This window comes from Ornithorhynchus anatinus, chromosome 7 (assembly GCF_004115215.2).
Source record: "Ornithorhynchus anatinus isolate Pmale09 chromosome 7, mOrnAna1.pri.v4, whole genome shotgun sequence".
NCBI classification, from domain to species: Eukaryota; Metazoa; Chordata; class Mammalia; order Monotremata; family Ornithorhynchidae; genus Ornithorhynchus; species Ornithorhynchus anatinus.
In genome coordinates this window covers 10,846,181-10,990,359 of record NC_041734.1, presented here as the reverse complement: position 1 = coordinate 10,990,359, position 144,179 = coordinate 10,846,181, and the positions used below count along the sequence as shown (strand labels likewise).

General features: G+C 43.7%; 2 protein-coding genes, 1 long non-coding RNA gene and 2 other non-coding genes across 7 annotated transcripts in view; 1 reads left to right on the top strand and 4 right to left on the bottom strand.

The window, feature by feature from the left end:
• Nucleotides 1-7,306, bottom strand: part of ST18 (ST18 C2H2C-type zinc finger transcription factor) — a 256,587-nt gene extending 249,281 nt beyond the window's left edge. Inside the window, exon 1 of the mRNA XM_039912546.1 lies at nucleotides 7,162-7,306. The gene's annotated coding sequence lies outside the window, so the exon portion shown is untranslated. The remainder of the gene's footprint in view (nucleotides 1-7,161) is intronic.
• Nucleotides 7,307-11,690: 4,384 nt separating this feature from the next.
• Nucleotides 11,691-11,828, bottom strand: LOC114813534. Its single transcript, XR_003761251.1, has one exon. It is a non-coding gene; the product is annotated as a small nucleolar RNA SNORA7 (small nucleolar RNA).
• A 539-nt stretch (nucleotides 11,829-12,367) lies between these two features.
• LOC114813351 lies at nucleotides 12,368-12,505 on the bottom strand. Its single transcript, XR_003761073.1, has one exon. It is a non-coding gene; the product is annotated as a small nucleolar RNA SNORA7 (small nucleolar RNA).
• Nucleotides 12,506-52,464: 39,959 nt separating this feature from the next.
• Nucleotides 52,465-130,220, bottom strand: RB1CC1 (RB1 inducible coiled-coil 1). Of its 2 annotated transcripts, none has more exons than XM_029069590.2 (24): nucleotides 129,870-130,220; nucleotides 101,959-102,079; nucleotides 101,359-101,487; nucleotides 97,098-97,224; nucleotides 96,649-96,819; nucleotides 93,284-93,486; nucleotides 90,966-91,398; nucleotides 84,567-84,737; nucleotides 76,010-76,194; nucleotides 75,178-75,364; nucleotides 75,012-75,093; nucleotides 73,410-73,471; nucleotides 72,192-72,295; nucleotides 68,824-68,950; nucleotides 66,829-68,738; nucleotides 61,144-61,309; nucleotides 60,327-60,435; nucleotides 59,974-60,214; nucleotides 59,329-59,383; nucleotides 57,965-58,012; nucleotides 55,048-55,106; nucleotides 54,535-54,662; nucleotides 53,810-53,880; nucleotides 52,465-53,472 (listed from the first exon to the last, which is right to left on the bottom strand). In XM_029069590.2, exons 3-24 carry the CDS (start codon nucleotides 101,427-101,429, stop codon nucleotides 53,395-53,397), a joined length of 4,788 nt encoding a protein of 1,595 aa, XP_028925423.1. In that variant the 5' UTR covers nucleotides 101,430-101,487; nucleotides 101,959-102,079; nucleotides 129,870-130,220; the 3' UTR covers nucleotides 52,465-53,394. The 2 variants fall into 2 exon arrangements, with proteins under 2 accessions (XP_028925423.1, XP_028925422.1); XM_029069589.2 differs by having other exon boundaries at nucleotides 54,526-54,662; nucleotides 129,870-129,968.
• Nucleotides 107,779-114,287, top strand: LOC114813290. 2 transcript variants are annotated; one of them, XR_003761004.2, is made up of 3 exons: nucleotides 107,779-107,869; nucleotides 111,319-111,383; nucleotides 114,082-114,287. It is a non-coding gene; the product is annotated as an uncharacterized LOC114813290 (long non-coding RNA). The 2 variants fall into 2 exon arrangements; XR_003761005.2 differs by having other exon boundaries at nucleotides 107,779-107,882.
• Nucleotides 130,221-144,179: the final 13,959 nt, after the last annotated feature.

Below are 144,179 nucleotides of genomic sequence, written 5' to 3'. Positions count from 1 at the left end.
GTGTTCAAATTCCCCTTTCAGCTTGCTCTATACTGCAGTTGCTTAGAAAATCCTATTTTAAACCATCCTCCACACCAAGCCCTGCTCAGCGGAGTTGCTGAGATATTGGACAATGCTGGGATGATCTAATCTTGCCCTTGCACGTTAAGTATGGCCTACAGGCAGCCATGATAAAAACTATCCAATGTTATATATGGGGACTTAATGTTGCGTTGGCACCACTCACTGATCATCTGTTTCCTGAAGTACATGTTATTTCTTCCCAAATCGTGTTTTCACTCGCTCCTTACCTGCTGACTTTCAAAAGTCTGCAATATTAGGGACTTTCTGCTTAAACTATGGGAATTGTTAACATCTTAAGTTTTTATCAAAAATGTAGGCTCTCATAGCATTTAAAACGCATCGATACCTTATCACTTGTTGACAAGAGCTTGGCACAAAGGTCTTAACTCTAAGCATATCCAAGTTTCATTTATTTTTTTCTGCTGGCAACCTCTGGGTACCATGTCACATATGGTCATTCTCTCTTGACATTAGAGAGCTAGTACCATGCTGATGTACAATCTGACCGCTCTGTGGCACTGTGTCAATATAAATATTTGTTTTAATAAAGACTAATCAACAAATATGCATGATGGCCTCCTTGTGGGTTTATCATTCTTAGGGGCATTGAAAAAAAATCACCTCAGGCTGTGAACATTTGCTAATATTTGCTTTAAATTTTCAAGGCCAAGTCGCTGAGCCAAATGACTCAAATTGCTAGTTCTGGGAGCCAGCTGCAGGACGAAGAAACTCCCTTCATGTAGGACTCCAGTTGCACGGCCATTTCTATGTCACAGTGAGTGTTCACCACTCCACTGAACTTCCTCCCTTACTGTTTTAAAGTCATTAGGAGTACACAACAGAGCTCATTCCAAGGTCCATATCAATTGTTCTGTCAGCTCTCCCATGTTCCACCAGCACATTACGAAAACACATTTATGAGCAGGGGTCTGGGAGTCCTGGCTTTACCTCTGGGCTCCTGTGTGACCTCGAGCAAATCCCAACCTGAGTTTCCTATTCAGAAAAACAGGGATAAAAATTCTGTGTGACCTTGAGCAAGTCACTTAACTTTTCTGTGCCTTCAGTTACCTCATTTGTAAAATGGGAACTAAGACTGTGAGCCCCATGTGGGACAGGGACTTTGTCCAGCCTGATTAGTTTCTCTCTACCCCAGTTCTTGACACACAGTAAACGCTTGACAAATACCCTCATTATTATTCATTCCTGTCTTTCCCTCCTTGAGTGGGATTCTATGATGGTTAGGTCCTGGGGAAAAATTAAATGGTTACACAAATTTAAAGAAGCTTAGAGATCCAGGCAGTCTATTCTACTTCAGGGTTCACAAGTAAAGGTGTCCAATAGCGCTCTTTCTGTACATACATTAGCCTGGTTTTTGAAAAAAATCCCAAAGAATTGCTAACAGAGAGGACATGATGCCATCCTAGGGCTCAAGACAAGCACTGCTCAGAAAAATGAACTCAAATGTTTCTCCAGCCTGGTTTTTGAAAAAAATCCCAAAGAATTGCTAACAGAGAGGACATGATGCCATCCTAGGGCTCAAGACAAGCACTGCTCAGAAAAATGAACTCAAATGTTTCTCCAGCCTGGTTTTTGAAAAAAATCCCAAAGAATTGCTAACAGAGAGGACATGATGCCATCCTAGGGCTCAAGACAAGCACTGCTCAGAAAAATGAACTCAAATGTTTCTCCAACTCCAGCTATTCAAGCAACCAATGCTGCGTCTTCCCAAGCTGAAGGAAATCCAGGTTGGGGTCCAAATGATCGACACTACTTTTCACGTCTGATCAGTTCCCCTGGATAATTGCTAGTCTTCTCTTCCCAAGATCTGCCTAAATATGATCTAAGTGACTAACCTGAATCAAAGACAAAAATGAGATCTAGGAAGAGTAATGTTGGGTTGTGTGTCCTGGAGTAGAACAGAAGGATGGTCAAAGCCAGTTGTTTTCCACATCAGTGGAGAATAAAGGCAATGCCAAATAATTCAAGTTAAAAAAACAAAAACTCCAGTGTAGAAGCAGCTCTTGAGAATGGCCATCTACACAACTAAAATGGGATACTGAGTTACAGTTTCTCAACTCTGCTTTCTCAGGCGTCCTAGACCCAGCCCTGAGATTATGCCATCTCATTTCAGTGTCATTGAGATACGTGGAGCTGTCTGGAAAAGTCAAGGACAAGTAAGAGAGAAAACAGGTCTCACATACACACAGCTCATCAGACGCCTTTGAGAGCAATCTTTCCTTAGTTTCTTCCCCAGGAACAATCGTGTAGGTGAGAATGCTGTGACTAATGACCCTGAGGATGGCCAAGAATAGCAGAAACAGATGATGCTGAATGACCTTTAAAACCAACACTTAAGCCTCATTAGGCTCTTCAGGCATTCCTTCCTTACTAATACAGAGTATACATTAAAGCTGTGGAAACAATGGTGAAGAGTGGCAAGATTACCAGGAGAAGCTATTTCTCTTGGAGTAGTCACAGTAGGTGCTGGATCGTGGACCTTGTTGACTACTTCCTGCTTTTTCATTGAGAACATCATTTATGTTCGATTTTGCTATAATTACACCTGAATAGTCCCCTTCCTGGGTTCCCTTCATGGTTTTGAGCTTTTTTCTACTCTGCCAGCACCTCAATTTTAGACACTTCCTCTGCCAACAACTTGGTTTTCCTCCAGGTGATTAGGATTAGAAATCGGGAAACTAGGATTCTATTTTACTCTCCATTCATTCATTCAATCGTATTTATTGAGTGCTTACTATGTGCAGAGCACTGGAGTAAGCGCTTGGAATGTACAAATCACTAACAGAGGCAGTCCCTGCCTTTTGACGGGCTTTCAGTCTTTTCCAATAGTGATGGTTTACTTGGGCACCCCTAGACTGTAAACTCGCTGTGGGCAGGGAATGCATCTGCTAACTCTATTGTATCTTGCTCTCCTAAATGCTTAATTCAGTGTTCTGCACATAGTTATGTGCTCAATAAATACCATTGATTGATCTCAATCTCACTATCAACTATGGATATATTAACACAGTTCACAGATCTCTACCTCCCTGGACACAACTGCATAAGGACACTAGACAATTGCGTGTTGGCCAAAAAGTTTCAGACTGATGGAACGTGGCATGATTATTTTCTGAATCAAGAACTGAGAAAGCCAGATGAGCCTCAGGTTTTTATTACTTCGAATCCTATTCTGCCCATTCCTTCCAAGTAAAATCAATCAAAAGAATTTGATTGCCTATTCTATGAGGACCATTGCACTTGGGTAGGTACAACAGAGTTAACAGACACAAACCCTACCCTCAAGGAGTTTACAATCTCCCTTCCTCAAACACCATGGGTAAACTGTAGAACTACACTATGTGTAGGAATCTTCTTCAGAACAAATATCAGGAGAATATAAACATTAACTCTCTCATGATGAGCAGTGTAGATATCTGCTGAACTTCAGGAAAGAGTTCTGCCCCATTCATTCTATATGATTTTTCTGTTGGACTTCAGAGTCAAACTGAGGAAGATGTAGAATCTAACTCCAAGAGCTCTCCTAGCTCTATTGCTCCACAGATCAATTAATCAATAGTATTGAGTACTTACCGTGTGCAGACCCCTGAGCTAAGCGCTTGGGGTAGTGCAAGCCAACAGAGTTATAGACAGACACTTGTTTTTCTTTTGTTCTCCCCCCTGAATCTGTCATTTATTCTATTTAGCTTTCCACATGTGACCTCAATCTCTTCTGGAATGATAATCATAAAGAAGCAGCAATGAATAATGGACGGCTGAAGCATCTGCTCTGAACCAGGGCACATCACTAATCTATGAGTTGGTCAAAAGGTCAGGCTAGATCCTGGGGTAAGGCTATGTTTGCTAATTCTCACTGGTAAACAGCAATTACCTATGTTTACATCACACTACATCCAGGGATAAAAATAACCCATCTAAGTTTTAGGCAACAGAAGGATTATGTTTTTAATTCTGAAGAATGTGCCCATAAATTAGAAGTTCATGCTCTCTCTGATAACTTATTCACCTTGACATGTAACTATAAACACACATCTCTTACACCAGATTACGGGGCAGGGGTGACAGACTGATCAGAATATTTGTAGGCTGGCCATCGTCCAGACTTCTCTGCCCAGCTGTCAAACCTAATAGGATGTTTTGGACAAATGAAAGCACTTCCATAAAAATGAAATGGATCTTTTTAATCTTTCCCAAATTCTCTGAAGTCTCAGTTTAAAGCAGTCACGTGCCGTATTTCAGAATTTTAGCATATTTAAAAGGTTTTTATACCTTTGCTTTTTGGAAAACATAAGGAATTTCACTAAAAATGCAGCTGAATGTTTGTTTGTCCTCCCTCGGATGCTATCTCTCTCTCAAATTGTTCCTTCTAGACTTCTCTGAATCATCTTTACATAGGTAAACAAAAAGGGGGGAGAGCGGGAGGGGGAGAGAGGGAGGCGGGGAGAGATGTTAAATGCATCATTCAAGAGTGTGGATCTCTTTCATCTTTCTTCCTGGCTAACCCATCCACTCTGCTAAGTAGAACTGGGAATTCTTTCCAGTAAGATGCTAGAGGTTTCCCATATTACTTGCTCGATAGTTCAGCTTAAGTGATGCCTTAGTTATTTCTCCTATTTTCAATTGATTTCCTTTTAAATGGAATGTAAGCCCTTTATTAGTCTATAATCACTGCTGCACTTGAAGGGCTCGTATGCATTAGTCCTCAGAGGATCTTGCAAAATCTTGCAAGCATCCTACTCTTAAAACTCTAGGCTGCCTTGATACTAGAAAAGTATCCAAATGTCTTCAGACCCCAAAGAGAGTTGCATCTCAATTTCAGGTATTGTTTTGAAGAAAAAAAAAATTCAGGTCTAAATTAGCTTCTGACCTAAGGGGAGGGTAGGATGGAGAAAAGAGTGAAGAGGGCTAGGAAGGGGTGAGGTGAGGTTTCAAATTCCCACAGAGCCACCAAACAAAACCAGTGATAACTTCTGCTGCCTTTCCACTGCACCACTCAGTGCCCCCCACCCCAATTCCCAATATTCCCGGCTGTGAGGGATGGACTAGTGGACAAAGCATGGACCTGGGAGTCTGAAAGACCTGGGTTCTAATCCCAGCTCCACCACTCGTCTGCTGTGTGACCTTGGGCAAATAGCTTCTCTGGGCCTCAGTTACCTCATCTATAAAATAGGGATTAAGACTGAGAGCCCCATGTGAGAAAGGGACTGTGTCCAACCTGGTTAGTTTCTAACCCGGAACTTAAAACAATGCCTGGCACATAGTAAGCACTTAGATACTGTAAAAAAAGTGTCAGTAGCAAATAAGGTCTAAAATTTTAGAGTGTCACTAAAGCTTTGATGACAAAAGGACCAGATGACCCAGGCACTGCCCCAACAAGGTCTTTACCTAAAGCTTCTCCAGCCAGGAGATTGAGGAACCAGCACGTGCAACTCTAAGGCATCTCATCATACCAGGTAGCTACGTGAGAAAGAAAGAGATGCCCCTCACCCCTCATACCACCAAGATTCCCCATCAGCCCCTCAACTTCTACCTTGAACATAAAGTTTTTCATGTCTTAAAGCTGTTTTCAGTAACCTATATCTTTTTATGAGGTGCATTTTTGACTTTTTGCTGCTCAATAAAGAGCCAAATCCGACTCTTAGATGTATAATTTCATTATATGGTTCAGGGTCGCTAAGGTAATTTATTGAAAGAGAAGGAAAAAAGAGAACTCATCTGATTTTACAGACATATTTGGAGATAAATTTCAAAATAAATGGTTCTGACCTATAACCATTTGCAACAACTTCATTTAAGAGGAATGAAAGAGGCTAAATTATAAAATAAAAGAAGGAAGAAGAGAGAAAAGAGAGAGCAGTTTGTGTGTTCTTCAGATGTGAACACATCTGATAGTGGAAATTTTATCCATGAATGTCATCCACAATAAAACCTCATTAATCCTGACTAAAAGGAGGCCAAGCCTGAAAAAGTGGAATATGGCTCCAAAGAGCACTTGAAGACCACATGTCATCCATTTTGACATCCATCTTCCTGGCTAAGGCTGCACAAATTAATGTTATTTGAGCACTTACTGTGTACCAAACACTGTACTAAGCACTTGGGAGAATACAGCAAAATAGATTTGGTAGCCTCCTTGCCTTCATAGCGTTTATTTACAATCTAGTGGGGGAAATAGACATTACAATTACAGATAGGGGAAGCAGGAGAGAATAACTACACATTATTGATCTATCATTCCTGTGAATCTATTAAAGCTTATGTCTAATAGCATTCTGACCTTCTCAGCTTCTTATGCATCCAATTTTATATGGAGAGGTATACACCTGCACCTTACACTTGCTTATTTTGATGGTGAATTAGGAGTTCCTACTTTATTACTTCTAAAGCAATACCTCCTTTAAGCTGAACCTCAAACCAAGATATATTTAAGCAGCTGTTTGTCTTAAATAATTGATGATAGTTCCTCATTAACCTTTCAGCAGAACCTGCTGACTTTTCTTTGACAACTCACCCAAAGGGCTCAGTTTTATCTAGTGATCTAAAGGACGCTCTCCCAACTACATTAATGTCCAAAAGTGCAGTAACACAGAGCCTAGATCCCAAATTCTTTCCCTCACAGAAGCCTGGACAAATAAATCCCTTGGAGATTTACTTAGGCCAGAATCCTTTGATAGTTCTTCATTCAATAATATTTATTGAGCGCTTACTATGTGCAGAGCACTATACTAAGCGCTTGGAATGTACAAATCGGTAACAGATAGAGACACTCCCTGTCCTTTGACAGGCAATTTAAAAGGTTTGGGGTGGCATTTCAAGGGGAGAAACACTAGGATAAAATACTCTTTAGGTAAGACCTCACTTTTCCCTCTCATAATAAACTAAAAAATGGGTGAAGCACCGAGTTTTTATGGGAGAAGGGAGAGGTTGCATACCTCTTTAAAACAGGGCATCAGACTGTTTAGCAAGAATATGGGGAAGGTGGGACTTTGGGACAGGGCTTAATTCACATAAAATGTAAATGCAGTAGAACAGCAAACCTAGAAATCAACAACATTTACAGTCTTCTCACCCATAAATTACCTTTCTTGGAAGCCAACTTGAAGCATCTTTTCTGTCCTACCAGCCTCTGGGGTGGGGATTGAAGCACAGGCTTAAAGGAGAAGCTAGCAGGGCAAGAGAAAAGATAAAACAAAGAAGCAAGTATGTCTTATCTGGGTAAAAACAAATATCCTTATGAGCCCTTCGTGCTTCTGCTGGCAACCTTTTATAGCTTCTGCGTCTAACTGCACTCAGAGCAGGTGTTTTGAATTGAATCAGCCACATCTGATCCCAATTAGTATTTTCTCACTTCCCTACTTTAGCAGCAGAAATGAAATGGAAATAAATCCTAGAGAGCAAGTTTCTGAAAGCATAAACATAAACTTTAGGCCAACGTGAGATGTTTATCTCCTTGACTACAGAGTATACAAAATAGTAGCAAGGTTTCTGTCTCCTTGAGACTCTGCCAGGATATTTACCTCTTCTGCCAGCACAGACATGCCTGTAAGGGAGTAATGGGAGGAGGAGGAGGAGGAAAAGAGGGAAGGAAGAGGGGCAAGAGAAGGCAAAAGAAAGGACAGGGTTAGAGAGGAGAGCAGTGTTAAAAGGCAAAGAAAGAAATTCAGAAAGACAGACAGGAGGGCTAGGGGAGGCAGCAAGGGCTTGGGCAGGAAAGTGGAAGAAGCTGCTAGGAAAATAAAAGACAAACAGAAAGATGCAGCTGATTACAAAAGGAGAATATAGGAGACTAAGGAGAGAAAAGAGGAGTGGTGTCAAAGGGACAGAGAAGCATCATGGGTTAGTGGAAAGAACACGGGCTTGGGAGTCAGAGGTTGTGGGTTCTAATCCCTCTGCCACTGGTCAGGTGGGTGACTTTGGGCAAGTCACTTAGCTTCTCTGTGTCTCAGTTATCCCATCTGTAAAATGGGGATTAAGACTGTGAGCCCCACCTGGGACAACCTGATAATCTTGCATCTCCCCCAGCAATTAGAACAGTGCTTGGCACATAGTCAGCACTTAACAAATACCATCACTATTATTAATAGAGCAATACAAATAAAGGATAACAACTAGTCTCCCTCAATAGATTGTAAAGCTCCTCCAGGCACCGTGTCTCTTTTACATCAGTCAATAAGTGGCATTTATTGAGCACTTACTGTGTGCAGAGCTCTGTACTAAGCACTTGGGAGAATACAATAATAATAATTATAGTATTTATTAAGTGCTTACTATGTGCCGAGCACTGCTCTAAGCTCTGGGGTAGATACAAGGTAATCGGGTCGTCCCACGTGGAGCTCACGGTCTTAATCCCCATTTTCCAGATGAGGTAACTGAGGCACAGAGAAGTTAAGTGGTCTGCCCAAGTTCACCCAGCAGACAAGTAGCGGAGCCTGGATTAGAACCCACATCCTCTGACTCCCAAGCCCGTGCTCTTTCCATTAGGCCACACTGCTTCTCACAGAGTCGGTTGACAGAATCCCTGTTCAAAAGGCATTAAAATGAATCATGTACATTTTGCTAAGTGCTGTGTATGATACTCTGGAAACATTAGGCTCTAATTAAGGCAGAATATGATGAGGTATAAGCAGAGTTATAGCTAAACAGAGGATGAAAGAGGCACAGGAAACAAGACATAGGGCAGAAGAGGTGGGAGGCAGAGAGACTTAGGACAGGAAAGGGAATTTACAACAGTTATATACAAGATTATTTCTAAAATACCAGTCTTACTTTGAGAGACTTAGAATACTTGTGTACCAGAACGCTCTGTTCCTCTTCTTCCTTCATCTTAAACTGGGCCCCAGGTAGGATAGGGCCTGCATCTGACCTGATTAACCTGTATCTTCCCCAGCACTTAGAACAGGGTTTGACACACAGTGAGCACTTCACAAAAACCATTAAATAAAACCAACGATCCAGGAAGGAGCACTGTCCTGGCTCTACTATTAAGAACCAGCAGAGGTCAGCAAAACATATGCTACTGAACAGTTGAGCTTTCAACAAATTTGAAATTAACTTCAAATCCTATGGGCCCCAAAACTGGAACCAGGAAAACAGGACTTGTGTTTAAGAACTTAAAGCCCCATCTCCTACCAAAAAAAAGTGCATCCGGAGTTTTTTGTGTGTGTGGTTTTTTTTGGACTTGCTGCTGCCAAATATCTGTCTTCTGATTCTCTGACAAATTGCCAGATGATGGGTATAGCAATTCTTTTGAAGTCCAACTACTGGACTGATACTTGTATTTAAATAAAATAAGGGTCTCTACCTTCATTGTGCCCAATTCTGCCGCCCCTCCCCCAATCCCAGGAGGAGCCACGGACACCAACGTCCTCCCAGACAGCAGGAGGAGGAGAAGTCAACTCTACCCGATTTTGCAGCAGAAAGATGTACTGTCATGTCCTTGAATTGGAGTCCACACCATAGTAAGGAGCACTGTTTGGACAATGTGAAGAGATGGGGGTCATTAAAATAAATTACAAATATGTACACAAATGTTGTGGGACAAATCAAATTCGGGGGGCGGGGGGGGGGCGTTCTTTTGGTCTAGAGAAAGATATTTGGATTTCTTTGATCATGTATTTTTAACCCCACAAAATGTCAAGATTGGTGGGCAGCTTAAAGGACTGGCTTATTGTTTATAATTTGTTCACATGAACACGAAGTTCAACTCTCTGACCAAAGGTTCTAAACTTCACTCTACTTAAAAGTCAGATATGCTTCAAGAGGAGAATCACTGTTGAGTCGTGCTACATTTCCCAACACTCTCTTAGAGTCCTTCTGCAGGCCTTGGGAGTTCTTAGACCTGTCAACAAGCCATGCTGGGAAGCTATTGAAAGAATTGGAGGGGAAGGAGTAGGGTTAGGACACCAGGGTACCAAAGAGGCACCATCCAGACTTTCATCCACCCCTCCCCTTCTATCACAGTTCACCCGGATTCTTGAGGAAAAAAAGTGGGGGCAGATTCGAGGTAGGTGAGGCCTGGGGAGAAACTCCCTCAGTTCACGTAAGACTGTTAGAGTGGAGCAATCAGTGTTTGGTCCGTACATTGTCCCCATTTTGCTTGGAATGTCCAATCTGTGTTTCTCCATAGGCAAAGAAGGCTGGGCTCTTTACCTGGGGCATTCTGGGCAAAAGAAAATGATTTCACCTCCACTTCTTCCGATCCACACCTCACTCTTGTGCTTGGCTTAGAATGGAAACCTGGTCTTGAACACCATAACTCCAAACTAGAAAGGAAACTGAAGTGTACTTCAAATATCTAGAGAATTCAGAATTCAGATAAAATATAAAACACCTTATTCCCAGGGGTCCTAGTAATTGAGATACAATTAGGTTTCTCTGCTCCGGTAACTGTGGCCGTATATGTTTCTGTCTGAATAACCGGGAAGTCTCCATACACCTTTTCTGGTGACTAGACCACGGGAATCCTCTTTCCTTAGAGATTGGATAATGCAAGAGCTGAGATACTGTGAAAAAGAAAATTTCACCCTGCCCGCCTTTCAAACACTTCTGCCCTTGGGAGATCATTTTCCAAGTGGAAATAGATATGATTCTAACTTTTAATCCATCGTCCCTCAACTCCCTGGGCCTCTTCTGTAGGGAGTTGAGGTTAAGAAGAGTAGCACATTAGCATCATTTAGTGAGGAGGAATATCTTTTTCCAGTGTGTGATTTTTTTTTAAATACATTGATTCATCCCTCCTAATGTTAACTGCTCCACAAACCTCCCTCTGGATCAGACTCTGAGTCCCAGGATATAAAGATAGCAGGTCTCTCCTCTCGTGCTCACATGCTGTGCTTCTAAGGACCAGCAGTGTTGAGCTTTGACATAACCACAGCACCCAAGAAAGAAGGGGGAGGGGGGAAAGAGATGTTGAGCCCACCCCTCTGCCCGCCCCCTAGGCATTCTGCAGCCTCCCTGCCACCTCCACCCATCCAACCTTCTAAGGACTTTTCCCCACACTCACCGCTCATTGGTAGGTAGGGTCGGTCATCCCGCTGGCTGCTGGGCATGGGAAGAGTCTTCCAACCAGTATTAACCAGCATATTCCACTGCTGCAGCGGGGCACAAGCCCAGCTGCACCACACTGAAGAAGCAGTGGGGCATAATGGAGAGGGCACAGCCATAGGAGCCACGGGATCTGGGATCTAATCCCTACTCTGCCATTTGGATGCTGTGTGTGACCTTGGGCAAATCACTGAACTTTACCCTACCTCAGTTTTCTCATATGTAAAATGGGGATTAAATAACTGTTCTCCCTTCTCTTATACTGTGAACTCCATATGAGAGAGGGACTTTGTCCAAACTGATAATATCTCATATCTACTGCCGTCCTTACTACAATGGTTGACACGTCTTGTCTTATGTTGTCGAGTCATTTCCAACCTATAATGACTCCATGGACACATCTCTCCCAGAACGCCCCACCTTGATCTGCAATCGTAGTGTATCCATATATATTTTTTGGTCAAAATGCGGAAGTGGTTTACCATTGCCTTCTTCTGCGCAGTCAACCTGAGTTTCCACCCTCAACCCTCTCCCATGCCGCTGCTGCCCAGCACAACTGAGTTTTGACTGGTAACAGAACACCTTCCACTTGCTAGCCACTGCTCAAGCTAGGAATGGAATGGGTATGCCTCTGCCTGACTCTCCTTTCTGTAGCTGAGACTGATAGAGTACTGGAAACTCTTCAGGTGCGATCCAGAAAGGGGGGTTGGCATATAAGAAGGGCTTAAAAAATTATTTTATTATTGCCAAGTCATTGGCAGCATGCTCATCTTCCTGCTACTACAGTGCCTGGCACATAGTAAATGCTTAATAAATACCATTATTATCAATCAATTGTATTTATTGAGTGCTCCTTGTGGGCAGAGGAGCATACTATGCACTCGGGAGAGTACAAGAGAGTTGGAAGACATGATCCCTCCCTCTAAATACCTCCCTGAAGGTAAATGTAACCAAAGCAGCTATGTTAGGGCTCCTGGAATTTACCAGTATTTTAAATATCAAATAAAACTTCATGTCTTGTCTTGTCTTAGGCTGTCGAGTCTTCTCTGACCCATAGCGACGCATGGACACACCTCTCCCACGGTGCCCCGCCTCCATTTGCAATCATTCCGGTAGTGCATCCATAGAGTTTTCTTGGTAAAAATACAAAAGTGGTTTACATTGCCTCCTTCCGCGCAGCAAACTTGAGTCTCCGCCGGTGACTCTCTTCCATAGTGATTCTGCCCAGCACAGGTGAGCTTTGACTTGTAGCAGATTGCCTTCCACTCGCTAGCCACTGCCCAAGCTAGGAATGGAATGCGTATGCCTCTGCTTGACTCTCCCTCCCATAGTCGATACTGGGAGAGGACTGGAAACTCCCCAGGTGCGACCCTGAGAGGGGTAACTTTGGGGAATGAATCGCCACAGAGTGAAATGCATGTTTGCTACTTGCCCTCAGTTCCAGCACCATGGCTGAGGAACTCCCCGCCGCCCCCGGCATGCTCTGCATGCATCTGGCCAGTGAAGTGGTGTGGCCCAGTGGATAGAGCACTGGCCTAGGAGCCAGAAGGACCTGGGTTCAAATCGCGGCTCTGCCACTTGTCTACTGTGTGAAGTTGGGTAAGTCACTTCGCTTCTCTGTGCCTCAGTTTACCTCATCTATAAAATGGGGATTAAGACTATGAGTCCCATCTAGTATTATGCTTATGTATTATTATAGCTTGTGCATATAAAATAATCTTCCATTTAAAATACTTACAAATTCTTCAGATTTCAAGTCTGTTAATGAACAAACATTGTAAAATCAGATATATTAGACTATCAACAACAAAATGAGCATCCTACCCAATTCCCTTGTATCTACCCCTGGGCTTAGTACAGTGACTGGTACATAGTAAGCACTTAACAGATACCACAACTATTATTATTATGACTGCTGTGGACCTCGCTTCCATTGCAACTGAGTGACAACAGAGCCCCACAGCCGCTGCCCTTGCCCCTTGGCTGAGGAACTCCCAGCCTCCCCCCAGCATATTCTGCGAACGCTGGGCCTGTCTAAAAGCTGCTGCCGCTGTGGCTTCTGGCCTTTCTTCCATCATAGATGTGAGAAATTCGCATTCCCCAGCCCTCACGCTGCAGCTGAGGAACTCCCAGCTGGCTCCCAGCACACTCTGCGCACACTGGCCTGGTCTAAAAGCTGCTGCTGCTGCAGTGGCTCTTCACCCCCTTTCTTCCAACATAGATGAGTGAAATTCGCATCCCCTGGCCCTCACGCTGCAGCTGAGCAATTCTCTGCTGTCCCCTGTCATTCTCTGCGACACTGGGCCTGGTACCAAAGCCTCTGCTGCACCTCCTCCACCCGACTGTTCCATCAGAGCTGAGCAAACTGTGCTCCCAAGGCCCACCGTCCCTAGCAGCAATTAATTCACTCAACACCTTTTTCCCCACTTCTCTGCCACAGACCAGACTCTGGGTGAATCATGAACCAGTTCTGAGTATTATTTGTATATAGGTATCTGGAATTGTGTGTCTTTGTGTGTGTGAGAGAGAGAGACAGAGAGAGAGAAAAAGAGAGAGAAACAAGGAGAGGGGCAGTAAAAAAGAGATTGAGTGAGTAGGGTAGGTCTGTTAGTTGTCTGTGTACCTGGATGTACGTCTCAACCGTTATCTGATCCTGAAACATTCACCTGCCTAATCGCCCATGTGCACAAAGTAGGGACATTAGTACTAGTTTATTAATTAAGGTAAACATCACAAATCCCAGTTTAATTCTCTATATTCTTTATTCCAATAAAACTGCCTTCCAGTCTTTTCTGTTATGTACATTATGTTATTTGAAACCCTACATTCCAGAATGTAGACTACCCAAAATACCTTTACAAATTTTCCTAAAACAAGAGCATTTCTGGACATTATGTCTGATAGGTAAATATATACAAGAGTTCACATGTTTTATATATATATATGTGTATATATATATATACACACATCTAGTATTGTACTTATGTAATATTATAGCTTGTGGATATAAAATAATCTTCCATTTAAAATAAATATTTACAAATTCTTCAGATTTCAAGTCTGTTAATGAACATATATTGTAAAATCAAATATATTAGACTATCAACAACCAAATGAGCTTTCTACAAAATGGCTAGAACACACTTAACCAGAATATTTTATTGGTAATCAATGTATACAAGGCATTTAAATAGTTGGCTCATTCAAGATCAGTAAAAATTTACAAAATAAACTGTTTCATTTGCACCAGTAATGGATCGTTCACCATGTATGAAAACAAAACATACATAAAAATAAAAATACTTTGGGGTGACATTCAAAACCTGTTCCATTGATTGTGGAATTGTCTCAAATTGAGATTTATTGCCAATGGGCCTTGCTATTCATTTCAGAGATGAAAGGATCATGTGCCTGAACCCAGAGTGGTAAAGGCCAGTAAATCAGAGGTGTGTCTGGACAATCAAGTACTTCCTAAAATGAGGATAAATTGCCTCTCTTGGAGCTCTCAATCTCATTGCCACATCTGTACCACAGAATCAGATTTGTGATCTTTAATATACCGGAGAAGATTCCAAGGCACTTTTTTTTGCAATTTAGAGTGACGTCTTTCCTGCAAAGGGTCCTGTGGGAAGAATAAATACCATTATTAACTTAATTTCAACGATGGGAAATAATTTTTACATTTTTAATCCCCTCGGTTGGTCTTTCAAAGCAAACGGCATTAATCCCTCTTGCTCTGGGGTCTTTATGAGTCCTGCCATGCAGAATTATTTACATAAAATTTTCCCTACAGAAGAGACACCAATATGTATTGCCCAGATACAGGACAATGTGTGATATGTGAGTGACGTGAATAGGAGGAATCTACAGAGTAAAATTTAAAATTATCCAGAACCAAGATAATCCAGATAAATGATTTTTCCATTTTACCAGAGCAGCCGGCAAGTGAAAATGAACTCCACTCCTTGCTAATGGTCTCCTAAAGGAACAGGTAGGACACCGGGCTCCTTTGAAGTGATTCTGTCTGGCTGGTTTTCGACCATCTGAATGTTTCTGCCCCAAGTCACAATGACTTAGGTTGAGGAGAATGATTCCTAAGCCTTTTCCAGCCCTATCTTTGGTTTCTTTGGTTCTGTGGCTGGTTCTAATTGTTATGGCACCGGGCACATAAATAATTAAGCATATTAAACTGGCATTTTAAAAACACTATTCTAGGCTCGCTTTATTACTCTATTTCGCTTGAAGCCATACCACCGATTCAGTGACTGCTACAGCTCCGCGGAGAAGGGACATTCAAAAGGATATTCAACGAGTGGACTTCTCCGTGGTACTGAAATATAGGAGTACGATTTAGTTTTAGATTTATGTCACTGGACAGAAATGCTCTAATTCAAAAAATGAGACGCGACAGAGGATTTAACGGTAGGCCAATTAGCAATCTCTAGGGATGGACTCCTGCTTGTAGAACAGTGAGGGAGAGACGGAAGAGATCCCAAACCCACTGCTCAGTTGGGATCCTTGTGATTATTTCTGCTCCTCTTGCACATTAGACCAATGAGCCCTGGACACAAACCCACCACCCTAATATTGATGGGTCCAACTGGTCTGATGGATGTTATAAAGTCTGTATGATTTCATTATTTCATGTTGGTTTGATTTCGCCCTCCTTCCTTCTCCTCCATCCTACCTGTCTCGCCTAGTTTCAAGAGTATTTTGAATCAATTTCATTTTCAATGTACATTGCTCAATAAGAAGTTAAATCATCTTCCTAGAGGGTCTTCCTATTGTAACTCTCCACACCAGTTCCTACGAATCATTTCAAATCATTAATATTACAATCATTATCATTATATTTGCTAAGCACTTACTATGTGTCAAGTACTGTTCTAAGCACTTGGATAGGTACAAGGTAATCAGGTTGGACACGGTCCCTGTCCCACATAGGGCTCACAGTCTTAATCCCCATTTTACAGATGAGGTAGCTGAGGCAAGAGAAGTGACTTCCCTAAGGTCACACGGCAGATAAGTGGCAGAGCCAGGATTAGAACCCACGTCCTCTGACTCCCAAGCCTTTGCCTTTGCCACTAGGCCATGCTGCTTTCCAAATCAGTAATAGGAGGATGTGTGAAACACCTCAGTGAATTACACCAATGGCTCCCTGACCCTCTAATTCTATCTCCAACACTGACATCAAAGAACGTTTGGAGTAACAGTCGACTTGCTGCCCTTTTTGACATCTAGACTCATGGCTAGGGATGAACCTTGGAACATCACTAATTTTTCCCTCTCAGAATGCATCTGGATCTGTCAGAAACAAAGCAATCCAACCAATCCAAATATTTGGCAGGCCCACTCTGCCCTGAGTGGGACAATCAGATCTGAGCTACGCAAGTCATAAAAGCAAAAAGGAGGAACTGCAAGGGACAAACTTACCTTCAAAATGATCTAGGGCTGCATACAAAGTGGGCTCACTGCTAGCCTCGTTAGCAGCCTTGCACACCTTTTGTAATCTGGGAAAGACAACAGTGGGGAATGATTCATTTCTATTGTTACACTATTAAGTTCGGTGCTTACATAATGCTTATTCCAAATTTATGGTGATTTAACATTTTAGCTGGGAATAAAATGAGGACATGCCTTCATTTAGCAAACAGTTCCCCTCTCCACAGCACACTGAATGCATGGCTGAATGATAAATGGCAACATACTACTGAGGTGATTTGCTACAGCCAGGAAATTGCTGAGAAGTGCACTCTTTAAAAGGAAAAAGCTAGGAAAATAACTTAGCAAAGTATATGCCCTATTACAATATGAATGGAATAGTTCTGAATGACTCTATATCAGAGTGAGATTTGAAACGTCCTGATTTATAGAAATGTAAGCTTCCAGCAGAACATAGAACACTTCTTGAAGAAGTAGTATGGCTTAGTGGATAGAGGATGGGCCCGGGAGTCAGAATGTCATGGGTTCTAATCTTAGCTCTGCCACATGTCTTCTGTGTGACTTTGGGCAAGTCACTTCACTTCTCTGGGCCTCAGTTACCTCCTCTGTAAAATGGGGATTAAGAGTGTGAGCCCTCTACAGACAGGGACTGTGTCCAACCTGACGAACTTGAATCTACCCCAGTGCCTACAATATTGTTTGGCACATAGTAAGCACTTAACAAGTACTATCATTATTATTTTAATGAAATTATCATTAACAAGACTTCACTGGCCACTCCTCTCCCCAACACGTGTTTGGCTTTGCGGACGTTGTGTTATGTTTACATGGATCCTGGATTCATGGATGCCGGAGGGTGTGAGACGGGACAGAAGTTGATTGTGTTACTCCGGAATGCCGGAAAGGGAACGATTAATAATAATAATAATAATGTTGGTATTTGTTAAGCGCTTACTATGTGCAGAGCACTGTTCTAAGTGCTGGGGTAGACACAGGGGAATCAGGTCGTCCCACGTAGGGCTCACAGTCTTAATCCCCATTTTACAGATGAGGGAACTGAGGCACAGAGAAGTGAAGTGACTTGCCCACAGTCACACAGCTGACAAGTGGCAGAGCTGGGATTCGAACTCATGAGCCCTGACTCCAAAGCCCGTGCTCTTTCCACTGCGCCAGGGGTCTGGTACAGAATCAGGAGATGGCCTGGGGAGATATTCCACTTTGGTGAGAATCCCACAGCCTCTGTCCTGATTCCCAATTAGCTGTCAGCATTCCAGTGACTCTCTAAGTCCAAATCCATCTTCCCTCTCCCAAAGTCCCTTTAGACTGCTCTCTGCAGCCACTGCTGCCCTCTCTACTAGTGGCCCAATCCCCAGGAATGATGGAGGTGATGACCCCCACGCTTTCTGAGCTGGATTCCAAGTCTCCCAAATCCCAAGACTCTGACAAGATCTGAGAGTTTTCAGCCAGGGCTGAAAGGACTTCAAATGGTGCCTTTTTGTCTCACAAGCTCTTTGAAGCCTGTCCTCTCCAGGTCTTTAGCCTACTCTCCCCACCCCCCACCCCCAAAAATCCCAGCCCCCTCTTCACCCCTGCACTCAAAATGCAAAATGGAGCCAGTCGCCCACCTACCACGTCTGTCTCTTTCCCCTTCACTAAAAGGGCTATTTGCCTTGTTTTTGCACTGTTTTCAGGAAACTGCTCACCTTGGCTTAAATTAGCCTGGTGCATTTTATCATTTCCTTGAAAGGAAATGATTTTCCTTCCAGATCATCGGAAAGCTGTTGAAAGTCTTCACAAAGGAGCTAGAGCATTTGGTCTCTGCTAAATTCAAATCTCCCCCAGCAGCACCATTTTGAGGTAGTCGGCGTTCAGTCCTTCACCTCCTACGTGGTTAATCGTATCACATCCAGTGTGGAGTCTAGTTCCTCTCGCTTGCCAGTTACGATGAAAAGTGCAGGCACTTAGAGGCAGAGAAAGACCACACAAAAGCAAAAGAGCTACAGGTCCTACTTACAAGCAGGGGTTGAGCAATCCCTGGTGTTGTGATAGAGCCGATGGAAATGCTTGCTACATTCGGCTGAAAACGTAACTGGCCCTGGTTGACAGAAAGAGAATGTTTGTTGAGGGAATAGCAGTGTTTCCCAAAGCAGTTTGTTAACATTTCATCCACGGGGAATCATGTGGCTGCATGATTTATATTCTTGCTTTTCCATCAGACACCTCCTTATCCTGCTGCAGTTGCCATCACCACCAGCACCCTCATATAGTGAGGGCTGATTAGGGTTCACTGTGAACTGGGAAGGGAGCTTCTTGCCCTGCTCTGACAATTCTAATTCTCCTTTGCTGACCTTTCAGAAAACTGTCCTCTTCTGAAGGCACAAAATAGGCCTGGGAAATCAGCCAGGATTTAGAAAAGCAATAGGCCTAGTGGAAAGGGCATGGATTCGAGAATCAGACGTAGGTTCTAATCCCGGCTCTGCCACCTGCCTGCTGGGTGACCTTGGACAAGTCACTTAACTTCTCTGGACCTCAGTTTCCTTCTCTGTAAAGTGAGGATTCAATTTCTGCTGTCCCTCCTACTTAAACTGAGCCCCACGTAGGACGGGTACTGTGTCCGACCTGATTATCCTATAGCCACTCCAGCGCTTAGTATCTGTTAAATTCTTACTATGTGCCAGGCCCTGAACTAAGAGGTGGGGTACATTCAAGCTAATCAGTCCATGTCCCATATGGGTCTCACAGTCTAAATCCCCATTTTACAGATGAGGGAACTGAGGCAAAGAGAAGTTAAGGGAATTGCCCAAGATCATCCAACAAACAAGTGGCAGAGCTGGGATTAAAACCCAAGTCCTTCTGATTCCCACACCTGTGCTCTATCCCCTAGCCCAAACTGCTTCTTGGCACATAGCAAGTGCTTAACAAAGGCCACCAGTATCATTGTTGTTGTTATTAAATGAATCCTAATGAAAGGAATCTGAGAGGCTCCATGAAAATCAGGGTACAGACCAAAGAGCAATTCAGAATACTCAGCCTCTCTTTTCTATTCTTTTTTGATTGCGCGGAAGGCTGGGAATGCATGTTATATGGGGAGATATCTGTGTTCTCCTAGCTGAGAGTGAATGATATGAAAGGGCTGGAGAGGATTGGGCTGGATGACACCTAAACAGTCCCTGGAGAGATGTACACAGTGTATAAAGTCCCAGAGGAGATGTCAGCACTTCCCTCGGGAGCCTAAACCAGTATGTAAAAGTCCCAACTCTCCGGAAAGTCTTTGTGCCTAACTGACAACCATTTATCTGAAGCTCAAGACTGGTTGCCCGTTCTCTCTTGTTCTGCTATCCATGAACCTGGAGAACAGATGGCCATCATCTTGCATTTAATCGCCTCTCCTGTTTGCTACTGGAAGACCATTAATGAGTCTCCCTTCGGCCACTGTTCTCCAGACTAAATAATCCCAAACTTTGCAGGCTTTTCCTCATGCTCTCATTCTCTAATCCTTTATCGTCTTTGGGGCTTTCCTCTTAACACTGCTCTGGTTCTCCAAATATTTCATGGAAGGACAAACTCTAAATTAGTAAGGCCTCCCCAGTGCTGAATACAGCGTGAGGACGCAGAAGCTTATTATATATTGTACTCTCCGAAGAGTTTAGTACAGTGCTCTGCACACAGTATGCGCTTAATAAATGATTGAATTAACTGAAAGAATGAATGAAGGCTTTCTATTTACTGCACAGCTAGTCAAGGAGCCCAGCAACACATCTACTTCAGTCACCTTAGTGCTGCACCACTGGCCATGTCCAACTTGTGAACAACATAACCTTTTCCCACTTTGAATTTGGCTGGTTTTTTTTAGCCAGACATGCCACGCTGCATTTTCCCTATTGAATGTTCTTCTGCTTTTGACTCTTTCCCAGTGGATCGAGATCCTTTTGAACTCTAACGTAATCGACCAGCCATCTTCCACCCCAAGATTGGAGTCATCGGCAAACTTAATAAATCTGCGGCCTTTTCCATCATCCAAATCAATGTTGATGGAAAGAAATGTGGTCTAATGGACAGAGCACGGGTTTATGAGTCAGAAGGACCTGGGTTCTAATCCAGCTCGGCCATTTGCCTTCTGTGACACCTCGAGCAAATCACTTAACTGCTCTGACCCTCAGTTTCCTCAACTATAAAATGGAAATTCAATATCTGTTCTCTTTCCCCCCTTAGACTGTGAGCTCCATGTGGGAAAGGGACTGTGTCTTTCTGTATCTTTCCCAGTGCTTAAAACAGTGCTTGACATGTAGTAAACGCTCAAAAAATACTATAAAAAAAGAAAAAAAAGGCAAACCCAATCAGCAGCATTTACTGAAAAGCTGTATGCTGAGCACTGTACTAAGCACTTGGAAGAATACAATATAAGGAGTTTACCATCTCACAGTAGAGACAGACAAAATACTGTAAAATCATAAGACCTAAAGGAAGGAGAGAGCTATAACTGGGAATGGCAGTGGAAAGAGCAATAGGGGCAGCAGCACGGGCATTAATTAATTAATGATGGTATTTGTTAAGCGCTTACTACATGCAAAGCACTGTTCTAAGTGCTGGGGAGGGATACAAGGTGATCAGGTTGTCCCATGTGGGGCTCACAGTTTTAATCCCCATTTTACAGATGAGGGAACTGAGGCACAGAGAAGTTAAGCAACTTGCCCCAAGTCACACAGCTGACAAGCGGCAGAGCCAGGATGAGAACCCATAACCTCTGACTCCGAAGCCTGTGCTCTTTCCACGGAGCCACGCTGCTTCTCCATGGCAGGGGCTGGAGCAGGAACTGCAGTAAGAGTTAGAGTAGGGGTGGGGATAAGGGCAAGAGTTAGGGCAGGGCCTAGGAGCCAGAGGGCCTGGGTTCTAATCCCGGATCTGCCACTTGGCTGCTGGGCGACCCTAGGCAAGCAACTTCACTTCTCTGTGCCTCAATTTCCTCATCTTCAAAATGGGGACAAAAAACCTGTCCTCCCTCCTACTTAAACTGTGACCCCAATATGGGAGAGGGACTATGAGGACTGGGTCCAATCCCCATGTAGTGCATCTAGCCCAGAGCTTAGTACACACCTTGGCTCCTAGTAAATGCTCAACAAGATACCACAATTATTAGAATAGGAAAACATAGTCCCTGCCCACAAGGAGATTGCAATCTAACGGGCCCTTTGTACTTTTGGGGGTTGACTTAATTACCACAAGAGTGAAGGGCCGGTACATTCAAACCCTAGGAGGGTGTGGGCCAAAGTTGGAGTGAAACCACACCTTTGCCTCACACAATCCTGCAGTGCTCTAATTCTCTACCCTGTAAAATAGAAGAGAATTAGTTGATAGCATGCAGAGGACAACCCTCCTATCTGCTGTGCCTTCCCCAACAGGTATGTGGTTTCCCATTTATTGACAGGTATATTTTATGACACGAAACCAGGAATCCTGATCAAGTCGAGAGACAATTCATCCCTTCCTTTCCCTTAACGTATAAAATACAGTAAGGGCAGTAGGAAGTGGTGAGATGACTAAGACATGGGGTTGGGGCACAAGGGAGTATGTGGTCAATAAAGTCAAGCTCAATCCAAATGTTATAGGGGCCAATGACTATCTCTGGGGTCTAATGATTTCTGAAAATAATTGGCAAGGCTCACGTAGAACATAAAACAATCGAAAATCAAAATCCTTGACTGTTTTGCTTATTTGTTTCTCTGGTTTTCTCTCACAAGAGTCTTAGAGGGAAAAAAATAGCCTACCTGTAAAATGTTTTATGAACTTTTCTTTTAAACTGGGATCCCTTGAAAATGTTTCTGGAAAGAAAGATTCATTTTTAAAATTCAGATACACAATATAACGGCACACTTTTGCACATTACATTTTGGGCCAGAAGACTTCAAACCTGCAGTTATGAACTTCTCAACGTGAATCATTCGCCTCATAATAATAGTACCTGTTAAGCGCTTACTATACCGCAAGCACTGTTCTAAGCGCTGGAATAGATACAAATTAAACAGGTTGGACACAGTCCCTGTCCCGTATGGGGCTCACACTTTTACAGAGGAGGTAACTGAGGTCCAGAGAAGTTAAGTGACTTGCCCGAAGTCACTCAGCAGACACGTGGCAGAGCACTTTCTGACTCCCAGGACCATGCTCTTTCCACTAAGCCACGCTGCTTTAAAGGGTGCATTGCCCAAGTCCGATCTAATTGTCTTGTATTTGCCGTTAAACTTAGCAAAAGCATATAGCAATTTGTAAGTGCTTAATAAATACCATTCCTACTTCTTGTGCCTGCAATCACGCCCCGGTCTAGAGAGCAGTAAGAGCTACAGACCATGTTAACATCAATAGCAAATTGGTGACAATGGGAAGTAGTAACAGAATTGGGAGCCCACTGGATTCACCGCACTAAGCATTTGGGAAGTTCAAACAGAGAAGTGACGCATTCTCTACCTGTAAAGAGCTTACACTCTAACGGTGGACTCCGACATAAAAATATCTACAAGTAGAGCAGTCAAAATTAATAATTAAATGAACTGCATAAACCTGTATACAAAAGTTCTGAGAATGGGCAAATATACGTCGACAAGTGTTAGGGTTGAGTGATGGATTAATATGACAGCCTGTCAAGAACTAGCGGAAAGACTTGTTGAGGAAGTGGAATTTTAAGAGGGGATAACCTAGAGATAATGTGGGGAGAGCTGAGGTCTGAGGGATTTGACAAACGAGTCGGGAACAGTGTGAGCAAGGAGAGTTAGAAGGCTGAAATGGATGGAACAGAGAGAGTGGGCTGGTGGAGGTAGCAGAAATGTAAGACGGAGGAGTTGGTGGTAGCCTTGAAGCCAGTGGTTGGCAAGGATAATTGGAGAGTTAACCAGGTCACCTGAGAGGGCCTTTCTGCAAAAACAGCCAAACTAAGTGGACAAACATTCTTTCATTAGCTTAAAGCAACTGTGAAGTATATATTTAGGGGATTCCTTGAGAAACTGATCACACAGTACTCCTCTACTTAATTTAGAAATCCAAATTTCCCATCAATTCACAATGCATCACCAAGAAAAAAAAATATACCGTTCATCGACAGTTTTAGAGTTCTTAGGATAAACTGACTGCCTGTGGTCTGAATCATATTTTCACAGTTCACTAAAGCTCTTTATGGGAAGGGATCGTATCTACCTACTCTAATGTATTGTAGTCTGCCCAGCACTTAGTACAGTGCTCTCCACAAAGTAACCACTCAATAAATACCACTGACTCATTAATTCAGTCTGCTTTTCCCTCTGGGTCCAAGACCCTATTCTCCTTTTGCCCCTGTAGGATTCCCTCTCCGAGAAACCAAAACCTCTATAGTGATGGGCCCTGAGACATGCTCACTTTAATTACCGTGGCTTAGTGGAAAGACCATGGGCCTGGGAGACAGAGGACCTGGATTCTAACCTCAGCTTTGCCAAATGCTTCCTTTGTGATCTTGGGCAAGTCACTTCTCTGTGCCTCAGTTTTCCTGTTCTCTCTCCTACTTAGACTGTGAGCCCCATGTGGGACAAGGATTGTGTCCAACCTAATTCACGTGTACTACTCCAGCGCTTAGAACGGTGTTTGACACAAAAAAAGAGCTTAAAAAATACCATTAAAAAATTGTCCTACCGAATATTTCCTCTGCAAGTCCAGTGTGTATATGTCATATTGGGGTCTGTAGTAACTTCCCCATGCTGCAAGAGAACTAGGCAGCAGCACGGCACCTCTGAATATCTCCAGTCAACACAGTCGATCATATTTATTGAATGCTTACTCTGTACAGAGCACTGTACTAAGCACTTGGGAAAGTACACTATAACAGAGATAGTAGACACATTCCCTACCCACAGAAATCTCACAGACTAGAGGGGGAGACACACATTTACGTAAATAAATAAAATACGGATATTCATTCAATCATATCTGATTGATATATACATAAGTGCTGTGGGACTGAGGGAGTGGTGAATATAAGGAACAAATCAGGGTGACACTGAAGGGAGTGGGAAAAAAGAAAATGAGGGCTTAGTCAGGGAAGACCTCTTGGAGGAGATATGCTTTCAATGATTCTCTGAAGGTGGAGAATGTAATCGTCTGTCAGATATGAGAAGGGAGAGCATTTGGCCAGAGGCAGGACATGGGCAAGAGGTCGGCAGTGAGACTGATGAGATTGAGGTCTCCCAACCTGGTCTGGCCTCTGTTTCACCTGGTGATGGTTCCCTTTCAGCACAGCCCTGATCTCTTACTGTTGTAATTCACTTAGCCCAGCACCACAGAGGAAAGCCTGCATTGGCTGGAGAGGAAAAATGAACCTATTTCCTGGAAAATTGTCTTTATATTATATGAACTGTTTTGTGTACCTACTTATCTCAGCCTCTAAGCATATATGTTTATTCAACTGTACATTCGATTATTTATTTTGATTACCCTGCAAATACTTTCACTTCTGTCTTCTCCATTAGAGTGTAAGCACCTTTTGGGGAGGGAATATGTCCTTACTTGTTTTATACTTCCCGAGTACATTATACCATACCTGAGATCCAATGGGCGCTCAATAAATAGTCAATCAATCAATGGTATTGATTGATCTCCACATACAGAGCACTGTAATAAGCTCTTGGGAGAGTACAATGGAGCTTGTAGACATGTTCTCTACCCACAAAAAGCATACTGTTTACAGGGGGAACTACTAGTATTTGTATTACTTATATATAATGGATATACTTTTGGAATACCTCCATTCAGAAAAGCCATTTTGCTTGTAGATTCTACTGGAGGCTTTCATGAAGAAAATACTGTAGAACTCCAAAAATTAATAGTAAATGAATGCTATTTTGTACAGTACACAAATGCTTAATTAAATGAACTTCGGTTCTTTCCACTGAAATTGATAATGGTCAGAAAGAGTTCAAATCTAGGTTATCTCTGCAAAGGATAGAAGTCAAATGGCCTGAAATCTCAAACCAGTGTTTGACATACACTGGTGATTGAATGAAAGGATAGGTTTATGAGACTAACTTTTCTACAGAAATTTTAAAACCTACCATTCCACTCCTGAATGATGCTTACTAGCACTTGGCTCACAGAACCTCTAAAGGAATGTTATGTTTAGTTTATCCCCCTGGCAGACACTTCTGGACATTCTCTGACAAACTGAATTCCTAGTTGTTGTTTTTCCACTGTAAGCTTTCTCTTTCCATAAATCACTTTTCTCCAGCAAATCATGTATCAGGCTTCTGTTGTTTTACACTCTGGAGGTTGGCTATCACCTTGGTTAATTCATTCATCCAATCAATCGTATTTATTGAGCACTTACTATGTGCACAGCACTGTACTAAGCGCTTGGAATGTACAATTCAGCAACAGATAGAGACAATCCCTGCCCAACAACAGGCTCACCGTCTTACCGGGGGAGACAGACAGCAAAGCAAACCGGAACAAAAGAAGCAGTCTGGCGTCAATATCATTAAGATAAATAGAATCTTAGATATATACATATCATTAACAAAATAAATAGAGTAATAAATAATATATACAAATATGCACAGTGCTGTGGGGAGGGGAAGGGGGAAGAGCAGAGGGTGGGAGAAGGGGGAATGGGGAGGGGAGGAGGAGCAGAGGGACGGGGGGCTCTGTCTGGGAAGGCCTCCTGGAGGAGGTGAGCTCTCAGTAGGGCTTTGAAGAGGGGAAGAGAGTTAGTTTGGCGGATGTGAGGAGGGAGGGCGTTCCAGGTCAGAGGTAGGACGTGGGCCAGTGGTCGACGATGGGACAGGAGCGATCGGGGGACCGTGAGGAGGTGAGCGGCAGAGGAGCGGAGTGTAAGGGGTGGGCAATAGAAAGAGAGAAGGGAGGTGAGGTAGGAGGGGGCAAGGTGACAGAGAGCTTTGGAGCCAAGAGTGAGAAGTTTTTGTTTCGTGAGAAGATTGATAAGGCAACAACTGGAGGTTTTGAGGAGGGGAGTGACATGCCCAGAGCGTTTCTGTAGGAAGATAATCCGGGCAGCGGAATGAAGAATAGACTGGAAGGGGGAGAGCCAGGAGGAAGGGAGATCAGAGAGGAGACTGACACAATAATCCAGTCGGGATATTCTGAGTGCTTGTACCAGCAAGGTAGCAGTTTGGATAGAGAGGAAAGGGCAGATCTTGGCGATACTGTGAAGGTGAGTCCGGCAGGCGTTGGTGACGGATTGGATTTGGGGGGTGAATGAGAGAGCAGAGTCAAAGATGACACCAAGGTTGCGGACCTGTGAGACGGGAAGGATGGTGGTGCCGTCCACAGTGACGGGGAAGTCGGGAGAGGACAGGGTTCGGGAGGGAAGATAAGGTTAATATGTCAGTTCCCTAGCTAAGGTTGAGGATGGAGACTGTCTTTCCGGGGCATTTAGTAGAGTGCTCTGCTCACTGTAGGTCCTCAGTAAATACTATTATTAATGAAGACTTACTTTTAGCAAACCAAATAGGAGAAATGCCATTTGGGAGTCTATGATCACGAGGTTTCCAGGTGAAAATATTCCTCCTTTAAATTGAAATGCCCTCAGAGAAGGAATGTGGCATTTTGCTTCTCAAGAGGGGCCAGTACTTTATAATTGATTAAGGGCTGTGAAAAATAGCAGTGAAACGCTTAAGAACGGTGGGAAGCAGTAAAGTAAAGCAGCGTGGCTCAGTGGAAAGAGCGCGGCCTTTGGAGTCAGAGGTCATGAGTTCGAATCCCAGTTCTACCACTTGTCAGCTGTGTGACTGTGGGCAAGTCACTTCACTTCTCTGGGCCTCAGTTACCTCATCTGTAAAATGGGGATGAAGACTGTGAGCCCCATGTGGGACAACCTGATTCCCCGTGTCTACCCCAGCGCTTAGAACAGTGCTCTGCACAAAGTAAGCGCTTAACAAATACCAACATTATTATTATTATTATTATTAAAGTTGCTTTAGCAGAAGGAGGCCTTTGCAAGGGGTGGACTCCCCTGGACAGACTCCACGGGGGACAGGGGCAATTGCTTCATGCTGATAGCCACTGCTGCCCCCCTGGAAGAGCATTCATCTAATCAATCAATCAATAGTATCTATTGTGAACTAACTGTATGCAGAGCACTAAACTAAGTGCTTGGGAGAGTAAAATAGTTGATAGACATGATCCCTCTCACAAGTGGCATAAGAAGCAGCATGGCTCGGTGGATACAGCAGAGGCCTGGGAATCACAAGGACCTGGGTTCTAATTCTAGCTCCGCCACGTTTGCTGTGTGACTTTGGGCAAGTCACTTAACTTCTCTGGGTCTTAGTTACCTCACCTGTAAAATGGGGATTAAGAATGTGGGACAGGGACTTTGCCCAGCCTAACTTGTCTCTATCCCAGTGCTTAGAACAGTGCTTGGCACATAGTATGTGTTTCCCTTACGCTGCTTCCCAACCTTAGTGCCAACCTAGTCACTGTCCCTCACTGTCATTTCTCTCACTATCGATCTTTTGCTCACACCCTCTCTTCCGCCTGCAACGCTCTCTCTCCCTTCCTATTCCAAGACCATCACTCTCCCCCATGTGCAAAGCCTTTCTAAAATCACATTTCTTCTATGAAGGCTTCCCCTGACTAATCCCTCATCTTTCCACCCTATTTCCACCTCTACTGCATCACCTATGTCTTGAAACTCACTCACCCATCAAACACTGAGGCACTCGCCCATCTCTCCCCACCATAGGACTTGTTCACATCTTCAAACTCCGTTGTTGCCCCCTATATGGAAGAGGAGCAGTATGGTCTACTGGATAGAGCATGGGCCTGGGAGTCAGAGGACCTGGGTTCTAATCCTGGCTCCTCCACTTGTCTGCTGTGACTGTGGGCAAGAAATTTAACCTCTCTGTGCCACAGATACCTCATTTGTATAATGAGGATTAAAACTGAGAGCCCTAGGTGGGACAGGACTGCTTCCAACCCAATTATCTTCTACTACTCCAAAGCTGACTACAGTACCTGGAACATGGCAGGTGCTTAAGGAATCCCGTAATTATTATTATGTATTTTTGTGCTTGTCTCCCCGATTCGATTTTAAGCTCCTTGAGAGCAGAGATCATGTCAATCATTACTACCACACTCTCCCAAGCATTTAGCACAGTATTCTGCCAAGAAAGTGCTCAACAAACATTACTGACTGATTGACTGAAACCTCCCTTCACCACTCATCCCGTGCTGTCGGGATAAATGGACCTACAATCCCTAGGAGGCAGTTCCTTGGGGGGTCACCTGTTCTACTGCTCACAGCTCATCCAAAAGAGGCCTGGAGAAGATCAGATTTGAAGCAGCTGCACCTTCGGCAGGCCTGCCCGGAAAGCACTGCTGTTCCCACCCCCTGGATGCCCCTGGCCCGCCCCCAACCACGCTTTGGAGCACACCCTTCACCTCCAAGGAGCCCCCATGATGTTCTCTGCGTGCAGGGTGGGCAAGCTGGTTCCCTGGAGATCACAGACTTGAACCATTCCCTCAGGGAGGAGCTGGAAAGGCTCCTGGGAATGGCCAAAGACTCCCAGTTGGAGATGTAGCTTCCTGAGTCTCCACACAGTGGTCAGACCTATAAGTCGTAATTCAGCTCTCCTTGGTCTGGACCCCATTCTCCAGGCACATAGATGTACCCGTCACATTGGCCAAAATGAAACTCCACCCTTAAATCCTAGCTGGACTCTCACTTTATCATAAAGGGAAATTAAACAGGTCTGACGCTAGCTGTTCTTCAGAAAGTCAAGCTGCGGCTACACGAGACCTTAGGTTCTTCTAGGCAGTCGCTCATGGAAACTCTGATGATTTATTCTAGTATCTTCTCTAGCCCTGTATTTGAGAATAGGGGTTATAATACTGATAATTATTATTAATAAGTGCTTATTATGTGCCAAGCATTAGGGTAGATATAATTTATACATAGATATAATTTAATCAGGTTGGACACAGTCCATGTCCCACACTGGGCTCTCACTGATAATGCCTGTTTTTTACAGAAGAGGTAACCGAGGCCCAGAGAAGTTGACTTGACCTAAGTCACACAGCAGACATGTGGCGGACCCAGGATTAGAACCCAGATCCTTCTGACCCCCAGGCCCGTGCTCTATCCACTAAGCCAAGCTGCTGTCTTGTCTTCTTTCCCTTTTCAAAAAAATTGCAATTGGTCTTTTCTGAGGTCTCACCAATGCAGGCTGAGGGCTCTGCCATGACCTCCTCCCACTCTTCAAGTTCTCAAAGAGGCAGGTGATCAGGTCTTCCCCACCTGAATACATCCTGATTTTTTTGAAAGACACTTCGATTATTTTCTTTCCTATTCTAGTCTAGCTTGTCCCTCTCTCCTCTCCTCCCCTCTCAGCTTGCAGCACTCTCTCTAGCGGTCTGCTCACAAATGCCAAAATTAGGGAAAGAAGAGGTAATCATTCTCCATCATCTGTTATGAAATTTCCCATCCTATCGGAGGGGATATGCTTTCCTTGTTTCCCCTCTTTTGCCTTACATAAATAACATTCTTCTACTCTGCTCTTACTCTCCACATCTCTTTCTTTGCCTCTATTAACCTTTCCTGAACTTTACAGTCCAAGGAGTTTTCTAGCAGCACCAAGGCTAATATCTGATTAGTATCTATCACGAACAGATTTTATTCCAGGGAAAAACAGTAATACCAAGTGTTCCCTTAATGGCCTGGTGGAAAGAACCCAGATCTAGGAGTCATGAGACCTGGGTTCTAGTCCTAAACTGGCATTTCCGTTCTGTGTGATCTTGGACAAGGCATTTGACTCTCTTTGTCTCAGTTTTCTCATCTGAAAACTGGGCAAACACACCTAGTATCCTCAGACTATGATACTCAGACTATGAGCTTTGTGTGGGAGAGTGTGTCTGATTTGATTTTCTCTTTCCTACCCCAGCACTCAGCACGGTGCTTGGCACAAAGTATGGGCTTAATAAATACCAACGTTATAATAAAAATAAACATAGTAACAGCCCAATCTAGATTCCAAGTTCTACTGACCGTAAAGACTTTAAAGACATAACTCCGCACACCACGTTTCATTTGCCCCGAAAACTTTTGCAAGAGCCTGGATGAATCCAACCCTGGAGTCCCAGAGAGCTGTCCTGGTGATGAAGAGCCCTGAGGTATTTCATTTCTCAAAGTGTGACAGCTTCCAAGGAAAGAGCTGGGATATACACTTGTCGACACAGCCCATAAACATTGAAGGAGTCAAATTCAACTATGTAAATAATAAGCTTCTTTCGATTTCCTTGGTATTGAAAAGAGTACAGTTGTCCTGTACTCTGTCCTGATTCTTAATACTCAACAGCTAAATTTAGGGAAGTACCTTACTCTGTATTACGGAAGCAATAACTAATTCATTCTGCTCACCTAAGTACTGTACTGTGTCACCGTAATGCTCAGAGCCCCAGTTATAATTCTGGGTATGTCATAATATTGGAAAACTCATTCAAAGTCTTTTCAAAATTCTAGGGTAAATAATGGATTAACTTGAGTCCCTTGAATTTATCGCCAGGATAAAATTAAGAAAACTGGCTAAATTAAACTTGACTGTTCGGGCCAGTTATGCAAGACAGAATCTTTTTTTTCTTTTTCTTGCAAATGAACTTTCTTTCACATGAACTGTTTCTAGCAAAATTCAGAAGAAAATGATGCAACTCAGGAATTTACAAAAGTAACTTTCAGAACACGGCCACCTAGTTCTACTTTCCTGCAGGCCTTTTTTTTACAAATTACAAATTAGGGTTTATTGGGGGTTTTTTACAAATTACAAATGTAACTTCAGCTCCAAGTTCTAGGTTTCAAATTCGAGCCCATCACACTTTAAAGAGGTCTGCTTCTTAAGGGGCTTGTGCAGAAAGAAAACTGCATGCTGCGTGACCACCTTGATTATGTGATTCAGGGACAAGGTCTGAACCTATCCCAGGGCTTAGAATAGTGCTTGGCACATAGTAAATGCTTAACAAGTACCATTATTATTATTATTAATAATAAAACCCAACTACTGCAGGAGAACAGTGTGATACCACGCAAGATGGCTACCTGTGGATAAAGATACAGGCTGGGAAAACAGGCTAGAAAATGAAGTTTCTCTATGATGTTCCATAACAATAGGTAGGGGCTGTGCCCTCATTCTCTGACTATGCCAGAGTTTGGCGAGACATTCACACCCTCCATTCAAATGTCGGGGTCCTTCTACTGAACCCAATAGGCGAGGATTCTATTTACACCAATGAGAACTTCAGTACCTCATCCACTTGGCATGGCTTGAGGGACAACGTGATCTGCTTATCTGCATTTGAAGATGGCATCACTGTTGCCTGAGTCCATCATTTTCATCCTAACTTCAAACCATGCAATCTACAAACAAAAACAAAAACCAAACACACTCTCCCCTTTGGCTGAGCATCCTCTTGCCTTCCTATTGGCCCAACCATTGAGGAGATGGTCCACTTCAACTCAACCTACAGGACACAAATATCTCACCTGGTTAACAAATAGTTATCTGATGCCAATCTGCGGGAACAACAAATAACTCTGGAAGCTACTGAGCAGCCCAGAAAGATGCCACCAAATCTTTCTGCCTGAGACAAGGAAATAGAAAATCCACTTGTCTTTTGGGGAGACGGGCAGGCAAATTACGGCTGATCTTCTAGAACTTGAAAAGAGCTGGGACAAAGAAGGAAGTATAACACACATGGAATAGCTTTTCCTTGAGACCTGGCTAATTCTCTGGTTAAATCCTGCCCTAACCCTTCCTCCCTCCAAGTCCTCTTTACTCCTTTCTGATGAATTTCTCCTAGTCCAGCACTGGGGCAGATACAAGTTTATCTGATCAGCAAAGTCTCTTTCCCACAAGGATTTCACACTTACCTCCATTTTCCGGTTGCAGAAACTAAGAACTAGAGAAGTTGTGACTTGCTCAAAGACACACAGCAGACCAGTGGGCAGAGCTGGGCTTAGAACCCAGGTCTCCTGTCTCCCAGTCCTGTGCTCCTCCCACTAGACCGCGCTGTCTTTCTAGTCAATTGATTTTCTTTATTTGAGGCTGTTTCTCCTGAATTTATTGTTTATTCTTTCCTTTTATGTCTGTCTGTTCTCCCCACCGCCCTCTGGATTGTGAAGTTCCTGACTGTGCCAGAATCAATGTCCTTGAGTTTCCTCAGAGCACAAGACAATTCTCTACATGCTCCAAGTACCTGATAGATGTCGTCATGACAACAATGATCAGAGACTACAAAATACAGTTTCCCTGATTTCTTCTCTAGCCGACTCCTGGGGAAGGATCAAAAACCTCTCCAGGTTTGTGGCCTTGGGGAGCCCACTTTCTGCTAGGGCTGCAGCAGGGACACTCACTGGCCAAGCAGCAGCAGAAACCCCAAGCCACCCAATGATTTGGGGTGATGATGATGGTGGTATTTTTTTAACCACTTACTATGAAGCAGCATGGCTCAGTGGAAAGAGCCCGGGCTGGGGAGTCAGAGGTCATGGGTTCGAATGCCGCCCCTGCCACCTGTCAGCTGTGTGACTGTGGGCAAGTCACTTCACTTCTCGGTGCCTCAGTTCCCTCATCTGTAGAATGGGGATTAAGACTGTGAGCCTCATGTGGGACAAACTGATTACCCTGTATCTACCCCAGCACTTAGAACAGTGCTCTGCATATAGGAAGCGCTTTACAAATACCAACATTATTATATGTGCCAGGCACTGTTCTAAGTACTGGGGTAGATATATGATTATCAGGTTGGACACGGTCTCTGTCCCATATGGGGCTCACTGCCTTAATCCCCATTTCTCCTTTAATTCCTGCTGGTGAATAATAATGATGATGAAAAATAGCACCTCAGCTTGAGCTCCGCTTAAGGACATGAGCAGACTTTTAGACTGTGAGCCCGTTGCTGGGCAGGGATTGTCTCTATCTATTGCCGAACTGTACATTCCAAGTGCTTAGTACAGAGCTCTGCACACAGTCAGAGCTCAATAAATACCATTGAATGAATGAACGAAAGCAAGGGTTTCGCCAGGCCGGCCAGTCAGAAATCCGGAGAGACTGCGAGGAACTAATTGCCCTAATTTTACATCAATCCCACTGGCTTTCTTCAGTAAGGATTTGGATTCCTTTGTCTTAGTACTTACGAACCACAACATCATCTCTTTAAAGGTACCTCGATTATTGAAGTTAAGCAGTCTAGTGGGATCTAAGTGGAAATAAATTACACCGTGCTGCCCAACAGAAGACAAACAACATAGGCTAAAATGTAGGTGGCTTTTTATAACACCCAGGGATAGAAAAAGCCTTAGTAGAACTTTGATGAAGATATCTGGGCCTTGAATTAGTGATATGAGGGAGGCTTTTTTCATTTTCCAAGATTATAACTACACTAACACCCTTCACTAGTGCATCCTCCTGCTCGTAATTTATTTTAGTATTTGTCTCTTCCACTAGATTGTAAATTCCTTAAGGACAGGGGTTATTTCTACTATCGTGCAGTGCTCTGCACAGACTAAGAACTCGGTAACTACAGTTGACTGATTGTGATTTGCCTGAGATAGGTGAAATGATCACCAACAAACTTCAGCTTTCTACTTAGAGAAGCAGCGTGGCTCAGTGGAAAGAGCCCGGGCTTGGGAGTCAGAGGTCATGGGTTCGAATTCCGGATCTGCCACTTGTCAGCTGGGTGACTGTGGGCAAGTCACTGAACTTCTTGGTGCCTCTGTTACCTCATCTGTAAAATGGGGATTAACCGTGAGCCTCATGTGGGACAACCTGATTACCCTGTGTCTACCCCAGCACTTAGAACAGTGCTCTGCACACAGTAAGCGCTTAACAGATACCAACATTATTATTATTACTTCCAAAGTAAACTGACAGAAATCCTGCATCTGAGTGCCAATTTATGCTAATGGACTTTTCACATACTGAACCTTGAATGTAGAAGTCAATCATGGTTGTCAATCAATCCTATTTATTGAGCTCTTACTCTGTGCAGAGCACTGTACTGTTTGGGAGAGTACAATATAATAACGGACACATTCCCTGCCCACAATGAGCTTACAGTCTAGCGGTTCTCCTGATTCCCGATCCTAGGCCAAGTCATTAATCCTGATGTTGTCGTCCTTAGTTGGCTGACCAAAGAAAATATCCCAAGTTATGACTCCAATAAACATAAATCATGCTTTGGTTTTTATAAGGCCCCCTTGTCCCTGATTATCTATAAAATGATCGCACAACTCCAGGATGAGCTTGTAGCTGTGGAGAGAACACTAGACTGCTGAGGTTGACCCCATGGACGATGAACTGTCAGGCTGGAGTGCTGATAACCCAGAGTTCTGGCCACTTGTATTTTAGTGTGAATGGATTGTTTTCTCTCCTCCGGAAACTCATTTATATGTCTCTGTGTCAACTGATATCAGAGGAAATCTTAAATCTGAACATAAAAGTGCCTGCCCTTTGGGGTTTTGCTGTTAAATCAGCTAAAGCAAAGCACTCCTATACTTTCTGGAGAGGCCAACAGCAATACCAGAGTCAGCTGGATGCTCAGGTAAGGCAGGAGGGCAGATATAGGATTTAATTTATTCAATAGTATTCATTCAATAGTATTTATTGAGCGCTTACTATGTGCAGAGCACTGTACTAAGCGCTTGGAATGAACAAGTTGGCAACAGATAGAGACAGTCCCTGCCGTTGGACGGGCTTACGGTCTAATCGGGAGAGACGGACAGACAAGAACAATGGCAATAAATAGAGTCGAGGGGAAGAACATCTCGTAAAAACAATGGCAACTAAATAGAATCGAGGCGATGTACATTTCATTAACAAAATAAATAGGGTAATGAGAATATATACAGTTGAGCGGATGAGTACAGTGCTGAGGGGATGGGAAGGGAGAGGGGGAGGAGCAGAGGGAAATGGGGGGAAAAGAGGGTGAAGCTGCGGAGAGGTGAAGGGGGGGTGGTAGAGGGAGTAGAGGGAGAAGAGGAGCTCAGTCTGGGAAGGCCTCTTGGAGGAGGTGAGTTTTAAGTAGGGTTTCGAAGAGGGGAAGAGAATCAGTTTGGCGGAGGTGAGGAGGGAGGGCGTTCCGGGACCGCGGGAGGACGTGGCCCGGGGGTCGACGGCGGGATAGGCGAGACCGAGGGACGGTGAGGAGGTGGACGGCGGAGGAGCGGAGCGTGCGAGGTGGGCGGTAGAAAGAGAGAAGGGAGGAGAGGTAGGAAGGGGCGAGGTGATGGAGAGCCTCGAAGCCTAGAGTGAGGAGTTTTTGTTTGGAGCGGAGGTCGATAGGCAACCACTGGAGTTGTTTAAGAAGGGGAGTGACATGCCCAGATCGTTTCTGCAGGAAGATGAGCCGGGCAGCGGAGTGAAGAATAGACTGGAGCGGGGCGTATCCATCTAACAGTGATCCCTAAACCAGAGTCAGGATGTTGTCCCCCGCCCTGGGTTCCCCCTAACTTCCTTTAATTGCAAAGGAGAAAAATGAGGCCCAGAAAGGTTGGGGAACTGGGCTGGAATCCTACAATTGAGAGGGGTTCTGGTCAGGGCCCCCTTATCGATTAATGGTATTTATTGAGCACTTACTGTGTGCAGAGCATTATATGAAGTGGTTGGGAGAGTACAAAACAACAGAGTTGGTAGACGTGTTTCTTGCCCACAGTGAGATTAGTCTAGAGGGGAAGATAGACTTTAATATAAGTACCTTACAGATATGTACATAAGTGCTGCGGGGCTGAGGGTGGGTGAACGCCAAAAACCTTAGTTTCCATTCTGCTGAACCCAAGAGACTGGTACTAACAGGAGAGACACGAACCAGATGGAAATCATTGGGATTACCCACAGGCAGAACCAAAAGGCTCCTCAAGACCAGGAAGCCGGAAGGGAAGTCGGGTCGGGGGAGCGGTCACCTCCAGTCTAATTTCTCCAACACTGCCCTGGCCCTTTCCCTTTCTCCGCCCGTCCAGCTCCCTGCCGCCCCGGTTCTGGGTCTGAAGTCCTCCTGCCAGCCTCGGCTTCCCGAAGCGCAGCTTCGAGGAGCTCGAGAGAGGGGAGTCCCGACCAGCAACAAACAAGCGCAGTGGGGGAGTAAGCATTGGTGGTTCACTGGTAGAATTCTCACCTGCCATGCGAGAGCCCCAGGCTCGATTCCCAGCCAATAATAATGTTGGTATTTGTTAAGCGCTTACTATGTGCAGAGCACCGTTCTAAGCGCTGGGGTAGACACAGGGGAATCAGGTTGTCCCACGTGGGGCTCTCAGTCTTCATCCCCATTTTACAGATGAGGTAACTGAGGCACGGAGAAGTTCAGTGACCTGCCCACAGTCACACAGCTGACAAGTGGCAGAGCCGGGATTCAAACCCATGACCTCTGACTCCAAAGCCCGTTCTCTTTCCACTGAGCCACGCTGCTTGCCCAGTGCAACGTTTGTCATGAAAAGTAGTATGGCCCGATGGACAGAGCACGGGCCTGGGACTCAGAGGATCTGGGTTCTAATCCCGGATCCCCCACTGGTCTGCAGCGTGACCTTGGGCAAGTCACTTCACCTCTCTCTGCCTCGGTTCCCTCATCTGTAAAATGGGGAGGAAGGCCCTGAGCCCCCACGTGGGACGGGGACTGTCTCCAACTCGATTAGCTTGTATCTCCCCCAGCACTCGGTGCGTGGCAAGCGGCAACGGAGATGATGGTTATTATAATAATAATAATAGAAAGTGACCCGAACGGTAGGGGTAGCCCCGAGCATCTGGGGGGAAATCAAAGGGGACGAGGTTCGAGCACTGGGGGTTGAAAGGTCGGGAGAAGAGACCCGAGCAGCTGGGGGCAATCACTCATTCATTCGGTCGTATTACCGAGCACTCACTGTGTGCGGAACACTGTACTAAGCGCCTGGAAAGTACAATACAGCAAATAAAGGGAGACGGTCCCTGCCCATAACGGGCTCACAGTGTGGGGGCAGACAGACAGCAATACAAGTAAAGAGGCATCGATATGAGTACATAGAATTATAGACATATAAAAGCAGCGTGGTTCAATGGAAAGAGCCCGGGCTTGGGAGTCAGAGGTCACGGGTTCGATTCCCGGCTCTGCCACTCGTCAGCTGTGTGACCGTGGGCGAGTCACTTCACTTCTCCGTGACCTCAGTGACCTCATCTGTAAATGGGGATGAAGACCGTGAGCCCCACGTGGGACAACTTGATCACCTTGGATACCCCCCCACCGCTTAGAACGGTGCTCTGCACAGGGTAAGCGCTTAAAAAATACCAACAGTATTATAGATGCATAAGCGCTGAAGGGCGGAGAGGGGGGAAAGAGCGAAGGGGGAGAGTCAGGGTGCTGCGGGAGGGAGGGGGAGCTGAGGAAAAGCGGGGCTCAGCCTGGGAAGGCCTCCTGGAGGAGGTGAGCTCTCAGTAGGGCTTTGAAGTGGGGGGGAAGAGAGCTAGTCTGGTGGAGGTGGGGAGGCAGGGTATTCCAGGTCAGAGGTAGGACGTGGGACAGGAGGGAAGGAGGCCCGGTGAGGAGGTGAGGGGCATCCGAGGAGCGGATGGAGGAGGAGAGGAGGGAGGGCAGGGGATGGGCAGCTTGGAAGCCAAGATGCGGCGGCTGCTAGGCAACGCTGGAGGTTGTTGAGGAGGCGGGGATGATGTGCCCTTACCCGGCAGCCGCGGTCCGGCGAGGGGGCCCGCGGGGAGGCCGGGGGCGGCGGGCCGGTCCTCTCCGGGGCGGCCCCTGCCCCCGGCCCTCGCCCCCGCCCCCGGCAGCAACGGCAGCAGCAGGAGGAGGAGGAGGAGGAGGAGGAGGAGGAGCAGCGGCAACCGGGGCCCCGCCGGCCCCCGCCGGCCGCCCCCTCCCTGCATCCCTCCGCCCCCGGCGCGGCCCAACGGGGCAGCGGGACCTCGGGCTTCGCCCTCTCTGGCCGGGTGGGACCAGAGGCACCAATGGCACCAGGTTTTGGCAGCCCCTTTCCCCTCCGGTTTTCTCTCTTGCAACTTTTCTCTGCTCCCGTGCAACCCCTCTCCTCCTCCGCTTTTCTCTCTTGCAACTCTTCTCTGCTCCCGTGCAACCGCCCTCCTCTCCCTTGCAGCTTTTCTCTGCTCCCGTGCAGCCCCTGTCCCCCTCCGCTTTTCTCTCTTGCAACTTTTCTCTGCTCCCGTGCAACCCCTCTTCCCCCTTGCAGCTTTTCTCTGCTCCCGTGCAGCCCCTCTCCCCCTCCGCTTTTCTCCCTTGCGACTCGTCTCTGCTCTCGTACAGCCCCTCTCCCCCTCTTCTTCTCCCTTGGAGCTTTTCTCTGGTCCGGTGCAGCCCCGCTCCCCGTCTTCTTCTCCCTTGCAGCTCTTCTCCGGTCCCGTGCAGCCCCGATCCCCCTCTTTTCTCCCTTGCAGGTTTCCTCTGCTCCCGTGCAGCCCCTCTCCCCCTTTTTCTCCCTTGCAGCTTTTCTCTGCACCCGTGGAGCCCTCACCCGTAGGTGAGCGCTGCCCGTGGAGCTCCCCGGCCCCGTCCCCCTTCCCCGGGCACCTTTTTTTAGGTCCGGCTCCTCCCCTTTCCCCCTGGCCGGGGGGGGGGGGGGGGGGGGGGTGGGGGGCTGCTGCTGCTGCTGCTGATGCTGCCGGTGCCCTCTCCGGACCAGGTTCTCCCCTTCCCACCCCTCCCAGCTGAGTCCCCGCCTCCCGAGCCCCCTCAGGTCAGGGGAAGAGGGGGGACGGTTCGGGGAGGGCCGCGGGGATTTGGAGATTTCGAGCGGGTAGGTGGAGTTGGAGCCGCTCTTTGGGGCCACCTTTCATTCATTCACTAGAATTTATTGAGCGCCTACTGTGTGCAGAGCACTGGACTAAGCGCTTGGAATGAACAAGTCGGCAACAGATACAGTCCCTGCCGTTTGACGGGCTTACGGTCTACTCGGGGGAGACGGACAGACAAGAACGATGGCAATAAATAGAGTCGAGGGGAAGAACATCTGGAACTCGGCTGACAAGGCGGGTTCCTCCCTTCGTCGTCCGTGGCCGCCGAAGCCGGGCAGAGCTCCCCGGAGGCCGCACGTCTCCATCCACAGACACGTTGTGCCAAGCCATGCCAATCCGGGCGGGCCAACGCAAGTGCGCGCCGCCTTTGCGCATCCATTTCGGAAGTTCGGGGGGCCGCTTCACTCTTTCTTGCGGCAAACGGAAATCCAAAAGCAGAACGAGGGCAGCCCCGCGCAGTCCCCGCGGCCCAGGCCCTTCCCATTGCGGCCAGAAGGCCCCGCCGCTCCAGGAACAGGGATTTGGGTCCAATCTCCCGACCAGGTAGCTATCCCAATAACACATGTTGAGAGTTTAATAAATAACCATAATTAAATCGGTTCCGCAGCCCACCGATAGGCAGAGTACAGGAGAGAAGGAGCGGTTTTCGGAGTGTGGGGAGATGACTGCACAGTTACCCGACTCCTCAAGAACCTCCGGGGGTTGCCCGTCCACCCCTGGATCAAACAGAAACCCCTTACCATCGGCTTTATATCACTCGATCACCTTGTCCCCTCCTACCTCACCCCGCTACCCTCCTACTACCCAGCCCACCCTCCTGCTTCTTTGATGTCAACCTACTACTGTACCTCACTCTTGTCCATCTCATCCCCAACCTCTCGCCTCCATCCTGCCTCTAGCCTGGAATGCCCTCCCTTTCATTCACTCGGTCATATTTATCGAGTGCTTACTGTGCGCAGAGCACTATACGAAGCACCCGGTAGAGTACCAGATGCCATACGACGACCAACGAACACATTCCCTGTCCACAGTGAGCTTGCAGTCTGGGAGGCGGGGGAAGAAATCAATATAAATAAGTTACAGATGTGTACATGTGGGGCTGGCTCCTTCTTGATGATGTTGGTATCTGTTAAGCGCTTACTATGTGCCGAGCACCGTCCTAAGCGCTGGGGTAGACACGGGGGAATCAGGTTGTCCCACGTGGGGCTCTCAGTCTCAATCCCCATTTTACGGATGAGGTAACCGAGGCACCGAGAAGTTAAGTGACTTGCCCGAAGTCACACGGCTGACAAGTGGCCGAGCCGGAATTCAAACCCATGACCTCTGACTCCAAAGCCCGTGCTTTTTTCCACTGAGCCACACCGCTTCTCCGTCTTCATATGCAACAGTTACTCTCCCCACCTTCCAAACCTTATTGAAGGCGCATCTCCTCCAAGAGGCCTTCTCTAAGGCCATTTTTCCTTGTCTTCCACTCCCTTCCACGTCACGCTAACTTGCTCCCTTTATTAATCCCCCCTCAGCCCCGCACATGTATGTACATATCCGTAATTATTTATATTAATGTCCGCCTCCTCCCTTAGAATGTAAGCTCACTGTGGGCAGGGAATGGGTCCATTAAATTATACTCTCCCAAGTGCTTAGTACGATACCCTACCATACTCCCTCTACCACCCCCTTCACCTCTCCGCAGCTTAACCCTCTTTTCCCCCCATCTCCCTCTGCTCCTCCCCCTCTCCCTTCCCATCCCCTCAGCACTGTACTCGTCCGCTCAACTGTATATATTTTCATTACCCTATTTATTTTGTTAATGAAATGTACATCGCCTCGATTCTATTTAGTTGCCATTGTTTTTACGAGATGTTCTTCCCCTCGACTCTTTTTATTGCCGTTGTTCTTGTCTGTCTCCCCCGATTAGACCGTAAGCCCGTCAAACGGCAGGGACTGTATCTGTTGCCGACTTGTTCATTCCAAGCGCTTAGTACAGTGCTCTGCACATAGTAAGCGCTCAATAAATACTATTGAATGAATGAATGAATAAATACCCTGCACACAGTAAGGCTTCAATAAATATGATTGAGTTATACAAAGTCAGTGATACAAGTCACTGATTTGCCGATTTGATCTCAGAAGAATCACTTTAATCTCTGTGCCCTGGTTATCAGGATTTCTGTCACACCAGTACTGTCAGACAAATGGTTTAGTAGTAATAGAATAGTTGAACTGTTTGATCAAGCACGCTGCATTGTGTACAGCACAATGCACACCCACTGTGTGTGGTGGATTTAAGTCAACATTTGCCTTTACCCATGAAATACTACACTCTTCATGGATCCACAACTATGGGCAATAATAATAGTGATATTTAAGCCCGTCAAAGGGCAGGGACTGTCTCTATCTGTTACCGATTTGTACATTCCAAGCGCTTAGTACAGTGCTCTGCACATAGTAAGCGCTCAATAAATACTATTGAATGAATGAATGAATTTAAATGTTACTATATACTAAGCACGGTACTACGCCCTGGGTAGATACAAGACAATCAAGTCAGACACAGTCCCTGTCCCACATGGAATTCAGTCTAAAGGGGATGGAGAGCAGAAATTTAATCCCCATTTTACAGATGAGGATACTGAGGCACAGAGAAGTTAGGTGACCTGCCCCAGAGAAACACAACAACCAAACAAATGGCAGAGCCGGGATTGGAATCCAGGTCCTCTAACTCCTGGACCCAAGCCATTCCCGTGACGCCATACTGCTTCTCGGCTCTTACCGGTCTTGGAGAGTAATGAGACTGTGGATCTGACAAGTCATCTGAATAGGAGACATTTTACATTTTACAGCTTAAAACCAAAAGTCCATTACCTAGATTATGACAGAAATGAGGCTGGAATCTAGGTCTCCTGTTCGTCCCACTGTGTTTCCCACTAGATCATGTCACCTCTCAGCTTACTTGGTGATTCTCTCAGCTCAGGTCTACTGCTGGTGTCTAAACCTTTGGTCAAGTTGATGAATGCTGTGCACACATCTTTGTGTACTTTCCTGTGTTACTGGAGGGAAAAAGCTGATCTGTTGACAGTTTATAAGGCACACACCAAACTCAGTTCTACTCTCCCGAGTATTTCGCTCAGGGCTCTGCAAATGCCAGGTACTCAAACAAGAGGTTCCAAATATTATTAATTGGTTCTGTGATGATTTACCTTTCATATATTTGTCAATTTATCTCTACAGTTTCCCTGGAAAGAGTTATACATTACTTTTAGTTGTAATTTGGCAAGCTCTGTACATGTGACAGTAGTACTTTCGATGATCTCATAATTAGTATAGCATGATTTTAGCTCTTGCCCATGAATGGAAACATTAGCTCCCAACAGAAATGTCCATATACACTTCATAGTGATGTTTTTATAGATGGAAATTCTTCCTATATCTTCTTCATAGCTTGTCAACTACAAAGTCGCTCTGATACCGGCATTCGTCACAGTTTCCTTAATGTGTTCTGTGGAAGTGGGCATAAATATATGCTTAATATAATTCCCTATAAGTAATGGGCAGTACTTTCTGGGAACTGCTGAGCACTGTTTTGGAACTGGACCCTGATGCTGAGTGAATTGAGCTAAGGTAGAAGGCCAGGCTACATTCTTCCTGGCATGGCACCAAAGCAAAGCCCCCGACAGAGTTCCTGGAAAAAGACCTGGTCAGTGTGGTCATAGGCCAATAAATCTGAATGAATTCAGTTGAGGAATGTTCCATTAAGTGGGGAATCCAGCTATCAATAGCATTTATTGAACATGTACTATGTACCCAGCACTGGGCAAGAACAAAAGAATTAGGAGACATGATTTCTGCCCTCAAAAGGCTTTCAGTCCAGCAGGGTAGACAGATGATAAAATAAATTGTAGGTAGGGAGCAGTAATAGCAGCGTGGCTCACTGAGAAGCAGCGTGGCTCACTGGAAAGAGCACGGGCTTTGGAGTCAGAGGTCATGGGTTCGAACCCCGGCTCTACCACTTGTCAGCTGTGTGACTTTGGGCAAGTCACTTAACTTCTCGGTGCCTCAGTTACCTCATCTGTAAAATGGGGATTAAGACTGTGAGCCCCACGTGGGACAACCTGATTCCCCTGTGTCTACCCCAGCACTTAGAACAGTGCTCGGCACATAGTAAGCGCTTAACAAATACCAACATTATTAATAGCCCCTCAGGGTCGCACCTGGAGAGTTTCCAGTACTCTACCAGTCTCAACTACGGGTGGCAGAGTCAACAGAGGCATATCCATTCCATTCCTAACTTGGGCAGTGGCTAGAGAGTGGAAGGCAATCTGCTACAAATCAAAACTCACCTATCCTGGGCAAGAGGGGCTTGGGAGAGAATCAAGGGCAGACACTCAAGTTTACAGCGTGGAAGGAGGCAGTGGTCATTCCCTATTTTTACCAAGAAAACCCTTAAGGATACGCTACCAGAAAGATTGCAAATGGAGGTGGAGCGTTCTGGGAGAGACGTGTCCACGGCCTCGCCATGGGTCGGAGATGACTCGGGAGCATAGGACAAGACGAGCAGTAGTAGAGTTATAGAGATAATTCATATCGGTGCTATGGAGAAGTAAAAGGGGGAGGAGGGGATATGGATACCAAAGTGCTAAGGTGACACAGAGGTGTTGAAGTGGAAGTTGGAGAGACATGAGATTAATCAGGGAAATCCTCTTAGAAGAGATGTGCTTTCAAAAGGGCTTTAAAGAACGGTGATCGGCCAGATGTGAAATAGATGTGAAGATCTGAAATAGAATCAGAAAGCATTGGAAGGCAAGAGTCATAGGGGTTAACCAACAGTTTGAACAACCAAATTCCGCAAGGTCCGGGCATGGACATTAATGAAGAGAATAAAGGATTTCACTGCTGTGACTCTGAATAAAATGAATTTCGGTGACTACATTTTTCTGCCCTGTTTTAATGCTTGAGCCCTCCTACCACTTCATATTTCTGGAAATTCCATTCTTCCAAGGAGATGTGCTTTTGATGGAAAGGAATGGGTTTGAAGTTGGTTTTAGCCCAAAGACAATTTTAGAGAAATAAAACTGGTTATTAATGATCTGGGAAAGAGCACAGGACAAAACCCTGCAGTATTTGAAGAAATTTTGCAAGCTTGAATAGAGAAGCAGCATGTCCTAGTGGAAAGAAAACAGGCCTGGAAGTCAGAGGACCTGGGTTCTAATCCTGGTTACACCACTTGTCTACTGCCTGACCTTGGACAAGTCCATGAACTTCTCTGTGCCTCAGTTACCTCATCTGAAAAATAGGGACTAAGACTGTTAGCCCCATATGTGGGACAAGAACTGCATCCAAGTTGATTATCTCGTATCTAACCCAACGTTTAGTACAGTGCCTGGCACATAGTGCTTAACAAATACCATTTTAAAAAACCATTCAGAGCTGTATTAGGGTAGCTTGTTTCTAAAGTATGAACCTATACCAGACAGGCAGCGGTGGTTCCAAGTACTATGCCAGGCAAGCAGTTGTTTCAGGGCAAGATACACCTGGGGTGCTCATACCCTCCGAAGCACTCAAGATGGCCACTGTTTGGGACATTCAAGGTGGCAGCCAAACCAGGGACCTTATCCAGATGGCCACCATTCATATGCAAAGTCCCTTCTGACCCCTCTAACACCGTGCATGTGTGACAGTCATCTTTTTTGCATTTCTGACTGGGATGAGGGAGGGGAATGTCAACTCAGATTCTTTTTCCAGAAATTCACTCATCTGTGAAATTCCCATTCTCCTGCCTCTCTGGCTGGATCCTTGGGGATCATCTTGCTTTCGCTGCTTGCTGTCTACTCAATGGAAGACAAAGATGTTTACAGGAAGCGCATGGGGGCCGAGGAGTGCTCCATGTTAACTAAGATAGATTTTACAACCTTCAAGTAAGTTCTTCCTTCTAAAGAAATGACACTCTAAATATGGAAATGGTCCAAGTTACCTATGCAAAATTCATTTTTCATTTTCATCCAATTCATTTTCAAAATTCATTTTCAGGGTTAGCATTTAGATACAGTTTATTCATTCATTCATTCATTCAATAGTATTTATTGAGCGCTTACTATGTGCAGAGCACTGTACTAAGCGCTTGGGATGAACAAGTCGGCAACAGATAGAGATAGTCCCTGCCGTTTGACGGGCTTACAGTCTAATCGGGGGAGACGGACAGACAAGAACAATGGCACTAAACAGCGTCAATGGGAAGAACATCTCGTAAAAACAATGGCAGCTAAATAGAATCAAGGCGATGTACAATTCATTAACAAAATAAATAGGGTAACGAAAATATACAGTGAGCGGACGGGTACAGTGCTGTGGGGATGGGAAGGGAGAGGTGGAGGAGCAGAGGGAAAAGGGGAAAATGAGGCTATAGCTGCGGAGAGGTAAAGGGGGGATGGCAGAGGGAGTAGGGGGGAAGAGGAGCTCAGTCTGGGAAGGCCTCTTGGAGGAGGTGATTTTTAAGTAAGGTTTTGAAGAGGGAAAGAGAATCAGTTTGGCGGAGGTGAGGAGGGAGGGCGTTCCAGGACCGCGGGAGGACGTGACCCGGGGGTCGACGGCGGGATAGGCGAGACCGAGGGACGGCGAGGAGGCGGGCGGCGGAGGAGCGGAGCGTGCGGGGTGGGCGGTAGAAAGAGAGAAGGGAGGAGAGGTAGGAAGGGGCAAGGTGATGTAGAGCCTTGAAGCCTAGAGTGAGGAGTTTTTGTTTGGAGCGGAGGTCGATAGGCAACCACTGGAGTTGTTTAAGAAGGGGAGTGACATGCCCAGATCGTTTTTGCAGGAAGATGAGCCGGGCAGCGGAGTGAAGAATAGACCGGAGCGGGGCGAGAGAGGAGGAAGGGAGGTCAGAGAGAAGGCTGACACAGTAGTCTAGCCGGGATATAACGAGAGCCCGTAATAGTAAGGTAGCCGTTTGGGTGGAGAGGAAAGGGCGGATCTTGGCGATATTGTTTACAGTCTAGAGTTCCATTCTACCTTCAATGCATTCCAAGCTTCAGAAGTAACTGCTGGTTAACTGATTGCTTCCAAAATTCTAGGCAAAATAGCAGTAGTTGCATTTCTTGAGCACCCAGCTGGTATGGTGCATGTGTTAGGTGCTTAGGAGATACAGAAAATTCAAGGATAAACTTGCTTCCGTAATCTTGCCAGTGGTATTAATGTTCTGGAACTCACATAATCCTGGCTCAGAATTAGAGAGAATTTGAATCTGCCAATGATATCTATCAATTTCTGGGTAGATCTGTCATTCAATCCTAATTCCCCAGAATCCGCTGTAAGATGGAAATATTCATAAAAATAACTTATTTACTCAAAGTGTTATTTTTTTCTTGATCTAGGCTAAGAAGTTGCCATGTTGGCCAGAGTGGCACATCAACTAACAGTCCCTGAAGTGCAAAGAGACATGATTACTTCCTGCTGTTCAAATCCCAATCCTCTCTACTCTGCTCCCAAAGAGCACCAGTGCCTGCTGGAGATGGAGGAGTGGATGGGGGATGAAAGGGGGGTGCAGGAGGGAAAAGTGTTATTAAAATGCTTAAACTCTCAAAAAAGATTTCACTTTTAAATAACCCCATTCTCCTCTAGGAAAATGTTTTTTTTACCAGAGTTAATAATAATAATGTTGGTATTTGTTAAGTGCTTACTATGTGCCGAGCACTGTTCTAAGCGCTGGGGTAAACACAGGGGAATCAGGTTGTCCCACGTGGGGCTCACATCTTCATCCCCATTTTACAGATGAGGGAACGGAGGCACAGAGAAGTTAAGTGACTCGCCCACAGTCACACAGCTGACAAGTGGCAGAGCTGGGATTCGAACTCATGAGCCCTGACTCCAAAGCCCGTGCTCTTTTCCACTGCGCCACGCTGCTTCTGAGTTTAATGGATTATAAATCAAATACTAATAAAGCCCACCCTATCAGCAATTAGTTACTCTTTTTGGCCTCTAGGAAACTATTTTAAAAAAACTAACAGCGCAAAGTGGGGCTAAAGTGAAGGCCATCTATTATAAATGCTCACTTAAATGGAATACTGTAAAAGTACCTGCATTCTTGGTGACAGTGTTGTGATCCAGTCCCATCACTCCACCTGGATCGTTTGTATGTAGCACAGTCTGCCGCAAGCTCAGGCGATTTCTGTTGCCACTGACAGATTATATAGATAGAAACATCATTTAAGAGGACCAGAATCAAAATCTCAGATCACCACCACCAACTGCAGTATTCGTTAAGTAGTAATGTCTAAGCACTGGGCTATATATTCAATATCCCAGTATATCCCAGATGCAATATATTCAGATCAGACATAATCCCTGTCCCACATAGGACCAACGGTCAAAGGGGGAGGGAAAACAGATATTTAATCCCCATTTTACAGATGAGGAAACTGAAGCACAGAGAAGTGATTTACCTAAGGTCAGAGGGCAATCAAGTGACAGAGCCGGGATTAATAATAATATTTGTTAAGCACTTACTATGTGCCAAGCACTGCTCTAAACACTGGAGTAGACACAAGGTAACCAGGTTTGACATAGTCCCTGTCCCACATGGGGCTCACAGCAAATCTCCATTTTACAGATGAGGTAACTGAGGCACAGAGAAGTTAAGGGACTTGCCCAAGGTCACACAGCAGACAAGTGGCAGAGCTGGGATTAGAACCCACATCCTCTGACTCCCAAGCCCATGCTCTTGCCACTATGTCCTAGGTCATGTTGCTTCCCCTTTAGAACCCGGATCTCCTGACTCCCAGTTCTGAGCTTTCTCTACTAGTTCTCTTTAGTTTCATTTCCTAGAACTAGTATTCAAACAACTAAAACACTTACCCATCTGTGCTTCGACTCCTTTGAGAAGACAGACACTCTCTGGAGGCAAATTACAATCAAATTCCAAGGGGATTACTAATGACGGTTGGGTTAGCATCATGAGGAATATTACAGTGAAAACCCAAGGAATTAATAATCACTGTAATTCTATCAGCTTTATTTTGGCAGACTGCAATAAGAAAACATTAGAGCATATTGATAAGAGTCACTAATGGCCCAAGGGAGGATCTTTCTGAAGGTGATAGCACATTTCATGAATATACAGGTCTTAAAAGTTAGTCTGGAGTTTTCTAAATTTCCTATATGACTTTTTAGGATCAACAGTTAAAAGCTAAAAGCAAAACTCCATGGAGGCATATTACTGTGACAGAACAAAAATCACTTCCAAGGGTTATCTTTTAAGGTCTCTAGGCTGTCACATAAACTCCATGAGGGCAGAGATCATGGAGTATCAGGTATCGTGTCTACTAACCCTTGTACTCTCTCATTCGCTTAGTACAGTACTCTGCACCAAGTAAGTGCTCAATAAATACCACTGATTGATTTTTAAATGTAAAATGGCAAACTGGGACATCATAATTGACAGGAACATATAAGACAACTGATCTGCTCTCTGGGCAGCTAAACAAATTTCTTAAAATTTACCAAAAGGCTCAAGAATCAATAATTTCTTTAAAGCAAGTTATATAGTACAAAACTTGCCATTTCCTGTTTTCCTTCCCGTGTTCTTACTTGAGTGTATAAGTCTTCTCTGACTTAAAGTTGCAGATTTTGAGTCTATTTTAGGGACATTTCTATTGGATAGAACAGCAAAGAGTGTAATTCACCAATTTTCTCCAGGGGTTGGCCTTATTCTTTAAAAAAGTGCAAAATTCTGTAAGTTGGGGGTGGAGGGTGGAGTGGAATAGTAGTTCCAGGAAGAAATGTAATAAATTTGAGTAACAGCATAGGATTTTTCTCTCTGCAACTTTTAAAATTTTCCCATTATTTCAAACACAAAGACCATTCCTCAAGGCCAGTCTTGCTTGAAAGACAAACTTTCAAGTTTCATATTGATCCCGTTCTTTATCTTGAATTTGTTTATCCATCCTTTCCCCAAATTTTGCATCTCGACTGGGTCCAAGTCACAACCACGATGTGGCTTGACTTGGGACTAGAATGAAACAAAAAGGTAGAACTAAGCATATATAACTCATCCTGGCTTGTCCATTTCTATAGTTAGTAGGTCTGCAAAATCCAACAAGTATGTAAACTAAATATTTTTGTGCTGACTGTTGAGACTCATTACCAACATTTTAAAGTTCTGTTTGACAGAATATCCATTTTACATACACATAAAGATTATAAAATAAAACAGGACAAATACTCCCCAAAAGTGAGCCGAGGCTGCATACTTATAATCCATAACCACTATTTTGTTCGATTTATACCTGCTGATGATCTGTGCATATGGAGAACCATCAGGCATCACTGGCTTTTAAACTTGGTTTTTAATTAAAAAGTAATATTTCTTAAAATAATTCCCTTATCTACTGATATAACTCCCTTTACTCATGTCTTAATTTGCAGAAAAAATGTATTAGGATGTATACTATTTTGCATCCAGGGAATTTTATGAATGTATACTAGGTTGCATCAAGGAAATTCAATACATAAACAGACTTCAGTGGCGACACAAAACAGAAAAATCACAATCCAGTAATATGCGGAGACCTAGGAAAAGAAAATCAAAGGAAATCAGCAGGATTTTAGACACTGACAGAGTTTGACAACAGGGTGTCAAGTTTCCTTCCCACTAAGGGTTTATACCCCTTTGAATGTTTGATCTGGACCTACCACAGAAGGCAGATTCTCAAGTAGCCGGGTGAATGGTATCTCTGAGAGAAGCCCATCAAATGGCAGGTGTTCAGTACAGTGCTCTGCACACAGTAAACACTCAATAAATACAACTGATGACAGGATTACCAACCAGGAGGTGCTAAAGCAGTCTATTCACCGGTATGGAATGTGTCTGCAAATTCTGTTGTATTGTACTCTCCCAAACGCTTAGTAAAGTGTTCTGCACATAGAAAGTACTCAATAATCCGATCAACTGGGAAATGTTCACAGGACCACAAAGTCCCTGAGGTGGCTCATGTGAGAGGGATAGATGAAGCTCATTATGGGCAAGAATGCTAAATCAGTTATAATGTACTCTCCCCAAGCATTTAGTACAGAGAAGCAACGTGGCTCAGTGGAAAGAGCACGGGCTTTGGAGTCAGAGGTCATGGGTTCAAATCCCGGCTCGGCCATTTGTCAGCTGTGTGACTTTGGGCAAGTCACTTAACTTTTCAGTGCCTCAGTTACCTCATCTGTAAAATGGGGATTAAGACTGTGAGCCCCACGTGGGACAACCTGATTCCCTTGTGTCTACCCCAGTGCTTAGAACAGTGCTCGGCACATAGTAAGCGCTTAACAAATACCAACAACAAAAAAAAAAGATTCCTTCAACAGAAGCCAAGTCAACTGACCATATTGGAAGGAGAGATGACGTTAGAACCCATAGCTGGGAACTTCCATTTGTTACCAGAGTGTGGTGGTTCAAAGATTTGACCACAGAATTGACAGGTGATTCTTGAATTTTCTGTGTAAACATTATCCAGTCCTCTGCTTCACTCCATCACCACTAATATGTGTACTGTCTACATTATGAAAAGCAGTGGGGCCTAGAGGACAGAGCAAGCCCGGTTCCACCACTTGTCTGCTTGTGTGGCCTTGGGGACGTCACTTCATTTCAGTGTGCTTCAATTCCCTCATCTGTAAAACATGATTAAGACTGTGAGCACTATGTGGGATACAGACTGTGTCCAACCCAATCAGTTTAGATCTACCCCAGCACTTAGTGCTTAGCACACAGTGAGCACTTAACAAATATCACAGTTTATTATTATTATATTTATGTGGATAACAGGTCTGTTGGTCTTGTCACCTTATTAACCTATAAGCAATTGGAGCACAGACCAGAACCATTTGTTAATATATACCTCAGGTCTTCGGCATCTCCTTGGCTGCTCAAAAACTCCTTGAAGTCTAATCAAAACTTATTTTCTCTTCAAGATAAGGAAACAACTCAAAGACAATTAGTAAATTAAGTGTCACTTATGTTAGATATGAATGCCTTGTTAAAACGGATAAACATAGCCACGAAAATCGATAGAATCGATTTTCACCAAAAGAAATGCTGTTCTTCAGAGAATTAAGTTGACCCACTGTTCTCTAAAAATTCCTATCTTCTGCTACATTCAGGTGTCTTTCCAACTAGTAAGAGAAAAAATATCCACAGTTTGCAATGAAAATAATGCTAATTTCTGACACATTTATATTTCAAATGACAGTTTTCAAGCTAAAACACCTATGTTTCTTCCTTCAGGAATGGCAGTGGACTCAAAAGATAATCAAAATTTCTCCACATACCTTCTGAGCTCTTCACTGTGCCACAGTAACCTTATCTGTAAAATGGGGATTAAGAATGTGAGCCCTATGTGAGACAGGGACTGTGTCCAACCTGATTGAACTGTATTCCAGTGTTTATGACAAGAGCCTGGCCCATAATTAGCACTTAAATACCGTAAAAAAAAAAAACCCATAAAAGACAAGAAATTTAGTTATAAAAAGGGTTCCAAGGCCCAGAACAGGCTGTTTGCTTAACCTTGAGGGGGGAAAAAAATCATTTCACTGAAATTTTAAAGGCCAACACTAAAATGTTCCTAGTCTTATAAAAGGAAGATCCATGTATCTGGAACAAGATGTTTATAAGTCAATATGGACCTATTGTTTCTTTCGCATAAGGAAGTCATTGAAAGATTGCATAGAAACATTTTATATAACATTTATTCATTTATTAATGAATATGCTGTCAAAACCTGGTTGTCTTTACACTGGCATTCACTCCATTTTGCTTTGTGTTTTTTTAGGTATACATGTTTACCAAACAACATTCAACTATTTCATCTTCATAAAGAAAGCTAATATTTTATGCAAATGAATCATTTCATCATTGTTTTGTAGTGACAAAACTTAAATACTCTTTCTTCCTAACCTGAGTAACGCATTTAAACACCTTTGCTTATCTGTAGCTTGTCTGAGCAAATATGGTTTGCACAATAAACATCAATTTATTGCTAAAAACGGATTTACCCAGTTATACAATTCAAGAACACTATTTTTGTAATGAGGATGCTGCTCTCCCCACTTAATGGTACAGAAGAATCTTTTCACATCCTCCAGCATTTACTTATAGTTATCAAAAATTTACCCTTTTCTTTAAAAGGCACACACATTTACAGGTTCAAATCTTTATTGTTTAAAATTCTACATGTCTTTTACAATACAATAATTTGTTACTTAAATGACTTTTGAATGGTTAATGTACAATGAGGTTTTTTTTTTTCCTGAAACTCAACCATGAATTACAATTTTATCAATATGATTTTTCTAAATAGATTAATACAAGACTTCTGTGTTGTTGGGAAGGTTCAAGTGCTTCATTAAAACTATAAATGACACAGAGTCTTCCCTTCAGAATCTATAGGATCAATCTGTCGAAAGTGCTTTTGAAGACTGCAGATTATCTGGGGCTGATGTTTTAAAAAAAAAAAAATCTGCCAATCGAATTCAAGGGTTCCTGGTTTTTTTTCCCCCTCCTCAAAACATCAAAGGGCTTTTTTTCCCAAGTAATGAAACCAGTTGTAGTAGTTATCTACAGAGGCAAACTCATATTGAAGAAAATTATATGATTATCTGCATGCAATGACACTCCTCTTTAAATAGTTCTGATGTATTTATACATATTATAAAGAATGTGTTAAAGAGTGCACATACTTTGATAATGATTTCACAAAAGGACAAATGCTGGTAATAATGGTAACTAACATTTAACATCTAAGTTCGAGCTAATGTATATTTAACAGGCAATTAATATGGCCAATAATAAGCCACGATGCACCAGGGTATGCCCTTTGAGAAAATGAACTAATTTGGTCCGCATTTCTAGAGTCATCTGGGTAAAAAAATTGGAATTGAGCCTAGGATTGTGATGGATTTCTTGTTTCTAAAATGTGACCTGTTAGGGAAATGTAGCACATCAGTGAAGCATATTGTCACGTTGACTTCTGTATAAAAAGATGGTCTGCTATTTTTGGAGTGACGAATGAGCTCTGTAGGACAAGCCAGAGAAATGTGACAGAATGAATCGAGTTTCCTGTGTAGGTTATACTTTCTTGTTCCATGGCACGGCTTTCACTCTGTAAAATTTGGTACCCAACGGAACTTTAAATCTGTTTTGTGCCTAAAATACAAAACAAAAAACAACAGGAATAATTTGAAGTGAAATCATTCAAATGATATATGCCGGCCCGAACTACTACCTAGTGCTATTAAAAATGAGACACACCCTTCATTCTAATAGGCCCATCACAATATTCCCAAATATATTCTACTTTCAATAACTCTACTCTGTATATATAAAGCTCTCCATTGGGAAAGGAGGCAAGAAGAGAGCATGCCTCCAGACCCGATGGAAATCCCCTTCTGATCACCATTAATGGTATCTCTGAAGAAAACTGCTAACTCCTCTTTTCAGATTCTGAAAACAAAACATCATTTACCTCTGGGTTTGGTTTTACCTTTTTGGCTTGACAATATTCCTTCTCCATAACTTTTCCGAGTACCCAGGGTCTTCTAGATGAACCTGAGGCTGATGAGTCAGAGCATAAATTTTGTTTTATGAGTACATTCTTCTAATATTCATTTGCATATTATGTTCATAAAATCCATTTTTAGGCTTATAAAAGATTGAAATGCAAAGGCCTCAACTGTAGAAGGACAAGTGTTCGTGTTCTTCGATTTGAAGACAATGCTACTGACGGTGAGATTGTGTGCATTAGTGTCACAGAGAGAATTTCGTATTCATTTGCAGCCCGTGGCTACAAGAATAGAGTAGTACATTTTTTCTGGTCCCTCGCATTCAGGGTGAGTACTGCTCAGATACCAGTGGCTGGAAGGAGAGAGGTATGTCACAGAGACATACGGTCCAACTCACACTTTTGTTTCTGCATTTGTGCTGACGGTTTGTGCTGAGCCATCCACACTCTCGCCCAGTGCCCCGGTAAGACAATAGCCAGCATTGTGAGAAGGCTGGTAGAGAGAAAGGACGCAGCTGCCAGCACAGAGCTGAACACCTCCAAGACCTAAGAGGTGGCGGATACTCAGATACTACCGTACCCTCATCATGTACTGCATATGCCTGGAGTATCTGAAATGATCAGGGAGAGTTGGAGTAGTTTCCATATGACGATCAGATGACAAAGAGACTTTAAAAAATATTAAAAGCGACACTTACCACACTCACCTGGTTTCAGATCCAATGCAGCAAGAGACTCTGAATGCAGGAAATATAGGGTTGGGCTGACAGTGAATAATACATAATTGTCGTGGCGTTCATCCAAGATAATAAGAACTAAATCTCCAACCTGAAAACTGGAAAAAAAAACAAAACACCACAAAATCTTTTTACTGCCTTCAATAGTGACTACCACCTCATAAAACTTAATATATGGGGTGCTGGCTGTAAAACCTTTCTTTTTATTTCTAAATTGATAGCTAGTCATTATTAGACCACCACTGAATTACTCTAAGTGATTAAAATGACCATTTTCCTTTAAGAAACAATATTTCACACTGATTTTTCTCAAAATCACACAAAACAATTAAAATGGTTTAAAAAAATGCATGGGTTCCATAGTGATATTATTAGGCCTTGTGGAAGCAGAATAAAAATACTGTTCTGTCACAATTTCTTGAATCAATATTTCATCTCTGAGAACAAACACAGTTACGTAATAATGAGCATGGAAATCCTTACTCTCTAATAGCTATTTTTTCAGAATGCCTTGCAGATACTGAAGACATGCTTTGTGACATCTGAAAAATAAAATGAACATTATAAATTATTAAAAAGCATACAAAATGAAGGCTTCACCAACCACCCATTTAAATACCCACATGCCCCTGCTCTGAGATATTACTAAGTGTGATACATATTTGGAAAACAAGGTTAGTGCCACTTGCATTTGCATGATGCACTAGATTTTCTTTGGGAAAGGGAGTTTTCCATTTCGGAGTCCAAAAGTCACGCTCTCCGACCTTGATTATCTGATGACTCTTCGTTGTGGGATAAGTTCAGGGGCAAGACATCATTTTCAAGTCCCTATTCCATATATGGGAGACTACAACATTATAAATAGGACTGACAAATGGCACTACTGGCTCTTGAGTTACTGGTGACCTATTTTCTGGGCTGCCTACTTGCATGGGATTCATGGCTTGAGTAACCAAATGTCATCCAAAATATGTGCTCGAGTTGGTCTTTTTAGGAGAGGTGGTGGGTTGTGCTGAGACATCCACACTCTCTCACCTTCTCAACAGATCCTGTCGGGCCCATCAGCCCACATGATGTACTAGCTGGTTGCGGTTTTCCACAGTTGGGAAGGAGAATGTCTCTGGGGTCTTCTATATCAGCAAACTATAAGAGTCACCGCATTTACTTCATATACAGTGCACAGTTTACTGCTATATCGTGTCCTAACGTTTTTCTTTCACGCACAAATGTACAAGGGTATACAAACTTCGTTTAAAAACGTTTTTTGTTGCCAACTAAGCTGCCGTTCCAAGTTTTTAATGAACCAAAACTTTTCAATTACCCTTTGGTAAATGTATTACTTCAGAGAATGGCCACTCGTAAGAAGGATGTGCTTAAAGAAATAGATTAGTTTCTATCTCAAAATCAAAAAATGTAATTATCTAAAAATGGAAGCCACAAATCCTGCATCCACGTAAAAGCTAACTGGCTATCAATCCCAAATTCAAAATACAGAAGCAGCTCCTTAATTTCATACCTTCTAATACCAGTAAGATTTAAGTAATCACAAATAGCATACTATTAGAGATATGAACAAAGAAAATGAGCCTCCTTTTGCCTGTCTGGGAGAAAAAAAACAAGGAGCTTTCAATTAAACATTGGAGAGAAAACCAGCTATGTGACTTTTTTCTAAATAGTTTTCCTTAAAGGGTTTATGGATCTGGAAGGAAAAATGTGGTTTTGTATTTTTCAATTTCATACTTGTCCTGCCTTCGTCAGTCTTCTGTCAAATGATGCACTTCGAAACAAGGGATTACAAACCACATCAACAACCGTGTACCACAGCAGAGAAGTCCATAAAAGGGTGTCATCCAGATCTCAAAACTCAGAAGTGTCTGCAGGAATGATGCCCTTCGACCTACTAAACAGGTGTCTAGGAGAACTAGACATGCTAATGATATCATACACAGTTCCTGGACAAGTTGGCACTGACATATACGGCTATTCTTCAATGCAAATGACAGGACAAATCTCTAATACGGATTAAGGAGCTAAACAAGCAGGCTCAGGTTGTCTAATAGTCAATTTAACCCCTGACTAGAAAGGGCAACACACTACGACCGCTGAGCAAACTCCTGGTAGTATTTAAAAGTGAGAGAGGAAAAAAAAGTCTTCCAGGCCACACTAAGCTACCATTTGAAAACATTTATATCAACAACAGGTACAAAATGAGAGCGGTGGGCCGGCTGCGGGACGTAGAAGAGCTGGGTAGTTCAGAAATAAAATGTCCTAAGCCCCAGGTACGACAAAAGCAGAGTCTCTCATTAGGCAGGTCCCTAATGTGCGTGTGTGTTTGTGTATATATGATATCATTTTGTGCATACTGAGCAGACTGGCTGGCTTACATGGACCATAAACTATGTTTGGAGAGGGCCTGTGTTCTCTATGTTCTTTAATTACCGATCACTTTCCCAACTACAGAGATTGGTACTGCCCTCCAAATCATAGGGAGCTCAGAAAATATTTAATGACTTATTTGGAGGTTAGAGGAACGGTTAAAAGAATTCCTAATCATAGCATCTGCTGTAATTAACCCAAGAACAATCCACAAGTTGCCGGTGAAGAATGAATTAACTAATCAGTAGCCACCTATTTTTCCCCCCACAGGAAACATTGCTATCTTAAAGAAAATGAGCAAAGGGAAATTAAATCTTTCAAAGCCTCAGTGACTGAATCACAGGTGTGATATAGACAGGTGCTGGGTGTTCGGTAATTTAAGTATCAGCTAAGGCATTTTGGGGTGAAAATATTATGGCCAAGATTATTTGATGATTCTACTAAGAATGAGCAATTTCTGTTAAGCCCCCCTAAACTACTTTGTGAGTGATGTAAATTACATATTTTCAGAACAAACATCCAGCCAATTCTTTGTTCTGACTTGTATTCTGAAGTCTGGTTAGAAGGCAAACATGAAAAAAGTAATTCTTAAAGCCACATCAGTGAAAAATATTGTAAATTTTAAAATGTCAATTTTCACACAGTCCTTTCAATGAACGAACAGCCTGGTGAAAATGTATAAAAAAAACTATGATTCAAGAATTCATAAAATTTTAAAATAGGCATGAATAAATCTGAAGAGACTGAAGGCAAAGACAAATTTTCTTTTTAATAAATTTTACTGCTGATACATGCAGCTTATTTTGAATTGATTTTAATGCCAAGAACTTGTTTAGAATGACCCATTTTTTCTACTGATTTTCTAGTACTTTATTCTTATTAATGTCTGTCACCCCCTCTAGAATGAAAACTGGTTATGGTAGGGAAAATGTCTGCTGTGTGTTGTATTATACTCTCCCAAGGGTTTTAGTGTGGTGCTCTAAACACAGTAAGCGCTTAATGATTACCACAGATTAATACATACTAGTCTTTGATTTAACCGCTTGTTTTCCTCTTCTTTCAGTTGCAATGTCTGAAAAACAAAAATCCAGTTAACTCTCCACAGTACATTTTTACAACAAATCTTGACTACACTTTTTGCAAGGAGGGTTGTATTGACATGAAAAAAGCCATCTTAGAAGTTTTATTTCTCTTTGGCTTGATTTAAAGTGGAATTGGAAACCCCAATGTCATTTCTTGTGGCAATTTCCTCTGTGAATCAGTTTTTAAATTCTTCTGAATAAGTTGGCTTTGAAACAGAGCAACATCCCAAAGAAATCACATGTCATTTTATTTGATTCTTGAGCCATCAAATGTTCATCTCCGATTCAAACACCTGACTCTAAAAACATTTACTCTATGGGCAAAAACTTCATGATTGAATGCAAAGCTAGCACTTGACTGCTCATCTTAATGCACAACTGTTTTGCAGAACAAATGTTTGCAGATACCCTGGGATAGCATTATAAGGTAGGAACTATGGGACCATGAAAACTTAATTTCCTTAAAATCAGAACTATATGGTGGCAGGACTCTTTTGCTCAGGTTCAGGGCTGGAATAAAGGAATCTTCATTCTTCATATCCTCATCTTGTATGGTGACAAAGATTCTCTATCCCCGATTTTAGGTCAATCACATTAAAATTCCTGGCACTAGGAAGTTTTTTTCCACAATACCTGCAATATGTTAGGACTGATGGGAATTCTTGATCCCAGGAATGTCTGTACCCTTTCAGTGCTCACATGGGACTCGGGAAAAAGGTATTGCTGGTTTTCTCTGGGGAAAAAAAAAATCCTAAATTCTAAAATTCATGGTCCCTATGGAGGCAGGCACCATCCTGGAATGAGGAACACTATCGCAGGATAACACTGAAGTTGTCAACTGTCGGAAGTGGTCGCTGACAGTAAAATCCCCAAGTTTCTTCTTCAGAATAAAATGGCTCATACTGTCCCACTCAAATTCACCACACTATTCTGCTTCTAGGACTACCCTTTAGCACATATTTGTAGTGAGGATGGCAGCTACCAATTTCCTTGTTCTAGGGTGGTCTTCACCAACTGCGCATGTGCTGAGACACCACCCAGACTGGATGGACAAAGGCAATGTTTACTTGGATCTACCCTTGAATATAAAGGGCTGAGAGGTACCATCATCTATACCTCTTACCAACTGTAAAGATAAAAGATTGAAGAAGGATGCCTATGAATGAATTTTAAATTATTTTCCTACGAAGGGATGCCCACGAATGAATTTTAAATTATTTCCTATGAAAGTGATGTCCAAGAGGTTTAGTTTTTGCCAGAAACTGAACATAAGAAGTTTTAGAAGCCCAGATAAGAGCCCACTTACTTTTTCTAACAACATTATCCGCTGTTTCTCCTCAGACAGCATATGGACATTTTCACTAAAAGAAAAAGAAAGATTTAAAATGAAACTCCCTCCCTCCTACTTACCTCGCTGATTTCCTACATCTCAGCCCACACACATCGCTCCTCTGATGCCAACCTCCTCACTCTACCTCGATCTCATCTCTCTCGCCACTCACCCCTTGACCACGTCCTCCCACTGGCCTGGACCTCCCTCCCCCTTTATATACAACAGACCATCTCTTTCCCCACCTCCAAGAGGCCTTCCGTGATTAAGTCTTCATTTCACCTACTCCCTCTCCCTTCGGCATTGCCAATGCATTTGAACAGTACCCTTTCAGCACTTGATATTCACCCCACCCTCCATCCCAGCACTTATTTACATACTCATAATGTATTTTAATGTGTCTCCCCTTCTAGACTATTCGCTCCTTGTGGGCAAGCAAAATATCTACCAACTCGGTTGCGCAGTATTCTCCCAAGTGTTCAGAACAGTGTCGTGCACACGGAAAGCACTCAATGCCACTGATTGACAGAGGGTCACTACTGGCTACAGTGCAATTTCTGACTCCCAGGTTGTGGCTGAAACATAGTTTATGAACCTGGGACAACCCAGAAAGCCACCTACTGGACTGCCATCGTGCTGGTTTCCATAGCCGAATCCACGTGCCCTTCTTCCTCGATCTCGAAAGCTGATCTTTCTGTATCAGGGAGGAGTTCAGGGGCACAAGCTCCACAGGGCTCTGGATCTGAGGCAAAATACGCTGAAGGAACAAAACTGCTACTACGAAGTTTACTGACTTCTCCTTCCAGCTTTTTCTTCTCTTCAAGCAAACGGGCCCGATCTTCTGAAAGTGTTTCAATCAAATCTAAATCATCAGTACGGAAACATACTTTAATGGGCTAGAAGTCATACGTGGATTTAAACCCAACCCAGAAGTGACCCGATCATATCCCTATCACAGATTTAACACGGCTAACCTTTATCCCGCTCCTGTTGCTGCATTGTGTTTTTCAGTTTGTCAGTGAGGTCATTTATTATGTTTTCTTTCTTCAGTTTTTCTCTTGTCAAAACAGTGTTAAAATTGGTCTAGGATGAGAAAGAATAATTATTTAAATATGACGACACAAACATGCATGTAGAAACTAGCGGGTGCAGGAGGGAAGGGAGAGGGTGGGTCTTCTGATACTTACCTTTATACTGAGTATTTTGAGTTCACCCTCTAACTGTCTCTAAGTTCTCAACCTCTTCTGAGGGTTTGAGGATTGAAGTTGGTCTCTTGGTATAGAGTGGTGGTCATTCATATTACAGGTGCCACTACTATACCCCGAAAGGGCAGTGACAAAATTCAAACAGAACTCAGTAAAAGCTGAATTATCCAGTGCGGTAGGCGAATGGGTGGATGGGATAGTTCACAGTCATGAGGGTTCTCCCCAGAAACCACTCCCAGCAAGGGGCTTCACACGGTCAAACACAGGGCTAATGAGGACTCTATTATTAGTAATAACGCCCTTAGAGAAGCCTGGGTGTTCTTGTTATCGGAACAGAGCGCGTTCACCGAATAGCTGAATCCTGGGATTCTGCCCCTAGCAGTTGTTGTCATCAGCCTCCTACTAGGGAGGCCTCGAACATACCCTGACCTTCATAAATTCCTTCTCCTGGTGGAGGCTTCCTCCCCAAGAGATATCAGAAATGCCAGTTACTACAGCCTTCTGGTTGGTAAAGTGCTGAAGAACCCAGTTATCCAAACCTGATGACAGCCTGCCATTTTAAATGAAAAAGCAGAAAATGACTTGCCTGTTGTTCTGCAATCAGAGACGTTCGGACATTTTGCATTTCTTCATTCTTTCTTTTTTCTTGTTCTTCAAGTTGTTCCAAAAACTTGGCCTTTTCTTCCTGAAGTTTTTCTTGAAGTTCAGCAACTAAACTGGATGACTCTTCACTAGTTGACTCAATGGGAAGACTTGAAAAGTAAATATAATCCAAATTAAAAATGTTCAGTTACGGAAATGAAGCTCAAAAGGACCCCCATACGTTGACCAATCTTTTTCTGGCTTTGAAAGTACATAGAAAAGCAAAGACTTGAAGGGAAGGAAGGACAGATAGGATGAAGCGGATACCTACAGCTTCATCCTGGTGGAAACAGAAAAGAAGCAGTGTGGCCTAGTGGAAAGTACACAGACCTGGGAATCAGAGGGCCTATGTTCTAACTCTGGCTCCATCATTTGTCTGCTGTGGGATCTTGGGCAAGTCACTTAACTTCCCTGTGCTTCGGTTACTTCATCTGTAAAATGGGGATGAAACCCTCCTCCCTCCAATGTAGACTACGAGTCCCATATGGGAGAGGGACTGTGTCCAACCTTATATTTACCTGAGCGCATCTCATATTTACGCCAGTGTTTAGTACAGTGCCTGGCATACAGTAAGCACTTAAATACCACAAAAAAAAAACAGTCGATTGCCACATTCTGTGATAATCTGGAACCCTCTCCTTTAATTTTTGCCAACAGTTCACATACACCTAAAAACCCGTAGCAGCCACTACTATATTTCCTCAGTTTCAATGTAAAGTGTTCTCTATTTCATTTAGATATTTCCCTCCCAAATTCTAAACCTAATCTGTGACCATACTGGAGAGCTACTAGTATAATGACCCTGACCTAAATAAAACAAGTGTCCCAAATGAAAAATTGAGCTGGTCTTGCAATTGCTGAATACTTCTACTTTGGTTTGATCAGGAATACACAGGCATACTATGGAAAGGGCTTCATTTATTAGCAACCGTTCACCAAATTCTGCTTCATTTTAAGTAGAAAAATAACAGAATAGTTTACCTAATCTAATGATTCAGCTTTGCTCCTATGAAAATTCCCAGAGGGATTTCAATTATAGTTTTTGAATATCATATAGATTTCTTGAAAGGCTAATGCCTACCAAAAACCTGTTCTAGATTATCAATGGTATTTATCAAGCGCTTTCCATGTGCAGAGCACTGTACTAAGCAGTGGAGAAAGTACAAGAGAGCTAGTAAACACGTTCCCTGCTCATAATAAGCTCACAGTCTAGATAATGCCAATAATATATAAATAACTGATAAAGAATGAAGGCCTATGACAAAGATTTTGAATAGGTGCCTGCTTTGCACACGGAAGGAAAAGTTTAGGTGCACACAATAAAGGTTTTTGAAACTCTCAGAGTTATTTTTTAATTTAAAAAGTTTATTTTAAAATAAATGAAAATCATTTCAAATCATTTACAGCTTAAAAATCAGATATTAGACAATTCACATCCCCCAGAAGTACAAGTTAATCAGCAGGTTAACACTTTTTCCCGAAAGGTAAGCTCCTGGTGAGGACGGAATGTGTCCCCCAACTCTGTTGTACTGTATTCTCCCAAGTGCTTAGTAAAGTGCTCTGCACCCAATAAGTACATGATAATTATGCCTGATTGACTGCTTGTCTGACTGGAGAAACCTGGCCCTGGGGCCCCAACAATATGGAGCTCGGCTAGGATGGCACAAAGTTGAACCTACTGGACTTGGGCAGCACCTCACCCTAGTGGCCCAGGTTTCATTTCAGAGGGCCACTGTCACCCATGGGTAGAAGATCTACTTACTACTGAGGTTGCAATTCCCACTAGTCAAAGGAGCTTTCAGGTTGGCCTGGCCTTTTTAATCTATTCTCGCCTGGCATCCTACCACTGCAACGAGCTCCAAAGTCTATATCGGGTGCATTAACATTTTCCAACACTTAGTGTGTTGGAGAGAATCCGGCTTTTTGTCAGTATTTTGGAAGTGCTGAAGCTGGCCAGCAATAACTTATCTCCTTTTTAAAATGTATGCCTTTCAACCTGATAAAGAAATAGGCTCTTGACTGTCAGCTCGTTATGGGCAGGGAGAGTGTCCGCTAATTCTGTTGTATTGTACTCTCCCAAGTGCTTAGTACAGTGCTCTGCATATAGAAAGTGTTCAATAAACACCATGGATTGATTCATTAACTCAACATACGGGGAAACTTTTCATTCTGAATGCAGGGGCAAAGGGGAGGGATTTTAGAGGGATGAGTCCTAGGAGGGTACGTATTCCAAAGGATTAATAGGTCAAAAAGTCATTTTGTGTTGCCTTTTAGACACTGATTGGAAACTGTCAGATCAGAGACTTAGATGAGCAAGGCTGGGAGGTCATTACCAAATGAATTCTGTGGAATGGGCATCTATGAGATTTTCATCATAAACTGGTGTCAGAATTACCTGCTCTCCCCACTGTCAAACCTCCCTTAAAAAAAAAAAAAGCCCACCTCTCCAAGAAGCCTTCCTTCATTAATCCCCACCACGCAAATTGCACCTACCCAAGGACAAGCCTTCGTCCTTAAATATTTATATCTCTCATAAATATTCAACTATGTATTCTCTTCTTCCTGATATATTCAGCCTGATTTTATTCTTTTTCTTCTTGCTCCCAATATGAGTAAATCAGTTTTGTCTGTGATCTCCCCTACAGATTTTAAGGTCTTTGAGGGCAAGAAATGTGTGGTTTCTTTCTTTTGCACTCTCTCAAGCATTCAGTACTGTATTCTACATTTAGCAGCTCCTCCATGAAAACAAATGGTTGATTTTGTCTTCGAGAAATGAAGCATCTGGATAAATCTGCTTCCTCTGTTAACGTGGGAACAATGGACTTTCTAAACTATTATTACTGGTCAGCCTGTTTCAATTCAGTAAAACAAAAAGTACAAAACACATTGTACAATTTATTGAATTCTTTAGAGAACTACCTAGTAGAAGCAGAGGTAAATCTAAAGTGAACAAAGATATTTACCCCTGATCCCCCACAGAAACAAAGTTATAGCACATATGCAATTTCACCAGCTAGTACCTATGGGGCCCGATTTATGGGCATATTCATTCTTGCCCAGATTAACAAATACCATACTTTATATTCCTTCTTTTTTGCCCCCTTTCTTTCTTTCTCTTCTGTAATTCTCTCCTCATCTCTCCCTGCAGCTGCTCCTCATGGCTTCCAACACCTCAATAGGTATTAAATGCCTACCTCTTCTCTGGATTTCTATTTGCCCCTGTATCTGTCCCAGGACTCCTCCGTGTCTCTAGTTGCCTCATATTCCCTGTCCGTCTTCGGATTTTTTCCTAGTCTGTCCCATCTGTGCAAACCTTTTACAGTGTAGCCATCACTTTCTCTTCAGTTCTCCTGGCTGTTTCACCAAAATGTTGGTTCTCCAGGTGGCATATGAAGGAGTCAAGGCAGCAGAATTTTAGTCAGTGGTGCTGGGTGTATGTTCCCAAATCACATCTTGACCAAGAACACATTCTTGTTCTTTTCTTATATACACTCCACCCTCCAAACCCTACCCCATATGGAAAGGTGAACTGGACATCTCATTATTCATCCACTACCTTCCTTCATCTGCCTCTACTCTCCAGGCCTGCTGATGAGATTACCATGGTTCCTAACTGCAATCACTACCTCTCGTAGTTGAGTCATGACAAAAGGGTGGATAATCTGGAAGGACTTTCCTTCCCACTGTGAATGGATCATTTGACCAAATGAAAGGGTCCAGGTTGACCCATCAGACCAACGAGGGTCTAGAGGAGGTTCACCCTTAGCTGACTTGTAATTGGTATACTGGGCTCTGTTGGTCTTGCCTGCTTTTTGCCCTTTTCCTACTTTACCTATCAGTCTTCCCTGGTTCCACCTTTGTCTTTCCCATCCACATCCTTTTTCTCTCCCTCCCTTTTTCTACCTTTTAGCATTCCCAGTAGCCCCCGGGCCTGGAATTTCTGAAACGGCTAGACTACCCACTAGTGAACCCCACAGCAAAGGTCTCATCGGTCTTCACCTGCTCAGAGGGGATGGGGCTTCTCTGCAATGGCCACAGCTGAGAGACTAAGCCTAGAGACCACCCACCCACAGTCCTCCCTTTCACCCTCCCACTGGGCTTTTGGACCATGATTCCCTTATGAAGCACAGAGGGGTTCTGAGGCGGCAAGGAGAAGGAGAGAGGGAGCTCAGAACAGAAGTCTTCACCTTTGTACTGCTGATTTTGAGATAAATAAGTTTTTCTTGAAGCTCAGCAAGAGCATGCAATCTGTGCTCCAGCCATGCCAAATAGTCAATGGACAGAGCACTACTATTCAAGTTTATAATCTCCGTTACAATTATAGACAATTGGGCAAAAAAGCCTTATTGAATGCTGGCAGGCAGCACTGACAGGAGGATAGAGACAGGGGCTTTGAGGATGTCACAGCAGTGGCACATAGTAAGTGCTTAACAACTACCAAAATTATTATTATGAAGGGCTTATTCCGGTGCATAATGAGGCAATCATTTGGCCACAATATCCACATCCTCTCAGCATGGATTAGATTGTAAGCTCCTTCAGGGCCAGTGCCAGCTCTCTGCAAACAGCGGCCAGTAAGAAATGCTATTTAAAATTTCTGTTTAAAGGTTTTTGGATTCAAATAACGCTGCTGTATTAGTTTAATTCCTTTGAATTAAGGGCATTTAAACTAACATTAAGATTTAAGAGAACAGTAATTTAAATGGTGCCACTGGCACTTACAGCCTGTTTGAATTTTCAAGGGTCTTTAAGCACCTGTTATGGTAGGCAGAGCCAAAATTAATAGTATGACCGATTCATATGTTTGAGTACCTTTGTTAATTTAGCAAAACAATGAACTTAATGTATAAACTTAATGTATAAAATGATATATGTATTACTTCCTTATTCAGCTGGCAGTTATCTGTAGAAATAAGACTAGGGTGCAATGATCCAGTGCAGTGATAGCCTTTGGATAACTCTGATATACTGTACTCAATAGGGTACCCACCTACAAAACTATTGACTGCATCAGTCACAAACATAAACAGTAAAACTGCTTCACTGGCTCTCTGCCCAGTTTAAACAAATACAACTTTAATGGAAATACTCAAAAATATTACACACTCTTCCAAACAGAACGAGAAAAAAGAATGGAAGCCATCACCCACTGTTGAAAGATATTCTGATATTCAAGAGAATCATTTATACAAAAATGCTCGTAAGATGAAATTCAAAGGCTTCATCACGGTTCCAAGAGAAACATTTCAAAACTTTGCAATTTCAAGCCAGTCACTTCAATTATATTCAACAAGGAATTTTAAGTTATCTTTACTATATTTCACTTAGCCTCTTTCTAAAACATTGAGTATATTTACTAGTTTACTGTTACTAAATAATCATGTTCTCAAAATTTAATGATCCACAGAAATAATAGGAATGTTTTTGATACAGCTCCAAAATGCATAAAACGGCCTAATTTTTAACAAGGGAAAGTTACAGCCGCAATATAATCCAGTTTCATTAGATGAAATAAAGCCAGGGATAATGATGATCGCCGACAACAACAGGGTAATTACACTCCCCTTTAAAGATATTTAACTCAATTTTCGTCTTATTTTTAGATCCTTTCAGATAACTTAATACTTACCTTCCAGTTATTTGACTCTCGAGATGTTTTATTTTTTCCAAGAGTTCTCTTTCAACAGCTTCTCTCTGTATCTCGAATTCCTTGAGGGCAATCCGCACCGCTTCTTCTTTCTCATAATTAAGCTTCTGGATAAGAAGCTCTCTGTCCTGTTCTTGTTTCAAAAGTATTTTCTCTTTGTCTTCCTCCAGCTGATGAAGAATAGCTTCATATTTTTCCTCCTGTTGGGCCATTTTTTCATCTTTTTGTTTTTCAAGGGCACTCAATTCCCGCTCCAACCTACTCTGCAAATCTTCCGTTTGCTCTTTCAATTTTTTTTCTATTTCAAAGGCTTGTTGCTGCAAAGAAGTTACTTTATTCAACTCAGTTTTCAGCAAAATTGATTCCTCCTCATGTCTACACACCAACTCAGAAATGCACTGATCTTTCTCGATTGTCATCAAAGTTCTTAGCTCTGTCAAACCCATTTGATATTCCTCATCATTAACTTGGATCTTCTGGTGTAACTTACTGATCTCTGTTCTTAAACTTTCGGTTTCCTTATCAATGAGGGTTTTCAACGTTTCCTGCCGTTGGACTTTGCTTTCTTCTAAAAGGATCTTCATTTCATCAGCTTCTGCTTCCTTCAAAGCAAGTTCAACTTCTAACTTGCATCTCAAATCAGACAAATCAGAAACTTTGAACTCCAATTCCTGCAATTGTTGTTCCTTCTCTCGGACAATCATAGCATGAGACTCTTGCATTTGGTCAAGTCTCTGCTGATTTTCAGTTTTTAATTTCTCTAAACAGTCCTTGTGGTCTGTTAAAACTTTTTCAAATTCCTGCGAATGCCGGATCTGCAACGTATCTTCCAGTTCTTTTAGGTGACTCTGCTCCAAAGTCTCAAGTTCTGCCCTCAAAAGTTGTATTTTTTCATCACTTTCAACATGGAGCTTCTTTAGGTCTTCCAACACAACTTCCCGGGATTCTTTCAGCTCTTTAATTTCACAATTTTGATTCTTCATTGTGCTTTCCATTTCTAGTAACTTCTGATCTTTTTCATTCTGCAGGCAGACAACAGCATCTTTTTCATTCTTTACCAAAGCAAATTCGTTGTCTTTATTTTGTAAAACTTCTTCAAGACTTACCAAATCTCCTTTTAATTTTGTTATCTTCTTCTCATTTTCTTCACTATTTTTTATTAATGCATTTAATTTCGTCTCATACTCACTTTTTAATGTCTGGAGTTCGTTCTCATGTTTCTCTTTTAGTGTTTTTTCCAGAGAAAGTCTTACTTTTTCTATAATAGTTTGTATTTCTACAGCTGTACATTTCAAAGAATTGGAAAAGTCACACTGTTCTTTCTGTACAAGTGATCTAAAGTGGCAAAGGTCATCCTTGAAGTTTCGCAAACTGAACTGGGATTCTTGGGCAAGTGCTCGACATTTTTCCAAACGAACGTTTAGTGAAACGTGCTCTCCTGAAACCTCTTTCGCATCGGCATTTGTATTTTGCATACGCCTACTGTCAATTGCATTGATTACGGAAGAATAGAGGGATTCCACCATCATCTCTGGACTCTGTGGATCACTTATTGGGTTGGGAGAGGTCAGATTCTCTTCTATTACAAACTCATTCACAGCTGACATAAAATCGGATTCTGGACTTTCTGCTAATGAGTCTAAGTCCAGGGATCCTTGGTGAAGGATGTTTGGTTCAACGTTTGGGTGAGGAATTGTTTCAAAATCAAACGTATGAGCATCGATGCTGTCTGGAGACAACTCTTCTAACGGACACACTGGAGGACACGAGGGATCCTGAAGACTGAGTGATGGAGGAATTCTAGGCGAGGTAGCAGTTGTAGCTGTAATTCCCATTGTACTTTCCATCCTTGGTGTGGTTGCAGATTGGGGGGATCCTTGACTATTAGAAGCCTGCAAGAAAATCAGAAAAGTTTCAAGAGTAGAATCCATTTTTATCCACACTTTAATGCCTGCTCAGGAGGGGACAGTCACCTACTTTTTGTTCACTCAGTAGGTCCGTGATGGTCTGTGACATTTCATCTAAACTTTGTGCTGCTTTTACCAGGTTATGTAGAGCAAGTACATGCTGGTGTAGAGGTTCAAAGTCACAAAGTAAGGGAACCCTGAAAAAGTAAATGAGATTTTAATAAGAACGCTTCAATTGCTTAACACCACCATTTAATTACTGTCCAACCTTCACCCCATAAAAACAGACCAGATACTAATTTTATGTTTCCTTTCATTAGCTAAAGAAATATTAATACCTTACACAACGAAGTGATGATCCAAAACACTCCGTGGAACTACTAGAAATCACTGTCCCATCCAACTTTACTTATAAAGTATATAAGGAAGCAATGTAGAGCCTTCTTCACCCTCCACCCACAGCAAGGACAAGGAAGGAGCGTGGAGGAGAGAGAAGCTGAACATGCTTGACTGTCGCCAGGCTAAGAGCAAAATGAGGGAAACAGAAGAGGGGGGCAGAGCAGCCACGGGAGATGAAAAAGGGAACTCGAAGGAATCGGAAGTAGGGCCATGCAAGAACTAGCAAAGAGAAGCCGAGATGGAGTGACTGGGACCCAGATTTCAGACCCATTGCCAAGGACAAGAAGGGAAATTCAGAGGGGCTGAGAAGTCAAACCCTTAATGAGAAAAATGGCTTAGAAACCAGGGGGAAGCCAAGATATTTAAAGTCTCCACAACATCTTTGGAGATTACTCAATCAAAATGCTGTGGAGCAGTCAAATTTACTTAGTAACTGCCAGAGCCCTGGGTTGCTAATTGTGACACATGCTTTTCAAGGTCTACAAACACAGTATAGAAGATTTCATTCACTCCCTTACACTTGTATTATAACTGACTGGCAGTTTGGCCTGGTGGATAGAGCACAGGCCTGGGAGTCAAAAGGACCTGGGTTCTGGTCCCGGCTCCACCGCTTGTCTGCTGTGTGACCTTGGGTGGATCACTTCACATCTCTGTGCCTCAGTTCCCTCTTCTGTAAAAGGAGGATTAGGACTGTAGGCCCTATGGGAGATGGAGACTGTGCCCGGCCCAATTAACTTGTATTCACCTGCGCTTAGAACAGTGCCTGGAACATGGTGAGAGGCTTAACAAATACCACAATTATTACTGAAAGGTTTAAGGAGAAAAGTAATTTTTCTATAACATGAAATTTTTTTTGATAAAAATTCCTATATTATTGTCATGCCTGCCAAGAGAAAAACACCTTACACTATCGGTCATTCACTGATTTCTAACTTATTAAATACTGTGAAGTCATAAAAGCTAATTATTGTATGATACAGTAAAGAAGACTGAGCAGAGATTGCAAAATGCAGCACCATTATGCCTTCACTGATTCTGGGAGCACAACTATTTTTTTCTGCACCAAATTTTACTTACATCAATTTACGGATTGTGACAAATCAGAACAGGGTCCTGTTGTGGGAAGAATATTGCCCAATTCTTCCACCGTGTAATAACCATATCTTTTAATGAAAACTTACGTAGAACAGAAGCGACTGAATTGAATGCTTGATAGAGATAGACTATCCAAAAGATATCAACCAGCACAAGTGTTTATGACTGCTAACACTGAAAGGTTCTGGAATATTTCAAGGATTGCTGATTATGCCGTGAGCCTGAACCATCCAGCTATTGTGATCTTGGATAATAAGCATAGTAAGCAGATATAAATGACCTGGCTAGACCTTAGGTGATGGCATCCAACAGATACAAGTGGAGAAGGTGTACTAGCTGAAAAGAATGAACCTGATTCTGGCTCCAATTCCGAGTCAACAGACTCACCTAAAGGTTTTCAATGTTAAACCAAGGGCAGGGCACCAAGCTGACTGATATGAGGCCTCTCATTGAGAATAAATGTCAATAATGGAATAAAATCAGAACACTTCCACACAACTACCTATTTCCTCCTATCAGCTGAGAAGTGGAATTTAGGGTTTTTTATTTGTCTTCCTGGCATCTGGTATTTGTATATATTTTTATTACCCTCTTTATTTTGTTAATGAGGTATACATCCCCTTGATTCTATTTATTGCGATTCAATTGTCTTGTTTTTGTCTGTCTCCCCCGATTAGACTGCAAGCCCATCAATGGGCACTGATTGCCTCTATCTGTTGCCAAACTGTACATCCAAGCGCTTAGTAGAGTGCTCAGCACATAGTAAGCGCTCAATAAATACTATTGAATGAATTGAATGAATTTGTTAAGCACATTGTGTCAAACACTGTTCTAAGCACTCGGGTAGATACAATGTGAATTAGGTTGTACAACACAGTCCCTGACCGCAGGGGGCTCATGGCTTAGGTAGGAGGGAGAACAGGAGAACTGAGGCACAGGAATTAAGTGATTTGCCCAAGGTCACACAGCAAACAACTGGCAGAGCCAAGAGGATTAAAAGCCAGGTCTTCTGACTCCCAGGCCCGTGCTCTTTCTACTAGGCCATGCTGCTTTTCTCCAAGCTGTGCTTCTTCACTAACCTGGGCTAGGCAAAATTCAATATGCTTTTGAGAGACTAGCACGCCATACCACCCTGCCTTGGGTACTGTGGGATGGTCACCGTTGACTTCCTTGCCCAGTCTTCTGCCTGGGCAAATGATGGGACAATCCCGAGTGGTGAGCTGAGCAACAAGGAACTGGAGCTGCTGCCTTCTCTCAGCACTGTGGCATGTAACGATCCTTCCAAAACCATTTTGGAATCACACAGTGCCAGCTCTCAGTGTGGGGACTTTGAAGGAAACTTCCCCATAAAAATAAATAGCACCTTATGACCTGTCTCCTCATACTACTGCTTATGACTCCTTGAGAGAAAGGCTGAATAAACATGCCAAAACCAGAATGAAGCATTGATAGATATTGGCATTATCATTTTCAAAAGTCCATTAACTCATAGAGAGAGATGCTCTAGAGACATTTTATTTAAAATCAATCGATGGTATTTACTGAGCACTATTATGTGCAGGGCACTGTACTAAGTGATTGGGAGACTACAAAAGAATTAGCAAACACGTTTGCTTCCCTTGATGAGTTTACAATCTAGAGGATGAGCTTACAATCTGGCTAGCTCAGTTAGTGTGGTTAGAGCTTTCCAAAATGACAAACATCAAACAGTCTGTAGGTACATATGAGTTTACAAAGTAGTGTGAGAGTCTCTAAACGATCAATGAGCTTTTTCCTACCACTAACACAGCTCTTTTGATCAATTGAATGTTTCCCTAAGAAACACTAAAAGACTATTTCAGAATAGCAACTCGCTCCCTAGCAACCTTCACCATCCAGCAGCTCTATGGAAAGCCGACCTGTAGAGTCCCAACAATTCGGCGGGCATCAGTACGAGCAATTTACCTGAGTAATGGTTGTACTTCTGAAGGACAAAGAGACTGCAGAAACTGCAAATCATTTAATGAAATATCTGGAAGCTCAACATCAAACCGCCGAGGTTTTCGAGTCTGTATAAATGAAACCATTTTCACATCAGTAAAAGGAATGACGAAAGGACTAAAATTTAGAAATAAAAAGGGCAAAACTGTGGACTAAAGACTTCTGTGATACACAGCTTTTATAATACGTAAAAACTGTATTATTATCATTATTATCTGGGGTATTTACAGCGCTTAGTACAGTGCCTGGCACACAGGAAGGTCTTAACAAATATTATTATTATCGCAAGTTTATCAGGTAGGACAAAGTCCCTGCCCTACATTAAACTCACAATCTGAAGAGGCGAGAGAAGAGGTATTTAAACCCAATTATACAGAATGGGAAACTGAGGCAAAGAGGTGTTAAGTGACTTGTCCATGGTCACATGACAAACAACTGGCCAGAATTAGAATCTAGTTCCTCCCAGGCCCAAGCTCCTTCCACCTGGCCGTACTGCTTCTACCCTATCATTTGCTGGACTCCCCAGTTGGCGTAAAGCGTGATTTTCCATATGGCATTAGTTCTAACCAGTTCACATTAGAATCACCACCATTTGCCAAGTTGCCCCTCTAGAATGTTGCTATAAAATACAGTGGTTGAGGGAATCACAGCAGTTGGAATAAGTCCTTTGCAAGACAAATTCTGAAGTTCTCGTACTATCTCTCTAATTACCTTCAAGCGATCGTATTTATTGAGTGCTTACTGTGTGCAGAACACAGAGTACGATCTAATCAAGTTAGCTGACACATTCCCTGCCCACAGCGAGCAGACGATTTAGAGGGTTACTTTCAAAGAGCCAATAGCCTCTTGTCAGAGGTCCTCTCCCACCTCTAACAATGAGTATCTCCCAAGGCTGGTCCTAGATTCTCTCTTGGTAAATTCATGGGCTCCTTCCTTATGCTTCAACTGCCATATAAACATACATCATGTCCAAACCCAACAAATTTCTATCAACCTCAAATCCCATACTGAGAGATCAGACTGGCTAAGTCACTGACTCTGGGAATTTTGCCTTCAAAGGTGATTAAAAGGCAACTGTGAAACCTGTTTCCACAGTGGGTTGGTTGCTCTTTGTGTCCAAGATTCTTGAAATTAAAATGGTTGAAAAACAAGCAGAATTCAGTAAGTTGGAAAAATACGTACACAAAAAGAAGGGGGCCAGGAATCCAGTCCTTTAAAGAGATGATTTCTTAAAAAAGACTTTCCTGTTGAAAGAGATTAAGAATATCAGTAGGCAGGAATCAATCAATGGTATTTATTGGGCTCTTACTGGGTGCAGAGAACTGTGCTAAGTACTTGAATGAAATGATAAAGAATGACTACCTATTAAACATTTTCACAGACTTCAAAGGCATACTCCTATAGAACTCGATGTTGAAAAAGTGCTCACAGAAGCTAAAAAGCAATGGAACCTAAAGACATGACATGGCCTCGCTTTGCTTCACTCTGAAAATCATGTCTGAGCATATGTAAATTTTTCTATACCTTCTTAATAACCTGCTTTCTGGAAAGACCTGGGCCTTTGGAAGACCTGAGTCCCAGCAAGGTTACATATGGAATTACTGGTCCAAAAGGACCTCCCACACTCTGGGGAGGAGAATCCAAAGTCAGTTCCTTCTCTTAAGACAAAATTTTCTTCATCTTATCTCTACTCTCAGCAAAGTACGCCTCCCTGTTATTCAAATTTCCTAATTAATCAGTAACAGCTTTAGAATAGCAGGAGATACACATTTTTTACCAATCCCTCAGAGAGAACTGGAATGAGTATAATTTGATTTTTCACAGAAGCTGTTGATTATGCAGCAACCATTTGTGCCTCCTGATACCTTCGCAAAAAAATCTGTTATCCTAGAGGACCGGATTAGAGGAAGGTGACAGAGAGGGGGCAGGGTAGAGTGGTAAGACTGGTGAGATACCTGGGCGTGGGGATGGCTGTAAAATATTCGGCCCCTGCACTTTCCCAAAACATCCCTGGTCCAGCTCTCTCTCTAGCCCTTCTCTGCTTCTCAAGGGGAGGGGCAGCCGACAGAGACTGATTACCCCTATCTGTGTACTTGCAGGTTAATTAAAGTTATTCTTCTGCTGTTATTGTAATCATTTATAAAGATTATTCAAATGCAGTATTACCAATCGGAGAAACATCCTATTAATCTGTTCCAAGCCAGGAGCGAAAATTTATTTCAGAATGTAATTATTTCAGAGAGAGTTTGAAATCTCCAAGAAAATGCCTGACTGGGTTAACCTGGAGCAACTATCTGCTGAACAACACATATCAACCCAATCTCAGAACAGTGCCGCTTGTAAAAATGTTTCCACCCTAATGCTGGTTGTTTTGAAGACGGCAAATAACTACTATTTAATGTGCCAAAAGTGGCTAACTTTGCAAAACCCAAATAACGTGGTTGATTGTCTTTTCTGATCCATGTCAACATCCAAAAAGAATAATTCAGGTCTCCAAAAGTCCACTTTGGCGGATAAACTGTAGTTTTGGGCCGTGAACAAGAAGTAAATTCAAAAAGTACACAAAAAGAGAACAGTATTCCCTTATAATGTCCTATTTTGCAAGTTCCAAGGCGCTAAACTAATACATATTCATTCGATCAAATTTAATGAGTGCTTACGATGTGCAGAGCACTGTACTAAGTGCTTGGAAAGTACCTAAGATGCATGACGTACAACATATAAGAACAGAGAGATGTGCAAGACAGTTATAACTTGTAAGTTGTGATCAAAAACAGCACTTACTAAACAGTTTGCCAAAGGATTCCCTTTTTGACTTTTCAGTTTCATATAAATGTTTTCCATCTTTGATTAGAGCACCAGCCCACTAGAACAACACAACATAGTTAGTGTAGGCCAGCAATTTATTGTTCCTCTGAAAAAAGAACAAAATCAGATTGATCTGGCTTACCTCCCTGTAGTGTTTTATGAACATTTTTCTCCTTACAACCTCAACAACGGCTAAGCAGTACATCTGAGGAACTGTACTAAGGGCTTCTACGATCTTGACCCGTTCTAGAAGCTCTGTTAAAAGACGGAGCAAGGCTTGTAGCTTCTCTCCATCTTGATCGGCATGAAGCATAACAAAGCAACACCACCTGTGGATGAAAGACGCTCGCTGAGTATTCGCCACTTATAGAGTTCACCGCAACTTCAATTTGGACTTGAGATTTCACCAACACGCTACGATACTGAATTCTGTATTGAAGCATTCTCCTCCAGCAAAAATTTGAAAACTTGTTAGAAGGAACATTTTTCAGATGTCTATGGTGTGATCCCAATGTAATTTAGGCTTCGACAGTGGCCCAGATGAACTGGCGGTTCACAAACATTTTCCAGCCTTGACCACTGCAAAACAAGCTGGCCAGATCAGATACTCTGGAAATTGTCATGGCTACTATAGAAGTCATGAGGCAAATATTTTGGTGATGTAAATTCCACAGCATTAACAGGACAGCAGTTAAGACACCAACATACTTAGGGATAACTCAGAAGGTGTTCATTGGCTGGATACATCCGTGGGCCATTTCAAGTTAGAAAATGGGTAATTTATCATAGTTAAAATAAAAATGGCTCAGCGCGGCTAAAACAAAATTTACCGTAACAACATCCACAATCAGTTTCCTAGCTTATTCCAAAGATAAGTTGTGAAAACATATGAAGATAATTCATGCTACAGTAAATTATTCAAACCCAATAATGTAAAAAAATTTTAACTTAGAAATACATTGGCAATCACTTACTTTAGTCTGACTTGTAGATTATTTGCAAGTTCTTGTTTGGCAGTGGTACATTTTTGCTTAATATCCAACAGTTTTCTGTGGTTTGTCAACATAATCATCAACTGATTTGCATGACTCAGGCACAAATCAGGTAACACAGAAGGATCTTTCAAGTTTTCAGCCCTCTTCTGATTAGCTAAAAATCCCTAGGGGAAGAAATGTTTCTTTTTTTTAAAAAAATACACACATATACACATGGTTAGACAAAAGATAATACATTCTCCCTTTTTTCAGGATCTACAGGACTATTTTCTGGAAATAGTAAGTCTGTGGAGCTCCCTCTGACTGTCTGGGGTGATTGACGCCACCCTTCCTTTACCTGTCATTGCCAGAGTCAAGCACTTTGCTCCAGGTGCAGATCTGCCAGGTGGAGAGGCTGGAGGAAAGCCTGGAATGATTTTAATATCACTGGGCAGGTTGTGCCTGTTGGCCAAAGAACAGGCCAGCTGGAGGGTTGAGGAGCCTCCGCACTGTTACCGCAGCTCTTTTTGGCACTGTTTCATTCATTCATTTCTGTTGTTTTATCTTGTTATTGTTCCTCGTGGGTCTGCTGCCAGTTCTCTCCCCATTCTCCCTCCTTTTAGATCGTGAAGTCCTCTCTGAGCCAGGGGCAGTGTCTGAAGTCACATCTTTGTATCTTTCCCTAGCAGTTAGTGTGGTGCTGCATACCAAGTAAGAAGGGTATTTATTGAGTACCTATTGTGTGCAGAGCAGGGTACTAAGTGTTTGGGAGAATTCAACAGAATGAACTTGTGGTCTAGACCGGGAGGCAGACATTAATATAAACAAATTATGGACACGTACATAAGTGCTGTGGGGCTGAGGGAGGGGCCAATCAAGGGAGAAAATAAAAGTTCAAGGGAGACACAGAAAGGAGTGGAAGAGGAAATGAGGGTTTAGACGAGTTACGGCCTCCTGAAGGACATGTGCCTTCAACAAAGCTTTGATGGTGGGGAGAGTGTTTGCTGGGTGTGGAGAGGGAGGTCGTTCCAAGCCAAGAGGCAGGACAAGGGCGAGGTGGTGGTGGCAAGATAGACAACATCAAGAAACAGTGAGTAGATTGGCACCAGAGGAGAGAAGTATGTGGGCTGGGTTGTTTGAGAAGAGTAGCGAGGTGAGGTAGGAAGGCTCAAGGCGATTAAGTGCTTTAAAGCTTATGTTAAGGAGTTTCTGTTTGATGTGGAGGTGGATGGGCAACCACTGGAGGTACTTGAGGAGTGCTAAAACATGGACTGAACAGGCTTATAGAAAAATGATCTGAGCAGCACAGTGACTGGACTGGATTGGGGAGAGACAGGAGGCAGGGAGGTCAGCAAGGAGGCTGATACAGTTATCAAAGCGGGAGAGGAGAAGTGCCTGGATTAACACGGTGGAAGGGAAAGGACAGATTTTAGTAATGTTATGAAGGCTGAGCAGAGAATTTGGTGAAAAATTCAGTGTGCAACTTGACGCACATTTCAAATAATTTATGTGCAGCATGAAGGTGAATCACTAAAATTTAGTTATTTCCCTACTTGTCTTGACCTTCAGATTGTTCAGTAGCCCTTTTCGGGATCTAAATTTTGAATTTCTTAAATTTGTATGAGAAAGAACTGAGTCAAAATATACATATAAAACAAAAATTAAAACCGGGTAAATGTGTAATGTAGCATTATTATTGTAATGCCACCTACTGACAGAAAATAAAATTGACTTCTTTTACCACTATCAAAATTCTTAAGCAATTTATTAAAGTACTTTTTACATTTAATACGAATAAGAAATGCTTAAATTATTTTATTTCAGGATAGAAAGTAATATCCAAATAGCTTCCACCTAGAAATCATGAAAAGCAGTTCTATCAAATGCCCATTAAGCATTAGAGTTTCTAGTACATAGCCAAAAGGCCTAATTTTAATTATTACCACAGCATTGAATATATTCATTTTTCTCAACACCATGTGCTACAGTTGCTTCACTTTGCTTTCACTATGTCTGCATAAACTGACATTCCAAAAAATGAAAGAATACCAACAACTTCCTTAAAAGTTGAAGCTCGTGGTCAAGGGCCAGTTTTTTGTTTTGTTCTGTTTTTAAAATGGTACGTACCAGGTACTCTACTAAGTGCTGGGGCAGATACAAGATACTCAGCCTGGACACAGTTCATGTCCCACTTGGGGCTCACGACTTTAATCCCCATTTTACAGATGAGGTAACTGAGGCACAGAGTAGTTGAGTAACTTGCCCAAATTCACAAAGCAGACAAGTGGAAGAGCTGGAATTAGAACCCAGGTCCTTCTGACTCCCAAACCCATGCTATATGCATTAAGCACGGTCCTTCTCAGCTCGATTCACTCAGAATTTCGGCGAAGGTCCAATGTAACATGGGGGGCGGTCAACATAAAGCACATTCATTCAATGCTCAGTAAGCCCTCAAACATCACTGATTGATTGCTCATATGATTGACCAAAGTAGACGAACAAGAATAGTTGAGCTGTCTCTTGCCACATCTATCATCACTTGTGGTACAGAGAAGCAGCATGGCATAGTGGATACAGCACAGGCCTGCGACTCGGATGGCGGTGGGCTCTAATCCCAGCTCTGCCACTTGTCTGCTCTGCGACTTTGGACAAAGTCACTTCAGCTTTCTGTGCCCCAGTCACCTCATCTGTAAAATGGGGACTAAGACGGTGAGCCCCATGTGGCACAAGGGACTGTGTCCAACCTGATTTGCCTGCATTCATCCCGGCAATTAGTATAGTGCCTGGCACATACTAAACGTTCAACAAATACTATAATTATCATTTGCTGGCTACAGCACAGCAGTAGAAACTAAGTTACCTGTCTAACTTCAGCGGCCACTAGAAGTTCAGAACCACACTCCAGGAAATCCTCAACCTAACAGGCTTCAAATTAAGATGAACGATACTTACGATTCTGCTTTAGCTTTTCAACACCAGCCTCTTTTATGGCACTACCTCAGGGGAGTGGGAGTGGCAGGGGTTGGGGGTGGGAGAAGGAAACAACCGAGAGCCGTGGAGAAATGTTCAAATACTTTAAAAAGCTGTATTTTTAAAAGCTGGGAGGTAGAGGGGAGGGGAAAATGGGTAGGGGGGAGGGTTGGGGAATGAATACCGAGCAGGATACCCTAAAGGTGAGCTGATCTGACCGCCAAGGAGTCCTAGGGGAGAACTGACATGACCATTTTCTGATGAAGTAAAAGCTGGCTACCTTTGTGAAACCTCCCTGCCTTGAGGGTCTCCCACAGTTAGGAAACAGGAGGCAGAAGGGGAGTCTGCCTCGAAATTATTATTATTAAGATTATTGTTGTTGTTGTATCTGTGAGTGTTTCCTGTGTCAAGCAGCGTTCTAAGCCCTGGGGTAGATACAATTAATCAGGTCAGACACAGTCCCTTGTCCCACATGAGGTTCACAGTCTAAGTAGGAGGGAGAAAAGGTATTTAATCCCCATTTTACAGTCGAGGAAACTGAGGCACAGAAGTGACTTGCCTAAAGTCACACAGAACCGATTGGCAGAGCCGGGATTAGAACCCAGGTTCTCTAACTCCCAAGCCCATGCTCGTTCCACAAGCTAAAATACAGTTAAACTACCCATCCACAATTGGGTAATACTGAGTATCTGAATTTAGGTAATCGTGTTTGTTTTTTTTAAAAAAAAAAGCACGGTTGTCCAACCTTGGTTCACAAAATCTCCCATTTTTAACATTTTTCTTTTGAAAACGTTGCTTCCAACTTACGTCTCCACTTGAGCAGTTTCCCAGGAATTGGTCGGGTCGACTGAGGACCACTTAAATCGAAAATGGAGTCTGTCCTATCAATACTAAGGTCAAGACAAAAACTTTTTATAGGAGTAGGTACTCTGCTCACTACATCCTCTTCTAGGGGCCGCAAGAAAAGGGCAGAAAGGCATGAGCTATGTGCCTTTCTGGAAAAAGTCTCCCTTTGCCTCCCTAACTCTTCATACATCGATTGCAGCTGCTTTTCCTCCGATCTCGGCTACCCAGGGACTGGTGAGGAGCCAGTTCGGCAAGGTTCAGGGGAGCAAGCCTACGCACGCTCCACATTCTTTCTAGGGCAGTGCCGTTATCAATCTTTCCAACAGTGCATACTCCCTTCTTTTCCAAATGGATTCTGCCCCAGTAAAGGCTAATGATTTCTTCGTGGAAAAGAAAGTGGAAAAGATCAAACACTATCCATGATAACTGGCACAAAAGCTTGGGTAGCTAAGAGCATATTCAGCCACAGGAGAAAACCCCCAAAGTTTTACTTATGAGGAATACTGGACTAGGTGTAAACTTGTGCTTGGATTGTGGGAAGTTATAAGTGATCAGGTGTTACTGATTTTTTCCATTAAATGCATAATTTCTGAAGTTCACAGTACTAAAAATGATTTCAAATAAATGTCTTTTAATATAGAGAAATAAAAGCTTATTCAAGATCCAAGGTTCTTTGGATTTGACCAATCTTGGCAGGGAGATTTGGGGGGAATTCCTAATAAATCTAGGCTGAAAGGGAAGTTGACTACAATGCCAGCGGCTGAAGTAGGAGAGGGGGGCAGCCCAAGGGGAGCCCGGAGACTGCCCAGCAGCAGCCATATCTCTGGTCCTGACTCCAACCCTTATAGATTCAGGATGGGGTGGAGAGAAGAGGGTGAAGGGAAAGTCTTTTCCCGATACCACGGAGGGGAATGGTGTTTTCTCTTCTCTCTTTCCTCTTCCTTGCAGAGAACCCTCCATAATAAGGCCTTTGGGCTGCAAAGCTGACAGGAATGCTCTACTGACAGATAACATCTCATCATTGGAACTGAAGTTCCCATGTTCTAGCTCCCAAAATAGAAGCTAAAGGGCAAATAATGATAGCGGTAAGCATTCTTATTGAAGGGGAAACAGATGTGGTCTTCCAGAAGGATTAACTGATGAATACAGTATGATAAGAAAAATACCAAATAAAATCAAGATTCTCTAACACACCCACAAACATACGCACATATTCAGGAATAATCCCTAGATCTAGTATTTAGTAGTGACGACACTACTTGGTCTTGTGCCTTCCAGGATCATAAAGTATTCAGCATTGTTCCCATAAGCAGATCTTCCAGAATCACTCATCCTCAGAACGCTGAAACTCCTCTAAGACTAAAGTATTAGCTGCGAACTTCCAGGCAAGGTAAAGTCCAACTATTATAAGTATGTATTCATCCCATATGTTGGGTCAGCCTCTACTTCGATTTATCACCTGTGATTTCAAGGTAAGGTCAGGTCCTTTTCCGCCAAGATCTAAGAGAAAGTAGCGATTACATTTAAGTACGTTTAAGTACAGGAATGCTGAGTCCGTTTCCCTTTATCAGAGATTTGAGTGATTTATTTAGGAACATATTAAAATGAGAAATAGTGATTTCAAAAATGTGGACTGTTCACCACCGTGGCTGAGAGACCCAAATGAAAGAGACAAAAATGTGAACCCCAAAAGATGCAGGGGGACCTAATACACTTTTCAGCGTGAAGAGAAGCGTGAATTTATTTAAAATATTTTTCCACTCAATTTCCACCTGTGTTTAAAATATTCTTCAATGTGCAATCGATGACAAAGACAAACTTCACATGGAGAAGATGCCCCATTAATCCACATGAAACATTCTCAAAAAAAGCATTAGGGCAAGATGTATGCTCCACACCCAGATCATTATCAGTCAGCATCACCTGACTCTGTCACCGGTTAGAGGTGCATGAGAGAGCAGAAGCTTCCTGGGGAACTTTGCAATTTAACCACAACTTCTGACATCAGCCAATGCTCTTATCTCAAGGTTTCAGCAAGTAGACAGTGTAGAACAAAAATCAAGCAACACTTTTGGACTAGCCCAAATGGAAAGTAAACAAACCACATCTGTGTTAACGTAATGGTAAACTGCATCTCCAACCAATATTTTGCTTCACTCAGACTGAGCTTGCTTTTTGTTTTTTTGAAGAAAAAATAAAACACACTGTTTTTCAAAGGCACTTCTCTTGCTGTAACCCATCACCTTTGCTCTACCAGTTTTAAAACTTTTTTTTAAATTAACTTTGAGTCATTTAGTTACAGCAGACTACAGTGAATAGCATAGCATATTTCACTACCCGTTTCATCATCCGCCGGATGTGTTTTAATCATTCTCATGGATCAATCAGGGTCGATTTAACTGGGTGCTTGACCTCCCTGTCCTGTATACCAAAGTCAATCCTTCTAGAAGAGCAATACAACGTTTTTATACCTAACCACTGATTGCCCCCCACCCCATACTTTGGCACTTGCTTTGCCTTCCTATTTCTGATACCACTTCCCCACCTCTGATACCGATCATGATCCCTTCCTTCTCTATCCTGTTGCACTGTTCCTGCCCACTGTCATGATCTCTGGGAGAAAAATATGAAAACAAACAACCAAAAAAAAAATCAACAGTAAAGACATCAAGTGTGAGATTTTTTTTTTAAACCTTACTTAAACTATTTGGAAACAATAGCAGGGAAAAACATCTACAAGAGTCCAAAACAGAAGTCTTCTTTCACATGGGGTACATTTTTCCCCTAGGCTTGTCACTGCTGTAAAAAATGCTGTTCTTAATTTAAAATTATTAAATCTTAACATGGCACTTACCACAAAGAGCTATCTTTTTGCATATTCCGGTAATTTGGAAATGTATGTATTCATTTGAAATCATCTATATTTGTGACTTTTCACCTGCCATAATTGCAATAGGCTACCCATTACTGATCTATCCAAAAAAATCCTTTCCAACTATTTTTCAAAAAGGCTTCATCACTCATAAAAGGTTTGGGAGTGAGGGAATGACAGAGGGAAGTGGAAGAAGGAAAGCTGTAGATCATCTGACAGGATTAACAACATGAAACCAACCAAAAACAGAAGATTCCAGTTTTCAGACATTTATGAGGCCAATATTATCTTTTGGAGCCCAGGCTAAGCAGCGTTCTGAGTTTGAGTTGGGTTTAAACAGCTCATGAAGCCTCAAGGCTCTCAAAATGCAGGTAACGCCAGAGATTGGGAGGGGAGGAAGGGAGAGAGGCACCGTTCCTCACAGCTTGTCCCACGAGTCCTGGTCTTCCTCAATTGGCAACACAAGCCCGTTCTCCATCAACAGATTCACACTTTTCAAAAGGAAAATAGAATCCATTCAACCTGAAGCTTGAACTTGAAGCCACACTGCTTCTTAAAGAACAGGCAAAGAGAGAAAATGCTCTGGAAATGTGGTTTATAAATCAAATAGCTCACTTCATTCACCTTCTTGATCATTTAGTTATTCATCAGATTGTATTTTCTACACGTATTTATGAGGTCTGTCAATCTTTTGTGGTACAAATAGCTTAAAGGTTGGCAAAGACAGAGAACTCTGTTCAGAGTCTGGAATTAATATTTGATTTCTCTTGCCCTTTACCTTCCATTAAGTTCTGCCACTTATTCCTCGGGTTCATTCCCATAGTCATAGCATTAGTCCAGCTTAGTCCTGCCATCTATACACAGATACGGTGCTTCCTGCCTAACTGCCCCTCCAAGTCACCCCCCGTAGATGCTGGCAGGATCATCGTAATACTTCAGTCAACCAGTTTTGAAGCTCTGTATCAAATGCCCCTCAAAGCCTTGCACAATATTATTGATGGACTACCGTTACCTACGCAATCTGAACAAAAGTGAGTTGTCTAGTTGGACAAATATAGTAGATAAAGACAAGGTAGATAAAGTAAATATCTTTGAAGGACTGACTCACTCACGACAGTAAGGGGAACGAAGGAGAAGATGGATGAATTTACTTTTCATCCTGTCCCCGCCATAGTCTTGGCACAAATGGCAGGAACCAACACTCCAATGCTCTGCTCCTTATTCCAATAAGAAAGTGGGTTCAGTTCAGAGGCTGACTAGCCCCATTCTTAAAAATGAATCTAAATTCAGGCTTGGAAACAAAACATCCATTGAGATTTTGAAAGAAAAAAACATATGGAAACATTTGTTTCCTTTTTTTTTTTTTTAAACACAAAATGTGTATGGACCTTGGCAGGTCTAGGCCCCCTGGTAGCCACAGAAGAGGTATCTTTTGGGATGAATGAACAAGATTTATATCTACCTTGAAAAATAATTATACTAAAAACACTCCCGTGAAAGATTTGAGATAACACGAGAAGCAGCATGGCCAAGTGGAAAGAGCATGGGCCTGGGGGTCAGAAGACCCGGGCTCTAATCCCAGCTTTGCCTTGCATGTTGTGTGATCTTGGGTGAGTCACTTAATTTCACTGTGCCTCGGTCTCCTCAAGTGTGAAACGGAGATTAAAGACCTGCTCTTCCTCCTCCATACATCGTGAGCCCCACTTGGGACAGGGATTGTGTCCGATCCAACTTGAATATGCCCCAGCACTTAAAACAGTGCTCGACACACAGTAAGCCCTTACTACAATAGCAATAATGACGACGACAACCCATGCAATCACTGTATTCACTGTTTGTCCTCTTGTCTGCTGAAAAATATGGAATTACCTGAGCGAGTTCTTTTTGTTCGTTGACCAGTCTGCTGCAGCTAGCTATCATCTGGTCCAGTGCATAAAGTCGGTCTTCAAGTCCCTTAATGGCTTTCATGTTCTGATTATCCAATTTGGCAATAGTTTGACGACACTCTGCCAAAAATGGCTGAATGATCCGAGGATCAAGCTATAAGGAGAGAGACAACCTTAAATTGATAGCTTGCCAACATTTAGAAAACTTCAAACTCCCAAGTCATTCAGGGTAAATTTGAAAATGGTATTCAGTGGGCAGAGAAAGAGCACAACCATGGGCATTTGGGCTTCTTGCCAGAGAAGGACAAACGCCGTACTGCCTGGAAGTCTCTTTCTTCCCGAAAAGCAGTTAGTGCAACAGAATTCCGAAGGCTGTGGGAAGAACACACATCGAAAGCAGCAGGTGATGCAGCACTGGGGACAGCGCCAGGTCTAATCTGGTAAGGAGGGGCAAACACTAACGAACGAGTAAAACATCATAAAAAACTATATGTTCCGATTTCTGAGTCCTGGGATCTGGGCTACAGTGACCTGTCTCCCACGACTTTCTTTTGACTGTCCAAAGCAGATGGAAACCCCACACTAAAAAAAACAAACCAACCAAGCCAGGACCTGTACAAAAAATTAACCGCCCAAGTTCAATTTTAGATTTGAGTTCTCTTCCATATTCCTTCCTTGAGTTATTTTGAACAAATCGAAAGGCCAGCGAGCTCTTCTCTAGTTAGCCAGAAACCCTCCTACATAGTTAACAGATTTATGTCGAACTATGGGAAAATCCTGCTTGCTGGATGTTGAGCTTCTGGTATTTTAGGACCATCTTCTTTAAATGGAGTAGTTAGTTCACTCCTCACATCCACCTTCACAAGTTGCATTTGGTAAATTAGAGCTATAAAAATTAGAGCTCTAATTTACCAAATGCAACTTTATGGGGAAGGTGGATGCAAGGAGTGAGCTATTCCATTAAAAAAGATAATTACACATTTCTGTATTGAAGAAATAGGAATGACAAATCAGCACATGTAAATCATTTGTAATATTCAAGAGTTCCCTTCTTGGAACTTTTTTGGTAAATATTTTAGCTCTGTTTTCTTAAACTAAGGAACTTCAATTTAAGACCGTAAAAGAAAAAAACCACAAAACTTTCTGAAATGTTTTAAACCAGAAAACAACAAAACAAGAAGAGTTATTAGGCAATATCTTGCTGCCAGCAAGCTTCCTACTTCTTACCATGTCAAAAATAAATTCCTTGCCTTTTTAAAAAATAGCATCCATTTACCATGCAATTTGAACCCAAACTATAAATTTATTCCCAAAATACCAAAACTACAAATACCAAAAGACCATTAAAGGGACAACTGCAAAGCATTTGGAAGATGAGTTTTTTTTAAGTTTGCTCTTTTGCTAAGACTACACCAACACTGTTTCATTTAAAAGAAAAAGCCATATTATGATTGAATGACACAAGTTTAAGAGTGACAGAAATAAGTTTATCATTCAGCAAGAAATTTCCATTAGTGAAAAATTTAATACTGATTCATTATTGAATTTAAAACTCTACACTTTACAACCATAATATACAAATGACATGTTTGGAATTACACACGGAGCAAGATGACTCTTAAAAATATTTAGTAACCTGTGGTTTAGGTCAACTATTACGATACATATTTTTAAATTGGGGAAATATCTAAGAGATAAAACTTGGTAATGATAAAATATTTCACAAGCCAATGTATGCAATTAACATCATCCACAGCACTGCACTGAACCTCCTTTATCTCTGACACTGTTGACTGGCCTAGAAATGGGATGAAAAGAGTGAAAAACCTGAAAGCCTGCAACAATTTAATTGCCTCCAAATTTTTTTCCAAGAGTCTTCAGGGTAAGCTTCAACTGGCATTAGAGGGCTAAATCTAAATAAGACTTGCACCTTTTAAAAAATCACGATAACTTCTTGCGCTTCCTCTGAACGAAAAAAATAAGCACTCTCCAGCTCTGGTTCACTAAAGCCACCCATGTGAGTAGTGTGGGGTAGAGAAGTGAGACTAACTGACAACTTACTAAGCAAAATATTTTTTAAAAGGAAATCTAAAGACATAAATACCATGTAGAGTCAGACCAATGGTCCATTCATCCCAATATTCTTTCTCCCTAAAAAAAGGGAAGTTCGAAGAAACAGTTTTATAGTTCTTAGGCTTGTTTTTGTTTTTTGTTTTTCTTTATAGTATTTGTTAAATGCTTACTATGAGCCAGTCACTGTTTTAAGTGCTGGGATAGATACATGCTAATCAAGTTGGACACAATCCATGGCCTATATGGGGCTCACTCTTAATCCCCATTTTACAGATGAAGGAACTGAGGCAGAGAGAAGTTAAGTGATTTGCCCAAGGTCACCCAGCAGAACTGGGACTAGAACCCAGGTCCTCCTGACTTTACTAAACCATGGTGATCCTCCTAGTACATCCATTCCCCTGGTTTTGGTCCATAACAGCCCTAACAACTCATTCACACATTCAATAGTATTTATTGAGCACTAACCGTGTGCAGAACACCATACTAAGTGTTTGCAAGAGTACAGTACAACAATAAACAGATGTACTCCCTGCCCACAACAGGCTTACAGTTTTGGGGGAGGGGGACACATTAATATAAAAAATTAATTACAGATATGAGCCTAAGTGCTGTGGGGCTGGGAGGGGGGAAGAAAAGAGGGAGCAAGTCGCGGCTACGAAGAACAAAGTGTGGGGGCTTAGTCTGGGAAGGCCCCCTGAAGGAGGTATGCCTTCAATAAGGTTTTGAAGTGGGGGAGAGTAACCGTCTGTTGCATTTGAGGAGGGAGGGCGTTCCACGCCAGAGGTAAAATGTGGGTGAGGGGTTGCCAACAAGACAGGTGAGATTGAGGCACAGTGAGAAAGTCAGCACAAGAGGAGCAACGTGTGGGGGCTGGGTTGTAGTAGGAGAGTAGTGAGGTGAGAAGGAGGAGGCAAGGTGACAGTGCTTTGAAACCAACGGTGAGGAGTTTTTGTTAGCTGAGGTGGTGGATGGGCAACCACTGGAGTTTTCTGAGGAGTGCTGAAACACGTCCTGATCGTTTTTGCAGAAAAATGATCCGGACAATACCATTTAAGACGATATTGGGATCTTGATTCCCAGGCTCCCAGTGCATACGCTCCAAACTCTGACTCTACAAGACCAGGCACTTTCAGTACCACGCTGATCACTGACTTCCGTGCATGAATTACTGGGATTTTCAACAGGACTTTCAATTGGTTTCTGAGACTTTACCTCCAAGGTCCTTGGGCAACCACGCTAGTTGCAATGCTTTTAGTTCACAGCTGTCATGTCAACCCATCAATCAATAGCATCTGAATGCTTATTCTGTGCAAAGGACAGCACTAAACGCTTAAGAGAGTAGAGTTGGTGGAAGTGGTGGCTACCCTCATTGGGGCTTACAACCTAGCAGCAGAGATGGACAGTGAAATAAATTACAAGTAGGGGAAAGTAAGAGAGTACAGAGATACGCCCACAGATGCTACAAGGGGTCAGAGAGGGAGGTTTGTGAGAACATAAATTTTAGGAATTCAAAAATGCACAAGCAGGGGGAAAGATAGGGTGGGGTGATAACAATGTGTTTTATTTCTTTTATTAAAAAAAGGTAGTCCATGATTATTTTTACAGAAACAAGGGAAAAGATAGCTGCCTTTAGGCTACAGCATTTTAGCTCACTTGTTAGATAAAACGAGGTTCTGAAATTAACTAATCACTTAAACATGTGCTCCTCACCAACTAGGCTGGAAGAATCGCATATCCTGTTAATGATTTCAAGGAAGGTCTGGGTCTACCTATTTATTTCATTGTATTCTCCCAAATACTTAGCACAGTGCTCTGCACAAACAGTAAGCGCTTAATGACACCGACTGGCTGTAGCCTCCACATAGGGCCCTGATGAGGTGGAAAGGGGGTTTTCCTTCTACAAGGCTTCTTTTCATTCTAGGCCCCACCCTGGGGACATGGGCAAATCTCAAAAGGCTGTTGAATAGCAAAGAACCCTTACTGTTTTCAAAGGGAGCCATATCACTTGTTGAAACAAATGCTTCTCTGACTAGGAGCCATTAACCCAAGAAAAAGAAATTCTACAGCATCCTCAGCAAATTAAGAATATACAAACTCTGGAAGAACCAAGTAGAATTTTAATGAGTTTAAATGTATGCTTCCATTTGGTTATTTCTGCATGCTGTTATTCTGTTTTAAATATAGTAACTCAATTCTGAGATTTTTCTTGGCAGATTTCTCAATGATATATGCACTAAAACTTCCTTAAAAAGCAACACGGTTAAAATCCAGTTCTACACCGCAGGAAGTCCGGGGATCTCTGATGCTGCCTTTACAGGTCATTTGCCATTTTTTAGCCATGTATTCATCATCACTTGTGATAGAAAAATTTACTTTGCAAAGCATCAAGGAGCTGTCAACGTGGTGTTGAAGGCAGTAAAAAACTTATCTTTTGATTGATGGATTCAACTGAGATCATAATTCCACTGAAGTCATATTTTGGGAAGTAAAAACCAGCTTAATGAAGATGTGTCTCTGTAGTGGCTAGATATTTGATAAGCTCAGTAGTAGAAAACTGACCAGATTTTCCAATTACCCAATGATCAACAGCCCAAATTGAGTCTAGTTTAGATGTCAGAAAAATTTGAATATTTGAGCAACATTGGGCCTGTACCATCCCAACCAAGTCCAACTCAATGATATACAGATAGATAAATCCAACTGTGTACACTTTTTTGGGTGCTTTTCTTCAAAAATGGCATTTGTTAAGCACGTGCTTTTCTTTAAAAATGGTATTTGTTAAACATTTATTATGCACCAGGCACTAGTCCATGTCCCACACAGGACTCACAGTCTTAATCCCCATTTTAAAGATGTGGTAACTGGGAAAGGGGAAGTTAAGTGACTTGACTAAGGTCACATGGCTGACAAGCGGTAGAGCCGGGACTAGAATCCAGGTCCTCTGACTCCCAGGCCCTCGCTCTTTACACTGGACCACGTGGCTTCCCAGTTATATAAACTTAATTGATGTATCTTTAACTGAACTAATCTCGGTTCCAATTGGTCTGGATAACTGGCTTTCGATTTGGAAATTACAAAGAGTGAGAAAAACTAGCACTGAACATGCGAACACATTTGAGACCAGGACTGTAAAGTGCAATCCCAGAACCAAACTTGGAGTTTTTCTATTTTGGGAAAGTGATGAACACTGGAACATTCTGTGATTTTTCTTAACAATGTAGTGCTATCAAATATCAAGCTGGTAAGCCTTTTCACCACCCTATACTTTGCCACTTCCAATGTGATGGGTTCAATTCTTTAAGTGTAGAAATACAGGAAACAGAGGGAATTCAAGTAGGTACTGATTAGCTAAGGTTTGAAATCCTTGAGAGTTGTCACTGGCATCAAAGAGAAAAATGCAGTGGAATCATAAAGAAGATGTCCCCAACCTTTACAGTGCCCAAAAGAAAATGCTTGGCAAAATGATATTCTACTCGCAAACTTGGGATTCTTGAAGCAGGTAAATAACAGTACGTAGTAGCCAACAGAAAAGAGAATCTGAATTAACAATGAGGTCAATATTTTGCAATGTCCTAAAAACCATACCTCCTCTTTACCTTTCACGGTAGTCAAAGTATCCAAAAATTAGTGGACTCAAATGACTGTCATTGGGACAATACACGTTGAGTAGTTTATGGCAGAACCAGTGCTTGGTTTCTAGTAAGAACTGGCTGCCAGCACAACCCTGGGCACAGTCTCATACCAACAAAGGGCATTTCACCATTACATTCACACTACCTACTGCTTTTCCCCTTCAACAAACAAGAGGTAAAATAGATTAATCCAAAATATTCATAAATATCTTTTAATAACTTCACTCTGCCAATTCTAAAGAAAAAAAAAGTGTTCATTTTTTGATTCGTAATCTCAACTTTAAGGGACAAACTAATGGTACTTTCTGAGCACAGAAGAGTACACTATGTGCTTGGAAGAGTACAATACAAAAGAGCTTGTAAACACATTCCCTGTCCAAAAAGAACTCACAGTCTAGATGGGGAGACAGACATTAAAATGAATAAGTTACAGATATGTACACAAGTGCTGTAGGGTTGAGGGTGGGGTGAATATCAGGTGCTGCAAGGTTAGAGATCCAAGTGCCTAAGTGACGCAAAAGGGAGAGGGAATAGGGGAGTAAATCTAAAATTAATAAAACATTATGCAATTAGACGAAAGACGCTAAAATGCAGTAAAAAGAAAATTAGCGGATAAGGAGCTGAGTTTCATTTAGCTAAAATTTGGAGACACTGATATTATCAAATCCACTACTTACCCTGCTCATAGAATCAAAGCACTTTCTGACCAAAGACTCCACATCATTAGGTCTGTCTTGAACATTTATCCAGTCTAATAAAGAAACATTGAAAGAAGGCAGATCGCTCTCTTTAACATCCTCTGAAGTCCCACTGTCCTGGGAAGGGCTCTGACAAGACTCCCTGATTTCACTGCCACTTTCAGGCTCCGCGTTGTCCGCCACAGAATGTTCCACTGACTTGCAAAATGAGGCTAACGTGGATTTGCTGTTCACTCTTGGGACATCAGAAAAGAGCACCAATCCAGTGGATTTTTCTGACTCTTCTTTCTCTGGTTCTGCCCCTTCATGCTCAGGAGTAGAATCCAGTCTTCCCAAGCATTCTTTGTAGCTATGTCTGGTTAGGCACTCCAACAGCGGAATCTTGGCCATTATCGTAACAGCAGTTCCTAAACTTAAAATATAAAAATTCTGTCACTTACAAGAAACCAGTACTTCAAATGACACTGCTTTTCTAACAAATTCCTGGAGAGTTGAAGGTAAGTACCACAAAGTGGTTATTACCTCATCAACTACAACAGAGAATAAGTATTAGAAATCGGCCTAAAACAGGCCAGACTAGATTACAGGGATCCCAACTGATAACCAAGGTCAGTTACTTGGCTTTTTGATGGTCATTTTAAACCAAACGCAGAGAAATTGCTTTTTTTTTTTTTTTTTACCAACAGAGGAAACGTGGCCAAACTTTTGCCAACTGCAGCAGCAAAGCAACTGATCTTAATTTTGAAACACCTGAAGGAGCATTCCATTTAGGTGTACTATTTCTTTAGGTCACAACCAATTCAGTCCTCTGAAGTGGTACTGAGTGAAACTAGGAATGACCAAACTTTCACATGCTCCTGAAAGATCAGTCACGTTTTGATGATCCCTTAAATTTGCGAAGGTTCCACCCACTTCTACTCCAAATGATGTGGGCTTTCACCCGTGGGCCACTCCTCCCTATTAATGATGCACCTCTCCACTCTCTGTTGGCGTTGGCAGAAAGCAGAGGGAAAGACGTGGGTAGAGACGGCAGAAATATGGGTAGAATGAAGTCGCACTGGGTGAAAATAGTGTTATACACACAGTGGAGCATCAGTTATACAGATAATTAGAAAAATGTCTTTAGATTGGTGCTTCAAACCAATGGTAAACTCCAAGAAGCAACACCACGAGAGGAAAAGCTTTGAATACTAGCATCTTTGCCTAAGTAAAGGACAGAACTACTTATGTGCTTAGGTTTTGGATCTAGTTCAAAGGCTTCAAACTCAACTGATTCTTTGAGAATTCTTTTAACTTATGACAAAAACTACTCTGTCAAAAGGAATATTGTTAGGCCTTTGCTTTTATGACTCTCAAATTCAAGATCTTATTTTTTTCCCCATATCTTGAGCCTTCTTAATTAACGCCCTGGTCATGATGATTAATTTACTTTGCAACTCATTACTTTCTTTTATAACTTCTTAGGCCACCATACCCCATCACTCAATTGTGCATAAAGCTAGTTACCTAGGATAACATACATTTAGATTTAAAATACATATGCTATAGTTATGAACCTTCATTTTCAAAGAGAAGCAGCATGGCCTAGTGGAAACAGCACAAACCTAGGAGTCGGAGGACCTGGGTTCTAATCCTGTCTGCTACTTACCTTCTGAGGGACCTTGGGCAAGTCACGTAACGTCTCTGTGCCTCGATTTCCTCATCTGTAAAATGGGGATTCAACACCTATTCTCCCATCTACTCAGACTATGAGCCCTGTTTGGGACTGGGACTGTGTCCAACCTGATTCCCTTGTACCTCTCTACCCCAGTGCCTAATACAGGACTTGGCAAATAGTACGCATTTAAATACTACAACTATTAAAGACAAGTTCAGAGGTGACGATGATGAGGATGATGATAATAATAATAATAATAACTGTAAGCGCTTTCTATGTACTGGGCATGCACTAAGCGCTGTGGCAGACACAAGATAATTGGGTTGGACACAGTTCCTGTTCCAAACAGGGCTGTCTTAATCCCCATTTTACAGACAAGGGAACTGACGCACGGAGAAGTTAAGTGACCTGCCCAAGGTCACACAGCAGACAAGTGGCAGAGCCGGGATTCTTCTGACTGCCGGGCCCATGTTCTTTCCACTAGGCCATACTCCCGCTTTTCTAGATTTACAAAATCTACTCCATAAAATTTAATATCATTCTGATTTTTAAAATCCAGCTGCTAATACTGGAGCCACCGTCAAAAACATTATACGGGTAAATACGATTTGAAGATTGTGAATTCTAATAAGAATCATACTGTGTAAGTTTCAGCTTGATATCATCTATGGATTGCAGGTAACTTGAATAGACATCATCAAATCTGAAAAGCAGCTTTTGGTACGATAACGTGCAATCCTCCAAATTGGCCATTATGGCACTCCATCCTTGGTGTTGAAGATGTTCGTCATGGACCAGACCTTCACAAAATGAACAAAGTTTCTTGGCCACTTCATACATTTCCTGTGTAAACAATAAGAAATTAGGTTAAACTGTGTCAACTTCTTTTAAAGAATGTAAGTTCCCCCATTATTAGGGTGTAAGTTCCTTGTGTGCAAGGAACATTTCTTGTCTCTCACTTGTGCTCTCCCAAAGCTTAGTATAGTGCAAGGTGCTCGGAAGGCAGTAAAACACCAGTATCAATACTATCACTTTATGTAAAATTTATGAATTACAAGCAGGCGTTCTAATTTGTCATTTTTATCACAGGGGGCAAGGATTTTTTTTGTTTTGGGAAGGGGGGGAAGAGGGCCACAGGCCTGAGAGACAACAGGCTTCCATCAGCCAAAATAGTTACCAATAAGCACTAAAAACCTCTAACAGCCCAAAAAGACATCACTTGGCCTGATTATTTCAGCCATGACTGAAAAGTCAGATCCTTTCAGAGCCCTGGGACGAGCAATTTTGTAAATCTAGTACAAAATGCTGTGGAGGAGATTGCCCTCGTCACCCTTGTAGAGCAGGTATTTAGGATTGCAAAGGTATCTGGACTCTTCATTTTCTTTTAAAGAATGTTTTCTTTAAAAACCCCACAGGAGTATTAAGGACCACCACCTTCTATACAATAACCCAAGGACAGTCATTATGAAAAATACCACCAACCACCCCCTCATCTCACACTGGACACTTCTATTCCTGCCACATAATAATAATAATGTTGGTATTTGTTAAGCGCTTACTATGTGTAGAGCACTGTTCTAAGCGCTGGGGGAGACACAGGGGAATCAGGTTGTCCCACGTGGGGCTCACAATCTTAATCCCCATTTTACAGATGAGGTGACTGAGGCACAGAGAAGTTAAGTGACTTGCCCAAAGTCACACAGCTGACTAGTGGCCGAGCCGGGATTCGAATCCATGAACTCTGACTCCAAAGCCCGTGCTCTTTCCACTGAGCCACGCTGCTTCTCTGTATGCTTCTCTACTTCTCTGTAATGTATGGTGTGGAAGCTACTAGCAACATTAATTCTGTCTCTATTAGATTAATAGCTGTGACTTGGTCTTAATGATATGGTAAAGCAGATCTTTCAAATACAAATGCTCTTCCCCACAACCCTGACCACAAACAAGAATAATTCACTCAACAACTGGCACCCACAGCTTTTCTTTGCTTTATCAAATTCCCACCCCTGATTGTCTTTTCACTAAACCCCACTCACTCAGTGAATACCCTCCATGTTTTGTTGGCAGTTTGGTTCTTGTTTCTTTGCTTTTATAGTGGTAAGATTGTAAACTCATTAAGGGCAAGGAACATGTCTGCTATTCTGTTGTATTATACTCTCTCCAGCATCTACTACAGTCTTCTGCATACAGTAAGCACTCAGTAAATACCATAATTGATTGATTGCTAGAGCCTCAGGGAAAGTAAAGTATGAATTCAGTCTACATTAGACTTTTAACACCTTGAGGACAGCAAGCCCCGTAGACCGCAGGAAACAGACGTTTGCCCACGAATTGAATATCAACAGTCTCATTAAATTCTTTACTTCTTAAAGACTACCAGTAAGAGTTACGGTCAAAGGCATGTTTACTAGGAACAGGAAACAGTTGGTCAGAAAGTAGGGTCTTCAGTAACTAGCTAGAAAGGAAGATACATTGGGAATCTGATTTGAGAGTTCCTCAGCCATCATTTCCATTATATTTAAATTCTGTGCTATTCTGTTAGTTTCCTACAGAAATAAATATATATTTGGTATTTGTTAAGCATTTACTATGTACCAGACACTGTACTAAAGTGCTGGGGTAGACACGAGCTAATCGGATTGGACAGAGTCCCTGTCCCACATGGGACTCATAGTATTGATCCCCATTTTACAGATGAGGTAATCAAGGCACAGAGAAGTGAAGTGACTTGCCCAAGGTAACTCAGTCGAGCGGCGAAGCCGGGATTAGAATCCAGATTCTCTGACTCCCAGGCCCATGCTCTTTCCACTACTTCATACTGCTTCTCCAACAGAGGCAAGAGACATAAAAATACAACTAGAATAATCAGAATAAGTAACAATGTATAACCGGATGAACATCTAAACATAAGTGCTGAGGAAGGGTGTAAAGCACTTGAGTGCTAGAAATAGCTGGTGGGCTTGTAAAAAACTCAGGGGGATTGCTGGAGGAGGTGGGATTTTAGGAGGCCTTCGAAAATGCAAAGGGCTATATAGTATGACAGATTTGGGGAGGGCTATGACTATTCAAAACTGCAAGCAGGTCCCCCTGGTAAATTGCCCAAAAGACTACTTGCCAAGAGAGGTAGTCTAGCCGGCTGACAGGTTCCAATTAATGCATTTCAGTAGGGAACAAGAGTCAGTCATTCACTAGAAGTCATTCACTAGAGAAGCAGCGTGGCTCAGTGGCAAGAGCCCGGGCTTGGGAGTCACACGTCATGGGTTCGAAACCCGGCTTTGCCGTCTGTCAGCTGTGTGACCTTCGTCAACTCACCTACCTTCTCCGTGCCTACCTCATCTGTAAAATGGGGATGAAGACTGTGACCCCTACGCGGGACAATTTGATTACCTTGTATCTACCCCAGCGCTTAGAACCCAAATACCAACATTATTATTATTAGAATGTATCACATTCATGCACCTGCCTGCCAGCTATTTTAGAAGCTCCCTTTTCCTAGAACAGCTGATGCGTGGAACTGTCCTGCTGAAGGACGTTCATCCTAGACTGTGCGTTAAATGCGCGGCTTGCCAAGTTTTTCATTTATCTGGGGATACCTGTGCCCTGATCTATTCTTACACTTCCAAAAAAAAAAAAAAGCAAAGACAAGAACTATAAGGAAATGGGACAATTTATAAACACTGCATTAACCACAAAAATCTTTTGTCTTAATCATTTCTTGTGTTATCTTCTTCAAGTCTCTTTGCCAAATTTACTTGTTTTAATTTAGGCTCTGATATTTTAGAACTCTCAGCCTATAGCCATATGAGAGATGAAACTGAAAAGACTGACAAGCATATGCACTCCAATTTGAGATGTCAAGTGAATATTTATATGAACAGTTAAAATTTAAAATCCTTACTAGGTACTCATTCAATTCATTTGTACTTACTGAGCGCTTACTGTATGCAGAGCACTGTACTAAGCGCTTGGAAAGTACAATTCAGCAATAACTCATTTGAGTCTTACCACAGCAAGCTGTGTCCTTGAAGCTACCGTATGAAAAACTGCAGGCATCATGAGAGACTCTTCAACTTTTAATTCCATCTCATTTTCTGCTGAAAAGGTTGTTTTGGGAATAGCAGGTGGGCGATCACATAAGATCATTTCTTTATTAAACAGAAAAATTGGATTTGTGTCCTGTGTTAAAAGGGCAAGAACGGTGGAGTTACCCATTGTTCATTCACAAAAACGACATAACGGATCTTGAATGCTTCGCTTAAACACGTTAGCTGAAAATCACTTTCAAAAAACAGAACCCACACTATTTTCTCCAGTTTAGCCCATTCCCAGAGAACAATCTACAAATTTCCCCATTCCCCACAATAACTGAAAGTACAAGATGTAGAAATCTCATTTCCCAACTTCCTTGTGACGTGGCAGCATTCACGTATATGAAATTTTAGGTGTGTACATACTGTCCCAGCACTGTAAGTGCAGACTCTTCGGTCTGGTGCCATACATTCTCCTCCGTTGACAACCAGGACCTGGTGTTGAATTGCAATCTTGTACTTGGTTTGGATTGCATGTTTAAGGTCTGCCACACTAAAAGAAAGAAAATCAAACAAAAATTTTCATGGTGACCATGCTACAGAAGGATGTCCTTATTTTCTCTGATGCAGCATCTCAAACCCAAATTCATTTTCTTCCATTAACGTGGGTGTCCCCAAGAATCCATTCAATAAATAGCTGAATTATTCAATCCTAAAAACGGTACAAATGGTGCATTTTGCCATAATTTCCCAAACGTACCAAGCCAGTAAAATGATATGGTTTATTAAAATCTTGAACATACTGTGGCTGGGAAGATCACTCCAGTTTAATAGCACGTTGGTCTGAAGCCCAAAACTCTTAGGAAAACTTGAAGGAACGCTACAGCAGATATTTTAAATGACTAACACTTTCTCGTGGCTTAGAGACCCGATGAAATGAGTATACAATGTTATGGTACATAAAATTTATACGTCTTTTTCCCAGTGAACTCCGCTTCTCCCACCCCAAGCCTTTGCAGAGGAAGACCAGAACTGCTCTGAAGTCCTGAGGACGAGGACCAGGAAGTCAGCGCTTTCTGCTTGTTACCAAAGCACCCTTTTCATAAGTCTGGCTAGCTAGTCACCTACTTTTCCGGGCACTATTTTTAGATATCCACAACATATGAGCAACCTTTCAATTCTCTGCCCCAAAATGCCTCCATACTACTGTGCCAAAAAGACTCACTTGCTTTATAAAACTTGGAATTTGGGCCTGATGACTCAACTCCTGTTCAATGGAATTCCGGAAAAGAAAACTGCTATAAACTATGACAATTGCTACTATAGAATGTACCACAGTTTATCAATCGATAGCATTTAGTGAGCTTGTTCTGTATGCAGTGCACTTAGGAGAGTACTATAGAGTTAGCGGACATGATACCTGCCCAGAAGGAGCTTACAATCCAGCAGGGAAGGTTAAAATACATCAGAGGTAGGAAGAAGGAGAAAATGTGGATTTGTACATGAGTTATGATTAAGTAATAAGGGACATATGTTATCTTTAGAAATACTTATGTGCTTCGTTGGTACAGAAGTGCAGAACAGGGCAATATAAGAGATCTGAAATTAAATGAGGAAAGTGTTTTTGGAGAAGATGCCATTTTGGAAGAGCTCTGAAAATGGGGGAGGCTTGGTCTGTCAAATTTGAAGGGGAAGGAAGTTCCAGGCAAGGGAACAAGCATGAGCAAGGAGTCGGCAGCAGAGGAGACAATAACAGGACACAGTCAGTAGGTTAGCTTGAAAGGAACTGAGTGAAAGATGATGTGTGAAGATCAGTGTAAAATGGCAGGAAGAAACCTTAAAATCAAGTCAGAAATTTCTGTGTGACGCAGAGGGGAATGGCTATCAATTTGAGGTTTTTTGAGAAGTAGAGAGACATCAGCAAAACAATGTTTTAGATCTGGCCACAGAGTAAAGTATGGACTGGAGAGTAATAACAGGAATGGTGTTTATTAATATTTGTATAAATAACACTGTACTAAATGCTGAGAATACACCCAAAGGTGAAAGTTGGATAGGGTCCCTTGCCCCTCAAGGGCCTCACAATCTGAGATTAAGGGAGAAGAGAGGGAACGGGTCAGACAAAAGGAGGCTGTATTCAACCCATCAAACAGTCTATACAGGAATAGGAGAGTACGCAGCAATAGATGGAGTGTGCGGCAGAAACCAGGTAAGTTTTTTTCATTGGACAGGAGAGACAATGTGTGTTATTAGCATAGCTTATTATCCCTATTGTTAACAAATATAAAAATTTGATGTTTAATGAGTACCTTGGGACACTTCATCCCCTGCATCAGCCCAGCACTTATATACATATCCTTAAGTTCCTTATATTTATGTCTATCTCCCGCTCTGGACTGTAAGCTCACTGTAGGTACAGTACACGTCTACCAACTACGTTGCACTCTACTGAGCATTTGGGAGGGTAAAGTGCTCTGCACAGGTTAAACCGCGCAATAAATACAATTAAGGGATTGATCCTGCACCTTCACTTCTGTCTGCTGCTGCTGTGGCTCAAGCGGCAGCACCCCCTTGGAAAAGTCAGTAGCAGTGAAGAGAAGAGTTGTGTATAAGGCCCAGGTGTCATGGGAGAAACGACAGCCAAAAAGGGCTTGTCCCGAACAATTGGCTCGGCCCACTTTTCTAAAAGCCCCGTCCAAAATGGCAACGTGTCAACAACAACAACACACAAAAGGTGCTTTTGTCAGACCGGGAGGTTTCGACTCTAAACCCTTGCTTTCGTCTGCTTTTATGGATTTATTTGCTGTTCTCTTATAGAACACCTACTTAAATTTCCTTCCTTTGATTTTTTTTTCCTGGAAAGTTTCTCAATCAACCAATCAATGGTATTTATTTGAGTGGTTGTTGTGCAGAGCATTCTCCCACGCAGCAGCATGACTGAGTGGAAAGAGTTTGGGCCTGCGAGTTAAAGGACCTTGGGGTTTTTTTTGTTGTTGTTTTTATGGCTTCTGTTAAGCACTTATTATGTACCCGGCACTGTTCTAAGCGCGGGGTTAGGTACAAGGTCATCAGGTTGGACCCAGTCCCTGTCCCACATGGGACTCACAGTCTTCATCCTTATTTTACTGAGCTGAGGCCCAGAAAAGTAAAGTGACTTGCCCTAGGTCACACAGCAGACAACTGGCAGAGCAGGATTAGAACCCAGGTCCACCAGGTCCTCTATCCACTTTGCCATGCCGCTTCTGGGGCCGTGCTTCTCTAACTCCAGCTCCGCCTCAAGCCTGCTGGGTAACCTGGGGCAAGTCACTTCACTTCCCTGGGACTCAGTTTCCTCAACTGCAAAATGGAGATTCAATACCATTCTCCCTCTTACTTAGACTGTGAGCCCCACGTGGGACAGGGACCGTGCTCCACCATGCCGAACTCATATCTACCTCAGTGCTTAGAAATGGACCTGAAACACAGTGAGCACTTAAAAACTACCAAAATAAATAAAATAGCAAGCAATATAATAGATGTGGGAGACACGATCCCTGCCCTGAATGAGCTGACAATTCAGTGGAGGAGTGTGCAATCCACGTCCCCTGGCTTTTGTCTACGTAAAAGGAACAGATAAAAAGGATCCATGGCAAATTCTTCCTCGCTGCATCATTTCAGGTCAGGCCTGGGTAGACGACAGAGGGGTGTCTGGGCCACTCTGTCCCCTGCTCTGAGGATACTGCTTGTACGCTCTCTATTCCCTCGGTGCCTGCTGCAACCGAGTACAGGCATGGGTGGAAAAGACAGATTGGTGAGGCCACGGGACAACAGCTGAGCCTCAGGGGATCACAATACACTGGACGTGCGGAAATCAGACACCCCTAAGGCCGATACCCGTGGTCGATCTAAGCTGAGTGCCCTACTGTGTCACACTCTGATTCTAGGCCAGTGACTGCCAACGCCCTGACACGGGGTTTACATTGCACAACAACAACACTGCACACTTGGGAGCCACAGACTTCAATGAGACACCATGGACTTGGGAGGTGGAGCCTGACAAACCAACTTCCCTCAAAGAAGTACCTGAACTAAAGTCAAGAATTTGACTACCACTAATTCCTCTAGTAATGCACATAAAAACAATAATGATAATGGTACTTGGGAAGCGCTTACTGTGTGCCAAGCACTACTTTAAGCGCTGGGGAAGAAACAAGTTAATCAGGTTGGAGAGAGTCCCTGTCCCACATGTGACACTCTTAACCCCCATTTTACAGATGAGGTAACTGAGGCCCAGAGAAGTTAAATGACTTGCCCAATGTCACACAGCAGACAAGGGGCAGAGCTGGGATTAGAACCCAGGTCCGCGCTCTATCCACTAAGCCAGGCTGCACTGAGTCTGTATTTACCTGATAAACCCAATAGTACCTCATAAAAATAAACTATTTCCACTGCAGATGAGTGGGGTTGTTACTGAAAAAGGTTTTTATATTCAGAATATATATTCAACAACCTGTGAGCCCAATCCAGAGACTTTATTATAATCGATTGTACTCGGCACCTTCTAGCGATTGAAGATAATCAAAATTAACTTGAAATATTTTCAGAATCACAACACAACTCTTATTCCTTAAAGGAAATGCCCGCTTCCATTTTTCACGACCGAACATTTCACACACGTACAAAATAATTAGTAATAAAATATTCTCACGTCTGCACTGCAAGTTCAGTGTCAAATGCTAGGGTAATTCCAGTGTTGACCAGAAACACATATAACTTCATGGTGATTGATCTGGTTCTGTAAGTTTATTCTTCTCGCTTTGATACGATCATTTAAGAACTAGAAGGAAGCCAGAAATAAGGATCAGTTTTACCAAAACACCACATCCTCTAATACATAACTTTTTGTTAGATTTGAGAGATCACCATACATCGACTTTCTATCAAATGGGCAAAATGGCAAAAACAAACTGGGCTTTCAATCCTAGGGAGGCTGATCCTTGTTTTTGGTTACGCAATTTCTTTTTCAGATTTATAGCCCAGCAAGCTTTGATTGTTCATGGTGACCTAAGACACTGATGACTGCTAAGGGGAAGGGGAGATAAGAGGCCTCACTCCTGTTAGCGACTGACAACGTACTCAGTGGTTTTACACTTCCTCCCCACCTCTCCTCTCCCCCTAACCCTATCCCTATGCCTGTGGCAACAACTAACAATTGCAGTTTATTAAAACATACGAATCAAATTTTAAAGTTTTCCCAGCCAAAGATGACCCCAAAAGCAACTAGACGAAGATAACCAATTATACTTACCTTCAGGCACTGTAAAAGGGGTGACTATTTTTCTTAAATACAGCTGTCAAACTGGTGTAAGCTTGCTTTTCTCGATATTGGCATCAGAATGGCATTACTAGTCAAATTGAAATTCAACAAACTGAAAAGGAAGAGAAACAGAATTTATGGATCGTTCAAAATGAAATCATTCACTGTACCTCCATCTCATCTGTCTTGCAACCAACCCCTTGCCACATCCTCCCTCTGGCCAAGAACTCCCTCCCCCTTCATATTTGTCATCACCACTCTCTCCACCGTCAGAGCCTCACTGAAATCATATCTCCTCCAAAAAGCCTTCCCTGACTAGGCGCTTATTTCCACAGTCTATCTGCCATCCCCTGTGTCATTCTGATACCCACCTCACCCAAGTACCATTTCCCCTACCTGTAACTTTTTGTCAAGAAGCCCAGGACTTCAAAATATCCATCTTAACACTTCCCTCCAAGGCTCCAGCTTACTATTTTTATTTTTCTACTTAAAAATCTTATATCATTTTCAGACACTTTGCTTTTTAGGTATTAATTTTAAAACATTAGACATTAAGTGACAAGTCTAGTGAATAGCCTAGCTTAACGAATACAGTATTTATTTAGTTAGGTCTACTTAGGGAGTTGTGTTTCTGAAAGGGACTTTCTACTCAAAAACTCTCATTCTGGAAACCCAAATATGCCTGGAGCCAAACTCAAGTTAGATGCCAAGCAAGTACCAACAGGGATGTCATGATGCAGACAGAATAATTTCATGAAGTCATGCACTACTAGTCCTGCCTCCCGTCTTTATAGGTCTAGAATGCAACTACTCATCTTCCTCACGCTTAACACACTCCTCCTAACTTTCGCATCTCTGTCGATAACACCACCATCTTCCTGTCCCAGAAGCCCACAACCTTGGTGTTATCCTGGATTTCTCCCTGACTTGAAATTCTCACATTCACTCAACTGCTAAATCTTGCCAGTTCTCCAAACGCAATATTTCCCAGATCCACTCTTTGCTCTCCACCCAAACAGCTATTATCTGGCCCAGGCTCTAGTCCAAACACGGCTAGAGTATTGCATCACTTTTCTCACTGGTCTCCCTGCCTCCAACCGCACGCCCCTCCATTTTATGCTACATGTTGCAGCATAAGATAATAGAGTGCTGTCTGGCACACTTCTCTCGCCTCAAAACCTTCCACTGGCTTCCCATGTCTCACGATATCAAGCGACTACTCGTTCAATTTAAAGGCTCAACCGATTTATCCCATCTTACATATTTACATATGAGAAGCTATGTGACCTAGTGAAAAGACCATGAGCCTGGGAGAAAGACCTGGGTCCGCTTGCCAGCTCTGTGACGTTGAGCAAGTCACTTTGCTTCTCTGTTTCCTCATCTACAAAATGGGGATTTAATACCTGCTCTCTCTTCAACTTAGACTACGAGACCTATGGGGGGCAGGGACTCTCCCTGATCTCACTGCCTTATATCTACCCCAGTGCTTTGAACAATGTTTGACACATAGTAAGTGCCTAAATACCACAGTCATCATCATAATGTGCTCTCTTCCCAAGTGGCAATTTTTGCTCTACTCAAGCTAACCTTACTGTACCTTTCACCTCTTCCTTTCCAAGCCCAATAAACCACATTACACCCCTTATTCAATGGCCTCCTAAAATCCCACTTCCTCCAGCAAGCCAGCACTCCAGATCACACAGATCCACCAGCAATCTCCAGCACTTGTACACTTGATGCCAATCAATGGTACTTGAGTGCTTACTGCGTGCAGAGCACAGTACTAAGCACTTAGCTTGAGCACGTTTGGGTATGTTATTCAACTGTACGTTCAAATACTTCAATTGCTCTATTTGTAAAGACTTTTATGTCTCTCTCCCCCTATTAGAATAAAAGCTCTTTGTGGGCAAGGATCACTCCACTTTATCTCTTTTGTATTTCCCAAGCATTGCACCTTCTGGATGCTCAATAAATGCTACTACAATTATTAAAGGCTATGCTCATGAAGAAGACCTCCGTAACAACTCATGGCAATACTGGGCTTTACTGTTTAGGATTCTGGCAAATATCAGTAGCAAGCCTTCCTAATGCCCCCTCGCTTTTTCCTTACAAATTATGAAATGCAAGCGGTGTTTGCACTGAGTTCCTTCTACGAATTAAACCAGTAATCTGTGCTCTCTCTTATCATGTCAATGCCGCGTGATTAAAACAAGTGAGGATCCTCAAATGAAGGGGCTCTAAACTCAAAATTCCACTAGCAACAGCTAGGGAGCCCAGGTAACTGGGCTAGGCAAATGCATAATTTCTAATTACTTAAACTTTAAATACACTCGTTTTCCAAGAGCATATGGGAACTGAGTCTGTAGACCCCACGTTAAAGAGTATTCACAACTATTTCTTCTGACGCCATGCTGTTGCCAAGGAGGCTTGCGGATGAACTAACCCTATTTTCCTAACAGTAGATCTAGTCAAAATGCAGAGTGAAAACATGAGTGTATTATTAGGTCATCAGATAAGAGTCACCCTCTAATTAGACGGCCCTTGCTCTTCCAAGTGCAGCAACAGACACCTCCAAATAGTCTATGGCCACAATGCCCTCACTCAACACCACTACTGCTGCTGGGCTAAAAATTGCTTGGCAATGGAATTTATTGAGTGCCTCTTGAGAAAGGGATTATATTCATGAGACCTAGCTTCTCCAGCTCTGTCACTTCCCTTGGGCATAACATGACTTCTCTGGGCCTTACTTTTCTCATGTGTAAAATGGCGAAAAAGGTTCCTGTTCTCCCTCCTCGACAGACTATGAGATCCATGAGGGCCACAAGCGGTACGCAATCTACCCAGTGCTTGGAACACAATGAGCTCGTAGACCGGAAGCTCGTTGTGGGCAGGGAATGTATCTGTTTATGGAGGCACTGTACTCTCCCAAGTGCTTAGAACAGTGCCCTGCACACAGAAAGTGCTCAATAAATATGACTGCCTGACTAGCACTTCTATACTATTATTATGTGGATGTTGGTGATGATTATCGGGGAAGCAACGGAGGGCTTGGGTCTGGTATAATGTTACATCTCTTTGCCTCTTCATCCCCAAAGTGGTGTTTGAGAACTTTTGCCCAGCAAAGCAATTTTCCGACTGAAAAAGTTTGGAGGATCACAGTTCAACGCAAACTCCACACTAGCAGATCCCCTACAACGGCCTCATTCAAGTAGGCTTTAATAGTGAACCTATGTAGATAATTTAAGCAGAAGTCTTTTGGGGGGGCTGAAAACCCCGAATAATTGCATTAACTGCATTTTTAGTCAATATTATGCCTAATTTATATGAATGGCATATCCAACCTCAGTCTAGATGATACTAATGACTGAAGGACCCTGGTACTTCCCCACATGGAATAAAAATGAGTTCAAGGAATATCAGGGGCAAACCATTCATCATTCCTGTCTTTGAAAAACAAAATGGTCATGATTTCTTAACTCAGTATGTCTCCTGATCTCTACTGAAGATCACTCTCTGAACTATCCCTAGACAGTAAGTTCCTTGTGGGCAGGGGTCATATCTATCAACTCTATTGCACCATACCTAGTACCTAGCACCAAATCAGGGCTTGGCACAAGTAAGTGCTTAACAGATTGATTGAAAAAAAAAAACCCAACAACCAAAAAAAACCAAATGCCATAACTTCAAAAATCCACACTAAATTTAGGTGGATCTTTTTCATCTTTCACCACTGGTAATGGGAAAAAAACACCCTGACCTGCAAAGAATAGGGCCAAATAAGATTCCAGATTCTAGATGCAAAAAACATAGTGAAATCCTGGGCTTCCAAGGGACCAACCAACCACCAATGAAGATGATGAAGTAATTAAAAACAAGCCAAAATTCAAGGTTATTTATTATAGCTTGGCAAGGACCTCAGATCTCATTACTAGTACGCAAATACTACAGACACAACTTCATTTTAATTAGACAGAAGAGCAGATTCTCCCCTAGGAACCATTTATTTCCTTCATTTGTCCCAGTTCAAACAGATATTAGCATTGTTACTATACTTTGTTTACAAATCTTCAGCTTACCCAAGATCCATACACCCTATCACCCCGTGGATATTACAGAATTACATTTGTTTGCTTTTGAAAAAGACCCAGTACTTCTCAAGAGAGCCTCAGAATACGTACAGACTATACATTTTAAATTTGACAAAAGTCAAGCCATGGGAAGTTACCAGCGAGATAATCAATGGCTTGGTTCCTGCTCATCTCTCAACCAACCTGGATGGGGCACGGGGAATGAGGCAATATAGTAGAGTATGGAGACACCTCCCACGTGACTTTCTAGGGGGACCACAGTGACTCTGTGTATGAGAGGGCAGCTTAGAGGAGAACCACTGGTAATTGCCAAGAGGCCTAAGTCAAGATCTCTTCAGCCCAGAGTACACCACCTTTGCCGAAAGTTCACATTTTGTGCACTGAAGTGACGGGGAAGGTTATTAGCCACTGCCTGTAACCATGTAGCACAAAACGTTTTCAGAGGCGCCCGCATAGTAATAATGTTATTTGCGAAGCACCTACAATAAGGCTGGGCCTCACAGTCTGAGTAGGGAGAACAGGTATCGCCGCCCCCCTGCCCTCTCCCCACCATTTTTTTTTTTTTTTTTTTTTTACAGAAGATGAAACTGAGGCACAGAGAAAATAAGTAACTTGCCCAAGGTCACATGACAGGCAAGTGGAGAAACTGACATTAAAGCCCAGGTCTCCTGACTCCCAGGTCCTTGTTTTTTCCACTAGGTCACATTGCTTCTTCAGCTGTGGCCAAGAACAAAAGTTTAGCTGCACAAGAGAATCTCCTACCTGGTGCACCCTGTGTATAGCAAGCTGAAAGGCTTTAAGCTGTAGCAACATGTCCCTCGACCTCTCCCTCTGCTGAGTGAATCCAGCAGGAACCCTGCCTTCCCCCTTTCTAAAAAGGCCATCCAGGGCAGCGTCCCTGATCCCGACGTGCCCTGTGGATTTAAGCAGCAGCAGTGTGCAGCCTCTCCAATTTTGAAAGGCCCTTATAGAGAAAAGAGCACTGGCCTGGGAGTCACAGGACCTGTGTTCTATTCCCAGCTTTGCCACTTGCCAGCTGTGTGACTTTGAGCAAGTCGTGTAACTCCTCAGTTTCTTCTCACTTCGGCTGAGCCCCATGGGGGAGAGGGACTGTGTCCAACCTCAGCCGTAAGCTCTGATGAAAGCTCCTCATGGGCAGCGACTGTATCTACCAACTCTGTTGTACTGTACTCTCCCAAGTGCTTAGTACAGTGCTCTGCACACAGCAAGCGCTCAATAAATACCACTGATTGACTGATCTGATTATCAGAACTTAATACAGTGCATGGCATATGATACCTGTTTAAATACTATTATTATTATGTGCCTCACCACTGAATTTGATGGGCTTGGTATTTTTATGTTGTTCTGTATTTCTATTATTGTATCTTTCCTCTTGGGTCTGTCAAGTCCTTTCCCACCTTGTTTTCAGATTGCGAGCCCCCAGGGGAGATGTCTAACACCCTCCTGCATAGTTTTGTCCAGTGCTGAGTACAGTCCTCAGAGCAGTGAGCGCTGAATAATTTCAAATACTATTACTACCACCGACACCATCGCCCTTCTAAAAGCCGAGGGAAGACACGCTGAATGTGCTAAAAAAGTCAGCCTTCCACACCACCCATTCACGAAAGGTCATCGTGGGGATCTCGGTACTAATTATATCTGAGCACGGGACAGACCTGGCTGCCAGGCTACTGCCTTCCTCACAAAGCTCTCTGCCTTTAGGCTGGGAATTAGAAAAGGCATCAGCTGCGGTATGTGGTCCGATCTGCCGTGAGGCTTTGCCCCGAGAAAGCGTCTCTAAGATCGCCAAGGTCCGAATCATGAGTGAGTCATTATTATTGTGCCCTAACAATGCATAAGTTTTAACGATTACCCTGAAATAACTTGGTCCTTAGAGGAGTGTTAAACTTGTCATTTTTGTTTTTAAAAGGCAATATATTGTTATTTTGGGGGCTGATCTAATCATATCTCAAAGATTACTTTATTGGTCAGAGAACCTACCCAGAGAGTTGCATTTGTAAATGCAAATCGCAGAGGGGTCTAAAATTCCTCTTTTCAATTTCCATCAGGCCACTTGAAAAGTGAACCTAATTTTAATGTCAACATGAAGGTATCCCAAGGACTCTTCAGTATTCTCAGTTCCCGCACTCGTTACGATTACACTACTTTCAATGGCGCTCCGGGCCCTTGTTAATTTAAGCCGAGGAATACCATTCCACATATCCCAACAACTTGAGCGCTACTGAAATTCAGTCCCAAGCAAACATTCATACTACACTTCACGCTGACCTTAGAAAATATATTCTAAAATAGAGGAATTGGTAATCTCCTTTTTAGCATGCCTCCCCCAAAATTATACAAAAAAATATTTTGCCTCTTGAAATCTTTAATTACCACATAATCTAACTGCACCGTTTTTTCCCCTGAAAGAATATTTTGGGAAGTTCCTGACCCCTGGCAGAGTTGTGAAAATTCCAATCTAAGATCATTCTGGTCTTTAGCCTAAAATTTTAACGCGTTGTAGACAAAGGGAGGGAGCATTTAGTACTGGGTGCGGATTTTCTTCAGGCAACCTGAATCCCAGAAGGGCCAGGGGAAAACAAAACAAAACAAAGAAAAACAACTGCTACAATAATTGGTTCTGATCTCTCACACTGAGCTGTTCTCCCAAAATCAGGTCTATCTCCAGTATGCAGGGCATTCAGAGAGCTGGGTAATCATCGGATTATCCCACTCATGCTTTTCGTGTGATCTGAAATACCTAAGGTCCAATATATGGCTTTGAGGAAGCTGGGCTGAGCAGATGACCCCTGCACTAGAAAACGCTTTGGAGAAGGGGGCCAATCACTGCCATCTCCCAAAATCTATCTCCTAAAGTATTTCACTAATATATTCCCTTCAACATACTTGGCATTGGTCTTAGTTTTCTATCTCGGCTGTCATAAATGAAGACCAATAAGCAGGAGCAGGAATCAAATAATCCAGCAATTTAGACACGATCGCTAAGGGATTACAGTAACACCTCATCAACTTAAACACCCGATCATGAAAACCTAGGGCAAACAAAGTGGGAATGACATCTGGCAAGAAAGTTAGAAGGTTCCTCTGCTGAGGCTGATATGTCCAGCCTTGGAATAGACAGATGATGCTTCCATTTCCGAGAACTTCACCCCCAGCAGCAAAGAGGACGGCGGCCATTCTCGTGAGTCTTGCAAAGCCCAGTTTGGGTCCCTTGAAATGGGGGCTTTTGAGCCACTCTCTGCATCTTACAGAATCCCATACTTGGGTTCTCTCTAAGGGTGGAGATGTGGCCTGAGGTGACCCCTTGAATATCAGAGGAGCTGGCAGAGCTGCATATGCCAAGGTCCTTGGGGATCAGAGAGAAGGAAGACCCTGTATTGAGCAATAGACTTACTACATAAAAGAGGAACACTGACCCTGAGTGATCTAAGACACACAAGACAGGGACAAAGCTAACTAAATTCATCCTGTGGCACAGAGTCAATTATCTGGAAGAACGATAGATTACTGTGGTATTTGTTAAGCACTTACTATATGCCAAGCTCTATGCTCACATCTGGAGTAGGTACGATACAATAAAATCAGGCTCGGTCCCTGTCCCACACGAGGCTCAAAGTCCAAAGGGGGAGGGGGAACAGGTATTTAACCCCCAATCTATAGATGAGAAAGCTGAGGCAAGGAGAAATGATTTTCCCCAAATCATACAGCAATCGTGTGATAGAGACAGGATTAGACACCAGATCTACTGACTCCCAGGCCTGTGCTCTTTCACTAGGCCATGCTTCTTTCCTGAAATAAGCAGATATTTTAATCGGTTTTGGTCCCAGGTATCCCCGATAACAGAGTTTTTCCTATTCAACATAAATATAAGCTTCGATAACTTTCAAGAGAAACAGAAAGGATATAGTAGGAAGCTTCTCCTCCATAACAATCAAGGGCAGCTTTTACCCTGACACTAACAAGAGTTGTTTCTAGACATTACCATTACACCCAGAGTCAAGCTGACTACGATGGAACAGCCCTCCATAGGGATGATTAGACACCAATAACAGATGGAGGAGGAGAGGAAAATTGGGGGGGGGGGAGAAAAAAAAGAAATGGAGGGGGCATATCCTCTTCCAAACGCTCGGCACACAATAAGCACTCAATAAATACGATTGATTGATTTGAAGATGGTGAATTCTAGCTTTGGATGAGTGTGGCTGACAGGCTACATTAACCCAATTCCTCCACCATGAGACATTACAAAGACGGCCATCTAGTGGGATGTGCTTTCTGCCTGCAACATCAGGGGCTGCTTTCGATTTCAAAGACCTCGGGTACTTCGGCTCAGAAGCTGAGGCGTCTATCCTACTCCTTTCCTGCTTACAGTATGCCAGGATGGTCCCTCTGCCGCAGTTCTATCCCACCGCTTAACTGCCGTGCCACACTTCACTGCATCCCTAGTGTCCCTCGCTTTCCCTCACACCTTTGCGGTTCAGCATCAGCAACTGGTAATCTATCTGCCTGTTCAAACTTTTTTTTTTACGGCGTTTGTTAAGCACTTCCTCTGTGACAAGCCCTGTATTAAGTGTTTGGGAAGATAGGAGATAATCAGGTTGGAAACAGGATCACGTAGGACTCACAGTCTTAATACCTGTTTTACAGATGAGGGAACAGGTACAGAGAAATGACTTGCCCCAGGTCGCAGGCCAGACAAGTGGCAGAGACAGGATTAGAACCCAGGTCCTCTTTCTCTCTGGTCTGCGCTTTTTCCGATAGGCCATGCTGCTTCTAAGTAGAGTATACTTAGAAGCATATTTCTTCATGTCTAAGTTCACGACAGGGTTCAATAAATATACTGCCAAGCCAACTGCCCTTTTTAATCCTATTTGTAATTAGCAAATATAGCAGTTGCAGGTAGAAGGGTACAGAGAGAAGCCGTCAAACTAAAACAGAAATGCCGGACGCAGGAAAAGAATTCTGACTGGTGAATGTGTTTCATTGCTGAGCAAATCAACATTTTTTTACACCCAGAATACCAAACTTCCCTTTCGACAAGAAGCTGACATTAATAGTAATTTTTAAAGAAAATCTAAGCAAAGCAAATTGGAAAATCGGAACACTTAATCACCATACACTTGGTGCAAATTTCCATTGAAGAATGAGCTTGCTATACAATCTGTTTCGTGAGTCACAAAACTTAACAGCTTGGTTTTAATACACTGACGTTTGTTGCTTTAAATTCTCCTCTTATTAGAAATGCCAGGACAGTTATGTAAACTACAGCTTCCGGACATCAACGATTTTGCGTGATGAGTCACGGTAATTATAATACTTGTTTTTATGTTTTATGTGATAAACCATGACTTAAACATTGCACTTGTTTTGTGAATAGAGAAAAAAAAAACAACATTTGAACTACATAGGCAGAAATCTGGCAAAATAAATACTTCTGACAAAATTTTCAAATCAAAACCAAGTTTTACTAAGAGCTACCTTACCTAAAAACACAAGCCACTTTGACAAAGAACATAAACAACGTAGGAGATGAGACTCCCCTTCAGTACAATGGTCTTTAGATGCCCCCAAGTTTTCCCAGATCCACTCCCTCCCCCCGACCAGCCAAGTGGCTTCCACCCCAGCCCAACCTCGTCACATCATCTGACATCTGACATTTAGTACAGTGCTTGACACATAGTAGCTGTGCAATAAATACCACCGGGGTTACGATCATCATTCGGATCCTGTATAAATCTAGTCTCTGTGGCTCCAGCTTCTCCAAACTACTGCACGAACTGTTTTTTTAGAATACCGCTCAGCATATATCCCTCTACTCCTCACTAATCTCCAATTACTACCCACCTCCCCCTACATCAAGCGAAAACTCATATCATTGACTTCGAGGATCTCCACTGATTCCCCCCCACCCACCCCACCACACATATGGGGTTTCTTCACCCACTCCTCAGTTCCCCTTCTCAATGTGGCTCGCTCTTAATTCTCCTGCCTCTGACCCTTCCCTCACACTCATGCCCCTCACCTACAACTTCCTGTCCCATCAGATCCACCAGACTGTATCTCCCCTCCCCATCCTCCAATGCATTCTAAAACCTATGAAGCAGCACGGCCATGGGCCTGGGAGTCAGAGGATTTGGGTTCCAGTGCTGAAACCACCACTTGACCGCAGTGAGATCACGGGCAAGTCATTTAACTTATCCGTGCCCCAGTTTCTTCATCTGTAAAATGGGGGAATACCTGTGCTCCCTCCTACTTAGACTGTGAGCCCAGTGCGGGACAAGAACTCTCAGAGCTGGTTAACTATGTTCAGTGCTTGGCACATAATCAGTCAGTGGTATTTATTGAGCCCTTACTAAGGTCTAAGTGCTTGGGAGAGGGCAGTACAAAAGAGTTGGCAGACATTCCCTGCCCTCAAGAAACTTATGACTAAAATAAATCATGAAAAGGCTTAAGGGCTGTGGGGCTGAGGGTGAGGTGAATATCAAGTACTTAAAGGGTACAGAGTCAAGTTCAATGCTGCTGATGATGGCATTGTTATGCAATTACTATGTGCCAAGCACTGTTCTGAGTGCTGGGGTAGATATACAAAGTAATCATGTTGTCCCACGTGGGGCTCAAAGCCATAACTCCCATTTGACAGATGAGGTAACTGAGGCCCAGAGAAGTCCAGTGACTTGCCCAAAGTCACACAGCTGCTAAGTGGCAGGGCCGGGATTAGAACCCACGATCTGACTCCCAAGCCTGTGCTCTTTCCACTAAGCCACGCTGCTTCTTCGGGTGATGCAGAAGGGAAGAGGGAAATGGGGAAGTGAGGGCTTAATTGGGGAAGGCCTCTTGGAGGAGATGTGATTTTAATAAGGCTTTAAAGTCGGAGAGAGTAATGAACTGTCATATACGAAGGGCAAGGGAGTTTCAGGTCAGAAGAAGGATTTGGGCAAGGGGTGGGCAGTGAGGCAGATGAGATCGAGGTATAGTTAGTAGGTTGGCATTGCAGGAGTGAAGCATAATAATAATAATGATAATGGTATTTGTTAAGTGTTTACTATGTGCCAGGAAATCTAAGCGCTGGGGTGGATACAAGCAAATCAGGTTGGACACAGTCCATGTCCCGCATGGGGCTCACTGTCTTATACCTTATGAGGTAATTGAGGCAGAGGGAAGTGAAGTGACTTGCCCGAAGCCGGAAGCCACAAAGCAGACAATGCAGGGTGGGTTGTAGTAGGAACGCAGAGAGATAAGATAGGAGGGGGCAAGGTGATTTGAGTGCTCTGAAGCTGATGGTAAGGAGTTCGTGTTTGATGCAGAGGTGGGTGGGGAAAATCACTGGAATTTCTGAGGAGTGAGGAGAGGTGAACTGAACATTTTTTGAGAAAAATAATCCAGTAGCAGAATGCGGTAAGGACTGGAGTGGGCAGAAACAGAAAGACAGGGAGGTCAGTGAGGAGGCCAAAGCTGGAATCGAGTCAGGATAAAATAAGGGCTCGGTTTAGCATAGTAGCAATTTAGATGGAGAGCAAAGGGTGTATTTTAGTGATCTTGCGAAGGAAGAACTGACAGGATTTAGTGACAAACTGAATATATGGGTTCATTCATTCATCCAATCATACTTATTGAGCGCTTACTATGTGCAGAGCACTGCACTGAGTTGACTGAGAGAGATGAGTGGAGGATAATGCCAAGGTTATGGGCTAGTGAGCTGGGTTGGGGGGAGTGGTGCTGTCTTCAGTGGCGGGAAAGGGATGGGGAGAAAGAGTTAAACAAATACAACAATTATTATTACTCCTATTACCACCTCCTACAGGAAAACCTTCCCCAGTTAATTCACAACTTCCCAGGGGCATCAAGCCAATACCCACCTTCGGCACTTAGCTATTTTATTCCTAGCCTCGGCTCTCACGAACAAATGCATACTCCTGATATAACTGCAGTGCATCTTGTTATATCTTTGTTGTTCCTCCTACTGCCAAAACAATGTTTGTTCATCTTCCCCCGCCCCCATTAGGCAGCACACTACGTGACGGCAGAAAATGTGCGTCTTCTATGGAATGCTCCCAAGAACTCAGAACGGTGCTCAGCGGAGGCTCACAACACTCAGTGGATGCTCAATAAACACCACTAATTGGCTGATGTTAAGGTCTGACTTACTTCATTCCTTTTCTGTATTTTTTTCGGTGACCACACTTTGGGAAGGCAACCCTGTTGGAGAAGGAGCATGCCTACTTGATTTATGTATTATACTTGCCCAAGTGCTTAAGACACTGCTCTGCACACAGTAAGCGCTCAATAAATACAATTGAATGAATGAATAGTAGCCATTCAAGTACACTACACACCCCACCTTGAACACATTATAAGCCAGTGAGGATGACAAGAAGAGTCACCGGACAGCATTATTCTATGAAGCACCTGGATCTGGTTAATAAAGAGAGGCAGGGATCTTAGCATCTTTGTGGGCAGGGACCGGGTCTACCCACTGTGTGATACTGTACTCTCCCAAGCGCTTGGTACAGTGTTCTGCACACAGTACAGTGCTCAAAAAATAAGACAGCAGCAGATACTTAACTCGAGGCTGTTCCATGGCTCTGGCCTCCTAACTCTGCTCCCTTCACCCAAGGGGCAGGACCATGGTTTGTGTTTAAATCATAAAAGAAGCCAGTTCAGAGCCAAGCAGAATATGCACAAGAGTCACCGGAAAACGGCTCCCACCTCATGCTGTACACTAGGTCCTTCCATATCTGGGTCCTGGCGGGAACGATTACCGAGTTCACAGACTCAACTCTGCTGGGGAATGGAGGTAAACAAGAAAATTCAAGGACTCTCTCAATTTTCCTACTGCCCCGGTCACGCACCGACATGGCCGTGGAATATACTGGATTACATAACTCCCACCAAACTTGACACTTCGGTGGTTACTAAGGAGCAACTACCAGGGGAAAAAAAAAACAATACAACATCACTGGACAGGGAAGAAACTATAGTGAGAACCAATCCTCTCAGGTTAAAAAAAATTGTTCGCAAAGTCAACGCATGGAAACTGAATTCCTAGTCTGTCAAGATTACAAAGTTTTAGAAAAATTCCTTTTACCGTAGGCCCATGGCAATCCAGAGTCAATTACTGGGGTAAAAAAAAAAAATCATTGCTCAGTGAAAAGGGTGCTAGGGATCTCCAATATCCCTGTAGCCAAAAGACACTAGCAGCAGCTTCTTGAACTTTCTACTCCTCCCCCATGACACCTCCTCCCCTTACGCAGACCACATCAAAAAGTAACCGTCAAGAACAGTCTACTCCCCTGAGCTCAGAAGACAAGGGATGGCAATTGTGATTACTCTAAATATTTATGTGAAATAGCAGGGAGGATCACCGCAAAGGCCCTAACAGCCTTGGGCTTGTTTCTGCAGATGATAAATACACTGACAGGAGTTATGTTATGTTGTAAATAATGGTTAGTAAAAATACCCTTGTTTTCAACCAAAACATCGACTCATTTAGATTCTAAAAAAATATTTTCTTATACAAAACGTCTTCAAGGTATCATTCCAAATTCTGCTAAGATTTCAGTCCCGATTATTCCCGGAAGGAAACAAAAAGATTTAACGAGAGACTGTTGGAGCTTCTAGTTTGGGGATGGCACGGAGCCACCCCAAATGAAGCCTTTCTAGGGACCGAATCTGGCAGTCCCATCGCCAAGAGACACCAAAGGCAGAGGCTTGTGGAGAATGTGTCTACCAGCTCCGTAATATTTACGCTACCAAGCGCTTAGTATGGTGTTCTGCACACAGGGAGCGCTCAATAAATATGACTATCAATTGATTGAAAGCGCAGCAGTCCCACTGCACGGCGGACAGGCGGTCTCTAGGCTCCAATGCTGTCTCCCCCGTTTAGACTGTGAGCCCATTAATGGGCAGGGATTGCCTCTATCTATTGAGGAATTCTACATTCCAAGCACTTAGTATAGTGCCCTGCACATAGTAAGCGCTCAATAAATACTAATGAATGAATGAATGAAAGGAAGGAGCTGGGACCACCCCAGGGGCAGCAGGAGCACTAGTCTCCCTGCTGAATAGAATCGTGGCTAGCAAGTTGTGGAGCAACGGGAGAGAGCAGTGGTCTGTGCATTTAGAATTGAATTGGCAGGCTACTGCAATATCTACGAAAAGTGCAAGGAAATTAAGGCAAACTTTTCCTCAGTTTCTTTATATATTGGAAATCTGGACACAAACAAAAGTTTAGGTGACTTCTCCGGGAATACAGAATGAGTAGTGGATCCATAAAAACCAAAGGAAACTTACTTCGTTAAACAGATAATTTTGACACAAATATATCATGATTTCTGAAGTCTTTCATCTACCCTCCAAAGGTATTTGAGCTTGCTAATATGGAAAGAATATCCATGTGGCCTCCACCAACCCGTCAGCCCTATATGATTACATCTCACCTGTGTCAACCAACTCTGTTATATGGTACTCTCCCAGGAGTTTAGTACACTGGTCTGCACTCAGTAAGCATTAGATAAATATAACTGGTTGATTGAACGAACAAAAAGCTCCATGACCCTGGAGCAAATTTTCTCTCTCTCACTTCAACTCTAGAAGGTCCTGGCCTTCTGAGAAGTATGACGGTAGTCTCTCCATTTCCTTGTAGGTTGCTCCTCCAGGAATTCAGGCAGTCTTTAAAACTTCAACCGTCACTCCCATATTCGGACCATCGCCTGGACACTGCCTTATATAAGAGCTGCAGTTTGGGATTTTCTAATGGACCAGGCCATGGACCTCTGAGCCTTTTAACCCTTTTATCCTGCGGTAAAGTAAGCTGGGTAAAAAGGAAGAAAACATATACAACGATACATTCATACCGGTTTACGTATAGCTCTTTTCACCTGCATTCCCGCAACGCTCACCTGGTAAAATCCATAAGCTTTGCAGTAGCCAAACAATGCATCTATGCGAGTGGCTCAGCAGAAGGAGGACCTCTCTCACCGGTTGCTAATCAAATCAGAGTAGTTCCCAGAAAGATACCCTTTACCTCTTATCGTGGTCACGGACTCCAGGCTAATTAAATAGCAGGCAGCATTGTCTATAACACTTAAATCAACAGGCAAACTTTTGAAATACTTGTCAGCTCTCTTAGCCTCCACAAATTTGTCTCTGCCCAACCCAAACTTCCACCTTTCATAAAATAGCCAGTTTTTGAAGAAAGGGGCACTGTACTTCTGGTAGATCAATCTAGTGCTGAAGGCACTGTAAGAAATGTTTTTGGTATGGTTTTTGGTTTGCTTTTCTTTTTTAAAAAAATAAGCCAATATTTGTTAAGCGCCAGGCACTATGTGCCAGTCAATCTTCTAAGCGCTGGGGTAGATACAAGCTAATCAGGTTGGACACAGTTCAAGTCGCACACGGGGCTTACAGGCTTAATCCCCATTTTACAGACGAGGTAACGGCACAGAGAAGTTAAGTGGATTCTCAGCATGGAGGAGTGTGGAATCTGGAGATAAAAATCTCTAGGGTTTTCCCAAAGTTGGAGGAACTAGAGGGTAAAGCATATAAAGATCCCAGGAGATTCTGCGAGTGACTGGGGTGTCCACAAGGGTATTTGGTTTCCAGGGCTAATGAGAGAAGTATCCATTTCCCTAAGAAACAAGTATCCCAGGCACTGATTTTGTTGCAGACTGAAAGTTTCCCCAAGGTAAATACTGAGGTCACCGTCCTTTCATAAATTCCCATTTCAATCAATGACATTCATTGAGCGCTTACTGTGTGTAGAGCATTGTACCAAACCCTTAAGAGAGTATAAATAGCATTGGTAGTCACAATCCCTGCTCACAGGAAGTTTACAGTCTACAGGGGAGACGACATTAAGGTAAATTATGGATAGGAGAAATAGTAGAGTATAAGAATATTTACACAAGTACCGTGGGGCTGGGGTGATCTTGCCATGAAAAATGTATATTCTTTCAGAATGGCCGAATCCCAAGGGACTCCCCATCTTTTTAGACCTTTCCTTTGCTCAAATCATTAGAATGGAAAGAATATGAACACAGGCACTTGCCCTCTGGAGAAAGATGTATTAAATATTGATCAATGATGATGGCTCTTTAGTCAGGCACTGCCACAAACCTAACATGGGTGCTTTTACAACTGAAAAATTACCATGGGTCATGAAGCTAACGGATATTCAACCCGCCTTAAAATGTTTTTCCAAATGAATGCAACCCTTGCTTCAATTAAAACCTTATACATAGATTGAGTTTCCAAATCATTCAGCACTAAAATATTCAGCACACAGATTCTCTCACACAGCTGTCAAGGCATCAATATAGAGCCCAAGTCAGCAACTTTTTACAATAGAAATCGATTTCCTAAAGGAATGGGAAGTTAGTCGGCTGGGCTAGCCTGCAGAAAAATCTCTATAATGCCAAGGCGGAAGATTATCTCAGTTTTTGCCAAAATGTCAACCGAAAAATTAACAGGCTTTCTTTTGTAGTAAACTCAATTGGTTACACTTTTCAATTTCTCCCCAATCCAATTATTTATTAGTGATGAGATCTCTTCCACACAGCACCAACTGTAAAGCCTTGTAGCAAAAGTGGCCAAACGGTAGTTCACTAGTCACAGCAACGTCTGAAATCCTCACAGGCCTCGCCCTCACCTCACAACAAACAAACAAAAGCCAAACCTCAGAAGCGTGGGGCAGGACCTCAAGGGATCTGGGAAGGCCCGACCTCATTTTAAGGGCACAGTTGTCCCCGCTGGTAGCTAAAGTTCATTATGAAGAGTTCCATGTGGGCCAAAGCCTCTATTCTTGCCCGGAGCCTCCTATTACAGGATGAGTCCAGCTGAACCCAAACTGGCCATTCTGCACTTGGGTCCTTACAAAAGGTTTCATTAGATATCCCTTTTTTTGAGGCTTTCCATGAGGATTTCTTCAGTGCATTGGCGGGTCAAAACTCACTACCCGTAACTTTAGGTGAGGACAAAGTCATTCAAGTTACAAGAGACACTTATTCAATCCTCTCTATCAGCTCTTCCCTTCAGCTCCAGTGGGATCTTAGATTTTACATGGCTCCCAAAATGAACAAAGCTCTCCATCCCACCTCACTGTACTTAGGACCGTGCTAAGCGCTTAGGATAATGCTTTGCACATAAACGCTCAGTAAATACCGCTGATTGTTCTATTCCATCTCCCCTTAAATCTCAGCTCACACCAGGTGAGTTTGCTCCCAAAATGAACCAAGCTCTCCATCCCACCTCACTGTACTGCAGGACAGTGCTGAACACCTAGTACAGTGCTCTGCACAGAATAAACGCTCAGTATATAGCACTGTTTGACTGTTCTCCATCTCCCCTTATATCTCAGCTCACACCAGGTGAGTTTGTTCCTAATCAAAATCAATTTTAATGACTTCATTCGCCCGTCAAGAAGAGTCAAAAAGAACCACTGTTTTCTATTAACTGATTACTCTTGCCTACTATCCGCCCCATACATATTACTCACAACTTGAAAGAGAGCTGTTGAGATGTTTCATTCATCATCTTGAAAACAATTACTCCCAACAAAGGATGTTTCGTTCCAGCCACCCCGCTCTGCTGCTCGATTACAAGCATGCAGGTTTTATTCTTAAGAAAGGGGAACCTCATTCAAAGACTCTCAAACAGTGGCTTGGGTTTCTATCTTGCTTTTCCAAGTGCTTAGTATAAAGCACTGCATTCAATAGGTGCTCAAATAGCATTACTATCATTACTACTGCTGCTAAACATAGGCAATTCATTTGTACCATCGCACTGAAAAGTACATGAGCCACATGAAAATGAAGGCTCGGGCTTTTAATCGATTATATTTATCGAGCGCTTAGTATGAGCAGAGCAGTGTACTGGGAGAGTACAACACAAACACGACTTGGCAAACACGTTCCCTGCCCACAAGGAACTTATAGTCTAGAGGGTGAGGCAGACATTAAAATAAATTACCGATCTGCACCGTGGGACTGGGGACGGGGTGAACGGCATGAACTTAAAGGATGCAGATCCAAGTGCAGAGGCAATGGAGAAGGAGTAGGGAGAGAAACGACAGGTTCAGCGGGAAACACCTCTTGGAGGAGATGTCATCTGAATAAGGCTCTGAAGGTGGAGAGAGTGGTGGTCTAGCATATAAGAAAGGGGAAAGAGCTCCGGGCCGGAGGGACGACGTGGGCAAGGGGTCGGCATGGAGATAGGTGAGATCAAGGTGCAGTGAATAGGTGTGCAGGCTGGATGGTAGCAGGAAAAAAAAAAATCAGAGATAGGGTTGGATCGGGGAGAGCTGATTGACTGCTTTAAGCCAGTGGTAAGGAGGTGACATGGACTGACCATTTTTTTTTTTTTGTTAAGAAAAGTGATCCGAGAAGCAGAGTGAAGTGTGGGAACGTGTGGAGTGGCCCTACTGTGTTGCATTTTCCTGGGCGGTTGGTAAAATGTTCTGTGAATACCATTCAGATTGATTGATGGCACCTACCCCAGTGTTTTGCTTAGCACAGTTCTTGGCCCAGGCTGCATGAAGCAAAATACAAGACTTCTGTGGGATTGAGGCGAATGTCTTTCGCCCCACCGCCAAGGTCCCTGTGGGCAGGCTAACTGTTTATATTATATTTTCCTAAGCACCTGTTCTGTGCTCTGTACCCTGTAGGGACTCAAAAACACTTACTGATTGATGGAAGGACTGGAGTGGGGAGCGGCGGTGGAGGGGGAGGGAGGTCAGTGAAGAGGCTGATGCGGTTCTCAAGGCGGAATAGGGTAAGTGCTCGGATCAGCGTGGAGGCAGTTTAGATAGAGGAAAGGGTGGATTTTAGAGATGTTGTGAAGGCAGAACCGATAGGATTTGGTGACAGGCTAAAAATATGGGTTGAAAGAGAGAGAAGTGTTGAGGATAATGCCAAGGTTACAGTTATCTTTTGGTCTTGAACAAGCCACTGAGGACTGTGGGCGAAACGACCGACCACTCGGACCATTTGGCCAAGTACCACCAACAACCCCTTCCACGCTGAGCGCAGGTAAACACTGGCTTCTGAGCTGCTGTATTTACTATTCGCGATCCTGTGCTGGTTTTGATTAGTTGTTCAATCATAATGGGAAACTTGATAAACCATGCTATGATCGCTACCTTTCTCAAATCGCCACTAAAGGACAACTCAGAGGTGCCTGAACTTGAGTTCAGAGGTGCCTGAACTTGAGTTAGATTGAACGGAGAGGGAATACCATACTTATCCTTGCGAGAACAAAAAACTAACTTGGTCAAAACAAAAGTCTAAATGTTATCAAATGTCTTATATCTCTCCAGAATCAAATGGGACCCAATGGGGATGATCCCGGGTAAGGTGAGATGTAGACTAGAAGAGTTCAAAAAGTAAACCTGTCAAAGAGCTCAAAAGCGAGAGCCTAAATATAACTTAGAATAGGGATCTAAAATGAATGGCATTTTTATAGTCTCAGAATCAGGAAAAGATGTGCATAATACTATTATCACTTTTCTGGTAATCTCCTTCTGGCAACCCAACGAGCCTGAAGGATTAGCTACTACTGAACTGTCATTTATCACCCACAGCAGTCCCTTTTCCAGAATATGATGGACGCTCACTGGCGCTGCTACAAAAAATAATGAATGGATTTCTAATCTTTGCCACTGAACATTGAAGTATCTTTCACAAGAAACACATTTACTTCAAGAATCCTTCTTCGAATACCCCTCAACGCACACACGAAACTCAGAATTTAAAAAAAATCACACACCCACAGAACATTTCTATATATGCAGAAGAATGGAGGGCTCAGACTCCAAGGATAACCGAAGAATAGGCTAATGTTAACATCTTATTCTGCTGATAAGATGAGTGCAACAATTGAGAAATGCTTGACAATTCACTTGATTCCTTTCATCCCAGAAGCTGGCATCTTCGGTATTTCAAGAAAGGGAATGAGTAATTGGGGATAGATTCACTTTATCTGTTTTCAGATTTTAAAGGCTTTTTACCTTACCTATCATGCGTCCCCAAACTGAGTGAATGTACTTTCCGCTTTGCAAATTGAGCAAATGGATTTCATCTATTTATTCAAATGTTGCACACACCTCTTCTTTGCTCTTGCCAGTAAATATTTTAGTTTCTAGCATCGATTTTTTATAAATCTCTTGGCTGACGAAACAAGAGAATGCTATAACAGAAATCCCCTCAATCTCTTTTCAGTCTTTTTCATTCAACCCCATTTCCTTCAGATTTTTAAAGACAGGCTTCCTTCACCAACTAGCTCTGCCCACCAGGACTGAGTACGCTTAGTATTCTCAATTACATTTTAGCTACCCTAATATCCGGCTTTAAGTAACCGCTACTTTCTCCCATTTCAAGTTGTTCAACCTTTTACTTGCCCTTCTGGCCCCGGCGGCGAGAGTGGCCAGTGTGGTTCACGTGGCTAAGAAGCGACATCGCCTCTAATCGTGGCCAAAAAACAAAAAGTGTGTGGGCTGCTCGGGAAGATGGCAAGGAAAGTAATGTCCTTGGAGCTGTTGAATGATTGTCTAGCACAGGCACATCGAACTCGTTCCCAGACAAGAGTCCCTTACACGACCGTACACTGCAAAGATATGCACTTGAAAAAAGCAGGTAATTGCCAATCTGTATAATTCTTAGCAACTGAGTGCAGTGAACAAAAGGAAATACAACTGGTGAAGAGAGCAGATGATTTCCCTCACAGACAGCGGTGTGTGCGCTGGGGGGAGGGGAGTGTCAAGGGAGGTGGAGGAAGAAGAGGAGGAGAAAAGATGGGGCAGAGACTGCCCCACCCCTAAAACTGCCGAACAGCCTAACTTGGGGCTTTTGGACGCTGCTACTCCAGCCTCTACTTTGGGGGGTTTCTGGCCCTGGGTCATCTGTGGAGGGGAGCAGCAGGTGGAGGGGGAAGGGACCTCGATTGCATTTCCCTCCTCCAGTGTTCCCGCTGCAGTCAACTGAGAAGCAGCATGGCCTGGTGACTAGAGCACGGTCCTGGGTTCAGAAAGGTTCTAATCCCAGCTCCGCTACTTGTCTGCTGTGACACCTTGGACAACTCACTTTACTTCTCTCTACCTCAGATCCCTCATCCGCAAAATGGGGATGAAGACCGAGCCCCTCGAGGGACAGGAACTCTGTTCAACCTGATTCGCTTGTATCCACCCCAGCACTTAGTACAGTGCCTGGAACATAATAAGCACTTAATAAATACCACTTAAAAAAAACCCCAAAACTGTCCCACTAGAAGTACCATCTAGCAAATGGGGAGTGTGAGGCTGCATCTTGGAAAAAGTCCACTTGAAAACCACTGAGCCAAATGAGGCCACTCGGTGTTAACTGGTCCTCCAGACTTGCTAACCCCCATTCATCCCAGAAGCTTTGAGTGTTACCAATCCCTTCTCCTAAACCCTGGAATTTCAGGAACCTAATCTCAGAGAATGGCAAAAGGAAAGCTGAACTTGTTTTACTGTAAGACTCAGGAGAACCCTTTTCTGTGTCTTTTGTGTCTTGTAAAAACACGTCTGGAAAGCTTTCAAAACCTTCACTGATGCAGCAGTTGCTGAATATTTCAAGAATAATAAAGTAAACGACAATTTTGTAAGTGTGATTCATTCTGAAAACTTCCAATGAAAACCGGACCAGAGGCACTGTACAAGGAGAGCAGCATGGCCTAGTGCTGAGTGCATGGGCCCGGGAGTCAGAAGAACCTGGGTTCTAATCCCAGCTTCACCACTTACCTGCCGTAAGGCCTTGGGCAAATCACTTCAATTGGTAAAATGAGGTAAAATGTGGGACAGGGACTGTGTCCAACCAGATTAGCTTGTATCTACCCTAAGGCTTAGTACAGTGCCTGGCACATAGTAAGCACTTAAACACCATGAAAATAAAATTAAAAAAAACTCTAACTCTGCCCATGTCAAAAATATGTCTCTAAACACACGCTACAGCTTTCCCTTCACTATCTTCTTTATGCAATAGGAATAAAAATTTCAAAATACTACCAGTTAACCGGAAGTCACTATTATCAAAAGCCATTAGGTGCCTACTTCTGACTTGTTCTGCATCCCACAGGTGCTCAATACATATTGTTGGCTACCAAAACTACTGACATAACATTAAAACCCTGCTCTGTATAATCCATCCATGTCAATCAATAGCATTTACTAAGCACTTACTGTGTGTTCAATAAATGCTTCTGCGGCAAGGTATCTCTAAGCGCTAAGCAGAGCAACAGAATCAGTACATATGATTCCCCGCCCTCAAGAGACTTACAATCTAGCAAGGGACACAAGCTAAAATTACAGGTAAGAACAGAATATGTGCATAAGAGCTATGGGGAAGAGGAGCCAGTCCCCAGGTGCTTAGATGGTGTTACCGCGGCAGTTGTGGGAGAATCAGGATGGGAAGGGGGAAAATTAATCAGGGAGGGCCTCCTAGAGACGCGATTTCAGGAGGGTCTTGAATATAGGCAGAGCAGTGGTCTGACAGATGTGAGGGAGGGAGTTCCAGGCAGAAGGGAGGGGTAGAGTTACAGTGAATAGCTTGGCTTGAATAGAACAAAGTTCAAAATGGGGTTAGTGACAAGAGAGAGGATAAGGAGGAGGGAGTTGAGTGCTTTAAAACCCATCGTCACCAGTTTGTTAGCGACAGAGAGGAATGGGCAACCGCTGGAGGTGTTTGATGAGGGGGAACACTTGTCCAGAATGATGATTTCAAAAAAGTGATCGAGGCAGCAGAGCGAGGCATTGGACTGGAGAGAGGAGAGACTGGAGGCAGGGAGATCACCAAAGCTCCAGGGAAACCGACAGTGCTCAAGCTGCTCTATGACAAGTGCCGGGGCCAGGACCGGGGGCGGATCGAGGAAATGTGGCAGAGGTGGAATCGACAGGATTTGACCACAGACTGAATCTGGAAGTGGAAAGCAAGGCAGAATCAAGAATAATGCTACGGTTGAGGTGGTGCAGATCTGAGAGATAGGAGCGGTGGTAGTTGGTGGTGGTGAGGTCAAATCTGACGGGAAAATTAAGTATGAGAAAAGATTTGGGAGGGAGAATAAAAATACAGACATGCAACATGTTATCTTGATGATATTTAAGCCAGACTACTTGTTTTGTTTTGTTGTCCGTCTCCCCCGTTTAGACTGTGAGCCGGTTGTTGGGCAGGGAATGTCTCTTTTGCCCAATTGTACATTCCAAGTGCTTAGTCCGGTGCTCTGCACATAGTAAGCGCTCGATAAATACGATTGAATGAAGTTTACATTTCACTTCCAACTGTTCTTTAGAAAAGGCAAAGTGGGCTTTCTACACCAAGATTTTAGCAACGCTTTGGCCTTCCCAGTTTGTGCCACTGAAATTTTAACCTGAGCAAAGCTGAGCACATTCAGTCAGCTCCCACAGCTCCCTAGTTTGCCGCAAGCAGGGCTACGGGACGTCACCCACCTTTCAAAAAAGGCCAGTCACCACAGCTCCCAACCCCTACCGACGCTTCGGCTCGACGACGGAACAGGAGAGTCCACAAAAAGGCACCGGAAGATGACCACTGCTGCTAAGCTACATACATTCGACCCTCGTTATTACACGCTACATGGGCACGTTATGCCCGAAAATGTAAAGTGACTCGTTGTCAAATCGGGTCTACCTGAGCCTACCCTCTTTTTACACTGCCCTTTTTACATTTTGGGCAGAACCCTGGAAACGAAACCACAGGCGGCACACCCTGCCTATGTCCTAAAAGAAACTGGAGCTATTTCTCCCCACAAAGCTCCCACCGTTTTTCTTCCTCGCTCCCGGCCCTTCATTTGTACCGGGAAAAAAAAAATCAAGTTGGGTTGTTTGCTTAGTGTTGTGCAAGTCCCTCCTTTCCTTCCCCCTCGCCATCTACAAGAGGGAGCGGGTGGAAACGGGTCCTGGGAGAGGCTGAGTCATTCCTCGAAGTAACTTTACACGGAATCTCTCACTTCTTCTGGACCCGGGACAAAAGACACCAATGCTCCTGCGGTTTCCGAGCTCCCTCCGCCTCGACGGGTCTCGGACCCCCTAAAAGCGGGGCCTTCCTCCGCCATCGCGCCCCAACTTCTGCGAAGCGAGGGGGCTCCCTTTCGTTGGGGCGGTGTGAGAGGCTGGGTAGGGGGGAGGAGAAAGGGAGGCCCGGGCCCTCGTCTCTGGGCGATCCCACATTCGTTGAATCGCATTTATTGGGCGCTAACTGTGTGCAGAGCACTGGACTAAGCGCTTGGAACGGACAACTGGGCAACAGATGGAGATCATCCCTGCCCACCAACGGGCTCACGGGCTAGCAGCGGGGAGACAGACAGCAAAAGAAAACAAAAGAAAACAGACGTCGCGTGGCTCAGTGGATAGAACCCGGGTTTGGGAGTCACAGGTCACGGGTTCTAATCCCGACTCCGCCACCTGTCAGCTGTGTGACTCTGGGCCAGTCACTTCACTGCACCATGCCTCAGTTCCCTCATCTGGAAAATGGGGATGAAGACTGGGAGCCCCACGTGGGACAACCTGATCACCTTGCATCCGCCCCCCTCGGAGCTTAGAACAGCGCTTGGCCCATAGTAAGCGCTTAATCAAAGCCATCAGTTCTCTCATCTGGAAAATGGGGATGAAACACCCTCCTCTCCCCATGCGCTTAGAGCAGTGCTTGGCCCATAGTCAGCGCTTAATCAAAGCCATCAGTTCCCTCATCTGGAAAACGGAGATGAAACCCACCCATCCCCAGTGCTTAGAACAGCGCTTGGCCCATAGTAGGTGCTTAATCAGTGCCATCACTTCTCTCATCTGGAAAATGGGGATGAATACCAGCGCTTAGAAAAGCTTTTGGCCTATAGTGAGCACTTTATCAGTGCCATCAGTTCCCTCATCTGGAAAATGGGGATAAAACACCCCTCCCCATCGCGCGCTTAGAACAGCACTTGGCCCATATTAAGCGCTTAATCAATGCCATCACTTCTCTCATCTGGAAAATGGGGATGAAACACCCCCCCCCCCATGCGCTTAGAACAGCGCTTGGCCCATAGTAAGCGCTTAATCAAAGCCATCACCTCTCTCATCTGGAAAATAGGGATAAAACACCCCTCCCCGCCCACCCACCCTCGGCGCTTAGGACAGCGCTTGGCCCATAGTAAGCGCTTGATCAAAGCCATCACTTCTCTCATCTGGAAAATGGGGATGAAAACCAGCGCTTAGAACAGCGCTTGGCCCATAGTAAGCGCTTAATCAGTGCCATCACCTCTCTCATCTGGCAAATGGGGATAAAGCACCCCCCTACCCACCCACCTCCGGCGCTTAGGACAGCGCTTGGCCCATAGCGCTTAAGAAATGCCATCAGTATTCTTAGTGGGGTGATGTGGGCCCGCTTCGCCCCCTCGCCCCGGGGATCCGGCGACCCCAGGCCTGGGGGATGACGAGGGTGGTGATGAGGGGGGTGCCTCCTCCAAGAGGCCTTCCCAGACTGAGCTCCCCTTTTCCCTCTGCTCCCTCTACCCCCCCCCACCTCTCCGCAGCTAAACCCTCTTCTCCCCCTTTTCCCTCTGCTCCTCCCCCCTCCCATCCTACCCCCTCAGCACTGTACTCGTCCGCTCAACTGTATATATCTTCATCACCCTATTTATTTTGTTAATGAGATGTACATCACCTTGATTCTATCGATTTGCTATTGTTTTAATGAGATGTTCTTCCCCTTGATTCTATTTATTGCCATTGACTGTAAGCCCGTCAAAGGGCAGGGACTGTCTCTTTCTGTTAGCGATCTGTCCATTCCAAACGCTTAGTCCAGTGCTCTGCGCATAGGAAGCGCTCAATAAATACTATTGAATGATGAGGGTGAGGAGGGTGAGGGTGTGCGTCCCGTCAAAGGGCAGGGACTGTCTCTATCTGTTAGCCATCTGTCCATTCCAAGCGCTTAGTCCAGTGCTCTGCACCTAGTAAGCGCTCAATAAATACTATTGAATGAATTTATTGCTACTGGTCTTGTCTGTCCGTCTCCCCCGATTAGACTGTAAGCCCCTCGAAGGGCAGGGACTGTCTCTGTTACCGATCTGTCCATTCCAAGTGCTTAGTCCAGTGCTCTGCACCTAGTAAGCGCTCAATAAATACCATTGAATGGTGAGGATGATGAGGGTGTGTGACCCGTCAAAGGGCAGGGACTTTATCTGTTACCCATCTGTCCATTCCAAGCGCTTAGTCCAGTGCTCTGCATCTAGTAAGCGCTCAATAAATACAACTGAACGATGAGGATGATGAGGGTGAGGGTGTGCGTCCCGTCAAAGGGCAGGGACTGTCTCTATCTGTTACCCATCTGTCCATTCCAAGCGCTTAGTCCAGTGCTCTGCATCTAGTAAGCGCTCAATAAATACCACTGAACGATGAGGATGATGAGGGTGTGTGACCCGTCAAAGGGCAGGGACTTTATCTGTTACCCATCTGCCCATTCCAAGCGCTTAGTCCAGTGCTCTGCATCTAGTAAGCGCTCAATAAATACCACTGAACGATGAGGATGATGAGGGTGAGGGTGTGCGTCCCGTCAAAGGGCAGGGACTGTCTCTATCTGTTACCCATCTGTCCATTCCAAGCGCTTAGTCCAGTGCTCTGCACCTAGTAAGCGCTCAATAAATACCACTGAACGATGAGGATGATGAGGGTGTGTGACCCCTCAAAAGGCAGGGACTTTGTCTGTTAGCCATCTGTCCATTCCAAGCGCTTAGTCCAGTGCTCTGCACCTAGTAAGCGCTCACTAAATAGGATTGAACGATAAGGGCGAGGAGGGTGATGAGGGTGAGGGTGTGCATGCCGTCAAAGGGCAGGGATTGTCTCTGTTAGTGATCTGTCCATTCCAAGCGCTCAGTCCAGTGCTCTGCCCCTAGTAAGTGCTCAATAAATAGGATTGAACGATGAGGATGATGAGGGTGTGTGACCCGTCAAAAGGCGGGGACTTTATCTGTTAGCGATCTGTCCATTCCAAGCGCTTAGCCCAGTGCTCTGCCCCTAGTAAGCGCTCACTAAATAGGACTGAACGATGAGGATGAGGGTGTGTGACCCGTCAAAAGGCAGGGACTTTGTCTGTTAGCCATCTGTCCATTCCAAGCGCTCAGTCCAGTGCTCTGCACCTAGTAAGCGCTCACTAAATAGGACTGAACGATGAGGGCGAGGAGGGTGATGAGGGTGATGAGGGTGAGGGTGTGCATCCCGTCAAAGGGCAGGGATTGTCTCTGTTAGCGATCTGTCCATTCCAAGCGCTCAGTCCAGTGCTCTGCCCCTAGTAAGCGCTCAATAAATAGGATTGAACGATGAGGGCGAGGAGGGGGGGTGAGGGTGTGGCGTCCCGTCAAAGGGCAGGGACTGTCTCTATCTGCTACCCATCTGTCCATTCCAAGCGCTTAGCCCGGTGCTCTGCCCCTAGTAAGCGCTCAATAAATAGGATTGAACGATGAGGATGATGAGGGTGTGTGACCCGTCAAAGGGCAGGCACTTGATCTGCTACCCATCTGTCCGTTCCAAGCGCTCAGCCCAGTGCTCTGCCCCTAGTAAGCGCTCCCTAAATAGGACTGAACGATGAGGAGGGTGAGGGTGTGCGTCCCGTCAAAGGGCAGGGATCGTCTCTATCTGTGACCGATTCGGTCCAGGGCTCTGCCCCTAGTAAGCGCTCCCTAAATAGGACTGAGCGATGAGGAGGGTGGAGGGTGCGCGTCCCGAGCAGGCCCGGCAGGCCCGGCGGCGGTGGGGGGTGGGGGGGTGGGGGGGGGGGGGGGAGGGGGGACCCGCGCTCTCACCGGGCAGCGCCTCCTCCTCCGGCGGCGGCAGCGGCAGCGGCAGCCCCCCGAGCCCCCCGACACCATTTTCCCGCGGCGGGGGCGGCAGGGGCGGCGAGGGCGGCTACCACCAACCGTCCATTCGGCCTCGGCAACCGACGCGCTCCGGTCCGGTCCGGTCCGGCCCGGCCCGGCCCGGCGGCGGCGGAGAAAGAGAAGCACTTAAAGCCTCCCAGGGGCCGCGAAGGCGCCCGCTAGACCCGTCCCGCTCTAGACCACCCCGAGGGGTCGGAATAGGGGCGGGGTGAAAGGGGGGAACGGCCGCCTCAAGCCTCCTCCTCCGCGCCGCCCTCCTCCTCCTCCGCCGCCGGGTTTGTTATTGTGGAGGCTGCCTTTTCCGCCGCGGTGCATGCCGGGACACCATAGACACCGCAGCCTCCGCCGGGCTAGAGAGCCGCCCCCGCGGAGCCTCCACCGGAAGTACCCGCGCCCCGCCGCCCCCTGCCGGCCGGCGGACCGCTAAAGGGGTCGGGGGTCCTCCGACGGCCTGCTGAACGCGGGGACGAGACACCCCCGACGGAGGGCCATTTCTAGGCGGGGAGACTCTATGTACATCGCCCTGATTCTATTTAGTTGCCATCGTTTTTACGAGATGTTCATCCCCTCGACTCTATTTATTGCCATCGTTCTTGTCTGTCCGTCTCCCCCGATTAGACTGTAAGCCCGTCAAACGGCAGGGACTGTCTCTATCTGTTGCCCACTTGGTCATTCCAAGCGCTTAGTCCAGTGCTCTGCACCTAGTAAGCGCTCAATAAATACTATTGAATGAAGGAATGAATGGTTGGGTCTGCGTTCAGTCGTTCGTGGTGACTGAGAGCTGACTAGGTGCAGAGGCCTGGACTAAGCGCTTGGGATGGACAGTTTTTTTGGGGGGGGGGTTTTGGTATTTGTTAAGCGCTTACTAGGTGCAGAGCACTGTTCTAAACGCTGGGGTAAATACAGGGTAATTAGGTTGTCCCACTTGGGGCTCGCAGTCTTCATCCCCATTTTACAGATGAGGGAACTGAGGCACAGAGAAGTGAAGTGACTCGCCCACAGTCACACAGCTGACAAGGGGCAGAGTCGGGATACGAACCCATGACCTCTAACTCCCAAGCCCAGGCTCTTGCCACTGAGCCACGCTGCAGATGGAGACCAGCTCGGCCCAACTGTGCGTGCATTCGTTCAATACTATTTATTGAGCGCTGACTGTGTGCACAACACTGGACTAAGCGCTTGGGATGGACAATTCAACAGCAGATGGAGACCAGCTCGGCCCAACTGTGCATGCATTCGTTCAGTAGTATTTATTGAGCGCTGACTGTGTGCACAACACTGGACTAAGCGCTTGGGATGGACAATTCAGCTGCAGATGGAGACCAGCTCGGCCCAACTGTTCATGCATTCGTTCAATACTATTTATTGAGCGCTGACTGTGTGCACAACACTGGACTAAGCACTTGGCAGCAGCAGATAGAGACCAGCCCGGCCCAACTGTTCATACATTCATTCAATACTATTTATTGAGCTCTGACTGTGTGCCCAACACTGGACTAAGCGCTTGGGATGGACAATTCAGCAGCAGATGGAGACCAGCCCTGCCCAACTGTTCATGCATTCATTTAATACTATTTATTGAGCGCTGACTATGTGCAGAGCACTGGACTAAGTGCTTGGAATATACAATTCAGCAGCAGATGGAGACCAGCCCTGCCCAACTGTTCATGCATTCATTCAATACTATTTATTGAGCGCTGACTGTGTGCACGACACTGGACTAAGCGCTTGGGATGGACAATTCAGCAGCAGATTGAGACCAGCCTGGCCCAACTGTTCATGCATTCATTCAATAGTATTTATTGAGCGCTGACTATGTGCAGAGGCCTGGACTAAGTGCTTGGAATGGACAATTCAGCAGCAGATAGAGACCAGCCCGGCCCAACTGTTCATGCATTCATTCAATACTATTTATTGAGCGCTGACTCTGTGCACAACACTGGTCTAAGCGCTTGGAACGTACAATTCGGCAACAGATAGAGACCATCCCTCCCCAAGTGTTCATTCGCTCATTCAATCATATTTATTAAGCGCTGACTATGTGCAGAGCACTGGACTAAGCACTGCCCAGTGTTGCACATTGGGCAGCGTTGTTCAGTGCAAAGAGCCCGTTCCCCCCCCTTCACACACACACCCCCTCTGCTCTTCCCCCTTCCCCTCCCCTCAGCACTGTGCTCATTTGTATATATCATTTATTACCCTATTTATTTTGTTAATGAAGTGTACAGCTCCTTGATTCTATTTATCTTGATGATGTTGTCTATTGTTTTGTTCTGTTCTGCTTTGTTGTCTGTCTCCCCCGTTTAGATTGTGAGCCTGTCATTGGGCAGGGATTGTTTCCATCTGTTGCCCAGTTGTACATTCCAAGTGCTTAGTACAGTGCTCTGCACATAGTAAGCACTCAATAAATACGATTGAATGAACTACTTGTTCTGTTTTGCTTCGTGTCCATCTCCCTCGTTTAGACTGCGAGCCCGTCACTGGGCAGGGATGGTCTCCATCTGCTGCCCAGTTGTCCATTCCAAGCGCTTAGTACAGTGTTCTGCACATAGTAAACACTCAATAAGTACTATTGAATGAATGCTTGCAAGTCAGAGGTCATGAGTTCTAATCCCACCCCCGCCACCTATTAATAATAATAATGATGGCATGTGTTAAGCGCTTGCTATGTGCCAGGCACTGTTTTAAGCGCTGAAGTAGATACCAGGTAATAATAATAATTATTATTATTATATTTGTTAAGCGCTTACTATGTGCTGAGCTCTGTTCTATGAGCTGGGGTAGATACGGGGTAATCAGATTGTCCCACATGGGGCTCACATTTTTTTAGTCCCCATTTTTACAGATGAGGTAACTGAGGCACAGAGAAGTTGTGACTTGCCCAAGGTCACACAGCACCCAGACAGCAGACAGCAAGCAAAAGAATAGCTTAAATACTCTTAAGCCGATATGGGAATAACCTTTGTACGGAACCTGGCAGGTTCTTAGGAGGGAGAAGATGGAGGAAAAAGGCTATTGTAAATTCTGCAGTATGGAAAGAGCTAAAAAAAAATCCAGAAAAATGTGGCGGGGTATGTCTCTACCCAGCCCGATCCTCAGGAAAGCTCTCCAGAACCTCATTCTTCAAGAATGAGATCCAGATTCCTTTCCTGGGTTCAGGTTGCAGGAGTGTTTTGTTAAAAAAAAAAATGGGAGTCACTGCACATGCCATTTTCCCCCATGGTGTTTCACCCAACCACATCCTTCGTTTTCTTCCAAATTCAGTTATAAGTTCTCTCTTCCATTATTCCTTCACAGACTAATCCTTTCCCACCCCCACCATATCTGGCCTCACCATTAATTCCAACTAGCCCAGCAATATTTTTTTAATATGTGTGTTTCCATGCTTTTAAAGCTCCCACATTTTATGCCCCAAATACTTGAACTCTAGGCTTGTGTATTTGTGCCTCATAATAGTCACTGAGCTAGGCACTGGGGTGGATACAAGCAAATTGGGTTAGATACAGTCCCTGTCCCGCGTGGGGCTCACAATCTTAATCCCCATTTTACAGATTAAGTAACTGAGGCCTGGAGAAATTAAATGGCTTGCCCAAGATCACTCAGCAGACAAGTGGCTGAGTTGGGATTAGAACCCGGGTCCTTTTGACCCCCAGGCCCCATACTCTCTACCCACTACACGCTCTGCGTATAGTAAGAGCTCACTAAATAACAGTGATGAATTGATTTGTTCTTTCTCCCTCATTTGATTATCATCTCCGTGAGGGCAGGACTTTGCTTTTCTCCTCATTTGTAATTCCAACAGCTGCTAAATCGGTACTTTGTATAAAAGCCTTAGAAAATGTCACTGAAGATGTCACCTTGACTTTAAGAGAGTGCTGCCAGTTGTGAAGTTTTTAAAAAGTGAGCCATTGGAGGTTTCGTGGCTGTGGATAGTTCTTCATTCATTCCGACCAAGCAGAAAATTTATCTTTAACCCAAGTCTATATAGGGCAGAGTTGAATTCTAGCATCCACCTGAAATTGGTCGTACTAGTTTACTACCGACATGTACTAATTAATTCATCCAGCCATTGCATTAATTGAGTGCCAGACCTTGGGAGAATGTGCTTGTGAGACTGTAGTAGAAAAAGACGTAATCCACAAGGAGTTTATAATCCAGTAATTTTCTAGTGCCCAATGTAAACCAGCTCCTTCTATTATTTGGGGTGGACTTTATTCGGGGCATCAAGAAACCCGGAATCAGCTTTTTTTTTCCAAAATGGACTTTTTTTTATTTTTTAACTCGGCATACCTTAGGCCTTAGACTACTCAGCCGGGAAAGAACCCAACAGGGCAAAAGATCCATCCCTTTTCCACACCTAAATCGTCACGAAGACAAATATGAATGAGATTCTCCAGGCTCTGGTCCAGGCTTTACTCTCTAATTTAAGTCCTTCCACCATGCTTATTGACTGTTAAAAAGGTATGACTTCAGTAGCTGGGTTGAATTGTACATCTTTACCAAGATTCCATTTAGTTTGGACACAGGTTGAGGGAGCGTCTGAGGATATTACTAATTACTAATTCACTATTACTCTCCATCTCAGATTTTGGCCTTTTCCCAGTTCTTTCATCTCAGGACATGAATATGGTACGGGTCAGTAACATTCATTGGTGAGTAGACTCACGCAAATTACCTGGACAATTCAGACTTCAAAAATGAGCCTGACCTTCCAAATCAAGATATTTCAAGCAGATTAAATTTTGGGGCATGGGGAAGCCCAATCATTGAGGTCATAGTAAGCTTTCAGGCTTCAATTGCCTGAATAATTTGTAGAATTATTTGTCATTGTCTACAATTTGTCATTGTAGAAAGACATTCATCTGAGTTCAGTTCTCCTATTTTGAAGGGTGCAGGAAAGTTCTGTGTCGCAAGCTTTTTAAACTAGAAAATAACGTTACCCCTTCTACCCTCCTACAAAACTGAACTTTGTTGTTCTTCAAAATATGGGAGAATCGAACTAACTATGCCCTGGTAATGACTTTTGTCTGGCGTGCCTTTGAACTGACCAACATCTTCAGGAGTCTATTATCCCAATTTTCTTGTTGGTCCCATTCCAGTCCTCACCAACTCTGAATCACTACTCTTCCCATTTATTCTTGGAAGAGAAATTGCTCTGGACTATTGCTTCAGGCTTCCAGTTAATCTGGCAAATTTTATAGGGTCATATGCTGTTGAGAGGCTGTTCTCCTAGAGTAATTCAACGATGAAGACAAATCATTTGGGTTCTATTTACGGAACTTCAGAGTTCTACTGCATTATTAGTTTGTTGCTATTCACACATATTACTACTAATGATGACAGTAATAATGACGATAATAGTTAACTCCTATGAATGGTCACCTTCTAAGCGCCTTAAAAGTATTAAGTCATTAGCCAAACTATTTGGTCAGCTGAGAAGCCCAACTGTCACCAATATTTATTTCCCATTATCTGCGTTCATGAAAATATATTGTCCGTCTCTTCTTTGGGTCTCCAGCACATAGAGTCCACTAAACAACTTAACTACTTACTAGGAATTCAGTTACCCTGGGCCCTTTTAATTTGCTTCCTAATCAAGCTGGCAGGGGAAGAGTGGAAGGGAATTAGAGGAGGAAGTATCGATCCCTCTGTGAGTCACCTTGTTTAGGCATATTTTGCCTCTCTTCTTTAAAGTATGTAAGGACAAACGAGATCAGGCATCAAGGAAAGGAGCAGCGACGTTTACCTCAGACTTCTCTAGGAAGATTTTTCCTGGTTTGTCTCTATTTCTTGGCTTGTTCCACATCTCCTTCCTTAATTAATCTCATATAGTTATTTATATGATACATGGATTTATCTATGTTAATGTCTGTAGACTGTAAGCTCGTTGTGGACAGGAAACGTGTCTGTTGAAATGTTAAATCGTACTCTCCCGAGCACTTGGTACAGTGCTCTGCACACAGGAAGTGCTCAATAAATACCAATGATTGATTGGAAGTAGGGTGGGAAGGTATCGATCAATCAGTCGTGTTTATTGAGCACTTCCTGTGTGCAGAGCACCGTACTAAGTGCTTGGGGGAGTGCAATAAAACTGAGTTGGTAAACAGGATCCCTGCACACGCCAAGTTTACAGTCTTCAGTCCACTTCTCCACCCCCTACTGTCACTTCAGCACTTAAGCACTCACCCTCCCACACAGCCATAGCACTTGTTTACATATCTTGAAACTCCGTGGCTTCCCCCTACCTGTAATATATTTTAATGTCTATTCCCTGCTAGATTATGAGATCACTGAGGAGAGGAGCCAGATCTACAGTATTGTATTATTATTTATTTTATGGATGGTATTTGTTAAACACTTCCAATGTGTCAAGCCCTGTTCTCGCGCCCGGATAGATACGAGATAATCAGGTCAGACGCAGTCCCCGTTCCACCCGGAGCTCACAGTCTAAGGTGGGGGAAGAACAGGTTTTGAATCCCCATTTTACAGTTGAGGAAACTGAGGCACAGAAAAGTGAATTGACTTGCCCAAGATCACAACAGGCAACTGGCCAGAATTAGAACACAGGCATTCTTTCCACTAAGCCGTGCTGCCTTCCAAGTACAGTTCCAAGCGTTTAATGCAGTACTCTGCATCGAGTAAGGGCTCAGTAAATATCGTTGACTGATCGACTGCTTCTTCTAGGTAGGTAAATCACGTGTCCTTTCAAAATGCCCATCACATAAGCGACGATGGTGCTGGCGATGAAGACGATGGTGACGATGATGAAGGGGGTGATGATAGAGTCACATGTGGAAAATGACCACCAAGGCTTGATCGTAGTCACTCCCGGTGCATCACGTGAGCCCAAGGTGTCAGACCGCCCACGTGAATGTCGGCCCTGGTGTTTAGCAGTGCTCAACGTCCCTTTTTGTCTGGTGTGTTTCTCCTTTGCTGAGGCACCGTGTTGATCCTCAAAAGGCTGAATGGCCAAATGGCAGAATTAACACCAAGAGGACCCATTCCAAGCGTTCGAAGCACCGAGGCCCAGTGGATAGAGTACGGGCCTGGGAGTCAGAGGACCTGGGTTTCTAATTCTGGCTCTACTACTTGTGTGCTGTGTGATCTTGGACAAGTCACTTCACTTCTCTGGGCCTCAGTTACCCCATCTGTAAAATGGATCAATACTACGAGCCCCATGTCGTTCATGGACTCTGTCCGACCTCCTTGGCTTGCATCTGCCCCAGCCTAGCACAGAGTAAGTGCTTAACAAATACTACTTTAAAAAGGCCACATGCTCCCATTACTGAAATTCCAGCCCCAAAAGCCAGAAGAAACAGGCAACATCAACTTGATTCTACCACGTTTTGAAAGCTCAGCTCTAGGGCTCTCCGGAGTCCTGCTGGAAGGGAGGACTTGGAGGCTGAGGGACGGGTTAGTGTCCTTTAAGAGCTTCTGCCTTTTAATCTCTTTCCTTTCCTCCCTCCTCCAAAGAATAATTTCCATCCCCAGCCTGTGGAGTAGCTGCAGCAGACACAGCAAAATTTCAAACAATTAAAGATCCCAAATGTCAGTACCCAAACAAAGAAGTCAGATCACTCTTAACAGAGACCAGTGTATCAATGCAAGGTTCAGTAATCTCATCTAAGAAGGTTAGGTGATTGGCATTATCTTTGATTCCTTACGTACTTTCAACAGCTTGTTTTTTCCACTTCCCTAAGGTCACCTCTTAGTGCCTCATTCTTGCTTCTGTCTCCTCAGGTCCCTGGCTCACGTCCTTCCTCCTGCCTGAAACTCCTTCCCACTTCAAATCCACCATCACACAGCTCTTCCCATTTTCAGGGCCCTTCTGAAAACCAACTTCCTTCAGATGACTTTCCCCAGTTAAGCGCTTACTAGGTGCAGGACATTGTACTAAGCGCTTGGGAAAGAGCAATATGAATGGTAGACCCATTCCCTGCCCACAAGGCACTTACAGCCTAAGCCATAGCCCATCTCTATCCCCTTTTCTTTCCGTTTTCTACCAGCCTCTCTTCAGGAATCCTATTTCTATTTCAGCATTCCCCCAGTTTCTTCAGTTGTTTCAGAGAATCAAAGGTCAGATAAATGGCTTTCTACTATTTTGCCCCCACCACCCTCCTGTAACAGAATTCCTTTAACTGGTCACCTCCAACAGCGATGGGTGTGCGGGTTTAAAACAGTTTTATTGATCTAAAAGGGTCTCTCGGTTGTAGCCTTCCGGGCCGACGTCGCTCCACCATCATTTAATGGTGAGTCAGCTCTGATTCCTTTGCCCTGCCTGACTGCAGCAAAAAATGGAACGGGGACCATGATTTTGTAGTGACTGCTAGCCTTCCTCTGACTGAGTCAGGTTGGGCAGGTCAAACGACTGCTTCAGAAAGCAGGTGTGCGTGCTTATGTGCGTATGAGGAGCCACCTCCTTCCTCCACGGGTGGATGGTTTTGCTAGTTCATCTTAACCTACATTTCATCGGGGAAATAGAGAAGTACTACAGCTCTTTTCAACAGCTATCAGAGGTTAAGATGAGGGTGGATGGGAGAGAGAGAGGGATAGAAGGAAAGAAAGAAAGAAATGCAAGCGGATCTATGAGCTACCAGAGACTTTTTCTCCAACTCCTGATTGTGGAAATCACTGACTGACAGTCAAGGATGCTGTGATAGAGAAGCAGCATGGCGACGTGGATAGGGCACGGGCCTGGGAGTCAGAAGGACATGGGTTCTAATCCCTGCTCCGCACGTGTCTGCTGTGTGATCTTGGACAAGTCACTTCCCTTCTCTCTATCTCAGTTACCTCATCTGTAAAATGGGGTTTAAGACTGAGAACCCCATGTGGGACCGGGACTGTGTCCAACACCATTTGCTTCCATCCACTCCAGTGCTTCGTACAGTGCTTGGCAGACACTAGGCATTTAACAAATACCACAATTATTATTATTACTTCCAGAGCTATAATTGTTGAACGAGAAGAACCGGTCCACTGACACTCCACTAGACTGCAAGCTCCTGGAGGGCGGGGATGCGTCTACCCGCTCTGTAGTATTGTACTTCCCCAAGCAACCGTACACGGTAAGTGCTCAGTAAATACCACTGACTGAGCTGAAGTTGCTACGTTTCTCTAAAAGAGTCTCTGCACTTTTAAAGTGCCAGTGGTAATAATACTGAGGACGAAAGCTGGCACGGTAATAGATTTTGTTTGGAAAGTATTTTACGATCAGTCATTAAAATGTTGTCAGCACGATTGGTAATAATACGCCCGGTTCTAAAACGCCGGGGGTTGCTTTCTCACAAAACCCAGTGTTGTGGAAAGCCAGTGTGGTAGTCATTCATTCATTCAATAGTATTTATGGAGAGACTGCTGTGTGCAGACCACTGTACTAAGCGCTTGGGAGAGTACACTCCAACGATAAACAGACACGTTCCCTGCCCACAACGGGCTTAAAGTCTAGAGGATGAGCCCTCACTGTGTCCGACGCCGGGCACGAGCGCATGAGAGATTTCTTCCGATCCCATACCATCCTGCATCCAAACAGCCTCATGCCATTGTACACACATTCATTGATTCCCTAGCAATATTCCAGCCAAAATGCAGAGAGAAAACACATTTTAATAATAATAATAATAATAATAATGTTGGTATTTGTTAAGCACTTACTATCTGCAGAGCACTGTTCTTAACGCTGAGGGAGATATAGGGTAATCAGGTTGTCCCACATGAGGCTTCATCCCCATTTTACAGGTGAGGTAACTGAGGCACAGAGAAGTTAAGTGACTTGCTCACAGTCACACAGCTGACAGGTGGCAGAGTTGGGATTCGAACCCATGACCTCTGGCTCCCGAGCCCGGGCTCTTTCCACTGAGCCACGATAGAACTAGGTATAAAATAGATCTTGAAGGTGGAAGTATGCCTAGTACATGTTTCCCACCGGCTCCAGGTTTGTGGCACAGTTCACACAGTGGTTAAGCTGGAATTCAACTAATATCCATGAGGGACTGTGGGTGGCAGGTGCGAGGCCGTGAACGGTCGTCCCCCAAAACTAAATATTAGATGGGCCCTGTGCAATGTGGTTACCCATTTGTCAGAAATTCAGTGCTGAGCTCATTTTGAAAACATCAAATTCCACCACAACCCTCCTCAAAACACTAATAATGAGACACGGGTTACTGTGAGAGCTTACATGAGGAGTCGCTGATTCTGTTGTATAGAATCACTCGCGCTTTCCCATCCCTGCGGTCATATTTCTGCTTGAACACGGATTGCAGTGGGTGAGTAGATAGGTGAGGGTGCTGCAATCAATGGATAGTACTTAGCGAATGTTTCCGCTGTGCCTAGCATTGTATTAAGCCTGTGGGAGAGAAAATGACATTAATAGTCACAATGCCCTTGAGAAACTTGCAATTCAGTCAGGGGAGACAGACATTAAAATACATTTCAGGTAGGGGGAATAAACTGAGTATAAATATATGCACATAAATACTACCAGGAGAAGTATCCAAGTGCTTAGTGGGTAGGACAAAAGGAAAATTAATCAGGGAGGACCTCCTGGAGGAGGACAGATGATTTTTAGAAAGCCTTTGAAGATATGAAGAGCAGTGCTGTGAAGGACTGGGGAGTGCCAGGTAGGAGGAAGGACATGAGCAAGAGTTCAGTGGCGAAAGAGACGGTACCTCACAGACTGCACAAGGAGTCAGTTTACGTACAGGGCCCATCGACGAGTTCATTCATTCATTCGATTCATTCAGCCCTATTTATTGAACACTTACTGTAGTCAGAGCACTGTACTAAGCACTTGGGAAAGTACAACACAACAATAAACAGTGACATTCCCTGTCCATGACAAGCTCACAGTCTGGAGTGGGGGAGACATAATAATAATGATAATAATGATGATTCATTCATTCAATAGTATTTATTGAGCGCTTACTATGTGCAGAGCACTGTACTAAGTGCTTGGGATGAACAAGTCGGCAACAGATAGAGACAGTCCCTGCCGTTTGACGGGCTTACAGTCTAATCGGGGGAGACGGACAGACAAGAACAATGGCACTAAACAGCGTCAAGGGGAAGAACATCTCGTAAAAACAATGGCGACTAAATAGAATCGAGGCGATGTACAATTCATTAACAAAATAAATAGGGTAACGAAAATATATACAGTTGAGCGGACGAGTACAGTGCTGTGGGGATGGGAAGGGAGAGGTGGAGGAGCAGAAGGAAAAGGGGAAAATGAGGCTTTAGCTGCGGAGAGGTAAAGGGGGGATGGCAGAGGGAGTAGAGGGGGAAGAGGAGCTCAGTCTGGGAAGGCCTCTTGGAGGAGGTGATTTTTAAGTAAGGTTTTGAAGAGGGAAAGAGAATCAGTTTGGCGGAGGTGAGGAGGGAGGGCGTTCCAGGACCGCGGGAGGACGTGACCCGGGGGTCGACGGCGGGATGGGCGAGACCGAGGGACGGCGAGGAGGTGGGCGGCAGAGGAGCGGAGCGTGCGGGGTGGGCGGTAGAAGGAGAGAAGGGAGGAGAGGTAGGAAGGGGCAAGGTGATGGAGAGCCTTGAAGCCTAGAGTGAGGAGTTTTTGTTTGGAGCGGAGGTCGATAGGCAACCACTGGAGTTGTTTAAGAAGGGGAGTGACATGCCCAGATCGTTTCTGCAGGAAGATGAGCCGGGCAGCGGAGTGAAGAATAGACCGGAGCGGGGCGAGAGAGGAGGAAGGGAGGTCAGAGAGAAGGCTGACACAGTAGTCTAGCCGGGATATAACGAGAGCCCGTAATAGTAAGGTAGCCGTTTGGGTGGAGAGGAAAGGGCGGATCTTGGCGATATTGTAGAGGGGATGATGGTATTCGTTAAGCACTTAACTATGGGCCAGGCACTGTACTAACAAGTGACTATAGCAGTGTGGAGCCTGGGCCTCCTAAACCAGCAGGGGGTTGCCTTGGTAGCCACAAGGATCTAGGCTGCCCGTGTTAGCCAGCAGTTTTTCAGGATTCCTTTTAGGCAGTCCATCTTGCAGAATGTCTCAGGTGATTCTTCAGGCAGAACCCTTCACTATTAATATCATAACCCTAGCAGGCTCCTTGCACCAATGGGACTAAATCTCAGGGCTCCCAGAGCCATGCTCTTTTCACCGAACCAGCAGCAGGGAAAAACAGCAGGGCTGTCTTCACTATCAGAGGGGAAGATGAGGATGGGTGGTTGTAGGAGACAGACAGCAAAACATTATTAAAGTTCTGTGAGCCACAGTTGCCTATATCAGGTCCTTTCATCACAAATGCCTCAAAACCGCGTCTGGTGACTATCTTAAGGACTAAATTTCAGCCCTTTAAAAGGAAGAAAAAGAGGCCAGTGCTGCAAAGTGTTCCAGGAAAACTGTGGACTGGCCTTCCAAGTGGAGGTCTTTAAAAAACAGTTAAATTGGAATAATTCAGGTCTTTCAATGATGATGGGATTTGTAAAGCATTTTCTGTATGCCAAGCACTACTTCAGACACAGTCCCTATCCCACATGGGGTTCACAGTCTAAGAGAGAGAGAGAGAGAGAAAGCAGATATTATAGCCCCATTTTACAGATGAGGATATTGAAGCAGAGAGGTTAAGAGATTTCCCTAATATCACATAGCAGGCAAGTGGACAACAGAGTCTAGAACCCAGATAATAATAATGATTATGGTATTTGTGAAGCACTTACTGTGTGCCAGGTGCTTTACTAAGTACTGGGGTGGGTATAACAAATCAGGGTGGACAGAGTCCCTGTCCCACATGGGGCTCACAGTTTTAATCCTTATTTTATAGATGAGATAACTGAGGCACAAAGAAGTTAAGAGACTGGTTCGGGGTCACATAGCAGACAAGTGGCAGCAACAGGATTAGAACCCAGGTCCTTCTGACTCCCAGGCCCGTGCTCTATCCACTACACCACGCTGCTTCTCAGATCTCCTCACTCCCTGTCCTGTACTCTTTTCCCTAAGCCAAGCTGTCTATTATTTCCAGAAAGCTGGAAGACGGTGGAGATAATCTCTCATAGTTTCTTTCCATTCTACTTTTCTATCAAGTTGGCTCTTAAATTTAATCAAAAGTAGTAGGGAAATGGATATTAAATTTGGATGTAATATTAAAGTCAGAAAATCTACTTTGATATGTATCTTTTCACACACACATACATTTCATTCTCAATAGTGTTTTAAGGAGATGATAAGGAGCTCTTAAAAAGGTCAGTACTGGATATGGCAGCAAAGAATATGTATTCTGGTCCGCTGACCCAAGTATTAAAATGGTTCTTTTCAAAAGGATTTTCTGGTCTAAAAGATATTCTGCCCGGCAGGAAATGTTGAGTGATTAGCCTCATGGATTTGGAAGTACGATTCATTTGAATTGCTCTTCAGACTAGTTTTACATTTTTAGAGAGCTACCAATCACAGAGGAGTTTTATATAAAATACAATATTGATCTGCCCCAACTCACTTCAGCCAGGAGTTTACCTGAAAGAGAAATTAGTCATATGGAGATTTCATAAGGATTATAATCACAGCATTACTACGTTGCAGGTCCTGGAGTAGATATAGAGTTATAAGATCGGACACAGTCTCTATTCCACACAGGGCTCAACCTATCTTATCCCCTTTTTATAGATAATAATAATAGTAATACTCATAATTGTCAAACTCTTGCTACAAGCCAAACACTGACCTAAGCACTATACTAAGATAACCAGGTTGGACACAGGTTCTATTTCTCATGGGGCTCAAAGTCTAAGGAGGAAACTGAGGCCCAGAGAAGTTAAGTGATCCCACAGCCGGCCAGTGACAGAAATGACATTGAAACATAGGTTTGATAACTCCCAGTCCCACTAGAGCACCCTACCTCTATTGGCCAGCAGATGAGTCATGGAAACAAGGTTTGCCTGAGAGTAGCCACCTCAGAGAGTTGCCAACCTGGGTGGGAGTAGGGAAGGGAGTAGAGAGAGAGAAGGAATGAGAAAAAGTGTTTTCCGTATCTTTTTTTTATCAAATGGAAAGCTACTTCTCAGAGATTTCCCAGAACAGAAGAGTCACAGTGAAACAATTTCCATTTTATTAAAAAAAAATCTGTGGAATTCTCTGCTCCCCTTCCTCCCTCCTACCCAAGTTTCTGTCACCCAGGCGATGGAGGACAGGCAACAAATTGCCAAGTATTCAGAGCTACAAGTCACCCAGGCCTTCTACACCTTTTTCAGGCAGAAGGAATTTTGCAGAGATTCACAACATCGTTATAC

Bases quoted from the DNA above. Each gene is read 5' to 3' on its own strand.
- RB1CC1 (XM_029069589.2), bottom strand. From the start codon at position 101,429: ATGAAGTTATATGTGTTTCTGGTCAACACTGGAATTACCCTAGCATTT. The intron at 96,820-97,097 runs GTATGTACACAC...CTTTTAACACAG, and splicing joins GCACTTACAGTGCTGGGACA to GACACAAATCCAATTTTTCT. The intron at 55,107-57,964 runs GTATGTATTAAT...TTTATTTTTCAG, and splicing joins AGCGGTTAAATCAAAGACTA to ATGTCACAAAGCATGTCTTC.